Here is a 132,918-nt window from a genome sequence, read left to right as displayed (position 1 = left end):
TAAGTTGCTCCTTCTCATGCAAAGAAACTCATCAATAATTCATAGAACAGAAAGAAGACTTGAAGGTTGTCAGGAATAAACGAGACAAAGTTGGAAGGCAAAGAGAAAAGCATAGTATGTCTGTGCATGTGAGAGAGTGCTTTACAGTGGTTGAGTGTACATGAATGTATGATACAAATTGTACTTGTGCTGATGAAATTAAAATTACGTGATTCACTTTTGAAAGCTGCAACTGAGGAGCTCGAAATAAGCACACACACACACACACACACACACAGTGCATTTTAATCAACACAATGTGGTCTGTTTTGAAGAACCCACAAGAACTCTCTGCAGATTTCCTCTCCAAGAACCTCCCTACAATGGCCAACAAGGACTTCCTCAAGCACCAAATAAGGACTCCCTTGAGGTATCCCCATGATCAGAACCTGGCCCCAGAAACAGAAAAGAACTGGATCCAGACCTGGTCCTGAAATAAAAACTTGTGGGAGGTCTGCAAGTAACCACAATGCTCTGATTGGCCGCTCTGTATCTGCTGCTTTTGATCACTTTCACGGGAGCGCAGATGCGCATCCCAGTGCGGGTAACCATGACAACAGTGAGCAGGATACCCTGGGTGAACATCGCCTGCCTGATTGTAATATTCAAGTCTTCAGCAGTTTACTTTAACTGTGCGGTTTTGTTTCAACATCAGTATTCTTTTGTTCCCAGTCAACCGCACACCGCCCCACCCCACCTCCACAGCCCCAAACCATCCGAACACCCCCCAACATACCCCTCCTTCCTTTTCCTGGATTCCATTACTCTCCAGGGTTCTTGCCTCCTTCTCCTTCGCTCTCTATGTAAATGCTTTTGACAAGTCCAAGTGATATTAGATGGTGCCTTACCTCAGGCACGCACAAACACAAACAAACACACACATAATGCATGTCTTTTGCTGAGATCCCCACACTTCTTCAAAGAGATGGCAAGAATATGTGCATATGTATGTCTGTGCGCGTGTGTGTAGTGTGTATGTGTCATATTCTACTTTGTGTTTGCTGACATACAAAAACTCCCACCTCAAACCTATTAGTATGGAGGTAAATATGTAAAAAAAATTGTACCTGTAGAAAAAAAATGAGCCTTTTATTTTAACTGTTTGCAAAGCATACATTGCAAAAATACTGACATTTATCAATAAATTGTAATATTTAAAATAAAATGATTAAATACAGAGGATAAAGGGTTGAGGTTAAAATACCTGTAGCGGCTTAAAGAACCACTCGCAGTAAAAACGTTTTGTTTTCATTTTATTATGATAGTAAGAGTACAGATGCTTGAATATAATGTTAGTCAAACACAAGTAGCTGAGTACTGTCCACTTTTGCTTATAGGTTTAGGTTATCTTGTAAAACATTCAATAGGGTTCTGTAGCTCTATAGTAATTTTCACATCTAAGCACTAAGCAGCAGTTTATGAGTTTTTTTTATTATTATTTTTTTTTTACAGGTACAAGCTATTGATCGTATGTTTACACTGGTAGGCTTCAAATCTTGAAATAAAAATCGTGACTTCAATGTGTTCAGTTTTCGTGACAACAACATGAGATGAGCTAGCTAGCTAGCACCGGATTACGAGCTATGTTCGTACAATAAATCTTACCTTCATACTAAAACTTCTTTCTTTCTGCCCACTTGGAGTGCTCTGCATGTCAACCAACGTTTAAGCTGTTCCACACGGTGTTCGTATATTGAACCATGTTGAAATTTTCACACCTGGGACGTCCTCTTCTTCCAAAATGACGCGTAAACTGGTATGCTACTGTTTGTTTAGAATTGCGGACTTGTGCATGGGCGTCATTTGAGTTCAACCCACGGTCGTTCGCTCAACCAATGAGGTTGAGCTTTAGCCCACCCAAATCCTCCAGAGCCCGCCCTCTTCTTCTACGAGTACAAATCACGGCGCTCTACAAGTATGAATCAGTTTTGCACCTTTTGTAGCGAGATAAATGGTGCAAAACTCACGTCACTGGACAGCAGCAGAAAAACCACTTGTGACTCCTAGTGGCGACTTCTTTGACTACAAGTTGTCATTTCTACAGGTACAAATCACAACTTTTACAGATACAAATTTATACTTTTTGTACAGATACAAAAACATTTTTGTACAGGTACAAATCATGACTTTTACAGGTACACATTTTTTTTTACAGATACAAATTTGTTTTACACATACAAATCTTTTTTTTACAGGTACAATTTTTTTTTTACAGATGCAAATTCTTTTTTTTACAGGCACACATTTTTTTTACAGGTACAAATCACGACTTTTACAGATACAAATGTAGACTTTTTTTCTACAGGTACAAAAATGTTTTACAAGTTAGTTTTGCACCATATTTACCTCCATATATTAGCTCAACTATCCAATATCACTCACAAACTGATATATAACAAACATAACATGCATCAAATTTACTAATTTAGCAAATAACTAACATGTTAAAAGGACAATTTTGCAAAGATGGCCCATGTTCCATTCAAAAACTGTATTTTTTTTAACAGGATAATTAAATTAGAATGCATTTAAAATGTTACCAGTTTGTTTTAGAGAAATCAGTAAATAACCAACAATTCTGGAAAATCATATTTTTCTTCTGCACTACCTACTCCACCCACTCTCCACACCAAACATCCATCTTTTTTTTGTCATTTGTTAGCAAAATGGGCATCCGACAGTGACGGATTGACCAACAAGTCTTCCAACAATAACGACCATATTGGTTGTTTTACCATGCACCAAAATATGACCAAGTGTTACATATTGTAGTTTAGCAAACTCTATCGGCCAAGTTAAATAGTCAGTCCCTCCCCTTGGAACAACCTTCCGCTCAATATTAGGCAATCTCCCTCTCTATCTACTTTTAAAACCCATCTTAAAACTTATTTGTATTCTTTGGCTTTTGGCTCACCGTGAGATTTAGCATTGTTTTGGTGCTTTGTGGTGTGTGGTGTGTTTGTGCTGTATTCTGTTACAAAATTGATGCTTATTTTATTTCTTAATTTCTTTCTTTATTTATTTACTTATTCACTTACTTTCATCTTTTCATTAATTTATTGAGATAAAGTTTATGTTCTTGTATACTTAAAACATTTGTTTTTGTCTCCTCTTGGAGATAAGCAAACAGTAGGGGCATAGGTCAGGTGGTAGTGTGGCAGTCTCTCAAGCTGAAGGTCGTGAGTTCGTTCCTCAACCCTTGAGTGACTTTTTTTGGTTTTCAATTCTTTATTTTACTCTCTTCCAAGTGTAAATATTAGCTTACTCTAATGTGAGTCTATTTGGTCCCACTCAAGAGTAAAATTTACAGAATTTACTGTGAAGGTTTGTGTGTCAAAATTTGTCATTTACAATTTTCTCCTCATTAATAAACATCGACTTGCAAAACTGTGACTCCAACGCTGAGACAAAAGTACTGTTGTGTCTGTCAGTCACAAATGAAACAGAAAAGAACGCCGGCGTTCTCGTCATTGACTTGAAAGAACCGGCACATGATGGTTGATTAGGCTATCAATTGTCAGAGACTAATTGCCAATTAGTCTCTGCCAGCACATGCAGTATGAGGAGGGAGGGATGTAAGGTAGGGATAAGGAGACAGAACACACTTGTATGCAAGGACTAAAAACAAGGAAAACATATCCTATGGGGTATCAATAGGTGCGCTTCCATTACACTCAGTTTTGCGCAAGAGGCAAGTTGCGCATAAGCAAGCTGGTAATGGAAACGTGATTTTCGGAAAAAAACTCTCAAATATCGCAAACAAGTTATTACGCTCTCATGAGGTGGTTTTTGAGACGTGTCGAAATAGAAGTATTTCGCAAAAGTGTAATGGAAACATTCCCTGTAGTCATGTGACCCCCGCCCAGCACGGAGGAAAGGAAGTAGGAAGTATGGGGCCACTCGCTTTCGTGTCGGAGCTGCCTCCGGATGGGATAACAAGTCTTTTTAAGCATAAAGCGATTCAGTTGTGGAGCCAATATGCCGCCGTTCAATGCACGTCCCATATCGTTGCATGAGAAATGGCTGTTACCCCGTAAACATTATGAGCACCTCCTATGAAATTGCAAGATCCCGCGAGACGGGACATTACGAGAATTGCGCCTCAGAAGCGAAACGCTTTTCAATGGAAACACCGGCAAGTCGAAATTGTACTTCATCAAAATAGTACAATATCGCTTTTATTTTTGCGAAAAACAGTAATGAAAACGCACCTAATGAGTGCCAGTAATGCAAGGCCAAGTGCGTGTCGGAACGTTAACATGCCCTCGAAGATCACAATGCGTCCCCTAGCGCAAAATGGGGCATTAATATGTTATTTTCAGCCCCCTGGTTTAAACACGGTATTCTGATGAATATTGTGTTTGTGGAATATGAAATAAGATACTAAATCCACAGTTGATCAGGTAACGTCCAATCATGACTAAGCTTGCAAACTTGACATGGCCAAACAGGTGAGACGGAGGCACCGTTAAAATAACCTCGACGGAGTGATGAATTGATGATGAGTTTAGTTTGAAATAATTGCCGATTAATGATGACGGGTGCTCAAAATTCTTTGACGCACCCACGTGTTTTCTTGCCCTTGCAACTCATAGCCCATTCAGTTATTAAACACATTCCCTTCCCAACTCTTGGACTATTTCCTCGAACACACATATATATATATATATATATATATATATATATATTTCTTCCCTATATCAATGACGGAGGCACGGTTAAAATAACCTCGACGGATTGATGATTAGTTTAGTTTGAAATAATTGGCGATTAATGATGATGATGATGATGATATATATATATATATATATATATATATATACATTCCTTATTTTCACGACTATAAGACGCACGGTGCGCCTAATTGTGTGTGGACCAAGGTCCAAAATCTGACTGTAGGAGGACTTCCCGCGACACATTGCTTATATACAAGAAAGGCGGACCTGACTGAGGATAGACATGAGAGCACGGAAGTTGGTGGTGAGTTCTCCAGCCCCTCCTCTCGATCCTTTATTAATTAAAAAAAATACTTGTAAACAGTCAATGAGTACATCATAAACAGAGCATAAAGAAAAACAGAGGATAAATGCAAAATCTTAAAAAGCATCACTTCTTTTTTTTAACCACTTTTTCCCCTCTTACTCACCACACACACACATATACAAACATGGTCTCCCTGGTAGGGAAGCGAATCCATGCTGCCTGTTTTTTCCTTCTTTTTTAACAACTTGAGGTATGTGATTGGGGGTGACGTGTGTAGAGGACGACGTAAAACTTCATTTACTAACGGACACACGCGACCGCGGAGGAAGAGAACTACGCAAATCTTCACTTTGGCCGGATATTCTAGAAACCTTTGTTTGTAAAGAAAAAAATGGACGTGTGGATGACAGGGCAAGCCGTTTGCAAAAAAAAAACGGCTATGTGTATACATGGCGCTAAAGCATGCATGTTCAGTGAGCATGTGTCCTCTTTTTTTCTTGTTTCAGATCTCTCTCTCTCTCTCTGTATATGTATATATATATATATATATATATATATATATATATATATATATATATGAATGTGGTTCTTAATATTTTTTCTCACGGTGAAATGTTTCAATAATGATCACATTTAGGTTAAGTCAGGCATTCTTGAAAGAAACAAAGAAAGTCATTAAGCACTCATCTGTGTGAATAGGTACAGACACGCCTTATAGGGTGGCCCCCTGTTAGACAGGTAGACCTCACTCAAGGATCCAGGTCCCCTCTTAGCAATTTCTTAAATTTTTTTTTTAAAAGTCACATTTCAAGTCTCATTTTGGTTAGAAACCTTAAAATAATTTATTTCTGTTCAATTTTTGTTTCATTAAAATGACCAGAAATACGAGTTGCCTCTTGGTCAGTCTGGGCTGATAGTCCACTGTTGGTAAGAAAAGTGTGTGTGTGCGCACGTGCTTGCGTGTGTGGGCGGGGTGTGTGTGTGGGCGGGTGGGTGATTGGATTACATCCTCCACGCACCCAACTGACCATCTTCCCAACTGACCATCCTGCCAACCACTCTTCAGCCCATGTAAAACTGTCTAGAACCGCCAGTCTTTGGGACATATAACGGTAACGACATTTTGGTGCAGTCCAGAATATATATATATTTTTAAACAATTACTACCTTTTCAGTATTATCAATTGCCAATAACTCTAATACTGTCAGTAAAATAAAAATATAAAATGGTAAATGGACAGCTTTTTCTATAGCGCTTTAACTGCACCATATGGTGCCCAAAGCGCTTTACAATTTAAGCCTTACTTGATTCACCCATACACACTCATAAACCAGTGGTCGGCTTCTGCCATGCAAAGCGCTGCCATGCAAGGCGCTGGCAGGTCCACTGGGAGCAAATCGGGGTTCAGTGTCTTGCTCAAGGAAACTTTGACATGGTCACCAATGAGTGAGGATCAAACCCACAACCTCACTGATAGGCGACGACCACTCAACCACTGAGCCATGCCGCCCCATAAAATTATACAGCAATATACAGGTATCTACAACTTGAAAATGTCAGACAAGAATGGGATTTTTTTTTTTTAATCCGCCCATCCTCGCTGCAAACTTTTACTGATGAGCCTACATGTGACATTGATGCGTCCACATCATCACTCACACACACTTTATTATTCAAATCCAGGATTCAGTATTATCTCAACACAATGAACCAGAGTACAGATCAAGCAGCAGCAACAAAGCAGCAACAGAACCGCAAGACACACTGCTGTGCTGCTGGAAAAACTTGGTCAGCATGTCTGAGCTGACCTCTATTACCACAACTAAGAAGGCAGCTGCCAATTAAAGAGAAAGCGAGAAGGTGAGAGGCACTTACTTGGATCAGCAGACACTAGCTCTTTCTTTCATTCCTCTGAGCAGCAGACAAGAAGAAATGGATGAAATAGTGCGAGGCAGAACAAACCGGCAAAGACAGAAGGGTAGAGTGGGGGGACGGGACACTCGTGGCTGTGGGCGTGTAGGCTGTAATCCCACTATTGTCAACGACTCATTGTTCTGTGAGAGAGAGGCTGAGAGACACTGAGAACGATGGAGAGAAAAGGCGTGAGTACAGGAGGAGGGGCATCGTTGTAGGGGGCATGTTTTGCCGGGGGCGTGGTCAAAGCATTTAATATTTCATCAGCACCTAGAGGTGTGATGTTAGCGACAGAATAAGAAAGACAGAAGAGAGAGGTTATCAATTACTCTTTTAGGTATTTTAATGTGAATAACAGCCACCAGCAGCTGAACAATAGTTTACGTTATGTTTACATAACTAACTTAAAATAACAAATTATAACAAAAATGTCCTTCGTTTTAGTCTTCGGTAATTAATATTTGAGCCTTTGGGGATGATTTTAAAGACGTTTGAAAGTGTGTCACACAGAAGTGATGTCATCTAGCTACAGCCAATCGAAAATCACCTTCAGATGACATTGCTTCTAGGCGACAATTTTGCGTGTTTGACTTAAGGCTCCATTGGCTCAGCTCGCCTGGTTTTTTAATTTAACTCAGCCAAAAAATATAAGAAATATGTTCTTCTGTTTTTATTTTAACATGGTGTTTATTAAATATTGCACACAAGTAATAGACTTTCAAAAACGAAAATTAATACTGAAACTAACTAAAACTAGTATTTTTTAAATAAGAAAAACTAACAAGAACCATCCTTAAAACTAATGAAAACAAAACAGCTACATTTAAAAAACAAAACTCAAAACAAAATAAAAATAACTAAAATGAAAATTCCAAAACTTGTCAACACACATTTTTCACCGGATTAAAACTAGACTAAACTAGACTAAAACCTACCTTGCCGGCAAGCTGAATTCTCGCGGTATTTGTGAGTTCACAAACTCCGGAGAATACATCTTGTACTGCTCCCGCTGATACGTTAGCAACCGACCTTTTCTAGGTCGGACCAATCAGGCGTTGTTTAGGGCGGGAAGAAACCAATAAGCACTAATGGCGGGGAGGAAACAAACAAACCTAACAGTTGAATGGACGCTGTAATTAATTCTGTTCTTGCAGAATTACTCTGTTTCCTTGTTGAATTTCAACAACGAGAGGCGCTTCGTGCATTTTTATCTGGTAAAGATGTCCGTGCCCCCCAACACACACACACACACACACCCAAGACGAGATCGAAGACAATATTTTCATCCGTCGCCTTGATTGGTTAAAAAAAAAAGTGCAACAATGCCGCATCGTCCAATCAGCTCAAAGTCTTGTACAGCTAGTCCCTCCTTTCCTGAACAGATCTGCCAGTGAAGTCCCAGATTGATAATGTGAAGTACTTCCCTTGAGTAAATTACAATTATCAATCTGCCTTGTGAGGTTAACTAAAACCCTAATTAATGAAGAATAACTGGGACTAAATCATTACACATTTTTGACAACTAATGAAGAGACGAAAATGCACTTCACTAAACTAAAATCTATGGACATTTTAGTTCATGAACAACAAAACCTAAATTATATGATTTTGTAAAATCTTGTCTCTAATCTGTCACTGTGACACTGTCATGTGACACACAGTGACATATTTCCTTCAAATCTGCAGCTAGCGAATGCAACATGCACACACACATTGGAAGACAGGAGGTGGATTCACGGTGAATGGTTAAAAAAAAAAGTTATAACGCAATATTAGCCCAACGGCTATAACGTTCCAACAATAATGTTATTCCGACCGCTAACTAATGCTTGCTAACTTACTAGCTCATAGCTTGGAGTCATAGTAGCCACTTGTTGATATACTGTAATTGTGTGTGAAGTTGTTTTTCATCAAGATAAGATCATTTTTATTTTATTATTTTACATACGTATCTGTCGTTCTATTTCGGCCCTATTTCGTCCCTCCTGACCGCCAGGTGGCGGTGCTGAAACAGCACGGAACGCCGAATACCAGCGATGTCACAAGGACCCGGGAAACTGTACCTCACAGAGGGGCCTCGGCAGGAAAGCAAAAAGATCCATGTCGCCTTTCCGAAACAACTCCAAATGGCGCTCACCACCTCCGAGTGGAGACGCCAATCCCTCTGAGGCGGACGACGATCCACCGACTGGTTGACAATGCCTGGGAGAAACATGGCCCACCTCCGTGAGGCCCGTAGCAGCTGGGCAGACCTTGTCCCACCCTGATGATTGATGTGATACACAGTGGAGGTGTGAGGGCCAGATGCACAGCCCGCAGCTCCAGCACATTGATGTGCAGCGATCTTTCCCCTGCAGACCACAGGCCTTGAGCCGTCTTGTGTTGTAAAACTGCACCCCATCCACTCAGGCTGGCATCGGTGGTGACCACTTCGTGACTTGTGGGTGCCACCCCCAACGGGACTCACGCTGATAGAACAGACCGGCGACCCCAAGATGCGAGAGCACCCATGAACTGACTGGACACTCGGAGACGCTTCCGACGGTCCAGCAGCGGGTTGAGCCGGAAGCAGAGCAGCCAACGTTGCAATGGTCGCAGCGACAGCAGGCCCAATGGCACAAGTGCCGTCGGGGACGTTAACTTGCCCAGCATACGCAGAAAAAGCACATACGGCAGCATCCCATTGACACGGAAGAGAGAGATGAGACGTAGCACATTGTCGACCCTCCGTGGGGACGGTCGAGCTGTCATGGAGGTGGTGTCTAACGACATTTTGATGAACAGTCTGCTGAGAGGGAACAAGAGAGGACTTCTCCAGGTTGACCTTGAACCCAAATCGTGACACATGCTGTAGAAGCGTAGACGTGTCTCGGATTGCCTGATCCTTGGACGGAGCGCATATCAGCCAGTCGTCCAAGTAAGGGAGCACCTTTATGGCCCTCGACCGCCTTCACTACACGTGTGAACACTCTGGGAGAGAGTGACAGCCCAAATTGGAGTACTCTCAACTGCCAGTGGTGACCCCTGTAGGCAAAGCGGAGAAACTTCCTGTGCTGAGATGCAATAGGGAAATTAATTAAGCTTCCTTTAGATCGATTGACGTGAACCATTCCTCTCGGGCAATCGTCCTCAACACGGCCGACGTAATTAGCATACGGAAGGGCAACACCCTGAGGTAATGGTTGAGACCTCTCAGATCTAAGATAGGGCGTAGTCTGCCTGTCTTTTTTGGAATAAGGAAGCAGGGAGAGTAGAATCCCCCTGGATGAGCCAAAGAATCCACTGCTTCGATAGCGGACTTGGCGAGGAGGGTCGCTAGCTCTTAATCCAGAGCTAGTGCCCTTTCCGGGTCGCTGATGACAGTCTCTCTGACCCAGTTGGAGAGAGGGGGCCGGCGTCGGAACTTTATCCTGTACCCATGAGACAAGGTTGAAAGCACCGAAGGGTCTGAAACGAGGGCAGCCCAGTAGTTGAGCTGGCGACAGGAAAAGTAACCGACTGCCGGCCCGTCTGGCTCAATCCCTGGCCCTCCCGGACCCCTAAATCCGGGAGGGCCAGGGCGTGAACCTCGGGGCTGACCATGGGGCCCTCGGCCAGAGGGGCGTACCCCACAGGCGTCCGTGACATGGCCTCGTGTGGGATGACGAGGCCCGTATCCCCCCATAGGCCCAAAGGACTGGCCAGTATGTGACAGAGGGGTGGCCGCGAGAGCGGTTCCCCCAGAGTTTGACGGAGCATAGGGCCTGGCAAGGCTAGCAAACTTATGCCTTGCGTCATTAGCACGCACTGTGCGTTCCAACGCTTCTGTCACTGCCGAACCGAAAACAGGGAGGTGACGCAGTTCCTTCCGGGAGGGCTCTCGCAAGGGAGATTGAGCCAACCACACCTGACGGCACGCCTGAATAAGCAAAGACATACTACGGCCATGCTCCTTCGAAAGGAGGGATAAATCCCTCAGCGCCATGTTACAAAACGATGTAGCCTCATCTACTTCGTTGTCTTTCAAAGCTGCGGAGAGAGCAAGTAGGAGATGCGCCTGGGCGTTGGCCAGGTGTGCTACCACCGTCGCCGCGTTGTACAACTTAGTGACCAGTTCGTCCATCCAGCGCCACTGAGGGCTAGGGCATCTCCCAGCCTTTCTAAGGGCCTCCTCCGGGGAGATGATGAGTGAAGCCATAGAATACTCTACATCAGGCATACGATTCAAATAAATAAGATTCAGAAAGCGCATATTTGCTAGGGCACGGCCGCCCGCCGGGAGCGGAGGATAAACACTAGAATTGGACCAGCAGGAATGAAGGTCTGTCAAAAAAAGACGAGATTCCGAGATCCATAAAGACTCGGTTGAGTAGTCCATCTGAGAGGCCACACTCAGTAGGAGGCTGAGAAAAGCCAGACGTGTCCAAATTTAAACGTTGGAAGGCGCTAAGCATAACAGTGCGCACCAATTCCGCTCCAGCTGAAAAACGTTCAGAAGGAGAAGACGGGGCAGTGGAAACAGAGTCCACCCCCGAACATGCCTTAGAATCCCGGACGGAGACGACATCCTCGGCTACGTCGTCTGCTTCGGAGGGCAATTGGAGTGTTGCATCCGGCATGTCCACCAATGCAAAGGGCATTTCTATTGCAGAGGCCTGAGAAACAGAAGGGTTTTGATCACCCAACTGCGCCTGTAATGCCATCACACTTGCCTGCAAACGGCTCAACTGCAAGGCAATCTGAGAGTCTGCTCGACTCTTTACTCCGATGGTCAGGGGCAGCAGTAGAAGCAGACCTGCGTTTTGCCCGACCCTCGTGAGGGTAGGGGGAAGGGGGGCCCATTGCCACCGCCGACGATGACCGCCCCTGGAGAGCCTCTGCGTCCTGGTGAGGCGCAACATCAGTTGTGTACACCGGAGTGTGGCCCGTCGCAGCAACAGCTGCCACTGCGCGACAGTCGAGACAGCAGTCAGTGCGTCCCTCTTCGGGCAAGAAGGGGCCGCCACAGTGCTTGCAGCGAGCGTCGTCGTCCATAGCAGCCGCCGATTGACGCGCAATGAGTGTGCGCAAGTCAACAGGCTCCTATCTTCGTGTGGGAGAGGAGGCGAAAACCGGCCTCTTCACCAACGGAACAAATTAATTCACAAGTGCTCACAGCAACACGTAAGTGAACTTCTGTGTCATCATAAACTAGCAGAAGTCATGACAGACAATATCGAAGCCATCAAACAACATCAAGGCGGTTGGCGGCCTCACGGACAGAGCCGCATAAGTTGCGAGGCAATACAAGCTAGGAAAGGATACGAAATAACCAACACTTGCGAGTTGTATTCAAAACAAGTCAAAGTAAACGTAGGCAAGACGTCAACATCGTCGCTAACATCCACCAGGCGTACTCACAAACTTGAAGCCGCACTCAGCGATGAGAAGCGGAGATCATGTAGAGCTCCAACATCCATACATAAATTCCAAAAGTCCAAATACACCGAGCCGTCGCAGCCAAGGGGAGCGGGGAATCCCGCTGCCCCGATCAACAAGATCAAAGGCCACCAGCGACGGCGACAAAGAACGGCGGTAAATGCCGTGAGTGACCACGCTAGATGGTCAAAGAGACAATGTGTGAAAGATCTTCTCTCCTGTGCTTAACTTGAGTTTCAGCCTTGCTGGATACAAGCAGTTTGCTTGTACATCTCTCTTCTTGAGTTCCTTGATGATTTCACAAACCTTTGCACGTCTCTTTTGAAGCTCCGGAGAGTAATCTTGATAAAAATATTATAAATAAATATTCTCTTGTCTTGAAAGAAAGTTTCGAGACATGTGTTGAACATATTTTCTAGTTTGTATTTCATGTTTTACAAGTGCTCAATGTGCCCCGCCCACCACGGGCAGCATGCACAGTCAAGCCGGTGATATATCCCCCAAAACGCAACAAGATTTTGCCGCGCGGGCAGAAGGCTATATGAGCATTAACATATCCTCCACCTCTGTGTGTCTTCCCTTCCCTGTGTGTGGACCAATCACTGCCTCAGCCACTTGTGTTTCACCCAGCTGTGTCTTGTTGTGTCAAACCGTGTGAGTGTATATAATGTGCTGTTTTTGTTCAGTCTGCGTGGGTGTATTGTTGTTGTTGGTGCCATGTGTTGTATGTGACTGTTTTGTATTGTAGCCTAGCCACGTCTTGAAGCCAAGCAAAGACAAAGCCAAGCCAAGCCATGTTTCGCCACATCCAGTCCTGTTGAGTCAAGCCAAGTCACGCCCTGTTAAGGCAAGTCCGGTCCTGTCACGCCACGCTCAGTTCAGTCCAGTCACGTCCAGTCCTGTCACATCACGCTCGATTCAGTCCAGTCACGTCAAGTCCAGTCACGTCAAGTCCAGTCCAGTTGTCTTGTCAATAAATCACCACGTTTACACATTCCCTCTGCCTGTTACTGTGCCTTCTTGCAATTGGGTCCACTATTTAGACTCTACCACCAAACCCTAACAATGTCGACCACCCTGTTTTTTTTTCAGTGGTCCCTTCCAAGTACATAAACACACTGAGACCCCTACATGGAAACCACGTGTTGGGTACATGCCCAGGGTGGGGTGTCAGACCCTTCCCACAGCTTCTGGGGTTCATCAAGGCTGTGTGGTAACTCCCAACGTCTTTAACACAGCCATCAATTGCTGGATAAGTCATGCCTCCCTTTGCATCACAGATCTCGGCGTCTCCTATCACTCAGACTTCACCGTCCTAGACTACACAGATGACCTCATTTTGCAGAGCTCATAGACGCATTCTCCAACATCCTACCTATCTTGTCTGAGGAAGCATCTCTCTTGGCCCTGACCATCAGGGTTGGCAATGAGGAGGTAGCCTCGGAGCCAAGGTCAGCTCCAACTGTAAGTCAGACCCAGAGGTAGTTTGGAGACTCAAGCTGGCCCGTAGCGCCCTTGGAAGGCTCAGTAATGTCTGGAGAAGCTTCCAACATCAATCTGACATTCAAGCTCAGAGTCCTGAACACCTGTCATACCTATCCTTCTCTATGGATGCAAAACCTGGACCCTGACAGCTGAGATGACCCGCTGCCTCTATACCTTCCACCACTCATGCCTCCGCAACATCTTAGGTATCCGGTGGTCTGACACAGTCACCAACGAAGAGGTGTACGAGAGGGCGGGGGCTCCTAGTACTCTATCTGCCATCATCCTGAGGAGAAGACTCCAGCTTCTTCACGTGGCTCGCCTGGATGATAGGGTACCAGCGAAAAGGGTCATCACGGCAGCCTCAAAGCCTGCCCCGGCAGGATGGAGCTCACGTGGACGCCCCAGTCTCACTTGGGTGGCACAGATGGCAGCCATCCGCCCCCTGGACCAGATTATAGCCACAGCCCAAGATCGTGTCAGCTATGGCAATGGTTGCTTTAACCAGCCAAGCTAGCAGAGGTGGCAAATCCAGGTCCAGAAAGTAAAAACCCTGCAACAGTTTGGCTTTAGCCCGAGGTGCTAGTGAGCTAGCTAGCTAGCTCCCCGGGTGCTTGTTTACCTGCTAGGGAGCTAGCTAGCTAGCACGAGGGGCTAAAGCCAAACTGTGGCAGGGTTTTTACTTTCTGGACCTGGATTTGCCATCTCTGCAAGCTACTTAGAAAAAAACGATTGCTTTGATATGTTGTGATGTACAGAACAAACATAAACTGGGTGAAATTTGTAGTGTGTAGTGCTAATAAGCAGTATGCAGGCAACTCAGCAGGTGGTAACAGGCACCAAAGTGACATTTTGGGTTTTTATGTTGTTCCATGACTCTCGGCTGGCCTGGGAACGCCTTCGGATCCCACTGGAGTAGCTGGACGAAGTGGTTGGGGAGAGGGAGTTCTGGGCTTCCCTGCTAAAGCTAGTGCCCCCGCGACCTGACCCCGGATAAGGAGTGGAAAATGTATGGATGTTGTTTTAAGACTTATATATGCACGTGCCTGTGCAGGGGGACAATGTACAGTCAACATATACATTGCATGTATGTATGTATGTATGTATGGATGGATGTTTGTAGTGTACACAGGAGGTAGTGTGGGTGACAGATCTTGTCGCACACGAGTCTAGCTTTTCAAGCTTTTATTTTTAAAAGCATCTGTCTTCCATCATTCGTGAAAAGTAAAAGTAGTCATTGGCCAGCTGATTTGATTCTTTTTTTAATTTTTTTAACAAAAACATTAAAATTGTGTCATTGAAAGACAATCTTTTGTCACATCCTGTCAAATCTTATGAAGAACCTGCAGGGAGAGACAACTGGAAATTCATCAACACAATAAGCGAAGTGCGCATCTCGGCAGCGCGGTGCATTATGGGTAGGCCGGCTGGTAGCCTGCTACCAACTTGTCATTGAAAACTAATGGAGTCTAACGGGAGAAGCACTGATTTGGACCAATTTAACTGTTGGAAAGTTGATGGTTTTTTTTTATTGAATCTGTTTTAAACATATATACGAATAGCACGTCGTTACTGACTGCCCTCTGCCGGGACACGACAGTTAAGCCTATTTAAGTCCTTATTATTTGACTGAATGTGTGCACTTTACCGGGAGTTGGACCGAGGACACAACACTGGGTGATCAAGAGACGGGTAGGAACTTTCTTCACTGAAGGGGTCAAATTGGGGCTAGAAGCAGGTTCTTAAATGACTGTCACTCCATTAGTTTGATTACATGTAGATCCGCTAGCAAGCTTGGTGATGTTTCCGTCTGTTCCCTTACTTTCAGGATATTGACAAAATAAATGTGTTTTAGAAACATCTATTTTAGCCTCTTATACGTCCGTTTGGATCCTTCTTTTCTGTCTGGAAATTGGGAAGAGTGAACAGAGGTTTACAAGTGTACACTTCCGTCTTCTCGAGCTTTGCAATGGTGTTTTTTTTTTACCGATTAACTCCATTAGGACAATTAAAAATGGCGCCAAGTGCACCTGTCGTTTTGTCACTTATGGCTGAAAGTCGTTTAAACAATGCTTGCAAGCTTTAAGGTGTGCAGTTAAGCAAACACTTTCAGCAGTCCATTCGCCGCCATTCAGATGACGGCTTTGTATGGTAGCAGTTTTTTTTTTTTATCTTGATTTTCACGCATGTGCAAACGTAATGCGGCCTTCGCTTATTAACTGATTGCAGCTAGTGTGATCAAAGACAGTATCTACTAAATTCTTCAGAAAAAAATGGCATAAGTCAAAGCGCAATAATGTGGCAGTGCACTGCTTTCTTGGATCAGAGACCGGGTCAAAAATTGACGTACCCATCATCCTTTATATGCCGTCTCTTGGGAAAGAGCAGCATTCTGGTCGGGTGGCGTTTCCCCATGCCCCTCCCCCAGCAAGCAGTAGAGCTCAGAAAGACGCTGCTGCATCTTGGGGATCCCCGACAGCTGACTCTCTAGACGCCGCTTCTCTTCCTACAACAATGATGGTAAAAACAGAAGATAAACACCCACACCAAACAATAACTTCTTCCTGCTTATGACCGTCTCTGAGAGGCAGCAGTGTTGCTGTTGAAGAGGATGCGCACACTGACCTGCAGAGACAGACGAGTGGTTGCATCCAGACGCTCAAAGCGCCAACCACCTTCTCCATCAAACTGCAGGATGTGAGAGTGGTACTTCCTGTTGGAGGGAGAGTAAGTGTTAAGAGTGTGGCCTCAGATGGCTGCCTAGAGCTCTGCTCCCCCGTTGGCTGGAATCTACACAGATCCACTTTGCGTGTGCTCGTGTTCTGACCAGAGGGAGGGTCTATGGGTGATTGAGAGCAGGGATATCCCAGCCTCCTTTGCAGCCTGGAAGATGCTTCCCTCCACATCGACACTCACTGCGCTGGTGCATTCATCCAGCAACGCATAGCTTGGCCTATGTGACAGGGTTGAAAGTCATGCAACCTCCTCCACAGCATGTGTGTGTGTTTAGGGGCTCACTTGTGGTAGAACATGCGAGCCATTCCCATACGCTGCTTCTCTCCTCCTGACAGGACATCTTTCCAGTCATTGACTGACTCCCAACCTGGCACAAACACATGCAACAAGTCACTGGCTAGACCCACACAGGTAGTCCTCTAGTTACGAACATTCGACTTACAAACATTCACAGATACGAACAAAGGCTGACTGATGTCTACAAAAGCTGTATTTTGCTTGCAAGTTAATATTTTTAAGTGCGCGCCACATCATACATTACAGTATTGTACTGTAGTGCCCCTCTCGACCACAACCCCCGCCGAGCAGCACCGCGCCATTTGCGCATTTCATCTACTTCTCTGTCCGGCGATGCACGGCACAGCAGCCATGATGCACGCACTCTTCATGCACCCAATATTGGCGTTACACTGTGAGCACATTTCAGGAGCTCTCCTAGAGGATATTCATGAGAAGCGGCCCTCACTCGTCTTCTTTATCGACGTAGTAGCAAAACGTACTATATCTCTTCAGCTTCGAGATCACTTGATTCTGACTCAGTGGTCGCCATCTTGACCGATCATACGCGAGAACATACTTTCCTGAGAACGTTACAATAATGCCTTCCACTTCAGCAGCCTCACATCATCTCTGTTCAATAACTCCTCCGCCATCTATGTACAGTCAGAATTTTTTTCTTGTTGCATCGTACTGTGTAAAAAATAAATTTAAATTTATTGAGGAAAAGTGGTTCAGATAATGGATCATGTAATTTAATGTATTTATACATTTAATTCATGTACTGTATATAAAGTATATACTGTATATAATTAAAAAAAAACATTAAAAAAATAATTTGATAACATTTTATTTTGAATTTTTTTTCATTTTTTTTCTTTATTTTCTAAAAAGAGCTCAGTATTCATTCGGTAATGTCATCATCATTGCTCTTTTTTTTTGTATGTGGGTGAGTATGTGAATGTGAATGTGCGTGTGTGCGTGCGTGCGTGCGTGTGTGCGTGCGAGTGTGTGTGTATTCGTTAGTTCGCCAAAAACCTATTAAAAAAAAATCCCATACCGTTCACCTAAACCGAACACCGCCGTCAGGAGACCCGAGGAAGGACCAAAGAAAACAAAGGAAAGTGAAATCCAGCACCGACCAGACACCACCCACCGGGCCACCAACCAGAGTTCTTCACCAACCCCAGAAACATCTAAATTCCAACAAATCCCAAAAATCAGGGAGACCTCAAGAGACCAAAGGAGAGACTGAGGAAAGGAAGGAAGGAAAAACAAAGCAGAGTGAGATCCACAGACACCAGCCTCCACCGATTCAATGACCTGAGGAAGAAGCAGATTGTGTCTGAGTTCCGATAGATGCTGGTGTGGTGGATCTGGCATGCATAAAAATCTCCACCAAAGAGGGGAGCCGTCGACCCCTGCCAGGACAGAGCAAGCGCAACACCTCAGGGCCCCCCAGGCCCCGGTTGTCACTCCAGCGTTCTTAGTGAAAGCTAACCCCTGTTACTGAGTCCGCCAGCTCGCCGACTGGCGAACTCTACCCCATAACCTTGAATGTGACCCCACCCAGTGTATATACAAGTGTGTGTGTGTGTGTGGTGCATTAAAATTGGGAGCAGGTGAACCGGAGCAGAGGGAAATTATATCCCCACGCTCCGATCCACCCGCCTCCCAGGCATGTCAGTGAGTGTATGTGGTGCATTTAAAAAATAAATAGGGGGGGGGGGGGCGCGGCGGGGACATGGACAGGGGACCGCAGCACTGCTCTATACGGCGGTCCCCAACCGATGGCACCCCACCCCGACAACGCCCCCCCCCCCCCCCCACAGTTGTGTGGTGCATTAAAATTGCAGGGGAGTTGTAGGGCGAAGACGGTGTTTCCACCCTACCCCACCCCCCCAAAGTGTGTTATGTGCCCTATATGTCTATAAAAGTGTATTGTGCAAACCTAGTGCAGTGAGTTAAGAGGAGCGACCAGCGGGGCCCCCCCCAACCGGGCGGGGGCAGGAGGCGCACCCGCCCACCAAACCCCCACCCATCCCCACCGGGACCCCGGCGGGCATATGGGACCAGCCCGGCGGGGTGATAGGGCTCGCCCCCCGGATACTGGGGCCCGCCCGAGGTGCCAGGATGTCCACCGGAGCGGGGCGGGCACAACACCAAACACCCCAACCCCCCGGCCCCCGGAGCGCCGAGACCCGGGCCACGGATGGAGCCCCCGGCCCAGGGGAGGGGAAGGAAGGCGTACAGGGGAGGGGGAAGGGAGGGGGGAAGGAGACGACAAGAAGGGCAAGGGCCAGCGGCAGGGCCGCAGAGAGAGGGGGAGAGGAGGAGGAAGGGTGACGAGGGAGAAGGGACAGGGAGGCGGAGGACGGGCGGGGAGAGGCGAGGAGGTAGAGGCAGCAAGAGGGAGGAAGGGGGAGGGGAGAGGGAACCACGGGGCACCCCGGCGGCCCACAGGCCCCGAACCGCGTCGCCGGGCCCAGAGCGACGGACCGCGCCGGAGCGGCGCTGCCCCGGACACCAGGGAGAGCCCCGCAACGCAGCACCCCCCAAGAGACCCAGGGAACGGCCAAGACGCAGCCGCCACCCAGCAGCCAACAGAGGGGCAGACCCGCCCACGCCCAGCCAGGGGGGGACAGCACCTATAGAATTAACCCACTGGCATGCAGTGAATCCGAATATTAACCCTTAGTGCCCATTGGAGGTGAATTTGCTCGATCCTGAAACTAAATTTAATGTTATTCAATTTACAAACAAATTCGACTTACAAAGAACCTCTCAGAACCCATTGTGTTCGTAAGTTGAGGACTATCTCCTGGAGGATATTCATGAGAAGCAGCCCCCAGTCTTCTTTATCGGCGTAGTTTCCTAGCCCCTTCACAATGGTCAACTATAAAAAATTATTGCCTTCCTCCATTCCTTACCCTAACCTCAACCGTAACCCAATTCAAACCTAAACTCTAAAACCAAGTCTTGACCCTCAAAAAGAGGTCTAAACTTGTGGGCCCTGGCAAAATAGCCCCTCAAAGATGGGTGGGCCCCACATCTCTGTGAAATCCCGAAATATTGGCCCCACCATGTAACAAAAGGTAGACCACACACACACACACACACGCACGCACACCCCCCCCCCCCCACACACACACACACACACACATACCTCCCTCCCTCTCCAAGATGTAGAGAAGGTGCATGGTGCAAAGGATCTCCTCCAGACATGAGTCTGTCATTCCTTTGTGGGCCATCTGTTCCACAGAATCTGGATAGATCACCTGATCCCTCAGCGTCCCCTCGGACATGTAGGGCCTGCACATCACACCCAGTTATAATAATAAAAAAAAAATATATATATATTTTTTTATAATAATATTAATAACTAGAGCTGCCTAAAGGGCCCTTGCAGCCCGGGCAACTTTGGGGTATTTGCACGTTGGGGTACTGGCACATTCAAAGCAGAATTTATTTGAAAATGGCATAATAAACCTTTACATATTATGGATTTTTTTTTGCCAGGTGTGATGAGTGTGCAAAGCTCAATGAGTGTTGCTTAATGTTAAGACCCTCAAAATCAGCCTCCATATTATTTTTTGGCAATGAGTTGCCCCGATTTTAAAGTACATATATACACATCATCGTTAGTTCCACTCATAGCAAAATATTGATTTTATTGTCCATAGAGGACATAATAAATGAATAAATAAATAAATGGTTCATATGTATGGATAGGTCTGATGCCACAAAAATTTTTGAGTGGTCGAAAGTAAAAAAAAATATTCATAAATAACTTAGTTATCACACTTACAAAAGTATCAAAATTTTGTACAAATATGAAAATACCATGTGTGGGGTGATTTTTTTTTTGTCGACCCCAAGGGCTAGGTGGCGCTATATTTATAACTGACTATTGTCATAGGGATACTTTCAGGTTGTGACTATAAACATACATGTGAAATTTGGTAATTTTTGGAGCATGTACCGAGAAGTTATTACGTATTTTGTCTTTAATGCAAAAGGAAATATTAAACAAAAAATATGATGCCCCGCCACCGTCATATAGTAATTTGAAAATTCAAGATTTTTTCCCCTTTTGTTGACCTAGGTTTTGACATGGTCCAGGCCAAGTTTGAAGTCAATCGGATCAAACGTGTAGGAGAAATGGGCAACAGAATGCCCCATGTAAATGTGCAAAAATCGGCAACAAACGGACATTCAAAAAATTTGAACTCCGTGTTAATTTTAGCATATGGGTCAAAGAGACTTTTTTGTAGGTCTTGGGTTCCCTCATATACCAAAATTTGTTCGTAGATCTTGCCTAAACATACAACCGGGGCTGCTTCGTTAAAAAATTCTAGGGGGCGCTAGTGAGTAATTTTTGTAAAAAAATCGCACAATACATAATAAAATATTGCTCATTTTTCAGATGTGTGTGCCAAGTTTCATAAGTTACTGTGCATGTTTAGGCCCTCAAAATTGGCGGTTTTCTTGGCGAACAGTACCTTGCCACGCCAACAGCGATTTGCGAAAACTCACAAACTTCATGTTATGACATCATGAAGGCCTAAACACTCTTTAGAGCAAATATGAGGTAGATCCAGTTAATGTGGTTGGAGAAAAAAGTAGAAGAAAAAATATAAAAAAATTAAAATGTGACATTTTGAGAAGATAGGATCATCTGGGTCAAGTTAACGCAGCTTTTATTGTCACGGTGAATCATCAGACTTCGCGGCACCGTAACGGCCACGCCCTTTGGTGAAAAGTTACAATATTCGGTGTTGGGCATTATCAACATCTTAAGGCTTGTCTGACATAATTTCAACTGGATCCCTCAAACGGGCTCGGCACAATAGATACAAATGTAAAGTATGACATTTCTTGTCACCACTAGGTGGCGCTACATGTATAACCGAATATTATCATACAGATGTTTTTAGGCCGTGGCTATTAAGATGCATGAGAAGTTTGGGATTTTTTGGAGCTTGTACAGCGGAGCTATTAACTCTTTGACTGCCATAAACGTTATAAAACGTTTAGCATAAACCTAGGGAAGGGCGCCGAGGACGTTAAAAGACGTCCCCTATGTTTTTTTTGTTTTTTTTTGAAAACGGGTGCAGGAAAGCCTTGGGCAGCTGTGCTGAAAGTATCAGGCAGATCTGATTAGTAAAAGACTCGTTTTGGCCCCTAGAGGGCAGCGATGACTCTCTTTGCACAAGGTTGGATGGGCCGCCCACCGTGGGCGTCAGTAGAAGACGTGAGGCGGAGCTAGAGTGTTGAGGAGACAATGGCTGGTCAAGCCATAATGGCTTGACCAAGCAACCGGTTGCAAGCAGCTCACGCTTGAGCATTTTTTTCAAAGACGTAAAGCATCAATCAATACTAAAAAGCGCATTGATGTCGACGATGATGATGACTCCGAGCTTGACGCCAAAGTTGGAAGCCTTGACGCGACTATTATGATCACGTAGTAAGCCTCACCGGCTAAGCGCGGCTAGCGCGGCTAGCGCTGCTAAGGCCGCAAAACGCGCACAATAACCGACCGGGTACTTCTACACAATCGGACATTCGATCGGGCGATGGAGAGTTGGCATCGACCAATGCAGATTGATGATGATGATGATGATGACTCCGAGCTTGACGCCAAAGTTGGAAGCCTTGACGCGACTGTTATGAACACGTAGTAAGCCTCACCGGCTAAGCGCGGCTAGCGCTGCTAACGCCGGAGCTGCACAAGCGGACATTCGATCGGACAATGAAGAGTACCCCGAGTCCAATGCATATTCATCGGAGGAGCGGGTACAGTCTGATCACGGAGAAGACACTGTTTCTGGACTACGATGCCACCATGAATGGAGTGGATAAGATGGATCAGAACATCTCTTACCACCCGGTATAGCAACTGAAGGACACGAGGAAGCGAGACGTAACGAAACCGTAGCATGATCCTGATATTAGACTTGATGGCAACACACACTGCAGTATATACTTGCTATTCCCCGGAAAAAAACGGCCGGCAAGAAAGTGGAGCACGCGAAGAGGCAATCTGTTGTGCAAATGCGGTTGCGTCTCCTTGCACGCAGGAGAGTGTTACACAAAGAAAAACTGTCGTTGAAACATCCACATATTTGTAAATAGCACCACAGTTGCACACATTTGTAAATAGTTTGCCAAATTGTTGTCAAATTGTTACACTGTTGAATGTAAATAAACGTATTTTGCTATCAAAAAACACTTTTTCATTCTTGGTGGTAGTGTTTTATAGAAGTAAAGCACTATTTAGGTGTTTGTGGCATCATTCATGGACAAAAAGAAGTGTCAAATTCACTAGAATGCATGAAATAATATCGTTTCACTAAAAGCTTGATTTCTCCGTATTTTGGTCCAAAACAGGCGAAATTGGGTCAAACTAACCATTTTCTATTGTTGATTACTAAAGAACGGAATAAGGTAGAAACAAACTTTTTTTTTCTGATGAAAGATGAAAGTCCAATCTTTCATTTGGTAGTACGTGAGTTTCCATAGTCCAAACAGAACATTTTCTGTGGACCTTGAAAGATCAGTCAAAATGCTTAAATCGGCTGGCACTGACGGCATCCCTTTTCTGAAAACGCCTGGCAGTCAAAGAGTTAAGCATTTCCTCTTTTTTGATGAAGGAAATATTAAAGGCAAAATTTGAGGCCCCGCCCCCGTCATAAAGTATTTCAAAAAGTCAAGAATCCCCCCCCCCCCAGTTGTTCTCCCAGGTCTTGAGATAATCCATGCCAATTTAGAAGTAAATCAGATGAAAACTGTTTGCAAATGGGCAAAAAGAATGACCACAGTGAATGTGAAAAAATTGCCAAAAAACAAGAGGGACCTCAAAGCGGTAGCTGCTCAGCCCCTAATAATGATAATAATAATAATGCATCATGAATACTGTCTAGCAATAGCAACAATAACAGCAACTACAGTAGGAGTTGTGTAGAACCTCAGTGGAATTGGCAATTGAAGCCACATTTTCAGAAAAAGTCACACAAACCAGCATCATACATAAATACTCCAGACCTCAGAGATTTTTTGGTTAAAACATAAGACTGTACTGCGCAAAATATATGCGAACTAAATTAAAAGACTATTTTCAAATATGCAATGAAGTTTGTCGTATTAAACGTTTCTGCTTCTTTTTCACCACGGGAAACTTTTACGTGACAAATGTTGCACTCAGCTTCAACGTCTTTATTTGATTTCAACCCTCCCACACAGCCTTTACACGTGCATTGTTTTAATCACAAGGCCTAAAGAAATGGGAGATAAATGAAACAAAAACATTAAATGAGTGTCCACTGTAAATAATAAAGTCTATTTACAACTAGACTAAGTGCAATTTCTGCAGAAATTGCGTGGGAATGCTGTCAGCTGAATGCTAATAGCTGTGTGCTAAATAAAAGATAAATTACGTGAAAATTACAAAGTATTAATTGTAGTTGAAAGATAAATGAATAAAAAGATCACTTTAACTTGGGAGGCGTGAATTTTTTAAGCAAGTTGAAATTTATATGAAAAAGTGTTATCTGAAAGTACCCTCCATTCATTTAGATGAAAAAGTGCAAAATAAATAAATAAATCACTCAATAGCGCCACCTAGGCATACAGTACCCTCCATTCATTTAGAAGGAAAAGTGGAACTATGATAGTCCGTTCGTATACATGTATATCACTTAGCATAATTGCCATGGATATATTTGCAATATACAAACTCGGAGGTGGGATTTGGACCCGCAACCTCCTGGTTACTGTACAAGGCAATTTACCAAATGCGCCACTGAGCAGTATCAGACAGCTGGTAATGATGGTCATGTGTTTGTATGGAAGTGGACGTGGAAAGTGGGACTTAGAAAAAGTTGAATGTCAGTCCCGCTGAAAATTAATGGGGAAAAGTTTATATTTAACGTTAAATTGTGCCAATATTGTAAGTAATGTGGAATCAGACGATAAATACCCCTGAAGGCGTGAATTTTTGAAGGTGTAAATTCGGAAGTATTATGTGGGAGTTGTTTCACGGCAAAAAAATTGTGCAGAATAAAAATCACAGTAACATATGTTAAATCAAATCAAATCAAACTTTATATAGCATATGTGGGAATGCTGCAATTAAAACAACTTGAGGTAGTTGTTGATACGTTTACAACAGGAGGGGGCAGTGCTATATGCCTGTTACGCACATGACTGGAGAAGCTCAGTCGCCGACGACCCACAGTCTCCTGCGACATGCGAGGTAAAAAATAAAAACAAAATACACAACACTATTGAATTTTACATAAGCCTGACAAATGTACACAACAGTGCTCGCTGTGCGCTGCTACTTAAATGTCTTCACTTTTTTCATTCGACTGACTATCTAATCTGTTGTGATACGCTCATGCCTACATGTCGCAACAGTATCCGGAAACGTGTATGATTTTTTTTCCGCCAGAGGTCCCGCCTCTGTGGCATATACCCCCATTGGTTTTCATTAGTGACCATGCTCTGGCCTGATAATTAGAGTTGCCACTTGTCCAGTTTTCCCCAGAATTGTTGTCTTTTTTTACCAGCTGTTCTAGGAAAATAAAAATCTCTCACGGGACACAATTTGTCCCGTTTTTTAGGAAGAATGCCAAAAGCAAATTTTATTTCCTGAATTCTGTAGTTTGAAAATGTCCCCTGTGCTACTGTGGAACGCTTTGTCGATCCTCACCCCTGCTGACTATGTCGAAGTGTCCTTGAGCAAGACACTGAACCCCGATTTGCTCCCGGTGGACATGGCAGCGCCTTGCATTGCAGCAGTCAAACATTGGTGTATGAGTGTGTGTATGAATGGGTGAATGTGATGCTTAATTGTAAAGCGCTTTGGGCACAATATGGTGTGGTTAAAGCGCTATATAAATTGCAGTCCATTTACCATTTGTGCTTTCTGATTCCAATGGTGTCTTTCAGGTATCTTTATAAGCCCTCGCGCCTTACAAACAAATGACTGTCATTATGGTAATTACAGTCCTCCTCTCACAGTTGTGAGACACGACGAGAGAATGCAGAGAGAAACAGCGGGATTTTCAGACATTTCTACATAAATTTGAACGAAAAATGTTTACAAGAAGGTATGTTTATTGACACTTGTATCACATGGTGGCTTTTTATAGAACCTATCAAGTCTGTGACTTTGTAGTGCGTACGTAATTGTGGGTGACATTTTTCTGGAATAGTTACAAGTTGCCACGTTGTGTTTGTATCTGTTTTTTTAGAGTGAATGCCTTGGTTGTAGTCTACAGTGTGTGTGACCAGCTGAATAATGAATATTCCAATAAGTTCAGATTGTATTGTGATGAGGAACATACATTGCATTACAGTCTCTCTCTCTCTCTTTCTCTCTATCTCAGGGAAAAATAATAATTCTCAGCTTTTATTATACATTTGAACAAAAAGTGGCACATCCGAAATTATTCATACCTTTCTCCTCCATATTCAATTGAAAAGCCTTAATTGGCTATTACAGCAAATAATGCGCATACTTTAGTTGCTGATCAGCTTTTTGCATCACTTGGTTGATATTTTTGCCCATTCATCTTTAGCGATTAGCTCTTTTTGTCATCACCCTGATCTTTAGTTCCCTCCACAGATATTCAACTGAATTCAAATCTGGACTATCTGGGCCACTGCAAAGCGTTAATATTTTGGACTGTGAGCCATTTCTTAACCACTTTTGCTGTGTGTTTTGGGATTTTGTCATGCTAAAATATCCACATATTCAAAATTTGCCAGGGGTATGAATAATTTCAGGCTTGACTGTTAAGTCAAATCTAAGGTGGCAACCCTACTGATAATGCTTGTGGTTAGCATAGATTAGTGCATGAGGTTAACTCACAAAACGAGTATAAAGACGATCGAAACCTCAACACGCTCTCTCCAACTCGGTTGCCGCTGATACAAAAGTGTTCACTGACATGTACACTCGTCATTGCGATGGCTTTTACTTATTTAATTTTGGTTTAATTCACTTGATGTTTCTCTGAGGCAACAACTGTCTGTCAGCTCATTTGGTTGATTTGCCCCAACACGAAGCAGCTCTAAAGGGTATGTCTCATTTCTACACAAGTACACATCTAGTTAATTGAATGCGTTTTTTTCTTTGCCACTGAGTGAATTAAAAAAAAATTAACATGTCATTGAAAACGTTTTAATCTTTTTTTTTTATCAGTGGGAACTGAGTTGGGGACAGTTGTCGAGGTTTCGATAGTCTTTCTACTTGTTTGAGTGAGTTAGCCTCATGCGCTAATAAATGCTAACCGCTACTATTAGCAGGGCGTAGAACGGTCACTAATGAAAACCAATTGCAATTCAGTTTTTTATACTGTAGTTGACACCTATTTTATTACTGTGATGTCTAGAAAGAAAAGAGGAGCTGAAATTAAGTAAATCTTTAGGCAGGCATCTTGGTAAGTCAACCGTAACTAGGTACAAGCCAAGTGACTAGTGTCGTGTAGCCATGTTAAGCATGTGCAATAAGGCCAAGTCTGTAATACCAATGAGACACGTTGCCAGCAACCCTCCGCGGGCAGCAGCACATGATCTGAGCCCGCTACGGCGCCCTGAACAAGGAAAACCTCAAGGCCTCATCTTTTTCTTTCTTTTTCCACCCCCTTTGTTTATTTGATACTTTTTTCTTCATCTGCTCCTGTGTCGTTTCCCTCCAATTTTCCCATCTGGTGTCACCAAGCTTCTTCGACTCACTTCCAAGGCTCCAGAGTAAATGCAACTTTACGATTGCCGTGGGCATAGATTTGGTCCATACAGAATATTGGAGATTACAATGAGCTCTGAACAGTTCAACTAGCACATTTTTCACTACTGCCATTACACTCACTCATTACCCTTACTCCACATTCCCTCATTAATTACCTGTGTGTCCTTATTTAGTCAAGCTTGTAATATGCCACCTTGGATTAGTGAAAAAAAAAAGGGACACCTGACCAAGCTCGGGTACTTAACAGTCAATCCCGAAATTATTCTTACACCCGGCAAATTTTGATTATTCAGATTCAGACAACTTTATTTATCCCGCAAGGGGCAATTCATTTGTAGCTTTCCAGTCTGCACACCCATCTACAAACAGTCCATTGACAGAGAAGTGAATAAGCAGCATACATCAAGACACTCATCAAAGCACTGGACTCAGCCTAAATTATAAGAACAAGACAAATTAAGAACAATAAAAACATCTGAAGAAATAATTCAGTAAATTACAATTATTAAGGCTCAAGAGTGCGGTGTCATCTGAAAATTTTACAAAATAACTACTTTTCTGTGATGTCCTGCAACTGCTTGTGTACATGATGAAAAGCAAAGGCAACCTCCTGGATTCTGTTTGTTAAAAAGTCTAAAAGCAGCACTAAAACTGAGCAGGTAACTTAAAATAAGATCTGAGTTAATCAATTAAAATATTAGGCTGCATCTTATTAAAAGCAGAAGTCAGCAAACAGGATCCTTGCATGGGATTTTGGTTTCTCCAGGTGTTTGTACACTTTGTCCAAAATAAAAAGTTTGGCATCATCAACACCCTTACGAGTCTGATAGGCAAACTGTAAGGGGTCTAATTTCCCCCCTATAAGGTAAAGAACCATATCCTTTATGACCTTTTCAAAAACTTTCATAACCAGGGATGTAAGTATGATTGGTCTAAAGTCACTTAAGTCCTTGGCATTTTTAGATTTGGGAATAGGTATAATAATTGATATTTTCTAAACTGAAGGTATCTGACCACTGTCAGCACACATCTGAAATAATTGACAAAAAAATACATTTAGCTGCTCAGCACAGTAATGCAGTATGCGTCCACAGATGGCATCAGGACCCATCGCCTTTCTTATATTAACCTTCTTTAATAGACCTGTGACACATTCCTGGGTTATCACAATGTTTTTTCCAGGTACGAGTGAACTTTTAAGTAGGGTGACTTTTTCAGAGGAGTCGGTTTCGAAACGAGTAAAAAAATATGTTATATCTGGCAATTCCCAGTCATTAATTCCTTCTACTTTAATAAGTTGTTTTATCAACATAATGAGTCATGGATGCCGTCTTAATGCCTTGCCAGGCCGCTCTGAGTTTGCCACTGCTGTATTGCTTTTCTTATCCCTGTATTTAGCTTTAGCTTTCCTTATTTCATTCCACACCTCCCTTGATACCGCCTTCTTCTCTTGAGAATTAACTCTAAAATATATGTTTATTTTTATTAATAATCATTTTCAGTTCATTCGTCACCCAAGGCTTATTGTGTTTCTGTTAGTTCATCCAGGTCTGTGACAGCATTAAAAAAAACTTTCCCAGTCTGTACAGTCAAAACAGCCCTGGAGAGTTTGGATACTGTCTTCTGTCCAGCACTTCACAATTTTCTTCTCTGGCTTTATGCGTTTGAACGCAGGCACATGTACAAGAAAAACACTATTGTGATATGATGAAAAAATTATGCCATTGGGAGAGATTTATAACCACCCCCCAAAGAACCATAAGACAGGTCGATCATGGAGTTTTTAAGTGTGGTTGCACAAGTTACATATTGTTCATAAGTTCTAAAAGTTTTATGTAACAGAGTCTGGGCAGATCGACTCCAGTCTGTGAATGACGTCAGCAATCCACTGTTTAGCTGCGGCAGCGTCAGGTGAATGTAAATGACCGTAAAAAATAACTGCTGAAACTCCCGTGGCAGATAATAAGGACGGAGAGAGATGGTCAGCAGTTCAATGTCCAGGGTGCATATGCTTTCGCGTATCATGACGGTATTACAGTACCTCTGATTGACGTAAAAGCACCCGAGCCACCACAACTGGCTCCTCTCAACGTGGAGGAGTAGCGGCTCGACACTGACTCCCTCCCGGATGACAGAGCTTTTCACCCTATCTCTAAGGGAGAGCCCGGACACCCTGCGGAGGAAACTCAATTCGGCCGCTTATAATTGTATTATTTTTAACATTCTTTATTCAAATTGATGTAGAAATGTCTGAAAATCACGCTGTTTCTCTCTGCATCTTTTTAACTGTGCTCCCGTGAGAGGAAGTCTGAAATTACTGTAATGACGGTATGTTTTCTGTAAAGCGCAAGGCCTTAGCTTTCAAACACCATTGGAATTTTTCAGATAGCAGGTAATCCAAAGTGCACCTACGAAAATGTGCCGCCGGCACGCTAGGTCACAAAGCGTTCTACAGTAGCACATTGATCATTTTTTTTACTACAGAATTAAGGAAATCAAATTAGCGTTTAGCATTCTTCCTAAAAAAAAAAAGGGGGACATATTGTGTCCTAGGAGAGATTTTTAACTTTACAAAAAGAGAAAAATTCTGGGAAAAACGGGACGGGTGGCAACTCTACAGTAGAACCGAGTGTGAGTTTTTATTTGCTTAGTAGAAAGAGAAAATAAACATCAGCGTGAATTGTGTGTTGGAATGAAATTGTTGAAATTGAAAGAACTCCAACTATTCAATTGTAGCTCTTTCATAAAAAGACCGATTTACACAAGGTTTTTCATTTGTTTACTCAATAAATTAACCAAACAAACGTGGTGCTCCTAGAGGTGACAGAGAGAAATGCAGGCATTCTCTCTTGTCGTATACATCGCTCCTTGAACATTCTTAATTTATGCTACAGGTTATTCATGTTTTTTTCTATTTTCCTCAATTCCTACTTTATTATTATTATTGCTGTACAACTGTAATACTATTTACGTGTCTGCATTTAAAAAGAAGTGCTAGTATGCATACCTCTGCGGTATGTAGAACATGTGTTGTGGTTCTGGTCGTGAAAGAACACCTCCGTAAACTGGCCAGAGGCCACTGAGGATCCTGAACAAAGAACTTTTGCCACATCCATTTGGTCCTGTGATCAACACATCCATGCCCTCGTCCACCTAACAGCCCACAGTCAGCACATCAACACAACTATGAGAGCATAGTATATCACATAATAATACAGTGTTCCCTCACTTTTCACGGGTGATACGTTCAAATTCCAAGCTCCCCCCAATACGTGAATTTCCGCAAAGTAGAGATTGATTTTTTCCCCCCTTTTGGTTGTGGTGGGGATTTACGTCTAAAGCCAATAAAAACCCCACACGGTTCGCATCCTCCTAAACATTTGTTAAACTTAATAAATTTAACTCAAAATGAAAAATGAAGAAAAAAAATGCTGAGTTGCAGGCTGCATTCATAGGTTAATGTGAGCGTCTCACCCCAGCAGCGGTCGAGGCCCACGGAACGTTGGCTAATAACTAGGGATGAGCCAGTACTGTTTCTGTAGGACCATCTAAATGATCTGTACCTGTATTTGGAATGGGCATAAACTGAAAGCAAAGCCGGGTTTGTTCCTCAAAAGAATCTTGTAACTTTATTGCAATCTACAGAATTAGCACGGCTTTGCATGTATCGAAGCAACATGAAGAAGACGAACACAGAAGTGACAATGGCGGGTGATTAAAGTACACCGCATGTTGAACGTTGGAATAAAGAAGCTAAATGTTTAGCAAAAGCATAAGCACGCTAAGGAGGCTGTGCAAAACAACTACGACATGGCTATCCGCCATTGTTGTTGACAGACAGGCGAGAATTGGAGCATATGTCATCAAACTACGACAATGCGTCGTCATCGAGCTATGACCATTACGTCATCACTGGAGAAGTATCCTGCATATGGTGTCCAGACGGAAGCGTACATGGCACGTTTTGAAATCTTTCCACTCCGGAGCCTGGTTTAAAAAATTATCGATTTCAAGCTCCAAAACCACGCCATCGTGTGGATGAACGACCTAAACGGTAAGAAACTTGTGAGGATACATTGAAACTGGCTTTCGTGTGGACGGGGCCTTAATCTCTGGTTTTCTGTCAATTTAATTCAATTCAATATAACTTTATTCATCCCCTAGGGGCAATTGAGAAATAGCAGCAACTGAGCAGCATTACATTTAAAAGAGAATAAAAAGTATAAATGAATATACACACAATATAAAAATATACAATATAAATACACAATATCAATAAAGTGACTCAATGAGTAGGATAAAGTGCCAACTGCTATCAATATGTATATGTATGTACAGTATATATTTAGAAGAAGATCTGTAGGTGTGTTAAAAAGTATTAGCTACTAGAATTAAAAAGCTAAATTGGCTTTGAGGACAAAAGTGGCTCTCCTCTCTGTCCTGCAGGCAATGCAGAAAAGGCGCCGCCCGGAGGGGAGCCACTGAAATGTGGGATGGAGTATGTGAGAGGGGTCATTAATGATTTTAGCTGCCTGTCTGAAAGCCTAATGGTTAAAAAAATATACAAGTGTTCTAACAGGCGAGCCAATGACCCTGGAGCACACTGATGCAGTGTGCTGCAGTCTGTTTATGTTCTATAGGCTAAGGGAATAAAACCAGCAGGTTATGGAGAAGGTCATGATGCTTTCAAGGAATGCATAATAAAAGGACATCATGATGGTTGTGCTTACTCCAAAGGAATTGAGTTTACTGAGGAGATACAGCCATTGATGACACCTCCTGAGAATGTCATCTGTGCTGGCAGAGAACCTCAGGAGGTTGTCAAAGATAGTGCCCAAGTATTTATACACCTCGACCACCTCCACGGGCTTCCCATGAATAGTGGTGGTGACTGTGACAGCCAGGTTGCTCTGCCTACTCGAGAAAGTCACCACCATCTCTTTTGTTTTGTTGACATTCAGTTCGAATTTAGATCTGTCACACAAAACTGTGTAGACCTGCAGTCATTGGTGTAAAGGATCAAAAGCAGGGGGGGCAACACACAGCCCTGGGGGGAGCCAGTAAAGGTGGAGCTGGCATTGGAAAACGAGTTGTTGATCCGAACTCTTTTGAGTCCTGTTTGTCAGGAAATCCAGGATCCACCGGATTAGCTGGTCATCCAAGTGGAAGTGGGAGGAAAGTTTAGTAGCCAGAATGTGGGGCTGCAAGGTGTTGAACACTGAAGAAAATCAGCAAACAGCAGCCTGGCAGAGGGGTTGGGAAGTTCTTGGTGTTTGTGAATGGAGTCCATAATTAAAATGCATGCATCATTGATGCCTCTGCAAGCTTGGTAAGCAAACTGAAGTGGGCTCATCAGGGGGTCTAATAATGTACTTTTTTATTATCTTTTCCATGGCCTGCATGACCAGGAAGGTGAGGGCCACGGGGCGGGCCACGGGGCGAAGATCATTCAGAGTCTTTGGCCTGCGTTTTAGGAATAAGAATGACCGTGGCATGTTTCCATAACTGGGGGACAGTGTGACTGTCGACGGAGTGTTGAAAAAGGAGTCCGGAACACACTTCCTAGTTGCCCTGCACAATGCCTCAGGACTCTGCTGCTGATGTTTTCAGGGCTGGGTGAACTCCTCTCCCTCATCCTCCTGAGGGCCCTCACCACGTCCTCAGTCCTGAAGGTAAGTGCAGAGCTGCCAGGTTTGAGTGAGGCTCTGATCTCCTTGACCTGGATAAAATTGTGAGACTCAAACCTGGTGTAGAAGGCATTGAGGTCATCAGGGAGGGAGGAGGGGTTGCTGCCCTGTCTGTCCTTGTCGATCCATTGTTGTTTCGCCTCGTCCTGCTGCTGCTATTTTGCCCTGTCCTTCCCCCAATGTCTCGCCACACTTGACTTTTTTTGTACTTTGTTGTTTTTGTTTCCCCAGCCAGTACCTTGTTTGCTTCCTCATTTTTGTTTTATTAAATGTTTGTTTGGACTACACCTTGCTCTGCTTCCTCACATTTGGGGCCTCAGCCACGCCCTGAACGTGACAGTACACTGGCATTGCTGTTTACATTGCAGCGCATTCAGTGTGTAGTGACGTAGAATGACAGCTGGCTCTCTGCCGAGCAATGCAAAACGGGTATAAAGAAAGCGAGGTAAGCCTCCGTAGCGTCCCTAAAGGGGCGATCAAAACTCTTGAATGCAGCTGGTGAATGACGAGAGCACAGCATGGGGGAGGGTGACCCCTCTCATCTCATGTTGTTTCTTTAGGAACGCTGCAAGGCTTACCTCACTTTCTTTATATCACATTTCTTGGCAGTAAGCCAGCTGCCACTCTAGGTCACTACGCACTGAATGCGTTGCAACGTAATGGAAATTATTTTCGAAAAGTGAATCTCAATTATGTTGGTAGCAACCCAATAAATCATATGGAGCAAACGTGTCATTACGGTCAGGGTTTCTTTTAAGGGGCTCGTAAACTACGCCCATATTTGGACTTCCTGATGTTTGTGTAATGTGTGTATGCTTCAAACCACTGTAGAACAATTAAATGTGCAGTTGTGCACCCTATTAAAACTGCTATTGAAACTGTAAGGAAAGTGGGAATAATGTCCTGTTCTGTGCGTGGTGGTTGCCCATTAATCACGGACGGAGCCGCTCCGTCTCATGATTTTTACATGACATGGGTGTTCGTCTTGCATACATTTTTCTTTGCCACTCCATCAACCACATGCTAAATTAAGTTTTCAATTTCTTTACAGGAAGATAATGTAAAAAATACAAGCAGGAAATACAGCTCAAATTAGAATTTGTTTTAATAGGCTGCAGACATTTGCTCTGCGTTGAGAGGGTGAGAGGACTGCGCAATTGCTCACGCGCGCAGCTTAGAGGGAACATTGCACATCACACATTGTTTTTTGGGAGGGCACTGAATAACCAAACGGCGCATTTGAACAATGTTCTGAGATTCCGAAAGGTCTGAGTTAAGCAGTTTGCTTGGAGCGTTTTTACGAACGCACCCACTCTAGGGAACTCTGAATTGGGGGGAGACCATTACAGTACAGATGGAAACAGTTCAAGCACAAGCTGCTAATTGGTTTAGATCCTAGACCTCAGTCCTTAACTCTTTTACTACCACACGTTATCCAAAAAACAACCCTGACAGTGCCAGCCAATTTTGAGCATTTTAACTCATCTTTCAAGGCAAACAGAATATTGTGTATTTTGACTACGTAAACATGATCGTGTTCCATTCTTTTATTAGAAAAAAATAAGTATGTTTCTACCTTATTCTGTTCTTTAGTAATCACCATTTGAAAATTGGTAATTTGAGTGACATTGAGCAAAAATTTAAAAGATAAGGAGAAAATAAGCTTTTTGTGAAAAGATGCATTTTCTGCAGAACAGTGATTTTGACACTAATATTTTTTGTTTAGTGACGCTATGTGAATTAGATTTTATGTGACAAAGGATTTGATCATTCACGTCATCCTTGAAAAATTATTTTCATATAGACTGAACAATTTTATTGAAGTGAAAATCAATATAGGGTTAAGAGAAAAACGAACCACCTCAATGGCAGTCATGGAACTCGTAGAAGCAATATCTACTAACAATAGATAAAAAAAAAAATTACTGTTGGAATTTTTTAAGATTTAAAAAAAGCATTTGATACTATAGATCATTTTATACTAATGAATAAATTAGAAAGATATGGCATATAAATGGATGAAAAGCTATTTGGATAATAGATATCAGTACTTACAGTTTAACAATATACAATCAAAACACTTGAAGATTACTCATGGAGTCCCCCAACGGTCTGTGCTAGGCCCCAAATTATTTATATTGTATATAAATGATATCTGTTGTGTCTCAAAAATGTTCAAAAGTGTCTTATTCGCCGATGACACGACTCTCTACTGTTCAGGAGAGACCCTGAAGCAGCTTCTGACTACTGTGGAGAATGAACTAAACATGATATGAACAAATTATCACTTAACTTAAATAAAACAAAGTTTATAGTTATTGGTACTAGACAAACCACACAACAGGTCAAAATTATGGTAAATTAAATTGAAATAGAAAGAGAGTATGCAAATAAATTTCTTGGAGTAGTTATTGATGAAAAATTATGTTGGAAGTCACACATAGATAATGTCAAAAGGAAAATGTCAAAAATTATAGGAATACTCTCTAAAACTAAGGATGTCCTGAATAGGAAATCATTATATACATTACATTGTTCATTATTATTATTACCATATCTGACCTGTTGTGTGGAAATCTGGGGAAACGCATATAAAACAAATACCAATCCTGTTCTCAAACTGCAAAAAAGAGCCATAAGAATTATAAATCGATCAAAATATACAGAACCAACTCATTCTCTATTTATTAAATCAAATGCAAATACATTTTACGACTTAGTTGAATTTAAAATAGCACAAATAATGTATAAAGTACACAACAATCTACTCTGCCACAGTACTCAGAAGCTGTTTGAAATTAGAGAGAGTCCTTATAACAGGGGTACAAGTGTCTACAAAAAAATAAATAAAACAAGAACAAATATTAAGCAAAGGTGTGTTTCTGTAAAGGGTGTTAATTGTGGAATGATTTTGGAACTGACCTAAAAAGATGTCAGTCACTTGCTGAATTAAAAAAATTTTTTAAAAGCAAAGTTTAAAAAAATTACTTACATCAGACATGAGCTGTTAAACATGTATATATGCTGTAATTTCTTTGGATGTATCGGTATGAGTGTAATGACAATTGTATATGTTAGTATGAGGATATGATTTATAAATGTATTATGGTATATGCCTATGAATTTCATGTACATATGTCGCTGGCAAATGTGCGTATGTTTAAGTGCACTTGTATATATGATTAGGTTTATACATTTCCTTTTGTTGAAATACATGACCTAATCATTATATGAACATAAAACGAATAAGGGGTAGGACTAGATACGTTTTTAAGTTCCTCCTACCCCTTTTGAACATATAAACTCTTTTCTTTCTTCCTATTCTTGTTTTCTTTTTTACTTCAATTTATATTTTAAACTTGTAATGTGTTTTGTGTTTTTTTTATGTTTATATGTTCAATAAAACCATAAACCGTTCTATTTCATCATATCAGTCATAATTCACAGCAATTGCATACACTGGCAGACCATTGAAATGAGAGACAATGCTGCCATCTGCTGGCCATAGTTAGTGGGTGTTTGTGATTTCACAAGTCCATTGAGTAGGCAGTGCTGCACAACAACTTCCACTGCCCATTGAGAAAAAAACATAGTAAACGTCAATTAACGTTTTTGGTGGCATTCATTTGGATTTTACTATACGTCATTAAACATTTTTGGCAGTAAAAGAGTTAATTAGCGGACCCCGCTTTAATTCTGCCTGTTAGCGAGAGCCACCGCATCGTGATAACTTACATTGATGTTTCTGTATTTGGCAATTTGTAACTAATGGTTGTGTTTTTATAGTCAGGAACCCAGCTGCTGCCAACAGGATCGAGCAGATTCACCTCCAATGGGCACTAAGGGTTAATATTCGGATTCACTGCATGCCAGTGGGTTCATTCTATAGGTGCTGTCCCCCCCTGGCTGGGCGTGGGCGGGTCTGCCCCTCTGTTGGCTGCTGGGTGGCGGCTGCGTCTTGGCCGTTCCCTGGGTCTCTTGGGGGGTGCTGCGTTGCGGGGCTCTCCCTGGTGTCCGGGGCGCCGCCGCCCTGTACGGCTCCCCTCTTTGGTGGAGATTTTCATGCATGCCAGATCCACCACACCAGCATCTATCGAAACTCAGACGCAATCTGCTTCTTCCTTAGGTCATTGAATCGGTGGAGGCTGGTGTCTGTGGATCTCACTCTGCTTCGTTTGTCCTTCCTTCCTTTCCTCAGTCTCTCCTTTGGTCTCTTGAGGTCTCCCTGATTTTTTGGATTTGTTGGAATTTAGATGTTTCTGGGGTTGGTGAAGAACTCTGGTTGGTGGCCCGGTGGGTGGTGTCTAGTCGGTGCTGGATTTCACCTTCCTTTGTTTTCTTTGGTCCTTCCTCGGGTCTCCTGACGGCGGTGTTCGGTTTAGGTGAATGGTATGGGATTTTTTTTTATAGGTTTTTGGTGAACTAACGAATACACACACGCACGCACGCACGCACATACACCTACACACCCACATACAAAAAAAAAAGAAAAAAAGAAAAAAGAAAGAAAAGAGCAATGATGATGACATTACCGAATGAACAATACTGAGCTCTTTTAAAAAGAAAGAAAAAAATTTTTTTGCAGGCCCCGCAGTCCACCTCTTTGTGGAGAGCAAGAGGGAGAGAGAGAGAGAGAGAGAGAGAAAGAGGGGGGATGGAGGGAGAGAGAGTAGTGCACGGGCGTCAGAGTGAATTTCTGTACGCGACTTCAATTGTCCAATGGTCTCGTTTAATTGTAAAATAAATTTCCCCTAACAAAAAAAAAGAGAGAGATAAATAGCAAGAAAACATCAAAATAGCGATGTAAAACTGCAATAGAAGGAGATATGGTCAGCAAAAGCCCAAAAATAACGCTTAAAATTTTTTCATGAAAATCCATGATAGAGTTAATCCGCAATAAACTAACCACGGAGGAGCGAGGGAACACTGCAATATCAATATACAGAACAATAAAATATAGTAGCTAGCCAATACATCTGTGCTTTTTGTCTGTAATACTCCACTACATAAGAGAATGGATCAATCACAGAGCTCAGCCAAAATTGACGATGTTTGTCTTTTTGTTCTCCTTCTCAATTGATTCATGCATGGAGCTGTGTTAAACATCTCATATTACAACTCCCAACTGATTTGTGTGCCTGTGTGTGCGCGTGACCTGGATATTGAGGCTGGACACGACCACGTCGCCTGTTGGCGTGATGATAGGTAAATTCTCGCATCGAATACCTTTCTCCACACTGACCACCTGACCTGCAGCAGAATGACATGACAAAAAAAAAACTCAGGTCATCAGTTTCTCTTCAGCCTTCCACTTTTCAAGTCATGTTAAGTCAAGTTATTGTTAATATCACAATTCAATTCTTCAGGCAACTGATTGTAAATGGAAGTCAAATTTTATTGTCATTGTATATTAGAAGTACAGAGTAACAACATTAATTTTACAGGTTCAACCTGTCCAAGGAACATCAAATGACATTGACACCTAACGGGGAGGATAGGAACGGGAGGACTGGCTGGTCGCCCAGCAGCCACCAGTGTTGGGAACATTACTCTAAAAAAAAGGCACATCTGTCACGTTGTCACGATTTCGAATAAAAGAGAGGGAGCGGCAAAGTGTGTCCACAGCGCAAAAGAGACTGTAATCTGGGTACACTCTCTATTCTCCTTGCGAGCAAAAATAATTTTAATCTCTTTGTCTTCCTTCTTATATATGTTGTTTATTAAAAGTTATATGTTGGCTGAACCTAACATTAACTTATTAATTTATTCTTGCTTTAAAAGAGTTATTGCTAATTTGGTATTTGTGGCCAACTAACACAAGCTTTACCTCGCATCTCCAGATGGCCACAGACTCTTTGGCCGTGCTGCACTACTGCTCCCCCCGTTGGCACCCCTTGTTCTCTGTCTGAGGAGCGCCGGTAGATTCCTTCCTTGACGTCCTCAAAGACATCTAACATCTCTGAGACGCGAGCAGTGTAGCCAGCCAGCTCTGTAACCTAGATGTAGAGACCTAGGCATTAGCAGAGTTACTACATAATGTAGGAGGTGTGGCCCGAAAGGCAAATGTGAGAGCACCTCCTTGTAGGAGCTCATGATCCTTTCCACGGCGTCGGCCCCAGCGTTGAGCAGGTTTCTGGCCGTGGTGAAGGCTTGTGTCCTCTCACTCACAAGCTCCTCCTCCTTCATCACCATGGCCGCTTGCTTCACCTCATCAGAGTCTGATAGCATCTCAGGGTCAGAGGTGCCGCATTTTAAGAAGCAGGCCAAGGCACTTTCACTTGTGTACTTACCATTTTCGGAGTAACCGGTGGCGGTGATGATGGGCACAGCGACCATGACCAGGCCTGAAGCGCTCCATACATACTTCATGAGGAACTGCTCCAGCATGACGTACCACAGACGCTTGACCAGGATCTGGTGGATCTGACAAGACAATGACTTGTAGCTCCTCTGCAGCTGTGCCATCTCCACCTACAAATCAAATGCACTCCACATGAATCAGGCCTGAGTTTTAGCGCTCGCCAATGGCAACTACAAAACTCGTTGGACCAAACGGTCTTCTATTTATATTTAATCAGTCAGTACACAATGCTAAAATCCAGTAATCATCGGGGACTTTCTTCTTCGGCTGTGTGCCACCTGGTGTTCAACCTGCAACACCACTCCAGATAAACTAATTCTGTACTCCTAAACATACTTGAAGCACTCACTGTTGTATTAAATGTCATTTAATTCCTTGCACTTGCCTTGAAAAAGCTTATACAACCACATAGTTTGAATGGGACTTTTTATGGACACTAGATATTTTTCTTTCATTTTATTGATGTATTTAGTTTTTTTAAATTAATTTTATTGTGTATTCTACAGGCTGTCCATATAGTCAAAACACAGAGTTGAAAATACAAATGGCCTTACACATTAAAAAAATGTATGTGATAAAATCAACACTTTAACTCTTTGACTGCCATAAACGTTATAAAACGTTTAGCATAAACCTAGGGAAGGGCGCCGAGGACGTTAAAAGACGTCCCCTATGTTTTTTTGGTTTTTTTTGGGAAACGGGTGCAGGAAAGCCTTGGGCAGCTGTGCTGAAAGTATCAGGCAGATCTGATTAGTAAAAGACTCGTTTTGGCCCCTAGAGGGCAGCGATGACTCTCTTTGCACAAGGTTGGATGGGCCGCCCACCGTGGGCGTCAGTAGAAGACGTGAGGCGGAGCTAGAGTGTTGAGGAGACAATGGCTGATGAAGCCACAATGGCTTACCAAGCAACCGGTTGCAAGCAGCTCACGCTTGAGCATTTTTTTCAAAGACGGAAAGCATCAATCAATACTAAAAAGCGCATTGATGTCGACGATGATGATGACTCCGAGCTTGACGCCAAAGTTGGAAGCCTTGACGCGACTGTTATGATCACGTAGTAAGCCTCACCGGCTAAGCGCGGCTAGCGCGGCTAGCGCTGCTAAGGCCGCAAAACGCGCACAATAACCGACCGGGTACTTCTACACAATCGGACATTCGATCGGGCGATGGAGAGTTGGCATCGACCAATGCAGATTGATGATGATGATGATGATGACTCCGAGCTTGACGCCAAAGTTGGAAGCCTTGACGCGACTGTTATGATCACGTAGTAAGCCTCACCGGCTAAGCGCGGCTAGCGCGGCTACCGCTGCTAAGGCCGCAAAACGCGCACAATAACCGACCGGACATTCGATCGGACAATGAAGAGTACCCCGAGTCCAATGCATATTCATCGGAGGAGCGGGTACAGTCTGATCACGGAGAAGACACTGTTTCTGGACTACGATGCCACCATGAATGGAGTGGATAAAATGGATCAGAACATCTCTTACAACCCGGTGTAGCAACTGAAGGACACGAGGAAGCGAGACGTAACGAAACCGTAGCATGATCCTGATATTAGACTTGATGGCAACACACACTGCAGTATATACTTGCTATTCCCCGGAAAAAACGGCCTGCAAGAAAGTGGAGCACGCGAAGAGGCAATCTGTTGTGCAAATGCTGTTGCGTCTCCTTGCACGCAGGAGAGTGTTACAAAAAGAAAAACTGTCGTTGAAACATCCACATATTTGTTCATGGGCAAAAAGAAGTGTAAAATTCACTAGAGTGCATGAAATAATATCGTTTCACTAAAAGCTTGATTTCTCCGTATTTTGGTCCAAAACAAGCGAAATCGGGTGAAAGTAACCATTTTCTATTGTTGATTACTAAAGAACGGAATAAGGTAGAAACAAAATTTTTTTTTTCTGATGAAAGATGAAAGTCCAATCTTTCATTTGGTAGCATGTGTGTTTCCTTAGTCCAAACAGAACATTTTCTGTGGACCTTGAAAGATCAGTCAAAATGCTTAAATCGGCTGGCACTGACGGCATCCCTTTTCTGAAAACGTCTGGCAGTCAAAGAGTTAAATATATAATATACAATAGTTTTCAACAGTGGCATGAAAAGTTGCGTGGGGCACAAAAGTGGGCACTTTACTTCCACAAGCTGCAAAACCTACACAATAAATTCTAATTCAATTCAAGGTCACAATCCAGTGGGAAAGCGGTAAATAAATGAAGTAGCCTACCATTTATTCATAGCGTTACAAATTAAGGCTATGAATAAAACCTTCGAATGGTTAAAAATAGGGCTGTGCAATTAATCGATATCGAATTACAATTTCAATTATTACACTCCACAATTACAAAATTGGCATGATTGTAAACAAAAACAAAAGATTATTAATACTCATTTTGAGTTGTTTAAATTTATATATTTTTCACCTTTTTATTTTATTTTAAAATGACTAATTTAATAAATCGTGTTTGCTCCAAAAGGAACATACATAATTATAGTGTTTCAAAAAATTTAATTTGACTTCATCTTTTTAAATGTTTAAACATTTTCTTGTTTTGTATCAAAAAATAATTGTTTGAATAATTGTGATTTCAATTATTACCAAAATAATTGGGATTATTATTTTTTCTATAATCGAGCAGCCCTAGTTCAACTACTCACCAGTGCTGTTCATTCGCTCAGTTTGTTTCTAGGTTAACTTTATTTCCAATTGGTCAGATTTTCTTTGCTGCTTCAAATTCAACACATGGAAACGTTTTGCTGTAATTACTGAAAAGTGTGCTGTCCACAAGCAGTGCTGCTATAAAGTGGCCGCTCTTGCAAAATCTCACCTTCACTTAAATTGAGCCACAACAAGCTTCCTTCATAACGAGACAGCTGCAGTGTTTCTCCGTTTCTGCAGCGCTGCCTCTCTCTCTTGAGTGACGTCATCAACGAATCTACTTTACTGCCGTATGCTGCCATCTGCCAAAACGAGTGTGCTGTTTTCAGCACCGCCACCTGGCGTTCGGGAGGGACGAAATAGAACTGAACGTGTGTTAATTGGGTCTTGACGTCACGTGACATCGGTCCTGTATTTCAATTGGACGATGGGCCCAGTTAATTTAGCTCCATGGCTGTCTATGGAGAGCAGCTTGGGACATGCGCACTGTGATTTGAGTTTCTCATCTACTTCAACATGCGCTCACGGGGCTGGCCCTCTCCTGTTTAGAAAGTTAAGCTTCGTTTCCACCGACGGTATCTACCCTACTCTACTCGACTCTGCTCTGCTCTACTTGGCTCTACACCAAAAAGCCGTGCGTCTCCATTGCCACGGCCACCACCGGGGAGCCCCTCCTCACCTTGCCAGTGATGTCATGCTAAAGCGACCGCAGCTAGCGTGCACTGCACACACAAGCAAAAACAATGGAGAGCGCAAACAATGGTTTGTGCCTGTTTATTTCAGCCTGAAGACATCAAATGAATATTGCAGCAACCAGAAGACTGCATTGAATAATGTTCAAAAGGTTTGCACCTCCTCAAAAGTCCAAGCATTAATCTGTTTGGAAGCCATTGTTGTCCTCTCTTCATCGCTAATGGCAGCTGTTTTCCCGGGGTGGTGGTTTGCGCAGCTGCACATTGATGACGACATGTCTCGAACCAATCATTGGCCTCCAAAATAATTACGTCACGTTTTGAAACTGGGCTACTTTTTTTAAGAACCGCAAAGGAGCAGGTACCAGAAAAAGCAAGTAGAGTAGAGTTGAGCCGGGTAGATTTGTTGGTGGAGACGGGGGCTTTTGCAGAGTAGAGTAGAGTAGATACAGTGGAAACGAGGCTTTAGACCACCGAACTTGGCTTTGCATTATGCATATATGTTTGTAAAGAAATTACCTTACAAACATAATTGGTATTTATTTGAATATTATTATTCTTGATCAAATAACATTTTATAAATGATTAGGTATAAAGAAGACCAATTGTGAGCTTGCATAGTGCTCAACAGCGCCATCTGGTGGGGCCTGGCCCCACTGGCCCCAAATGCAGAGACGTCACTGGTTTTTACTTATCTTTTATTATCACTGTAGGAATAATTATTTTTGTTTTATTACGTATTATAGTTATGGTGAATAATTTGTCAAAAATAACACACGTGTGACCGACTAATAGTATAGATAAAAAAAATAATACAAAAAAACATTAAATTGACCAAATGATGATATGTGAGGCATCAGACCAAGCCGATATACAGGGACAGTGCTGGTTCTGGCAGGGACACCACAATTTCTCGGGTCACCACCCAAAAAGACGTGGAACCCTGCATTATTTTCAGCTTTGTAACGATACGACTTGAAAAAATGACCATATTTCTTATCAAAGGGGTCGAACTACCTGGAAAATTGTCGGGCTACCGCAATTTCCCATGTTAGGAGCCCGGCTGGCTCCTTAGTCTGGCTGGCTAAATCTCAGGCCTGGTGAATGGCACGCATGATAACCTTTCTGTCCAGAATGGGGCAATCATTACCTGGTGTCCTCCATAGAAGGCGATCTCTTCAGAGTTGGCGATGATGCGCGAGTGCATGTGCCTCAGGTCGCCTTTGCGCCGCGCTTCCTCAGCCACCAGCGTCCCAAAGCTTGGCGAACACGAGCGCAGAATTTTGGCCGTAAGTGCCACCACCAGGCCAGCGATGACTGAGGGCCATGTGGTGTTGGCTCCTGCATGGGAGAAAACCACAGCGCCCATCACAACTTCTGCTGCTGCAAGATAATGGCATCCACGGCGGCAATTGGCCACCTTTGGCATGGGCAGTGCGCAGTAATGTGTAGCCAGTGACAGCCACATCCAGTATAGGCTTGGTCAGGTTGGAGTAGAGATGGGCCACTGAGGCAGAGAACATGACGATGTCCTCCGTCAGAGACTGATCCGGGTTGGAAAGTCGGGCGTCCATGTTACTGACTCGGTAGTATGTCTGGCAAACGACACACACCAGACAGTGTCACATCTTCCCGCCTCATCCTAACCTGTGACAAGGGGTCTATTTCACAAAGCAGGTTTAGTGAGAACCCTGGGTCAAGAAACCCTGAAATGTGGGAAACTCTGCATCTTCTGTTTCAGAAAGGGAGGTAACTGAAAACAGAGGAAAAGAGGTAACTCTAGCCTGTTTCATAAAAAGAGGTAATTTAAGCTCTCGGCCATTTACCGTAGTAAAAGTGTCCATGAACCAAACCTGGTTGGTAGCAGGTTTTTCACAATGAACCTCGAGTACTTCCCTGTATCCGCCTCCTTTCAGCCACACGACATTTCATTTCCTCATTCATTCAGTCCGCTGTGGCAACTTTTTGCGTAAATACGCCTATAGTCTATAGTGTACACTGCAAAAACTGAAAGAAAACACTTAAGTAAGATATAATTTCTTAAATTTAACCTGAATTTGACTGTTTCTTTGACAAGTTATTTTTACTTAAAATGAAATTGTCAGACAAGATCATTGTGCTTATTTTAAGATACGTATTACTTAATTATCTTATTTGATCAACGTGTCTTGGCATTGAGTGTTAACAGCCAGTTTTAAGTACTGTGAGGCTTAAAACAAGCATTTTCAACATTTTAAGATGACAACTAACCAACATCAGAGGCCGTGAACTGGGGTTTCATATGTTGAATTTTCTTATTTTAAGATTTTGCATATTCTAGTAATAAGTTAAATGGACAAAATACAAGTATGAAAACAATCAGACAAAAGTGCAATATAGCTTAAGTGGTTCATTTCGTTATATTTACTAAGCTCATTTATCCTCATTCTATTCCCTACTCAGTGGTCTAGTGGTAGGGTAGAGTGCCTACCCCTCAGACTTGGAGGTTGTGGTTTCAAGTCCCTGGCTAAAAATGGTACCCGTTACCTACCTGCTTGACACTCAGGCAAAGTTATCCAAGCAGAAAAAAATACTTATGTATTTTAAGAAAATAGTTTTATTTATTACAGCTTGAAAAAAGTAAGCATTACTTGTTTTTAGTCCAAAAATATTATTTTCAAGACCGCTGTGGTTGATATAGGCATAGTATTATTTTCTTATTTTTCAAAATCTTACAGGTAAATTTAAGAAAAGTTTACTTGTTCTGTTGGCAGATAATGTTGCTTATTTGAAGTAATAATTTTCTTATTTTACTATATTTTTTTCTTAAACTTTATACTGTCCTTTTTGCAGTGAAAGTCCACTTTTGTCACGGACATGGCATGTCTTTTTAAAAAGTGACCCTATTGATGAAGGTGCCACTATATTGCGGAGGGAATTAAATATTTGTTGAAAGATTGTTATCAGACCGCACATAAATATGCTGGCATTTCCGGACAGTTATCTTTTTGAGCGGTACCGTTTCACATCAAAGTCATTTACATACACAACTTAATCCGTCCTTACATTTGCAACATTACCAGCCGTAGTCAAATGCGCTCACATTGCAGCATATATTGTGTGTTGTGCTTGAATAATGTTTTCATATTTCATCTTAAATCAAGTGTGCTTCTCCTCCGCAGGATTGCACCTAAATGAAATGAATTAATGAGCTACCATTCAACAGGTTTCCCCTGGAATATTTTGATTGCATAGGACTGCATTTAAATTTACGCATTGACCCGAGCAGCAACGTTCTCCCACACCACCTTCCTCTATGTTCAAATTCGCTATATGATCGCATTAAGATTTTCAGTTGAGAGGGGTAAAAAAACGCGGAAGCAGAGGGTGGCAGCGCGCTCTGCTTTCCCGTTGCCATGGTGACTCGACGAATCGGGGCTCCATTGATGTGGTCTTTTCAGTGTAGTGGTAACTCCAGGTGAAACTACTCTGCGTTGATAAAACTACCGCAAATCAGCTGTCCTGGAACCGAAAACGCAGAGTTTCCTCTCTCAGTGTATGTCAACTTGCTGTTCAGGGTTAGTCTCGGTGTTTGTTGAACATGCTTTGTGGAATGGACACCAGCAGCCAGTGTGTTACCTGGTTACTGAAGTAGAGTTGGTATGCATGGTCAACCAGCCGACTCCGGAAGCGAAGGCTCAGTTGACCTTCTAGGAATCTAATGGCGCTGTTGATGAAGGTTGCAGGAACGGCCACGAGGAGCCACTTGAGAAGCTGCAGTAAGAAGGCACGCGGGTCCTTCTTCACGATGCACTTGACAATCATGCCTGCACATAAGGCAAGGGGTGGGGCTAAACTAAATCTAAAGTGTATTTTATGACTGTAAGAAATGTTTCCTGAACAGACAGAACGTTGCTTAACTCACACACTCACCATCAAGAGTGGCAACATATATAGACAAGAAGGTTCTAGACATGAGAGTGAGCGAGTGCAGGACAAGCACGGTCACCTCAGGACACAGTAATCGTGGAAACAGCAACTTCAACAGCCCAGCCAGTTGCACAATGAATTCTCTGTTCACTGATGGAGACCTACACACACACACACACACCCCCACACACACACACAAAATGAGGTTAATCTAGCATTTAATAACGGTGTAAATCAGTGGTGCCCACCCTTTTTTTGAACCATGACGTACACAACACGTACAGTTGGGGCCCATATGGGCACCACTTGGTCTAGTTGGGCTTTGGCTGGGCATGGGCTTAAAAGTGGGCTTCGTTGTTAGGCCACACTTGGGCAGTAGTTGGGCAGTAGATGGGCGAAACAAGGTACGGGCAATAAGTGGGTTCTGGCTGGGTTTCACTCCAAAATATAAACATTTTGCACAATAACAGCATGTGCGATATAGCTTACGACCTGGCCTATATTTCTTTACTATTAAGTAAGAGTTAAAAATAAATATAAAAAAATAAAAAATAAAAAAACAATTCTATATTTCAACTTAATATTGACACCTTAAATTAATCACCTGAGTCATTTTTTTTCTCGAGATTTTTCAGGATTTTTTTTTTAACCTTTTGAATCATAAGGAGATGATTTAGGCAAAAAATAAATAAAAAATAAATGATTTAGGCAATTATTTTAAGAGGATGACGATATGTATTATTTGGACTACTAACTCTTTTGCTGCCACAAATTATCCATAAAACAACCCAGACAGTGCCAGCCGATTTCAAGCATTTTAACTAATCTTTCAAGGCAAACAGAATATTGTGTGCAGTCACTACAAAAACAGGCATACCAAAAGAAAGATCGCGTTCCATTCTTTCATTAGAAAAAAGTATGTTTCTACCTTATTCCGTTCTTTAGTAATCACCATTTGAAGTGACATTGAGCGAAAATTGAAAAGATGAGAAAAGAAGCTTTTTGTGAAAAGATAAATTTTCTGCACAACAGCGACTTTGACACTAATATTTTGTGACGCTCTGTGAATTAGATTTAATGTGACAAAGGCTTTGATCATTCACATCATCCTTGAAAATGTTCTATTTCATCATATTCATGATGTTTCATTATAAAGTCCATATTGTCCATATTACCGGGAGAACATTGAAAAGAGATACAATGCTGCCATCTGCTGGCTAAACTGGATAAAATACAGTCCACGGTGACGGAGCACGGACAACGTATTGAGTCCTTAGAAGATGTTTTAGCCCAAAATACTCAGCGAATTCAAGCACTGGAGAATTATGCGGTGCTAGCGGATAACTGCCCTAGGAAAAGGCGAAAACCATGGACTTGGAGGGTCAGAGTTGTCGGAATAACATCCGAATCATTGGCCTCGCAGAGTCCTCGGAGGGTCCCAACCTGACAGTTTTTTTCTCCAACCTCTGAATAGACCTGTTTGGCCAAGCTACTCTCTCATGCGCCTACACCGCTACCAGACGAAGGAAGTACGCAAGAAGCGAGGCACGCTCCAGTATCGCGGGTCTCCTGTCCAGATTTATAAGGATTACGCTCCGGAGATGGCTGATGAAGGTGCCAAATATCGGGCTGTCATGGCTAAACTGTACAATCTTGCTCTAATGCCCATTCTACTTTTCCCAACTCGTCTACAAATAACTCTGGATGGCAGGGTGAAGAAGAGGTTTTCATCTCCCGAGGTGGCTGAGAATTTTGCAGCTTATTATCGGCACACTCGAGTCCCACTTAACTCTGTGGACTGGAGTCGGTATGCCGGCACCGTTAGCCGGGCAATCGCGAACGTTCGCCTTCATATGCCGACTCCGTTTGGTAAGACTTTTCTCTTTTGGGCTTACTCAATCTGTTTGAAACATTTGTTCATTCTGGGATCATAGTATGTTATGGTGTCACGTCCGTAAGTTGTTTTTGTTATTCACCGTGGTTGTGGTTGTTGTGTGTGTGTGTGTGTGTGTGGGAGGGGGGGAGGGATGCGCGTGTGTGTGTGTTGTTTACAGAATAGTCTGAGAATTGAGATTCACTTTTTTTTATCACAATAGTAAGGGAACTATTTCGGGGGGAAATTAATGACTCAGAACAGGGATATTTTCAAGTGTATGAATAAATATTTACACAACAGTCTGAAAATGTATATTCACTATTTTTGATCACAATAGTAAAGAAACTATTTACAGAACAAGTTTGTTTATAAACTCTGGTAAATACTGCTTACTACAGCACATACAGTAGGAATAATAATGAACTATTATGTGACTGAACAAGAGTTGTCAAAGCAACACAGATTTAGTTTTTATTATTTTGTTTTCAATGTTTACATTTTTACTACCAAACATTATTAAAGGGTGTTAAGCCTTGTGTGTAAAGCTTAATTTGCAATATTTATATTTTTATCGACTGCAGCCGGTAAAAAAAATGGAATATATATTGATTCGTAGTGTGTTCAGCAGTGCATGTGTAGTGCTTTTACCAGCTAACTAAAAATTAACTTAGGCAGCCAGTGTGAGCGACAGACACAACACGAACCAAGCTATGCCTTGTCAAGAGCGCTGCGGCTGAAGATAATTAAGGGCCAATTAAGAGATAATTAATTACTGTCTGCAAACCAGAAGGTGACGCCGAGCGGACAGATCCTCTCTCTCACTCTCTGTGTGCCGGCTTTCGTGCAGCACGGATATTAAGGAAGTCTATCCGTGTTATATTCGTATCCGGGAAAAATCAATTATCTGTACCGGATACTCGTGTTGTAAGAATATCCGACTCAACCCTACTATGGAGGCAATCATAGAGCTGCAGCCAGCTCAAAAATAAGTTGGCCCACATTTGAGGACTAAAGCACACAAAGTGGGAGTTGTTGCTGAGAATGAGTCAATGCCACTCATTACTCACAGACATAACAGCTGATCGTCATCGAGCCTGCCAGGTAATAGAAGCCGAGTGTGAAGCAGTTGGCATGAAGATCAGCACCTTCAAATCCGAGACCATGGTCATCAGTCGGAAAAGGGTGGAATGCCCTCTCCGGGTCGGGGATAAGATTCTGCCCCAAGTGGAGGAGTTCAAGTATCTTTGGGTCTTGTTCACGAGTGAGGGCAGGATGGAGCGGGAGATCGACAGGCAGACTGCAGCGTCTGCAGTGATGCGGACTCTGTATCAGTTTGTTGTGGTGAAGAAGGAGCTGAGCCAAAAGGCAAAGCTCTCGATTTACCGGTCGATCTACGTTCCTACTCTCACCTAGGGTCACGAGCTGTGGATCATGACAGAAAGAACAAGATCCCAGATTCAAGCGGCTCCGCAGGGTGTCCGGGCTCTCCCTTAGAGATAGGGTGAGAAGCTCGGTCATCCGTGAGGGGCTCAAGGTCAAGCCGCTACTCCTCCACGTTGAGAGGAGCCAGTTGAGGTGGCTGGGGCTGGTTTGGATGCCTCCTGGACGCCTCGGGGACGACCCAGGACACGCTGGAGAGACGGTGTCTCTCGGCTGGCCTGGGAACGCCTTGGGATCTCGCCGGAGGAGCTGGATGAAGTGGCTGGGGAGAGGGAAGGCTGGGCTTCCCTCCTAAAGCTGCTGCCCCCGCGACCCAACATCGGATAAGCGGTAGTAAATGGATGGATGAATGGACACAATTAAATAAGGTACTGTAACGCTGCTTCCACATATCAGCAATATTGTCGGCCCCTGATACACCATCTACAGTGCATGGGGGCTTTATTCTGCAAAGCTTGCTGATTAGCTGATCATTAGATTCAGCTGTGCTACAGGAGGGAAACATGGAAAACAGGCTGGATAGGGGCTCTCGAGGACCAAACTTGAGAACCCCTGGTGTAGGCATTCACACACTATACACTGATTTATATAATACACACACACACGTTAGTTTTTGTGTCTGTCTGTTAGTTTTTGTGTCTGTCTGTTAGTTTTTGTGTCTGTCTGTTAGTTTTTGTGTCTGTCTGTTAGTTTTTGTGTTAGTTTGTGTGAGAGTATTAAGTGTTTGAGTGATTGTGTGGTTGTAGAGAGTGAGGCGAAATAGGGAGAGAATAGAGAGAAGGCCAACTAAAAGAGCCAGGTCATATGTGTGGGAGCACTTTGACATTATTGCCCCAAAAAGGGTCAAGTGTCAGATCTGTGCTCAAGAGTTGGCATTTACTAATAACACATCCTCAATGTTAAGGCACTTGCGCTCAAAACACCCTGAAACGGCACCCAATCCAGCTGCTCCTGCTGCTCCAGCTGCTTCTGGTGTAACTAGACAAGCTAAGCTTAGGGCAACTGTCCTGTATAGGTAGTCAAAAGATAAGACAAAGCTTAAAATATAAAATATGCATTTAAGAAGTTATATGTAAATAACTATTTATATTGGTCACATTGTTTAAAGGACGACAGGCTAAGCTGGATGAAGCCTTGGTGGACATGATTGTGCCAGCCATTTTCTGTGGTTGAGGATAAAGGATTTAGAGCATTTGTTCACAAGTTGGACCCAACATATGCCCTCCCCACAAGACAGGCACTGCGAGGCATGGTGGACCAAAAATATAAAGAGGCTAAAGAAAAAATCTAAGCAGAGATGGAGAAAACGGTGGCAGACATATAGACATCTGTCAACATGGATGCCTTCCTTGGGGTCACATGTCATTACATAGATGAAGAAAAAAAACCTGTCATCTGTCCTGTTAGGGGTCACAATATTACCACAATTACACACAGCGGAAAACCTAGACTGCCAAAGAATGCCTAATTGATGAATGGGGCCTAACAAAAACAAACAAAACTAAACAAACTAAACAAAATCCACTGTCTTGTCACTGACAACGCTGCAAATATGGTGGCTTGTGCTAAATTACTCAAACTATGCAACATTCCTTGTTTTGCCCATAGTTTAAATTTATATATATATAATATATATATGTATGTATATGTATATATATATATATATATATATATATATATATATATATATATATGTAACATTATATGCAACCCTACGTGGGTACAACCCCTCACCTGCCGGATACAGTCTTCAAATTACTGGATCGTCCGACTGGAAACGGGCACACACTTTATATGGACAATTTCTACAATTGAATAGGGCTGTTTGAACGTCTACTGGCAGCATGTAACAATGTCTGTGGAACTTTGAGGAAGAACGGCAAACCAAGTGGCATCACTGAGGCAACAAAGACTGGTCTTGGGGTAGAGGGGAAACTGACACGGCATAATACAAGGGTTTTGGTCATCGCATGGCATTACAAACGCTTGTTAAGGATGGTGACAACTTGTCACCATGATAAAATGGAGACAGTGGAGGTGTGGCACAAGGCACTCAAAAAAAGACTTGGACAGGAGTGTGTTGTGGCTTACAATGCCTCCATGAATGGTGTGGATAAATTGGATCAAAACATTTCCTACCACCCATTTACAAGAAAAACTTTGAAATTGTACAAGAAATGTGTTGTCTTTATGATTCAACTGTGCATGTACAATGCCTTTATCATTTATAGGACAAAAACAAGACAGCACTATTTGCAGTTCATCCAGAAGGTGGTGGAATCCTGGTTGACACAAAAACGAAGTGCACATTCACAGTCCATTCTGACATGTCAAGGAAGCTGAAACATACTCAACGGAACATACACGCTAAGTCTAACTTTACAATAAAGTTTACCAAATACAGTAATAAATTGATGGCAAAGCCTTAGTACATTTTCACTTTGAAGTTCGCCCACGTTGTGGCGTGATGGCTAGCTTGACTTCCCTTTTAGAACGTTACTTTATCGCAATTGATTGACACTGTAGTTGCGACCAACATCAACACAACGCTATCCCGAACACATATTCAATCGCTAATTTAGGACGCTAAGAAACCGCTAATTAAATACTACTGCCCGGAGCCGGCTGGGATAGGCTCCAGTGCCCCCCGCGACCCTTGTGATGACAAGCGGTTAAGAAAATGGATGGATGAATATATATATATATATATATATATATATATACATACACACACACACACACACACACACACCCACACACACACACGGTACCGGGCCAAGGACTGGTGGCTGGAGACCACTGGTGTAAATGTCTCACAAGCACACATATAACCTTAGGTTAATGGAACATGTAATACTCACCTGTTGTCGCAACCCTTCAGTTTGTCCACATTTGCGGTGGTGGAGTCATTGGTCACACCCACAGGAAGATTAGCCCCAGACTGGAGAACAAACATACCCAAGTTAACTCGTGAGTGCGTGCGTGCGTGTACGTGCACACACGTGTGTGCGTCTTACCTGGGTCCGCCTCCGGACATACAGCAACAGCTTCTTGATGGAGTAGGTTGCGAGCAGAGCCATTCCCAGATGCCGGAATCGCAAACTCCACCTTCGTTGAGCAAGCAGCTTCTGATAGGTCAGCTGCATGTTGACAGACAGCCACCTTCCAACAATGAGAAGACAGTCTTATGTAGCGTGCTATGGCTGGAATTTGCGGTCAGCAGAGAGGGACCACAACATTATGACGAACTTTACTCGGGGGCGTGCAGTGACCTTCGGAGGGGCAGGTGCTCAAAGTTTTTAAAAAAAGGGCACATGATAATGTGCGTGCACTGTCCACTAACTTGGGGGGGGGGGGCGACTGGGGATAGATGGTGTGTTTTTGTATGTGTGTAGGCTATATGTGTGTGTGCATGCATGTGAAGAAAAAAAATCCATTTTAAAATTCTTAATTGAAATAATGGCTAAACAATAAATAATTTTTCAAATTTTCTGCAATGCCAATGCCAATCACCCACAAAAAATATTTTAACATTTGTGTATGAAGAATCAATTATGAACAACAAATTTACATAAATAAAAATGATTATGTAAAATGTACAGGAAATGTACATTTTTACATAACACAGGTAGTGCTATGATGATTTTTCTATAGTGCATGTAGCATAAAAAAAGTCTTACTTTACATTTAGCTGGAATCAGGTAAGAACAAATGCAGTTTATTATGTGTCTGTACGTGTAGATTGTCATTCTTTAGTTATTGCAACTGTACTCAACACGGGTGCCAGGGCACATGCCCTTTTGGCACTGATGCCCAAAGTGCCCCTTTGTCCATTTATTTATTTTATATATAAAATAAAATGTTTGTGAAAGTAGTTTTGTTGCCTCTCAAAACCCCCAAAAATCTGCTATATGATTTACATAAAACTAATTATTATTATTACGTTATCCTTGGATGATGTCATACTACTATGAGACGCGCTCTCATTCTGCCAGGTGGCTGAGTATTGCTGCAGCCTGGAGACCGCCTCGCTCATGGGACCGCGATAGCGGAAGCGCGGTGAACGGAAGTTGTTGAAGCTGGTGCCGGCAGCTATATTTATTTTTCAAAATAAGAATACAGAGCGCCAATAAAAAAGAAGAAGAAGGAGAAGAGGATTATGGAGTCACAGGTAAGTTACGTTATGATGCAAAAGCCTTAGGTTGGAAAGCATCCAGCGGGTGGCTAGTTATCGCGAGCTGCTGTGACTATCGCGAGACCTGCAGCGAGATCGGGAATACCCAACATGACGGCGCCCTGCTGCTAAGATAGAACTAGCTCTATTATGCTAAACCAAATCCGAATTTAACCACCATATAACTTTGCTTTTCTCCTCTCGCTTCCATACAACAGATTTGGATTACCACCCAGCGTGGAGGACCTCGAACGTTTCATCGACGGATAATTTTACAGCTGCGCGATGGAGGATCCGTCCTACGAAAAACCTTCCAAGAAGAGAAAAAATGACTCAGCGACGGACGCGGATGATCTAGTTACTACGGACGTTTCGGTCAGTATGCTGGACTCCATAAACAAAAAACTAGATGTCCTCTGCCTTAACCGCGAGGATGTCAAGGAATTAAAGGTGAGTTTGGAATTCGTCGGACAACAGGTAAGTGACCTCCAACGAGATAATGCCGAGTTACGCTCTTCACTCGCGACTGTTTCAGCCGAGTTGGAAATGATTAAAAGGAGAATAAAACGCTAAAAGAAACGGATGTCCAAACCCTGTAGCATGCGGGATAATTTAATATTCTCAGGCATATCCGAGAATACCTCTGACAATCCAGAGGCCGAGCTAAAAAAAATCATGACGGCATCGTTAAAAATTCCTCAGGAGACGGTAAATAATATCTCTTGGAGCCCGTAGGGGCAACAAACCCCGTCCTATTATCGCTAAATTTGACCATTTTAAACAGAAATAATTTGTTAAAAGTAAGGGACGGGATCTTAAAGGGACCTCTTTCGGAATGAATGACCAATTCCCAAGAGAGATTAATGAGCGGTGAAAGGTACTGTTTCCTATAATGAGGCAAAATAGGCAGGAGGGTAAACGGACTACGATAGTCGTTGATAAGCTATATATCGATGGCCAACTATTCCGGAACCCCTACTCCACTCCCTGGCTGTTGCTAATTGGCATTGGTGGAACTAAACTTTGTTTGATTATTAGATGTATACATATACTGTATTTGTGGTTATAAAACCTAAAATATGAATACTTATTATTCATAGGCTATATTACAAATAAAATATTAATACATAACTATATTTAAAATATATTTAAACAAAAAATCTTGCTTAGGTTACCAGTTACTGGTGTATTGTTACATCCTTAATCCCCCACTAATTTCCTTCACTTCCACCTCCCTCCCCGTTTTTCCACTGTTATATTGACTGACACGTTACCTCTTATTTTACACAAATCACATAAACCACCTAACCACTTTGATTCTATCCTATAACATGCCAAAATTAACAAATGGCCTATACAAATATATACACAGGACTGAGTCTATATTGTTTGTTTATATTGTTTATACTGTTTTTATGCGACCAAACAGGCTTTATTAAAGGTCGTCACTCTACTAATAATATTAGGAGGCTCTTTAACCTTATTAGCATGTCACAGCGGCATGATAAAAAGGCAGTTATATCATTGGATGCAGAAAAAGATTTCGACAAAGTTAACTGGTCCTTCCTCTTTGCTGTTTTAAATCAATTTGGCTTTGGGAAGTCATTTATTCACTGGTTGTCAGTATTATATGATTCTCCTAAAGCTACAGTTACTACTAATGGGATTATATTTCCGAGTTTTACTATACAGACAGGCACAAGACAGGGATGCCCACTGTCTCCTTTATTATCTGCAATATTTATTGAGCCGCTTGCATTAGCTATACGCCAGGAAAGAAGGGTTCAAGGAATTAACTCTGGGGTAACAGAACACAAAATTTATTTATATGCCGATGATATTTTACTTTATTTTGAAAAGCCTGCTATTTCGTTAGGGGAAGTATTTAACTTAATAACTAAATTCGCACATTTATCAGATTACAGAAAATTCATGGAACCCTGCAAGCCAGGACCCACACTACTCATTTCCTATAGGTAATTTAAAAATACTTGGGCATAAAAATCTCACCTAAATTAACTGATTTAATTCATTTAAACTTTACTCCACTTCTGGATAGCATTTATAGTGACTTGGAGCACTGGAATAATCTTCCTATTTCTCTAATAGGACAAATAGCCACCATTAAAATGAAAGTTTTACCAAAAATTAACTATTTTTTCTCAATGATTACATTTAAACCTACGGCTAACTGGTTCCAGTTGTTGGACTCGGCCGTTACAAAATTTTACTGGAATAAAAAAAAATAGTCTATCTACTCTTCAGAAAAGTAAATCCAAAGGAGGTCTAGAGGCACTAAGTTTTATGCACTACTATATAGCTAACCAGCTACAATATATAACTCTATAGATACAACCCAACAGAGATACTAACTGTTGGCTGGAACTAGAACAGAAGGATTGTAATAACCTCAGACTTCTAGATTTAATCTTTATTACAACATCGATTAAGCAACACAATTGTTTTAAAAACCCAATGATTTCCGCCACCCTGACTGCCTGGTGGAAGGCACTAGAAATTACAAAAGCCCAAGTGGAGCCCTGCGGGCTTTCTCCCCTATTACATAACCCCGACTTTCAACTTAACAACCAATCGTTTTATTTAGGTGTGTGGGAGCAGAAAGGAATTACACATCGTTTATTATCTTTTCTCAGATAATATGTTTTTATCATATACATCCTTGCTCTAAAAATACAAAACATAAACTGAATTTTTTTTACATTATCTGCAAGTTAAAAAGTATGATACTGCCTGTTTTAGCTAAAGATATTACCAAGCTTTCTCCGACAACAAAAAAACTCTCAAAAATATATGTTACTTTCGTACACTGATAAAATGTCTCTACCCATCTCGAAATGGGAGTCAGACTTGTCTATAGCTACAGAATCTGACTTTCGGATTCAAGTTTGTGAAAACGTATTTAAAATGGCAAAACACACAAATTTACAACTTATCCAATATAAAATTATTCATAGAACATACATTACTCAATATATGATGAAGAAAATGGGACTCTTAGACTCCGACATTTGTCTCCAGTGTTTACAAAACACTACAGACACTTATTTTCATGCTTTATGGTTATGCACTCCGGTTATGTATTTTTGGACTAAAGTCTTAGAAAAACTTTCCGCTATCTTGGACTGTAGGATACCTTTATCTCCAAACTTGTGTTTGCTAGGTGACCTAACAACAACTGACTTACCACGTAAACAATTTCAATCTACACTTGTAGCCCTTACTATCGCGAAAAAAACAATTCTTGTTAACTGGAAAAATTAACAAACTCTGAATATCGACCAATGGTCTAACCTCCTCATAAATCACATTTTAATGGAAAAAATATCTGCCTCAAATAAAAACCAAATATCAAAATTTATAGAAACATGGTCTACGTATAAATTTGGTTACTTAATTCTTCCTGTTAGCGAGAGCCACCACATCACAATAACTTACATTGCTGTTTCTGTATTTGGCAATTTGTAACTAATGGTTGTGTTTTTATAGTCAGGAACCCAGTTGCTGCCAGCAGGATCGAGCAGACTACATCAAATGACACCTTACAGTCACCAACTCCTCAAGATTTGGAAGCGGGGGCTGTGGGCCGGTGGGGTGCCTGGCGGGCCTGCCGTGTTGGGGTGGGGGGGCGCTCCTGGCTGCTGGGTTTGCTCTCCGGCCAGTGGCTCCTGCAGGGCCCAGGGGTTGTCCCTTGGCGCTGCCGTGGCCTGGGGGGCCCTGGGGGGTTGTGCTTGCTCTGTCCTGGCCGGGGTCGACGGCTCCCCTCTTTGGTGGAGGTTTTCATACATGCCAGATCCACCACACCAGCATCTATCGAAATTCAAACACAATCTGCTTCTTCCTCTGGTTGTTGAATCGGTGGAGGCTGATGTCTGTGGATCTCACTCTGCTTCATCTATCCTTTCTTCCTTTCCTCAGTATTTCCTTTGGTCTCTCTTGAGGTCTCCCTAATTTGTTGGCATTTTGATGTTTCTGGGGTTGGTGAAAGACTCTGGTTGGTAACCCGGTGGATAGTAGGTAATGTCTGGTCGGTGCTGGATTTTACTTTCCTTTCTTTTCTTTTATCCTTCCTCGGGTCTCCTGACAACCTCACGACTCTAGCTGGATTCTGAAGTATTCGGTTTAGGCGAACGGTATGGGATTTTTAATAGGTTTTAGGTGAACTAATGAGTACACACTCACACGCACGCACACATGCACACACACATACACACACACATACTCACGCATAAAAATAAATAAAGTAGCAAACGAAATTAAAACTAATGGTTACATACGTCCACACATGAATACATGCACATACTCCCGCACATACTCCCGCACATACAAAAAGAGAAAAAGAAAAAAAAGAGAGAGCAATGATGTTGACATGTCGAATCGGTAAAATTACCGAATGAACAATACTGAGCTTTCTCTAGAAAGAAAATAATAATAATAATTAAAAATATATATATATTAAAAAAATTATGCAAAAGCCTATCTACAAAAGTAGCCTATTTAATAATATTGTGATCTAACATTAGCGTGTCATGTTAACGGCTGAATTAATATAACAATATGGAGTCGCGGGTAAGTCGTGTCATTCTGCAAACTTGCATTCACCAATGTAGACTTTAGATAGGCTATTAGCTAACGTTAATTTGCTTGTCATTTAGCAGGTGAATTAAAATAATACGGAGTCACGGGTAAGTCGTGTCATTCTGCAAACGAAGCTCCACAAATGTAGATGTTTGATATTAGCTAATGTTAGCGTGTTATGTTAGCAGGTAAATTAAAATAATATGGAGTCAACATAAATGTACTAAAATGCATCAATGTTGGTAAAGAAATTGGGGGAAAAAATATTAATATTTAGGATATTGTAACTGTCTTTTGCCCAAATCCCAAACCAATGATGTGCTGTAGTTTACAGCTGATTGTAGATGACTGGCCAAAGGGAACAATGCATGAAGTTCACTTATGAAACGAAAAACTAATTGTTATCAAATTTCATGCATGTCCTTATGCATGATTATATCTTATTCCTACGTAGGCCTTATACCTTTGTGAAAAATCCATCCATCCATCCATTTTCTTAACCGCTTTTCCTCACAAGGGTCGCGGGGGTGCTGGAGCCTATCCCAGCTGGCTTCGGGCAGTAGGCGGGTACACCCTGAACTGGTTGCCAGCCAATCGCAGCAATGTGAAACATTCATTCAAAATATAGCCTATAGTTATTTTAAAGTTATTTTGTTTGACTCGCATTGGCTTAGATTAAAAAGTTAACTGACCTAATTCTACCTTAAAAACATACACACGTTTAAATATAAATATACATCTATGTTTGACTATATTTCGCTGGCGCTTTCGTTCAAGATCGAGAGCTTCCGTTAATCGAAGTATTACTTAATTTTATTTTTGAAATGGCTCAGACTTCCACTTACTTTTATTGGGAAGTTTATGTGCGCTTTCACTATTGCGGACGCATGAGCGAAGTAGTCTCCAGGCTGCAGCAATACACTCTTGATGTGGCTCGCCACTACACCTGAGGTTGGTAAGTTGGTCACTCCGTTTGTATTTACGTAGTCTCACTCACATTAAACAAAAGCCAAGGTCATTAATATAACGTTCTTCCATGCTCGAAGTGTGAACCCTAACCCCAAGTAAGACATTTTGTTGAATATTCCATCAAAAAGTGATGTTTAAAAATCCATCGGCCGCATATTGAATCGATTCGAGAATTGCGCACTGTAATTGTCACACCGCGGTGAGGTTGTCCTGTCATTTCCTGTTTTATTTTGAAAATTCTGACTCCTCTCGTTTCAGGTCACTTGCCCTTCCTCGTGTGGTGTCAGTGTCAACCCTGATTCCTGATTGTGTCCACCTGTTTCCCATTACCCTCATGTGTTAAATGGTCTGCGTCTCCCCTGTCTTGTGCCTAAGTGTTTTCGTCAGAGCCACTAAAGCCAGTTACCGTCCACAGCCTTGTTGCCCTGTCCCTTGAGAGAACTTTGGTTTGTAACTTTGAATAGCCACAGTATTGTTTTAGTTAAGGAGTGATTTTGTTTTGATTGTAGTTTAGACTTCCTCCCTTTTGGAGCGCCTTTAGTTTAACCTTGAATAGCTTTTGTTTTTTCCCTCTCAATGAGGAGCTTTTGTTTTGTTTAATAAAAGCTGCTTCAGCCTCAACCTCTATCTCTGCGTCTGGGTTCTAAAACTACCACGTTGTGTCAGAACACTTAGGCCAGTATGGACCCAGCAGAGAGGGAGCAAATTGCCGCAGCAATGCGAGCTCAGGAAGCCCGTCTCTCCCAGCAACAGGAGTTTCAGACAGCCATGGCAGCGCGAATAGTCCAGCTCACAGCACAGTTACAGGACGTTCAGGATCGCACCAATAGCCCTCCTGCCGTGTCAGAGACTCAATCAGCCATGCCAATTCCGCCCGTGCCGTATACCGGGTCGGGGATCAAGCTAGCCTCCCCTGAGCGATTCTCTGGGGAGCCAAGACAATGCAAGGCATTTTTGACTGACTGTAACATTCATTTTGAGTACTCCCCCCAGGCCTTTCCCACAGATCGATCCCGGGTGGCTTTCATGATTTCCCACCTGACTGGGAGAGCCAGAACCTGGGCCACGGCAGAGTGGGCCCGCAGTTCCCCACTCTGCGGCTCCGTCACGGAATTCCGAGCCGCTCTTCAGAGGGTCTTTGATCCAGCCTGTTCCGACCGGGAAAAGGCCCGGCAGCTAAGCAGCCTGATACAAGGAAAGGACTCCGTGAGCGACTATGCCATCCGCTTCCGCACTCTCGCGGCAGAGAGTGGCTGGAACTCCACGGCTCTCTATGACGTCTTCCTCAAGGGCCTGGCGACGTCCATCCAAGAGCTGCTCATCTCAGTCGATCTGCCACCGGATTTGGACTCCCTCATCGCCCTTGCCATACGGACGGATCATCGGCTGCAGGAGGTGACGCAGAGCCGCGGTCGCCGGGCAAGGACGATGGAGGGATCCCCGCTCTTCCAAGCACCAGGTGTGTCAGCTCTTCTCGGTTCTTCGGCAGTTCAGCGCCAACCCGTTCCCTTGGGGCGAGAGGAGGAAACCATGCAACTGGGCGGAGCGCGGCTTTCGCTGGAGGAGAGACTGCGCCGAAAGCTGGAAGGTCTGTGCTTTTACTGCGGTAACCGAGATCATCTCGTGGCCGCCTGCCCAGCCAAAAGGACCCAAACGGTGAGTCAAGTTACGACTCCAGTGTCGGTTCCACGAAAACTCACACCAGTAAGAATCATTCACCGCACCACTCCCACAGACCTCCATGCCCTGATAGATTCTGGGGCTGATGAGAGCCTGATAGACTGGGGGCTTGTGAGACATTTTGGAGCCAAGACTGAGCCACTAATTAAGCCCATTAAGGCTAGGGCACTAAATGGAAGTGAGTTATTCACCATTACACACATCACAGAACCCATCCAGCTCCAAGTTGGAAAACATAAGGAGCACCTAGTTTTTCATGTGTTTCAGTCTCCTTCACAGACTCTGGTCCTAGGACACCCATGGTTGTGTGAACACAACCCCCATGTAAACTGGTTGACTGGCGAAGTTCTGGGATGGGGGAAGAATTGTGTGAGCCATGGGGTTGGTTCGCCAATTCGAGAAGTGGACATCACGACTGTTAATCACATTTCTGTTAATTCCTTCACAGACTCTGAATACCCAAATTTGAGCATCGTCCCTTCTTGCTACCATCACCTCCAAGAGATTTTCAACAAGACCAAAGCCATGTTGCTCCCACCCCATCGTGCCTATGACTGTGCCATAGAGCTGATTCCAGGTTCCACCATTCCCAAGGGACGCCTATATTCTGTTTCAGGACCAGAGAAGGCGGCCCTGAAGGAATACATCGAGACTTCCCTGAAGGCTGGACTGATTCGTCCTTCCTCATCACCAGCGGGAGCAGGTTTATTTTTTGTGGGAAAAAAGGATGGTTCCTTACGGCCTTGTATAGACTATAGCCTCCTTAATGACATTACAATAAAGAACCGCTACCCCCTTCCTCTCATGTCTTCCGTGTTTGAAAATCTTCAACAAGCTATGATCTTTACCAAATTGGATTTGCGCAATGCCTACCATCTCATTAGGATCCGGGAGGGGGATGAATGGAAAACCGGGTTTAATACACCTAGTGGCCATTACGAGTACCTAGTCATGCCCTTCGGTCTCACTAATGCTCCTGCGGTTTTCCAGGCCATGATTAATGACGTGTTGAGAGACTTTCAGGACCAGTTTGTGTATGTTTATTTAGACGACACCACCCTGAGGCTAATGGCCAGTCTGAACGCCTCAACCAACAGTTAGAAACCGGTCTACGGTGCCTTGTCTCCCAGAATCCTGCAACGTGGAGCAAACACCTGGTCTGGGTTGAGCTTGCCCATAACTCCCTGCCTACCTCTGCCACAGGACTCACCCCATTCAAATGCGTTTTTGGCTACGATCCCCCCTTTTTTGCTAACCTGGAGTCTGAGGCCTCTGTTCCTTCTGCCCATGCCTTGGTCCGTCGCTGCCATCGCATCTGGGCAGCCGCTCGGCAGGTACTGGAGCGCCAGAGGGACAGAGGCAAGCGAGCAGCTGATCGGAAGAGGAGACCTGCTCCAGCATACCAGCCGGGGGATAAAGTGTGGCTGTCCTCCAAAAACCTTCACTTGAAGGTGCCATGCCAAAAGTTGGCAACATGGTTTGTGGGTCCGTACCCCATCTCCAAGGTGATCAACCCGGCCGCTGTCCGTCTTCGCCTGCCTCGGTCCCTTCGTGTTCACCCAACGTTCCACGTTAGCCAAGTCAAGCCAGTCAGGGAGAATTCCCTGGTTCCGGCTCCTTCGCCCCCGCCGCCTCCTGTGATTGTGGATGGGGGTCCCGTCTACAAAGTGAAGCGACTGCTGGCCGTCCGCAAACGGGGCCGGGGCAAGCAGTTCTTGGTGGACTGGGAGGGGTATGGGCCCGAGGAGAGACAGTGGGTTCCTTCCCGCTTCATTATGGATGACTCTCTAATTGAGGACTTCTATAGGGATCATCCTGACCAGCCTGGGCCGTCAGGAGTCGGCCCTAGAGGGAGGGGTACTGTCACACCGCGGTGAGGTTGTCCTGTCATTTCCTGTTTTATTTTGAAAATTCTGACTCCTCTCGTTTCAGGTCACTTGCCCTTCCTCGTGTGGTGTCAGTGTCAACCCTGATTCCTGATTGTGTCCACCTGTTTCCCATTACCCTCATGTGTTAAATGGTCTGCGTCTCCCCTGTCTTGTGCCTAAGTGTTTTCGTCAGAGCCACTAAAGCCAGTTACCGTCCACAGCCTTGTTGCCCTGTCCCTTGAGAGAACTTTGGTTTGTAACTTTGAATAGCCACAGTATTGTTTTAGTTAAGGAGTGATTTTGTTTTGATTGTAGTTTAGACTTCCCCCCTTTTGGAGCGCCTTTAGTTTAACCTTGAATAGCTTTTGTTTTTTCCCTCTCAATGAGGAGCTTTTGTTTTGTTTAATAAAAGCTGCTTCAGCCTCAACCTCTATCTCTGCATCTGGGTTCTAAAACTACCACGTTGTGTCAGTAATATCACAATATATTGCTGAATCAATTTTTTTTTTTAAACACCCCTAGTGGATAGTGCAGGCACATTATCATGTGCCCCCTTTTTTTTACTTTGAGCACCTGCACCTCTAAAGGTCACTGCACACCCCTGGATTTTGTCATACTAAAATGTCAACATGTTCAAAATTTGCTAGGGGTATAAATAATTTCAGGCTTGACTGTTAAGTGCCCGAGCTTGGTCAGGTGTCCTTTTTATTCACAACCCCAAGGTGGCAACCCTAGCTACTATACATCATGGTGTAAATGCACCAAAAATACCTCGAGTTTACCAACAGAAGCCACTCCGCTTGGATGTGAAAATTAATATAAAGTATCAGCGCTATAGAACCCTATGCCTACAGCAACATGCTAGTTCAGTGTCACTAGGATGTGGGCGGTCACTGTGTAACCACGCCACTTTAACTAAAGTAACTAAACAGAAATAACAGCCAAAAGGTAAGCTTAACATCTTCAAATGAAAATCGGGACTTTAATGTGTTTCATTTTCGTAAAAATTAGCAACCAACACATTATTAGCAGTCATCTAAACTGCACCAGTGTGGCAGCAACGAATATACAATAAATCTTACCTTTCTACGAAAACTGTTTTATTTCTGCCCACTTTGAGGTCTCTGTATGTCAACCACAGTTTAAGCTGTTCCAAAGTGTGTTTGTCGATTGAATGTTTGTCGATTGAACCATGTTGAAATTTCACGCCTGGGACTTCGTTCTCTTCCAAAATGATGTGTACGCATGTGTCCTCCTCTGCTATTTTGTCTGACTCATGCATATTAATGAGGAAAACGTGACGTCATTTGAGATCAACCCTTTAAAACTTCCTACACAACATATTAGCTTGTGCATATAACATGCGACGCTGCCTGTACATGTCATCATCACACAACAGATCTGTAATGATCTTGACCCACATAACCCAGATACTGAACTTTTGAGCACACAGTTAACATATGACCAGACAGGGATAAAGATGGGAATCTGATGTCCTTATCCCCCTTTGCCCTGAAAATCAGCACCACACTCTTCTTCGCATTATATTTGATATCAAATTTTACACCATAGTCAGAACAAATATTTAGCAGTTGTTGAAATCCTGCACTACTAGGTGACATAATATAGCAAGGTCATCTGCATACATAAGATGGTTGACCACAGTGTTGCCAAACATGCAGCCAGTATTACACTGCCTGAGTCGCTCTGACAGATCATATACACATTAAACAGGACTGAAGAAACAATCCATCAATGGCTACACCCTGGCTTTGACCTGTTCCAACTTCTGCCCTCTGGGAGGCACTACAGGTGCATAAAGTCAAAAACACACAGACTCAAAAACAGCTTTTTTTCCCAATCTGTGCAATCATGTGCAATATACCATTGTGTGCAATATAAATAACATGTAATTTACCATTATTCCTACCTCTGTGTACATTGTTTATACTGTAGATATTTAGATATTTTATTATGTTTTTTATTATTCTATTTTATTTTATTTTTTTAACTTGTGTTTTTACTCATTTCTTATTGCACTGACTGAAATCGTCCACAATTTCGTTGTACATGTGTATAATGACAATAAAGGCATCCTATTCTATCCTAACTCTGTTCCCAACACTCAACAAAGCAGAGGTCGCTCTCCCCCACCTGCATACTCTGATTGGCGTACCAGAATGCCAGAGTCCTAATTATGGTTTTATATACCCCTCTTTGACTCAATTTACAATTGACACACACACATATATATATATATACTGCTAGGGAGCTAGCTAGCTAGCATCAAGGGCTAAAGCCAAACTGTGGCAGGGTTTTTACTTTCAGGTGCTAGCTAAATCCCATTGTGCTTGTTTACTTGCTAGGGAGCTAGCTAGCTAAGGGCTAAGGCCAAACTGTGGCAGGTTTTTTACTTTCTGGACCTGGATTTGCCACCTCTGATTCTTAACATGGCAGATATTACTAAATTACTTGAAACACTATTGCATTGAATTGCACTTCACTGTATTCCTTAAAAGGAAGTTGTACGACAACATATTTTGATTGGGACATTTATTTATTTTTCCTGGCCACTGGATTATTTGTTTCATTTTATTCATCTAATTTTTGAAATTCATTTTATTGTGTGTTCTATGCAAAATTACTTTTATGAGCAAATTGAAAAAATATAATTGCCATTAATTTCAAGCAATTTTAAGGAAATTTGCTATAATTGGGATATATAGGTCTTTTTAAAAATATATCTGTCATTGTTTTTTTGGAAAGTTTATGCATCATAACTACTAATGGTATCAGCACTTGGTATCGGTATCAATTAGTACTGAAGATTTGAGTATCGGTATCTATCTGTCTAAAAAAAAACGTGGTATCGAGAATCCCTAACGCTACATAATGTTTATGTTTATGTTGGTACTTTGACGGCTTTATTTTAGGTGGTACTTGGTGTAAAATGTTTGAAGATCACTGCTCTCTTCAAACAATCAATAAACATAGGGACAAAACAATGCTGTGTATTGTCACTGAAAATACTACTTTGAGGTTAAAAACATTTATAGTGATGCACCGAATGGCTATTTTTGCCATTTTCGGCATGCTGCCCAAAATGAAATTAAACCCGAAAGAATACGGCTGAAATAGGTTACGGTGACACAAACAAAAAACCGCTGTAAGCAAGCGTCTGTTTGAATTAGACAGCGAACGCGGGGTTGAGTGTCCGCCTTTTCTTCTGGCTGGCTTTTCACCGGTCGGTCGCAGCAGCTCCCCAGGTCATTGTGCACAGAGGGGCGACACTTGGTGTACAACATTTAAGTGGGTCGAAAAAAGACAGAATTGCCGTGTATTGCAGTACAGGTGAGCTACTCTTTCTCCCGCAGTGCCTTCCCTTTTTTTCAGAGTCCCTCGAACGCTTCCACTTTTTCACCAACATCCTGGTGGCCGTGCTAAATACTTTAGCTAATGCTAGCACTATTGCTACCAACAGTTTTAAACACGGAAACACTTACCGGATGGTGGCAGACCTGTACAGGACGCTGTGTGTGACTTTGCAGTCCGTTTCCGAAGCCGATTAGCTGGTGCGAACAAATGTATTTATTTATTTTTAAACGTTGGATAAATATGTGAATGTTCCGATTTTAAGTGTGCCGCACCTTGTCCTGCCGCACGCATCCGTCCCCGCCTGTGCGAAGTACATTGACTATAAAGTGCAATCGCGCCGCCAGAAAATGCTCAACCCTCGTTCGGTGTTTAATGTACCATTAGTCAACATGTCTGCGGTGTGAGCACATTTCAATTCATATTGTGCTTTGTTAAAATGCCATTGCTAAATAAATATTTCACAATAATATTATAATTTTAATTAATTATAATGAATGCAATTACAGTAAAAATTGGCATAATTTTTTTCCGGCATTTGGGTATTCGGCCAAACATTTTTCATTTTCGGTTTCGGCCAACTATGGAAGTAAATATGGTGCAAAACTAACTTGTAAAAAAATATTGTACCTGTAGAAAAAAGTCTAAATTTGTACCTGTAAAAAAAAAATTATGTGTAAAACAAATTTGTATCTGTAAAAACACATTTGTACCTGTAAAAGTCATGATTTGTACCTGTACAAATTTTTTTTGGTATCTGTACAAAAAGTGTCAATTTGTATCTGTAAAAGTTGTGATTTGTACCTTTAGAAATGACAACTTGTAGTCAAAGAAGTCGCCACTAGGAGTCACAAGTGGTTTTTCTGCTGCTGTCCAGTGACGTGAGTTTTGCACCATTTTTCTCGCTACAAAAGGTGCAAAACTGATTCGTACTTGTAGAGCGCCGTGATTTGTACTCGTAGAAGAAGAGGGCGGGCTCTGGAGGATTTGGGCGGGCTAAAGCTCAACCTCATTGGTTGAGCGAACGACCGTGGGTTGAACTCAAATGACGCCCATGCACAAGTCCGCAATTCTAAACAAACAGAGTAGCCATACCAGTTTACGCGTCATTTTGGAAGAAGAGGACGTCCCAGGCGTGAAAATTTCAACATGGTTCAATATACGAACACCGTGTGGAACAGCTTAAACGTTGGTTGACATGCAGAGCACTCCGAAAGAAGTTTTAGTATGAAGGTAAGATTTATTGTACGAACATAGTTCGTAATCCGGTGCTAGCTAGCTAGCTCATCTCATGTTGTTGTCACGAAAACTGAACACATTGAAGTCACGATTTTTATTTCAAGATTTGAAGCCTACCAGTGTAAACATACGATCAATAGCTTGTACCTGTAAAAAAAAATAATAATCTAAAAAAAATACCTCATAAACTGCTGCTTAGTGCTTAGATGTGAAAATTACTATAGAGCTACAGAACCCTATTGAATGTTTTACAAGATAACCTAAACCTATAAGCAAACGTGGACAGTACTCAGCTACTTGTATTTGACTAACATTATATTCAAGCATCTGTATTCTTACTATCATAATAAAATGAAAACAAAACGTTTTTACTGCGAGTGGATCTTTAAGACGCTACAGGTATTTTAACCTCAACCCTTTATCCTCTGTATTTAATCATTTTATTTTAAATATTACAATGTATTGATAAATGTCAGTATTTTGCAATGTATGCTTTGCAAACAGTTTAAAAAAAAAGGCTCTTACACTCTTAGTTTACTCATCACTCACAGTACTCAAATATTTGTGCAAGTATTTTTTCTGCGCTTTTAATTTCTACTTGAGTTACATTTTCCAATGTAACATTACTCTTATTTAAATATTGGCTATTCTGCTTTTGAAATGCTAGTCTATCTGTATCACTAAGATGTGAGCAGTGTCACTGTCACCTAGCTACTTTAACAAAAGTAACTAGGTCAAATGTTAGTTTATTTATTTTTCATTAAATGAGAATCTCATAAGTTTCAAAATCTTGCTCAAAAGGTGGAGACAACTGCTGCAGATACTGCTGAAGCATCAGTGAAAAGGATGACCCACTCCATCAGCAAGCAGCCAAGAGACAGGAGATGACACCCGGGGGTATTCCATCAAGCCGGATTATGGAAAATTATTTTGCAGATCTTCTGTTGATGTGAATGTAGCAGGCGGTGGTCCCCTCCCCCACATGTGGCAGTGGTCTTAGTCTTTTTTTTCTGATGGCTACAATAATGGGCAACATATATTTACAGCTCAACACCTTTTTAGTCTTATTTTTTATATATATTGTTATAGGCTACTTGCCGACTTGTTGCCATGATCGCTTTTGGCTACTGTTGAGGTCAATTCGAAGTGCTTTACATTAAATCAATAATTAATAACGCGATTAATGTGAAATACACATCTAACATGAAACAATTATAACTTATATATTTAGTCTGTCGGCTTTTCTTTTTTTTTTTGCCAATGATATTTCCTTCGACTTATTGATAGCAGCAGTATTGCCTTTTTTGGTGAGTCTTGAATTCCTCATACAGCTCCATCAATAACTTTTGTTCTGTTTGTGAGAAGAATACTGTTCTCGTCTTGGATGGATGCAGAAACGGCTCTTCTAGACATCAAATAAAACATTTCAAATGATGCACAATCTTGTTTATTGAATGATACATGTTGTTATTTGATCTGACTATTTCAAATAACTCTCAATATGGATTAAATTGTACTCAAACCATTTCAAACTCAAAATTGGAAGACATTTAGAAAGCATAATTTCTTCACTTTCCCAAAGGTGATTGCAGTGAAATTCGCTCAGAACAGTAACCAGTGTATCAAGGATTCTCATTTGTTGGACTTCACAGCCACTTTGAAGCAGGTTTGATGCCACACCATGTGCCACCGTCTAGAGATGGATCAAGAAGTAGCTTTGATTGACTGCATGCTGGCATCTGTGCAAACAGAATGGTTGGGTCAGCATATTCATACAATAAAAAATAATCATAGCTTCCTAGCTGGGTCATTATCAAAACACAGCCACTGACATTATACGTAATCAGTTAAATGTTTAGCTTTATCTTGTTAGCCAGAAAAAAAACGAAGATTTTGTCACATCTTAATATCAGAAATAGTGGTAATACTGATTGACACAGACATTGTTTATAAACATTCCCATTTGCATTATTTTTATTTGGCTTCAGTGTTGAAAGCAAATGTGTATGTTTAAAAGTGTAAGAGCCTTTTTTTTTTAACTGTTTGCAAAGCATACATTGCAAAATACTGACATTTATCAATAAATTGTAATATTTAAAATAAAATGATTAAATACAGAGGATAAAGGGTTTAGGTTAAAATACCTGTAGCGTCTTAAAGATCCACTCGCAGTAAAAACGTTTTGTTTTCATTTTATTATGATAGTAAGAGTACAGATGCTTGAATATAATGTTAGTCAAATACAAGTAGCTGAGTACTGTCCACGTTTGCTTATAAGTTTAGGTTATCTTGTAAAACATTCAATAGGGTTCTGTAGCTCTATAGTAATTTTCACATCTAAGCACTAAGCAGCAGTTTATGAGGTTTTTTTTTTAGATTTTTTTTTTTTTTTTTTTACAGGTACAAGCTATTGATCGTATGTTTACACTGGTAGGCTTCAAATCTTGAAATAAAAACCGTGACTTCAATGTGTTCAGTTTTCGTGACAACAACATGAGATGAGCTAGCTAGCTAGCACCGGATTACGAGCTATGTTCGTACAATAAATCTTACCTTCATACTAAAACTTCTTTCTTTCTGCCCACTTGGAGTGCTCTGCATGTCAACCAACGTTTAAGCTGTTCCACACGGTGTTCGTATATTGAACCATGCTGAAATTTTCACGCCTGGGACGTCCTCTTCTTCCAAAATGACGCGTAAACTGGTATGGCTACTCTGTTTGTTTAGAATTGCGGACTTGTGCATGGGCGTCATTTGAGTTCAACCCACGGTCGTTCGCTCAACCAATGAGGTTGAGCTTTAGCCCGCCCAAATCCTCCAGAGCCCGCCCTCTTCTTCTACGAGTACAAATCACGGCGCTCTACAAGTACGAATCAGTTTTGCACCTTTTGTAGCGAGATAAATGGTGCAAAACTCACGTCACTGGACAGCAGCAGAAAAACCACTTGTGACTCCTAGTGGCGACTTATTTGACTACAGGTACAAATCACAACTTTTACAGATACAAATTTACTTTTTGTACAGATACAAAAAAAAAATTGTACAGGTACAATTTTTTTTACAGGTACAAATGTTTTTTACAGATACAATTTTTTTTTTTTACACGCCCACATTTTTTTTTACAGGTACAAATCACGACTTTTGCAGATACAAATTTAGACTTTTTTCTACAGGTACAAAACAATTTTACAAGTTAGTTTTGCACCATATTTACCTCCATAGCCAACCATTTTAATTTCGGTGCATCCATAAACATTTACACTTGTGAACAGACGTGTTATTACTCAAGTATGAAAGTGTCAACTCAATCCGCAGACGACGTGATCGAGTCACGTGACGTGTGTTTCCATCAAAGTTCACTTACTGTAAAAACTCCTATCTTCTTGTTTCCTTCTTGTTTCCTTACTGTCTCCTTGAATTCTATCACACAGCAACACAAAGAGAATATCACTTTATTTAAAAAACACAAACTGAATTCGTGTTATTGGATGAGCACCATTAGCTTGAGCTGAGAGCGCAGCAGCCGGGTTCCCAGAAACCAGCGAGTTGCCACCACCGCGGTCCGAGTACGAACTTACACAATAGTTCGCTTAGCGACCACGATGTGCTGATTCCGAGGCAACTGGCTCGACTTGGCTCAGCAAATGTCGGGCAGATATGCTAAAGCTAACAGTAGAGCAACTTTGGAGTGATCCGAGCATGTAAGAGCTCCCACATTCCGGTTTAGTCCACTTCATCTGATCCGTTGGACACACGCACAAACACAATAAACCAATCTATACTGTCACGTGAATCACAGCAAACATTAGCAATGTTCCCGAAGCCGGTCGACCAACTTACATAACGTCAACTACACCACAAACTTCGGTTTACCTCGAAGGAGTGGCCTCGTTCCAACATATCACAGAACATGCGAACTCTCTTGCTGCACTCTCCACTTCCGTTCTCCGTACACTGTCCTCAAACGCAGAAAAACTTCGCACTGCACCACATAATAGCTTTAAATGAAGTAATGTTAACCAATACTACTTTTTAATAGTACAACTTTTTACTGCAGCAATTACATATTCATAATAAAGTGATAATACCCGTGAAGACGTATTCAGTCAACACAGTGCCATTCCATTCATGCAGGAAAGAGTGAAATGTTTATTTCCAAATGAAGCATAATGTCTACATAAAATGTGTTTTCATCAAACAGCAGTCAAAAGCTTGAAAAAGTACAAACGACTCCAAAAAGAGAAAAAGTTGTGTTTTGTTGAACCGTGCTTTCGAACAAAACAAAAACAAAACAAAAAAGAGGTCTAATCAGACAATACATTCTTCAAATTGTCAAATACCAACAAGGCATGCTTTGTTTTAACCTTTCTCAATGTCCTTCCAAAACTTTCGATTTCCTTACAAAATAAAAAATAAATACAAAGGTCGACATTTAGTAAATATACATCTCTGAATAAACGGTTTTGCCATTATCATCAAAGTATTGAGCACCGTTTCCCCTTTTTTGTCTTGTATAGAGGGTTCTCACCTTTGTGCTAAAAATAGTAACATATCCCACATTCCAATGCGGCTGGCCATATTGTTTGGGATGCCTCCTTTTGAGTATGTAGACAGTACGCTGGTGATGAGCAGGGCTGGACTGGCCATCTGGCATTCAGGGCAGATGCCTGGTGGGCCAGTGTCTTTTGGGGATGTCGTGGTGTTATTCAGTTATTATTTTCCTCCAATTTACCCCGAAAGACCGGCATACAATTTAGAAGGAGCAGCCCATTAATCCATTTACAATATGGAGAGAAAACTCAACCAATACAAGAGTGGTAGAGCTATCTGGTAGCCAAGGGTGGTCAGGAATCGGGCTGGGCCGCTGGGCCTAAGTCAAAATGCCAGGGCCGATTATTTGTGCCAGTCCAGTCCTGGTGGTGAGTGATTCCTTTCCGCTCTGATTATTATTATTATTTTCCCCGTGGACTCACAGTCTCGCACCGTATCTGACGATGGAGAAATATACGGAGACCTTGGACAAGCAGGCGATTGTGCGGTATGCCGACAAGTTACGTCGAATAGGCGATTTGTATCCGTACAAGCTACGACAAGGGAGACTTGATTGCTGACCCCGAAGCACTACAACTTAATGTATATCGATCTTGTCAATTACCTCTTTTACCACCTAAGCCCATTTTTTAGCCTACAAGCCATTTGATTGGTTTTATTTCACATGTGTCATGCTGAAGAGTGACCCAGAAGGAAAATGGTACTGTCCAGACTATCGTGAAGGACGCTTCCTCCAAAGTTTGCAGGACTTGAAACGTTAGCTTTACAAAATGACAGATACAGCTGTGTGACAGATATTTTGTGATTATCAGAAATGACTAGAGGTGGGTGAAATTTTCAGATTCTTATATTATTCACAATTTGGCCGTGGAAGAATCGAGAACGATTCACAAACATCCAAATTCTGATTATTTAAATTTGCGGAACTAAAGTAAAGCGGAACTAAAACGCAGTAAGCGCGGTCTTCGGGACGCTAAGGGGAACGGACCGAGAGTACACATCTACAACTCACGTCTCTAGATACAAAACAACAACAAGCATGGCTGAGCCGAGCAACCCACCTCTTCGTGAGATCAGACCTGCTCCCAAAAATTTAAAAGCAGACGTGTGGAATTATTTTGGATTCTACAACGTTGATGGGGGGGTACGAATTGGACAAAAGCTACGTCATATGCAAGATTTGGCGCGCAAAAAATAAATACTTTGGCAACACAACAAATATGAGAAGCCACACAGCACGATTCCACCCAACAGAAGGGGTGATAAGGCCGTTATTGCTAGTAGCAGACAGAAAACCATCGAGGACACTCTGGGTAAACTGCCACCCACATCGCAAAAGGCAAAACAAATTACAAAAGGCATCGCAGAATTCATTGCGATGGGTTTGCAGCCTTACTCCGTTGTAGAAAATTGGGGAATTTGAAGAATGTTGGAAGCAATAGAGCCGAGGTACGTCATCCCATCTCGACACTATTTCACTGACACGGCTCTCTACAAGCAGACGAAAGTACGCCGTTACATGTGACGCGTGGACATCTGTAGCCACTGAATCGTTTGTTACAGTAACTGCCCATTTCATAACCGATGAATGGGAGCTGAAAGTACATGTGCTTCAAACAAGAGCAATGCATGAAAGCCACATGGGTGCTAATATGGCTGAGCTGCTAAGCAGTGCTGTAAATGAATGGAACATCGCAAAAAAAAAAGACATTTTTGTTGTTACAGACAACGCAGCTAATATGGTTGTCACTGCCCAGCTGGGTAACTTTAGCCATCTGACATGCTATGCCCACACGCTGAACTGTGCGGCTCAACGCGCCCTGAAGGTGCCAAGTATGGCCAGACTGTTAGGGAGAGTGAGACGCATTAGTACTTTTTTTCCACCGCAGCACCATCAGCGCACACCAGCTTGAAGAGAACCAGAGGCTGCCTAACATCCCTAAGCATAAACTGAAGGTCGACTGCTGTACTAGATGGAACAGTGCCTTTGAGAGCAACAGCCTGCCATCACTGCCACACTCCTCTCTCCTCAGGGGAGAAGATCAAATAAAGACCTATGCACACTAAGTGAGGCTGATGTCACAAATGCTGAGGATGTCATAGCAGCCCTCAAGCCCCTGAGGGATGCAACAACTGTCATGTCAGCAGAGAGAAGCCCCACCATTTCTCTGCAAGCTAAACTTCTCAATGAGACAAAGGACAGTCCTGGGGCGTCTCCACTGGTCAGGGAAATAAAGAGAGCCATACATGAGGACCTCAGCAAGAGATACAGCAGCGACAGGATAAGCAAACTCTTCAGACAGCTGATGCTCTCGATCCTCGTTTTAAAAGCTTGCCCTTCCGTCGTCCCTGTCGTCGGAGGAGGAGAGAGGAGACCTATGAAAGAGTGACTTTTGAGGCTGTTGCACAAGCACAACTACAGGTAATGTTGGGTTTTTATTATATATAATTATTTAATATTCCCTTTAAAACGTTACTCTGTGGATAATATAGCATTTATTTATTTTGTACATAATTCAATTTGTAATCCAATATTTCAAATTAAATCATTTGTATCAAATGTCCAGTTAACAATGAAGATGTGATAAACATTTAAGCCTTTTTGTTTACCTGTTTTCCTCATTATGTGTTTACCTAGAGCAAGTTTAGCGAGAGGACGAGGAACAAACACCTGTTGCAGGGGAAGAGGACCCACCAAACATAGAGATGAAAGAACAAATTTTGTCATCTTCTCTGTTGGAGGATCTGCTGGGGAAGGACTTCAATCAAGTCGAAAGGCAACCACAGCCCCAGTCTGCAGCACACTTTTATCTGAGCATGTGGATCAACTCCTGTTCTTATACTCCTGTTTTTATACAAGAACATAATCATTTTATAATCGAATCGTAGCCTCTGAATCGTAATCAAATCGTGAGGTGCCCCAAGATTCCCACCTCTAGAAATGACTGCCTGAAAAAAAAAAAAAATCCAATCTTTTTATGTACTGTTCAGATTACAAAAACAAATGAGACATCTAATGTGAACGCAACACGCCCGTGATGAAGAGAACACGTAGAGTGACGTACACCCAAATAAACGGCACTTTGCAGTGTTCACAGAAGTAACCTGATTTGCAACGTTTTACCGCCAGCCAAGCCACCATGACAAGCAACTTTTATCAATGGCATATGCAAATTCAACTGTGCCAACGCACGTTACAGACTGGTGGACTGGTGGACTCGTTTTGCTGACGTGTTAGGAGTTCGATTCATGTGTCTTGTCTGCATCCATTATGCAAATTCAGTTGTGCGAAAGCCCGCACTCCTGGTTGGTTGGTGAACTGTTTTCACGCTCGCTCCTGATTGGCTGCTGTCCTCAGCTGCATCGTGCGTCAGTTTTGAATGTGCTGTTTACAAACAGCAACAGAAATGCGTCAGACGTACGCACTCGGATTGCAACCATACGCAAACCGCTCATCATCCCACAAATCGGCGTGCTCTTTTCATTTTTATGATATTACCTGCGAGTGAAAAGAGTCTCTCACATGGAACAGACGTGACAGGAGTAACAAGGTATTTGCCAGCAAGAGAGGACAGCTCCATAAGCTCCTGCTTGAGCTGACCAACCACTGCCTACGGGTCCCTCAATAGGGCAAATTTCAAATGCTTGCATATTGATTTATCACTCACGATCAATTGTGTTATTTTTTAACGCACTAATTTGCATCGTAATTATTATTTTAATTTTTTTAAACCTTTATTTAACCAGGTAAAATGTTTGAGAACTTATTCTCATTTACAAACATGACCTGGACAAGAAGCCCAAACAGAGCACCTACATCACAGTACAAACAAAACAATAAAGCACAACATAATTATAAAAAAGAGGAGAAGTGCACTTATGCATATATTAACAAGAACAGGTGTCAATTACAATTTCCTGAATCTTGTTTTTAAACAAAGAAACTGTCGTTGGAGAGATGAGTCTGAATTTGTTCTGTAGGGTGTTCCAATCATTTGCTACTGCGAATCGAAAGGAATTACAGCCAAATGTAGTAAGTGTTTTTGGAGGGTTAAACTTAATTAACTCACGAGACTTAGTACTGTAAGTATTCTGAGCAAGATTAAGAAGCGATGACAGGTAGGAAGGTATCATGCCAAGAAAAGTTTTATAGATAAAGACAAACCAGTGATGAAGTCGCCGTGTTTGAATAGATGGCCAGCCCACTAATTTGTAAAGATCGCATTGGTGAGTCTGAAATGGGGCATTTGCCACAAATCGGATAGCTGAATGATAAAGTGTGTCCAGTTTTTTAAGAGTGGAGTTTGGTGCTATTCTGTAAATAAGGTCTCCATAGTCAAGAATAGGCAACAATGTCATCTTCATTAGCATGCACTTTGTGGCATGAGTGAATGAGGCTTTATTGCGAAAAAGGAAAGATAATCTGGTTTTAACCTTAGCTTGCAGGTTACTGATGTGTGTAGCAAATGACAGTAATAAATCAACCAGATACTTATATATTTATAAGAAGTGACACATTCCAAATTTGATCCATCAGCACAAGTAATAGTAGGATGACTGATTACTTGTTTACGGCTGAATGAAATACATTTAGCAGTGTTGAGGCGGAGATGGAGTTTATGGAAGGCCTACTCCACAGAGGTAAGGCTAAGCTGGAGACAGGACGCTGCAATTTCAAGTGAAGGTCCAACCGAATACAGGATTGTGTCATCAGCATAGAGATGAATCCGGGAATTCACAACAGTTTTGGCTATGTCATTGATGTAGATGGAGAAAAGGGTTGGACCCAGAATGGAGCCTTGTGGCACACCTTTAGAAACTGTCTAAATGCAACCCAGTCAACGGGGGATTGTGAAAAATGAGCTTTCTGCCAGAGGGTGTTCTTTTGGTGAACAAGCTTAGCCAACTCGGTAGTAAACCATGGACTATGGCGGTTTGTAATTCAAATCTTCTTCAGAGGGGCATGTTTATTGATAATCTGGCCAAATTCTTCCTTAAAACAATTCCAGGCCTCATTCAAGCACCCAAATGTATCAAGTTTTTCCCAGGCCACTGATGCAACGTCCTAAAGAAAGGCCTGTACGTCCAATTTCTTCACGAAACGCTTGGTTACAATCATTGGTGGTCTTTTGACAACACAGCCAGAGCGTATGCATGCGATAACAAAATGATCGCTTATTTGGCTAAAGACTCCGGATTGATAATTCGACGGAGTATTAGTAAGAATCAAATTAATCAGCGATGAAGACAAGGGAGACTTTGTATTAGGTCTTGTGGGTTCAGTTATAATCTGGGTAAGATTTAAAGCATCAAACTGCTGTAAAACAGTCTCTGGGGGTTTAGTCATGTCACAGATCAGATCGCCCAAAAGAACAAACTCAGAGGCTGTGTATGGTGCAAGAAGCTGACTAAGAGCTGTGAGTGTAGAGATGGGTGCAGAGGGTGTTCGATAGCAGACAGCAACAGTAAGAGAAAAATATTTTTGAAAGATTGAGTTTCAACACCAACAGTTCCAATTGTTTTGGCGCAGATTTTGACAAAACAACTGTACATGGCAAATAATCTTCAACCTACATTGCTACACCACCTCCCCTAGTGGCTCTGTCTTGACGGAACACATTGAAACCTGGTAAGCAGACATCAATGTCACTGTTACTCTTTTTAAGCCAAACTCTGAGATAGCTAGGATGTCTGGTTTACCAGTGTCTACAAGAGTCTTCAAAGTGTCGAGATGACCAGGGTTTAACAGGCGACAAATGTTAATGTGCAAAAACCCCCAAAGATTTACGAGAGCAAAAGCCTTCGAATGACAATTGAGGCATAGTAACACCGACACAAACAGTAGGTCCATGATTTGGGTGGATATTTCCAGAAATTAACACTATTAACAGGCGCATGACTGAAGGCCTGTAATATTGTGTTTTTACATTCTTACACGGCTCATAGAAGTTACATTTTAATAATTTTTTGCAGCAGCATAACCGAGAAAAACGGGATGAAATAGGGTACTTGAGCTTTAGGCAATCCCAATATATTCGTAGTCCAGAAAGATGCAACATCTCTGCACTCAGGAGAAAAGTATTGTGTGCCGCTATAAACAGTGACAATCTCAATCGGACGCTTGTTGTTTTGCAGATTAAAAAGGGGTAAAGCTTGAGGCGAAACAACACACACAAAAAAACACCAAATCAATAATATACGTGTAGAGATATTCATGTCCACAATATCGCGCAACAATGCGCACAGACTGTCAGAGAAATGAAGACAAACTATCAGGCGCCACGGCCACTTTAACGGGTCCTCGGTCAGCTGGAGATTGTAAACAGCATAGTGGCCGGGTGGGGGCTGGGGGCAGAGAAATAACTACAGCAGTACAGTGGTTTGGTGTGGAAAAATCAGCAATTGGAGGCGGTGCATACAATTTTCTGTCCGAACACAGCTGGGATTAATCATTAATTTGACAATTTATTAGTAATATAATTTCAAACTTTTGTACAATTCAAAGATGGAAATAATTTAAAATAACAACTGTGTTTTTGTGAGACCCTTCACACGCTTGTTCCTTGTTTTCCTTTGATCCAAAAGTCTGCTAAACCTTGCGCAGACTAGTCCATCTATATGGTTGGGCGCCAACACCTCCTTCAAAGAAGATGGTACCAAGTGGGCTGATGGATTTCCATTCAGTTACATCCACTTGGACACAGGTAGCTAAAAATTTGACTGATGTTTGTCGGCTGCAGAGAAACTTACAGTCTGATCTGTCATCTCCTCCCAGACAACTCTGCTCAACGCTGTCTTTCCTGACCTAACGAACTAAGATAAAAAGGGAATGAAGAAGGTAGATGGGGAATAGAGATGGAAGCGTTTTGACCTGTCAATCCTTTTATATTTGAATCAAGCGTTGCGCCAGTGGTATATAGTCAGATTGCAATGAAGGCGCATGTACGGACTGGTTCAGGTGCACGGGAGAGAAAGGAACTCGGCGAGCGTCGATTCTCAGTTGAAGAAAACTCAGTTGGAGGCGATCTAGGCAGTCTGCGCACGCGCAGCTGGAATGCTGCACTGGAGTCTCTGGCTGATGGTGATGGGCGCACGACTGAGAGGCCGCTGCAGGTCTCTGGTTGGTGGCAAGGTGCGCGCGCGGCATGAAGGCCGTGGCAGGTCCTCGACCGGCACAAGTCCCTAGTTGGTGGTGATGTGCTTGCGCGGTTGAAAGGCCGCAGTCAGTTGGTTTGGGTGCTGCGAGCCGTTTCGGGCGCACGGCTGAAGCAAAAATTGGTCGCTAGCGCGCATCGGGTTGGTGCCTAACAGCCGTCGTGGAACCGGGTCGGCGGGGCACTGCGTTATTCAGAGAGCAGAAGGTAGGTGGGTCGGCTCTTGGCAGGAACAGACACGCGTGTTTTGGGACACGCAGTGTGGTTGCGAGTCCTTGCGTGATGCGTGCTTTGGGGCGCGCGGCGTGGCTCGTGTCCGGGGCTCAAAGAAGGAAGCCACGTGGTCGCTCTCAGCGTGTTCGGCAACCACGTCTCTCGCAATGGTCAGTAGAAGTTCATGGGGCAAGAGGAGAAGAGGCGAAGAGGGAGAAGAGCGAAGAAGAGAGGGAAGTTCCTTCGCGCCCTGGCTTTTAAACTTGTGTCCCAGGGGGTCGGAGTAGTAGTTCCGCCTCTTCCGTGCAATTGAAGCAGACTTGGTCGACTGAGACCAAGCTTTTGGGATAGCATTTGATCATTTTTGATCAGAATTGACAAGCCAGATGCTTCATTTGTCATTCTGAACACATATCAAACATTACAGCGATCATAAAGTTATTGAATCCGCTAAGCTTACTAATTATCTAAACTTGGAGGGCTGCAGAAGTTACACACATCATTTATTTGAGATAGACATACAGGTTGTGTACAAAGATAAACAACAGAAATCACTTGATGTCAGTCAAGTACATAGAGTCTTTTTATGTCCCGAATTATGTAGACTTCAGATTAATTACGAGCAGCAGGATTCTTGAGGATAATACCGATAGTGGCCGCTGGAGGGCAGTATAACTTCCAAGGGGCGTTCTTTTAAAAAACACATGGCTGATTCCTGTGGATAGACCAGACCATAAAAGTGGTCTGGGACCGATAAGACTGCTAGTCTGCTTGCCAAACAGGCTTTTAGATCTTGGTAGGCACTGAGGTATGTGTTTCCTGTGGGTTGTAAAAACAAAATCCAGTCCCTGCTTGAGGAAAATTCAAAGAGATTCCTCCCCCCAAATTGAGGGTGACGGACAATATTCGTTACACACCTATACATAAATACATTAAACTACACATCACAAAGTAATACAAAGTCAAGGTAAAACAGATACGAGCATTGCAATAAAACAATAGAATGTCATAGTAAGACTAGATGAAAACAAAGCAATATAAAAAAAGTTAATGGTCGCACTTCTGATTGTCTTTCAGTCAACATAAGATTTCCTTTGAAGGATAAGTATGTGTGACATTCCCTAATTGTGAAAGGCAGAATGTTGCAAATCCCCCCCAAAATTATTATTTTACTCCATTTTAGCCCAAGAGACCAGCCCACAATTTAGATGGAGCAGCCAATTAATCCATTTACAATATAGAGAGCAAACTGAACCAATCAATATCAGTGGCGGAGCTACATGGTGGCCAAGGGTGGTCAAGAATCGGGCTGGGCCGGCGGGCCTAAATCAAAATGCCAGGGCCGATTATTTGCACCAGTTCAGTCTTGGGGATTTGTGCAAATAATTAAATTCAATACAACAGTGTGTCAAGTACATTTAGGAGTACTGTAGCTCCCATGTATCCGTCCACACAAGCTGTGGTGTCTCTGTCTGAACACTGTGTGTCCCAGTGTGTCGCACACAAATAATGACGTACTTCATTAAGACAGCCGAAGAAGAGAGCCACAAAGGTACCTTAGCACTGCGGCTAACTTCATAGCTGTTAATAAAATGAATAAAGACAAATACAAGACTAATTGCTGAGAATGCTATATAGATCAATGTAACGAATATTGCCCGTCACCCTCAATTTTTTTTTATTTGCCTTTTTAAACACTTCCCCCTGGGGAATGTGTGTGCAAGCCTCAACTCTGTGTTTTCTCAAACCAACCAGAGACAGTTCAAAAAGGAAAAACTCTTTGAATTTCCCTCCAGCTGGGACTGGATTTCGTTTTTACAACCCACAAGAAACACATACCTCAGCGCCTACCGAGATCTAAAAGCCTGTTCAGCAAGCAGACTAGCGATAAGACTGCTTATCAGTCCTCAGACCAGACCAGACGCTGTTTTCGGTTACTGTTGGGTGCGAGTGTGTAGTGTGTCTGTCTCAGTTCTCCGAAGCTTTTCAGAGAGCTGAGACACCCTGGGCGGGAGCACGTGGTTGAGAGTGTTGGGACGCAGCCTGTGTGTCAGAATCGGTGTGGGTGTGTGACTTATGGAAGTCGGAAGTCTGTGGCATCAACCCCATAGGTGTTTATCTTTGAAGTGTGCACTGCAGGTATCAAATATTTAATACGTCCGACAGATGATTTTATAGTTGCAGACTAGTGCAATTCATCAAATAATTTCTCATTAGCAGTTGATAAAAGCGAGGAATTTGGCACAGACGCAGCGGAATAATTGTAGCTATAAGGCCATCGCAGATTTGTCCCCGGTGCTGGATGGAAAAGGCTTTTGACACTGAAGTCAAGAATGTGGAAGTTTGTGGCCTTGTGCCCAAGAACCAGCTCCTTGCTGTATCTGCTAACGACATCATGCTACAGTACCAATCTGCTTGTTTGGGGGGTTTTCTTCATGTAGATTGTCAGTCGTGCAGGTCAGGGTGGAATTGAGGCAACTGGCCTCTTGTTTGTTGAATTTATTTTATGTTTGATTGCTTTGCTTTAAACTATGTGTTAGAGTAGACAATATTAAGTATTGTACTCTTTGCGTGTTCAATTAACTGAATGGTGAGATCCTGGTGAAGAAGTCCCTTTGCAAAGGTAGATAATTATCAGAAGCTTCTGATGACAAAAGGCTGACGACACTGAAGCCGTGTTCTGGTCAGATTGTTGTGCTCGGCTCCCCGTCACATCATCATTTATTCAAAAGTGGGTGAATAGTCTCCGCCCATCAGCCCACAGCACACTTGGTTACAACTCAGTGAATACAAGAGAATCTGTTCCCATGGGTATAAATCAGATTAGAGAAAAACAATAATAATAAGCCTGTGACTCCCTTCTTCCGACCGGCAGAGACCGGCCCTCCCATTAAAGATAGTAAATGTACAAACCCGTTGCCCTTTCTCTCATGAAAGTAACACAGATAAGAATACAATTCTATTCATTGAGCCATACTGCTATAACTAAATCCAAAACGGCTAAAATATAAATTAAAACTAAAAAACAATGTTAATAACTCATCATTCCCTCATTTGAGCTCTTGAGAGCTCAACACATTAAAACATTTTTTTTTCTATGGTTGTGTGGTAAAAATAAGTATCCTTAAAACATCCCTTTAGCAGAAAAGGAGGTAGTTTAGCAATCATATGACATTAAAAAACAATTTGATACATTTAAAAGATTTTTAGTGGAATAAGCATAGCATATGTGAGACTTAACATAAAATGTTGTTCATTAAAAAGTGTCGCAATATATCGGCAGACGAATATGTGTTCTTTGAAGCCATCTCGTGATGAAGTTCTTTGTTGAATGAAAAAAGTGACGCAATAGTTTTTCTCTTCTTTAAGAATCTGGGGTAGACTACCCAAATTCTTCGATTTGTCACCGGGATTATTCTGCCCGAAAATGTGACTCTTCGTGGAATGATTGCCCAAGAAAAGGCACTTGACTTGATCCGTTGAATGATGTCAAAACGATGTCGATGTCGAAACGGCCGCTCCAGAACCGAACACTGGGTCAGCTGACGTGGCTCCCAGGTCGGAGGTGATAAGATTGATGATCATCAGTTGATGAGATAGCTGAGCCTGGCACGTCTCCGGAAGCCTTGTAGACCAGATGTGGAATTTCGTCTCTCCTTTCAACCTGAGAGCGTCTCTCCTTTTAACCTGAGAGCGGAATATGTTTTTAGTCTTCTCATAAACCCACATCAATTTTATTTGGAGGAAAAAACCCTGATAGTTTTTGTTAGTTGGGATTAATAAATGTTATTTGGTTAAGATCCGTAGGTCCTGTGCTGTTGGAACAGGAAAAGATCTATTTTTGTGACATTAAAATAGAGCCCAGCCTTTGATTGAGTTGAATGACATTCGCTCATTCATTAATATAAGACAGAGCTTATAAATATTTATTTTTCAAATAGGTTTTGTTCAATAATAGGTAATTTTTTACCACGACTAAATTTGTTCTAAATTTGCATAACTTTGCCTTTCATATCATATATTCTCCTCCCAGAATCCCATGACCGGCCGAATCATGGCATGCTGGAAAAAACTCACATATATTCATATTATCTATACTCTTTTGCAAACACTGGGCTCCAAACATTACATTTTTCAAATGTGATTCTGAGATAAAAGATATAATATAATATAATTACCTTCATTCGGCGAATATGCATTATTGTCCTCTTTCCCGCTGCAAGCTTACCTTTCTTCCGCTCTTGTTTTGTTCCCTGTAGATTTCTTCAAACTCAAACTATAAATTATCCCATTCAAACTCATCCTGTCAATTGGAGTGTAGGCCAATACCCCACAACCTTTTTAATTTTGTTTTTAAGTTTCTAATTCGTCTACATTGGTTAATTTCTTAAACATAAACTCCCTCATTTGACAAAGATCCACTGATTTTTTCAAACACATCAAGATAAAGGGAGGATAAAATAGAGACCTCATAACTCAAAATACGTCATAAATAACACAACCCTCTAAATCAGGCTATGAGGTAAACAAAAGAGCTACAAAACACAATAAAAATGAGCACAAGCAGATACAATTTAAGACACTAATATATGATGACTTTGGGGCCATAAAAAATAGAGGTAACCATATTACTCTAATTCTCCTAGAGTCAAGCAAACTAAAAATTATTTAAACTGCTAATCAACCTCACCTCTTTTACAGATTAGTGGGGCTTCAGGATACAAATTACACAAAACTTACAAATATCTACCATTTCCTAGATTTAATCAAACTAAAAATTATCTTCAAACTGCTAATCTTTTACATATTAGCGGGGCTCATAAAAACCACAGCACACAAAATATTTCTGGGATTTATAAATCACAGTGCTGTTAAAAAAAAAATCAAACTTAGCCATCAAACTCTTAGTTAGTCTTTTACTTGTTACTACTCATTTTATTCTATTATTTATTTTATACTATAGCTGCAGCTGGACGAAGTCCAAAAAAGTTCCTCACGGGGAAAATAAAAGTATATCGTATCATATCATATTAATAAAATTCCCATTGTACCAATTCAGAAACCGATTCTCCCAAAAATATAGGCAAAAATTTAGTAGGCTATAGATTGAAATAAATTTTCTCGTTTTCAATTTCCTGAAATATCTTGCTATAGATCACAGTTCCCCACTCAACACATTAAAAATGCCTTGCATACACCGTGCAGCATTTTACTGATTGGGGGTCGCATCGCAGTCAGACCACCAGCTTTCAAAAGTCAATGTTCAGGGCGGGGCTGTGTCAGACAAAGTTCGATGAGAGGAGACATCTCTGTAATGAGGCTTGTACACAGTCACTGGGCATTGTGGAAGGTGAACATCATGTTTTTTTAGGCACAGGAGGAGAAGACTGTTGCTCTGGGCTTTTGACCTTTGATCTCTGCCACATCCATTCAGACGCTGTCTGCAATGTGGATCAGATGACACATTTTCGGCCCTTCCAGGCGCTCACCTCGATCAACGAATGCACCCGGCAGATCCAATGCACTACAATGCCAGACTGAGGAAATGGGATCACAACAAGATAGTTCACTTCCTGCTTTCAAAAATGTTACGTAAAAAAAAACAGCCTTTTTTATTTATTTTTTTATATCCCTTCAAAATAGCTACTAGCAATACTTGCAAATACAACGTATCCGCAGCTGGGGCGCATCCCGTTTGCATTTTATAATCAGTGAAGGCCATCAAACCCTCATCTGCCTTGGAACTCAAACATCAGTTTCTGAAATGACACACTCAGAGAAAAAACAAATATTAAAAATCATTATCATTATGTCAATTTCAAAAACATTTATAACTTCTTATTCAACTATCTTACTTCTAGCCACAGCTGTACAGATGTAGGCATAATTATGTCAACTTAACACAGCTCAAACAAAATACCATTATTTTATCATTATTCTTAATTCATTTGTCCCGAAAAGGGAAAGTTAACAAATTAACCATCTTCATCAATCATTAAAGTGTGAAGACTATTGGCTCAGTCACTAAAAAAACAAAAACAAAAAAACAACAACACTAAGTTAATATTCTTCTACAAAAACTCAACAATATCTTTCAAATACTATTACTTATTTTTATTGTTTATCATTCCTCTCTTACCATTTTGACAAAGAAAAAATCCCATTACGAGGACACATTATGCTCTAACGCACAGCCCCCTCCTTTTCTTCTAACCTAGAAACGGGGGGGGGGGGGGATCTTAACATTATACATCGCAAAACCTATTTTATCACATTCCCATTAATAAAACAAACGCCACCATCACAACAGTCTCATCTCACACAAAACAACACCAATACTTAGTTAAAAATATTGAAAAAAAAAAAAAATCACCGTATGCACATTTCTCACTCACAATCAAACAATAATAGCCCCCACCTTTTAGAAGCTAGGTCACACACTCAAATGCATACGCACACACTCTTTAGTCATTATAAAATAATAAACGGTTTCTATCAATTCGTTGTCTACAAATCTTATGGCATTTAAACCGCAGTTTTGTACGGTGATTTCAATAAACGGGTTAACTCCGAACAAACCACCCGTAAACTGCTCCACAAATGCTGGAGTCATTTTAGCATCAAATTCAGCCACTACATCATTACCAACAAAGAAAATACAAAAGTCTGACGTACCATTTTGTCCAGCGAAAGCTTTTTATACAATTGATCCATAGTTTGTTCTTTCATTGTTCATCGACGTTTTTATTTTTCCGCACGGCGACTCACAAGTCCCGACTCTAAACCGGAAGCGCATTCAGGACAAACCATTCTATATCCGGGTCGAAATCGCCTCCATTTTGTTTATAGGCTATTTTTACTTTCGGTTTCAATACAGTGACGTCTCACTTTTAATATAATAGTTCAATAGGTTAACACATATGGCCACACAACAGACACACATAAGAATCACGTGACCTCTCGTTTATACACAGCGGTTATCCAATCCCGCTGAGCTAAACTGTTCTCCATATATTGCAAAATTTTTGCAAGGCGCTCATTTTCAAACTAAATTATCACGCGCTAACGAATCAACCGTAGAACAAAAGGAATTCATACGGTAATCCTGACCCCAAAACTACAATCGTAGAAACGCCAAAAATAAAATAAATCACGTAATCTCTCGATTGCAAATACAGTGACACAAAATCCAATCATCGCTGTAATCAACCTGGACCCCTCAATACTGTTCAATTTCAAACAGGCGCTTTTTTTTCTCCCAAAAAACATATTACGTGTACGAGAATTTTCACACCAAGAGCCATGAACAATTATGTTACTTGTCCTCCAATTCGGCCAAAACTGCTTAAAAAACAGAAGCGCATACCATAATCTTTGCGATCCCTAGTAAAAAGAAAGACTTTTTACGTCATCCGGCAAACCCTTTTATTCAATATATATTATGGTCTAAGGATTCTTCGTAGCGTTGACGAAAAATAAAACAAATTAACAAATTAAATACACTACTTCTTCCCGTATAAAAAAAGCTTCATCTCTCAACAGGCTGCATTTACGTCACTTAAAAATGCACCACCCCACGACGTGTTTAGTTCAATATCGTCGGAATTATCCCAACTCTCTAACGACATCAAACTATAACTTGTTCACACAGATCTCATTTAAAATTTAGACAATTTGGAAGACGAAAAACCAGTTGCAGCGGACCCAAACAGACAGAACCTCTCTACGTGGATAAAAGTCTCCACTTACCGTACTTTATTTATTTAGGCCTAGAAGTTCCGCCCGTCCGTGAACGCCGCATCTCGCTCCACGTCAAAATACCACCATCCGTTAGAATACAGCGGAGGAGACCATTCGTTATAATTCAGCGTCGGGGATCACCATTTGTTAGAGTAGACAATATTAAGTATTGTACTCTTTGCGTGTTCAATTAACTGAATGGTGAGATCCTGGTGAAGAAGTCCCTTTGCAAAGGTAGATAATTATCAGAAGCTTCTGATGACAAAAGGCTGACGACACTGAAGCCGTGTTCTGGTCAGATTGTTGTGCTCGGCTCCCCGTCACATCATCATTTATTCAAAAGTGGGTGAATAGTCTCCGCCCATCAGCCCACAGCACACTTGGTTACAACTCAGTGAATACAAGATAATCTGTTCCCATGGGTATAAATCAGATTAGAGAAAAACAATAATAATAAGCCTGTGACTCCCTTCTTCCGACCGGCAGAGACCGGCCCTCCCATTAAAGATAGTAAATGTTCAAACCCGTTGCCTTTTCTCTCATGAAAGTAACACAGATAAGAATACAATTCTATTCATTGAGCCATACTGCTATAACTAAATCCAAAACGGCTAAAATATAAATTAAAACTAAAAAACAATGTTAATAACTCATCATATGACAACAGCAGTGATGTTGTTAGGCTAACCTAATAAAGTCAAGTGATATGATGGCAATGGAACAAAATGGATGAGCTATATATCTTGGAAGGAAACTCGGGAATTGTCAAAGTTCCGCCCCTTCCTCAGTTCTGACAAAATAGCTGACTTGCTGTGATGCCTCAATGGTGACACCTCATACCCACATATGGAACTACATGGAAAAACAGGACCATGTGAGTGAACCATCAGCATGTACTGATCTGAAAGATGAATCCCCCAAATGTGTCCTCAGCCAATCAGGGGTCAACATGCGACACGGTCAACGGGTGGCGCCATCACGGCTCCAGCTGCTACAGGAAGATGAAGGCCCCCAACAGTTGGCTGGGGGCCCGTCATGGCTGTGTCTGGGAGGGCGGAGACTTGATCACCATCACCTCGGAGGATGAGCAAGACTTTGTGAAGATGACAATAGGCAAGTAGACCCGCTTCTGGGTGGGACTTTCACACAAGTGGCCGTTGACTGTGTACTAGAACTCGAGTGACAACCTGGATTGGTTTCTGCAGAACTGAGACCAGGACTGGTGTCACTTTGTAGCGGGAAACCAGATCCTGACTTGGTCTGTGACCTGTGAGACGGCGACCTACACCAACTGGGCCACAAATCACCCTAAAAGGTACATGCATTGAATATCAGCATTGGACACACATTAAGATTTTGGAACCGACTTCTAAAATGTGAGAGAGCCCACACATGATGTGGAGAAAAGGCTTTTGCTGACGTTTTATCTGAAAGGAGGCAAAATGCTCCAGTTTGGCTCGTTTGTTGTTGTGTGTCTTTCTTTACACGGATTCTCCCGATAGATCCAACGTTGCGTCCTGCGTGTACGTCAACCAAGGCGCTTTTAATCTGCCTGGCAAGTGAAGCTCTGGCTTGTGCGGTTCATCGTTGGCGTTCATGTGCGAACGGTTGCTGAACGGTAAGCTTGCACGTCCGTCATCATGTTGACGTTGAAAGCAGAAAAGTGCAATCACGTCGTCTTCCTACAGGCTGCCCGGCTGGACGGAATTGTTACAACAAAGAGGACGGTTATGTTTTCAAACCAGTGGCGAGTGAGTCGCAGAAACTTTTTTTTTTCCACCTTCGCCATCCCGTCATGCTTTCCTAATAAATGTTTCTTTGGGCCTTCAGTTGAGGTAAGAGGCAATCATTTTGCCATGAAGTTGTAGGCAAGGCAAGTAATCAACTTACGCTGGCATCCAACATGCTGTTTTCGAGGTCTCATGAAAAGGGAGGTACGACTTGGATTCCACTCAATGCTAAAATCATTGGACACCTTGTGGAGGAAACTCAGTGGCAGGTGGAACATGCTAAAGTCACGTTTACAATGTCATCCACAGAAGGACTACAACTCATGGGATGCAGGCATTCCTTCAGGAGACTGTGCACAACTAGAATCCTTTGGAAAGCTCCATGGCGACTCCACAGAGCCATTCTTCTGCAAAAAAGGTCCAAAAGTTGCAAGTGCACACTTCACAATTCACACAGCATATTGCAGCCAAGCGTCAAGAGCCTCAACAGTCAGGTGGGCGTCTCACACTGCAGTCAGCATGTGTTCTGTCACACACATGACTTTGCTCTCGTCTTGCTTGCAGGATGTAGTGACAAATGTGGCTTGTGGCTGGACAACCCCTCCACTGACTTCTGCTCCCTGCTCAACCGCAAGTCCACCAAGACTTAGGAACAGGCGCAAGACAACTGCGTCAAGCTCGGAGGGAAATTGTTCAACATCAGCGATTCGCACGAACAAGGCTTTGTACACGGTAGGTTGGCTGACTTCATCTCCACACTTTTGGTCACTTAAAAATGGTCGTCAATCTCTCTTTATCACTGCCTCTCTGTTCTCTATTCTCCATTTTGTATCAATTCATCTGTATCTTATTCTTTATCTAGTAGAGGTGTCATGAAAACCCATTTTGAAACCACATTTATACAAATCTGTATCGTAAAATGCAGAGGTAGACGTGTCAATAAAATTTGAGCTTCTGTCAAACGTCTGGATGCCTGGATGGGAGCACATGTTGTTCTCGAATCTGAATATACTTTTCTGCATTGACGATGCCTTTCCAGATGTGGAAACTGCCTATGCAACGCGCACTCATGCAACCTTATACGATCACAGATGCAGGCTTATAAACTGAGTGCTGATAACAACTTGGGTTGTCCTTGTCCTCTTTAGTCAGTATGATATAGCGCCCCAGTTTTCCACGAAGAATTTCGAATCGTGATTCGTCTGACCACAAAACAGGTTTCCACTTTGCTACACTCCATTTTGAATAACCCCTGGCCCAGAGAAACGCCTGCGCTTCTTGGTCTGCTTTAGAAATGGCTTCTTCTTTGTACTTTAGAGTTTCATCTGGCAACGGCGGCTGGCACGGTGGATTGCGTCCACTTACAATGTTTTTTGGAAGTATTGCTCAGCCCTTTCTGTGATTTCCCTTACAGTAAGCTTTCCTGTTTGCGGTTCAGGTTTAAGGGCCCGAAGATCATGGGCATCCATTATGATTTTTCGGCCTTGACCCTTAGACACAAAGATTGTTACAGATTCTCTGATTCTTTGGATGATGTTATGCACTGTAGATGATGATTACTTCAACCTTTTTTAAATTTTTCGCTGGTAAACTCCTTTCTGATATTTCTCCACTATCTTTCTGCACAACATTGGAGGAATTGGTGATTCTCTACCCATCTTCGTTTCTGAGAGACACTGCCACTCCGAGAAGTTCTTTTTATACTCCAATCAAGTTGCCAATGGACCTCATTAGTGGTTAACTGGTCTTCCAGAGGGCAATTGACTTTTCCAGCCTCCTTTTGCTACCTGTCCCAACTATTTTGAGATTTGTTGTCACCATGAAATTTACAATCAACATATTTTTCACATTTTATACTTCCACATAATTGCATTAAGTTTTTTTGTTCACAATTTGTATAGTGTCCCAACTTTTTGGGAATTGGGTGTGTAGTAGGCTATTGCCGAAATTGAGATAGCACTCCTACACACTCTTCTCATTCTTTCTTTTTTTCTTTTTAAGGGGGGGGGGGACCACCACCCCGGTCTGCCAATCCAGAGGCACTGTCCCCAATGTCCACGCGTTGTTGTAGAGGTGTGTCAACCACGACAGCCCCACAACATCCAGAGCCTTTAGAAACTCAGTGCGGATCTCATCCACCCCCGGGGCCTTGCCACTGAGGAGCTTTCCAACCACATCAGTGACTTCATCCCCAGAGATAGGGGAACCCACCTCACAGTATCCAGACCCTCCTTCCTCAAAGGAAGACGTGTCCGTGGACTTGAGGAGGTCTTCGAAGTATTTTTCCCACAGATTCACGACGTCCCGAGTCGAGGTCAGCTGCGCCCCATCTCCACTATACACAGTGTTAATGGCGCACTGCTTTCCTCTCCTGAGACACCGGATGGTGGACCAGAATTTCTTCAAAGCCGTTTGGAAGTCGTTTTCTATGGCTTCACCGAACTCCTCCCATGTCCGAGTTTTTGCCTCAGCGACCGCCGAAGCTGCATTCCGCTTGGCCAGCCGGTACCCGTCAGTAGCTTCCGGGGTCCCACGGGCCAAAAAGGCCCAATAGGACTCCTTCTTTAGCTTGACGGAATCCCTTACCGCTGGTTACATATACACACATATATATTTATATTTATACTTTTTTTTTTTTCTGGAGAGCTCAGTATTGTTCATTCGGTAATTTTACCGATTTGACAGGTCATCATCATTGCTCTCCTTTTTTAATTTTTTTAAATTTTGTATGTGGGTGTGTATGTGCGTGTGCGTGCGTGTGAGTGTGTGTGTATTCATTAGGTCACCAAAAACCTATAAAAAAAATCCCATACCGTTCACCTAAACCGAACACCGCCTTCAGGAGACCCGAGGAAGGACCAAAGAAAAGAAAGGAAAGTGAAATCCAGCACCGACCAGACACCACCCACCGGGCCACCAACCAGAGTCCTTCACCAACCCCAGAAACATCTAAATTCCAAAAAATTAGGGAGACCTCATGAGACCAAAGGAGAGACTGAGGAAAGGAAGGAAGGACAGACGAAGCAGAGTGAGATCTACAGACACCAGCCTTCACCGATTCAATGACCTGAGGGAGAAGCAGATTGTGTCTGAGTTTCGATAGATGCTGGTGTGGTGGATCTGGCATGCATGAAAATCTCCACCAAAGAGGGGGACCGTCGACCCCTGCCAGGACAGAGCAAGCGCAACACCTCAGGGCACCCCAGGCCGTGGCAGCGCCAAAGGACGACCACCGGGCCCCGCCAGGGCCACCGGCCGGAGAGCAAACCCAGGAGCAGGAAAGCCCCCCACCCCAACACGGCCCGCGCCCCCAACCCAACGCAGCAAGACGGGGTACTGCAGGCCCACCAGGCACCCCACCGGTCCACAGCCCCCGCTCCCCCCACGACCCCCCGCCCCCATCCACCTCGCCATCCACCCCAACCCAGCCCCAGCCGCCCCCAGGCCCCAAAAACCCCAGACCCCCCCCCCCCCAACAAAGCCGACCCCACCCCCACCAACCAGCAGCCCCCCAGCCCCCAACCACTAGATCCCGGGGACCCCCCGCACCCAGGCATCGGCACCGAAGAGGGGCCGGACAGCGGAGCGGAGAGGGCACCCGCGCCCACCCCACCCCCCGACGCGTGGAGGGACGCAACACCGGGGGCAGAAGGGGAGATGGGGGCACCGGAGGACGGTCGGCACCCCCGAACCCCAGGCCCAGCGGGGAAAGGCCCCGGTTGTCACTCTAGCGTTCTTAGTGAAAGCTAACCCCTGTTACTGAGTCCGCCAGCTCGCCGACTGGCGAACTCTACCCCTAAACTTTGAATGTGACCCCACCCAGTGTATATACAAGTGTGTGAGTGTGGTGCATTAAAATTGGGAGTAGGTGAACCGGAGCAGAGGGAAATTATATCCCCACGCTCCGATCCATCCGCCTCCCAGGCATGTCAATGAGTGTATGTGGTGCATTAAAAAAATAAATAGGAGGGGGGGGGGGGGCGCGGCGGGGACACGGACAGGGGACCGCAGCACTGCTCTATACTGCGGTCTCCCCCAACCGATGGCACCCCACCGTCGGAGAAAGCTTGGTAATATCTTTATCTAAAACAGGCGGTTGTAGCATACCCCGAAGTGTTAGAATTTGTTTCTTTATCATACTTTTAACTTGCAGATAATGTAAAAAAATTCCATTTTTTATTTTGTATTTTTGGAGCAAGGATGTATATGATATAAACATATTATTTGAGAAGAGATGGTGGAGATGTGTAATTCCTTTCTGCTCCCACACACCTAAATAAAACGATTTGTTGTTAAGTTGAAAGTCGGGGTTATGCCATAGGGGAGAAAGCCCACAGGGCTCCACTTGGGCTTTTGTAATTTCTAGTGCCTTCCACCAGGCAGTCAGGGTGGCGGAAATCATTGGGTTTTTAAAACAATTATGTCGCTTAATCGATGTTGTAATAAAGAGTCAATCTAGAAGTCTGAGGTTATTACAATCTTTCTGTTCTAGTTCTAGCCAACAGTTAGTATCTCTGTTGGGTTGTGCCCATAAAATGATATATTGTAGCTGGTTAGCTATATAGTCCTTTGGATTTATTTTTCTGAAGAGGAGATAGACTAATCTTTGCTTTTTTTTAATTCCAGTAAAATTTTGTAACGGCTGAGTCCAACATCTGGAACCAGTTAGCCGTAGGTTTAAATGGAATCATTGAGAAAAATTTGTTTATTTTGGGTAAAACTTTCATTTTAATAGTGGCTATTTGTCCTATTAGAGAAATAGGAAGATTATTCCAGTGCTCCAAATCACTATAAATGCTATCCAGAAGTGGAGTAAAGTTTAAATGAATTAAATCAGTTAATTTAGGTGAGATTTTTATGCCTAAGTATTTTAAATTACCTATAGGAAATGAGTAGTGTGTGTCCTGGCTTGCAGGGTTCCATGAATTTTCTGTAATAGGTAGAAGTGTTGATTTTGTCCAGTTAATAGAATAACCTGATAACTGTGAGAATTTAGTTATTAAGTTAAATACTTCCCCTAACGAAATAGCAGGCTTTTCTAAGTAAAGTAAAATATCATTGGCATATATATTAATTTTATGTACTGTTACCCCAAAGTGAATTCCTTGAATCCTTCTTTCCTGGCGTATGGCTAATGCAAGCGGTTCAATAAATATTGCAAATAATAAAGGGGACAGTGGGCATCCCTGTCTTGTGCCTCTCTGTAGAGTAAAACTCTGAGATATAAGCCCATTAGTAGTAACTGTAGCTTTAGGAGAATCATATAATACTGACACCCAGTGAATAAATGACTTCCCAAAGCCAAATTTATTTAAAACAGCAAAGAGAAAGGACCAGTTAACTTTGTCGAAAGCTTTTTCTGCATCCAATGATATAATAACTGCCTTTTTATCATGCCGATGTGACATGCTAATAAGGTTAAAGAGCCTCCTAATATTATTAGTAGAGTGACAATCTTTAATTAAGCCTGTTTGGTCGCTATGAATGATTGTCGGGATTACTGTTTCTAGTCTAGATGTGAAAGCCTTAGTGATCATTTTAATATCAGTGTTAATTAGTGAAATCGGACGGTAACTTGATGGAAGGGTGGGGTCTTTTTCTGGCTTTAATAAAAGTTTAATTGCTGCTGTATTCATGTGTGGGCGTATGTGACCATTAGTTTTAATTTCTGTTACTACTCTTAAGAATAGTGGAGCAAGCATTAATCAGTAGTGCTTAAAAAATATAGCCGGATAACCATCCAGGCCAGGTGCTTTGCCATTTGGCATACTATTTAGAGCACTGTACAACTCGTTTATAGTAAGTGGCGCATCTAACATATCTTTATATTCAGTAGTTAACTGAGGTAAATTTAAGCTACTGAGGAATGCCTGAATATGCTGTGGGTTAGGCTTGTTAGTTTCTGAGTATAGGTTGTGATAATAGTTATAAAAAATTTGATTAATTTCTTCTGGTGATTGTGTACATTCACCAGTTGTCCCTTTAATAGCCGTTATAAGCAATTTTTCCCGATTGCGTTGAAGTTGGTTAGCAAGAAATTAATGCTGGAATCATCTTCAGGATGCTAAAATACATTAAATACAGCAACAAGTTTGAGTCTACAACTTTTAGTTTAGGTGTGAGAGCCAAGATGAACTTTTTATTGTTGCAATTTCAGCCCCTGATTAAACACTTCAGGTGAAACTGTCAAAATCTTCAAAATGAGCATAAGCACAATGAAATTAATGCTGGAATCATCTTCAGGATGCTAAAATACACTAAATACAGCAAAAAGTTTGAGTCTACAACGTTTAGTTAAGGTGTGAGAGCAAAAAATATTATTTTTTGCTTTAAATGCGTTTTCAGCCCGATTGTACACTTCAGGTGAAACTGTCAAAATCTTCAAAATGAGCATAAGCACAATGAAATAAATGCTGGAATCATCTTCAGGATGCTAAAATACACTAAATACAGCAAAAAGTTTGAGTCTACAACGTTTAGTTTAGGTGTGAGAGCCAAAATGAACTTTTTATTGCTTTAAATGCGTTTTCAGCCCCTGATTGTACACTTCAGGTGAAACTGTCAAAATCTTCAAAATGAGCATAAGCACAATGAAATTAATGCTGGAATCATCTTCAAGTTGCTAAAATACACTAATGACAGCAAAAAGTTTGAGTCTACAACATTTAGTTAAGGTGTGAGAGCCTAAATGAACTTTTTATTGCTTTAAACGCGTTTTCAGCGCCTGATTGTACACTTCAGGTGAAACTGTCAAAATCTTCAAAATGAGCATAAGCACAATGAAATAAATGCTGGAATCATCTTCAGGATGCTAAAATACACAAAATGCAGCAAAAAGTTAGAGTCTACAACATTTAGTAAAGGTGTGAGAGCCAAAATGAATTTTTTATTGCTTTAAATGCGTTTTCAGCCCGATTGTACACTTCAGGTGAAACTGTCAATATCTTCAAAATGAGCATAAGCACAGTGAAATTATTGCTGGAATCGTCTTTAAGATGCTAAAATACACTAAATACAGCAAAAAGTTTGAGTCTACAACGTTTAGTTTAGGTGTGAGAGCCAAGATTAACTTTTTATTGCTGCAATTTCAGCCCGTGATTGTACACTTCAGGTGAAACTGTCAATATCTTCAAAATGAGCATAAGCACAATGAAATTAATGCTGGAATCATCTTCAGGATGCTAAAATACACTAAATACAGCAAAAAGTTTGAGTCTACAACGTTTAGTTTAGGTGTGAGAGCCAAGATGGACTTTTTATTGCTGCAATTTCAGCCCCTGATTGTACACTTCAGGTAAAACTGTCAAAATCTTCAAAATGAGCACAAGCACAATGAAATTAATGCTGGAATCATCTTCAGGATGCTAAAATACATTAAATACAGCAACACGTTTGAGTCTACAACGTTTAGTTAGGTGTGAGAGCCAAAATGAACTTTTTATTGCTTTAAATGCGTTTTCAGCCCGATTGTACACTTCAGGTGAAACTGTCAAAATCTTCAAAATGAGCATAAGCACAATGAAATTAATGCTGGAATCATCTTCAAGTTGCTAAAATACACTAATGACAGCAAAAAGTTTGAGTCTACAACATTTAGTTAAGGTGTGAGAGCCTAAATGAACTTTTTATTGCTTTAAATGCGTTTTCAGCGCCTGATTGTACACTTCAGGTGAAACTGTCAAAATCTTCAAAATGAGCATAAGCACAATGAAATAAATGCTGGAATCATCTTCGGGATGCTAAAATACACTAAATGCAGCAAAAAGTTAGAGTCTACAACATTTAGTAAAGGTGTGAGAGCCAAAATGAACTTTTTATTGCTTTAAATGCGTTTTCAGCCCGATTGTACACTTCAGGTGAAACTGTCAATATCTTCAAAATGAGCATAAGCACAATGAAATTATTGCTGGAATCGTCTTTAAGATGCTAAAATACACTAAATACAGCAAAAAGTTTGAGTCTACAACGTTTAGTTTAGGTGTGAGAGCCAAGATTAACTTTTTATTGCTGCAATTTCAGCCCGTGATTGTACACTTCAGGTGAAACTGTCAATATCTTCAAAATGAGCATAAGCACAATGAAATTATTGCTGGAATCATCTTCAGGATGCTAAAATACACTAAATACAGCAAAAAGTTTGAGTCTACAACGTTTAGTTTAGGTGTGAGAGCCAAGATGGACTTTTTATTGCTGCAATTTCAGCCCCTGATTGTACACTTCAGGTAAAACTGTCAACATCTTCAAAATGAGCACAAGCACAATGAAATTAATGCTGGAATCATCTTCAGGATGCTAAAATACATTAAATACAGCAACACGTTTGAGTCTACAACGTTTAGTTAAGGTGTGAGAGCCAAAATGAACTTTTTATTGCTTTAAATGCGTTTTCAGCCCGATTGTACACTTCAGGTGAAACTGTCAATATCTTCAAAATGAGCATAAGCACAATGAAATTATTGCTGGAATCGTCTTTAAGATGCTAAAATACACTAAATACAGCAAAAAGTTTGAGTCTACAACGTTTAGTTTAGGTGTGAGAGCCAAGATTAACTTTTTATTGCTGCAATTTCAGCCCGTGATTGTACACTTCAGGTGAAACTGTCAATATCTTCAAAATGAGCATAAGCACAATGAAATTATTGCTGGAATCATCTTCAGGATGCTAAAATACACTAAATACAGCAAAAAGTTTGAGTCTACAACGTTTAGTTTAGGTGTGAGAGCCAAGATGAACTTTTTATTGCTGCAATTTCAGCCCCTGATTGTACACTTCAGGTAAAACTGTCAAAATCTTCAAAATGAGCACAAGCACAATGAAATTATTGCTGGAATTGTCTTCAAGATGCTAAAATAGACTAAATACAGCAAAAAGTTTGAGTCTACAACGTTTAGTTTAGGTGTGAGAGCCAAGATGAACTTTTTATTGCTGCAATTTCAGCCCGTGATCGTACACTTCAGGTGAAACTGTCAATATCTTCAAAATGAGCATAAGCACAATGAAATTATTGCTGTAATCGTCTTCAAGATGCTAAAATAGACTAAATACAGCAAAAAGTTTGAGTCTACAACATTTAATTAAGGTGTGAGAGCCAAAATGAACTTTTTATTGCTTTAAATGCGTTTTCAGCCCGATTGTACACTTCAGGTGAAACTGTCAAAATCTTCAAAATGAGCATAAGCACAATGAAATTATTGCTGGAATCATCTTCAGGATGCTAAAATACACTAAATACAGCAAAAAGTTTGAGTCTACAACGTTTAGTTTAGGTGTGAGAGCCAAGATTAACTTTTTATTGCTGTAATTTCAGCCCCTGATTGTACACTTCAGGTGAAACTGTCAAAATCTTCAAAATGAGCATAAGCACATTGAAATAAATGCTGGAATCATCTTCAGGATGCTAAAATACACTAAATACAGCAAAAAGTTTGAGTCTACAACGTTTAGTTTAGGTGTGAGAGCCAAGATGAACTTTTTATTGCTGCAATTTCAGCCCCTGATTGTACACTTCAGGTAAAACTGTCAAAATCTTCAAAATGAGCACAAGCACAATGAAATTATTGCTGGAATCGTCTTCAAGATGCTAAAATAGACTAAATACAGCAAAAAGTTTGAGTCTACAACGTTTAGTTTAGGTGTGAGAGCAAAGATGAACTTTTTATTGCTAGAATTTCAGCCCGTGATTATCCACTTCAGGTGAAACTGTCAATATCTTCAAAATGAGCATAAGCACAATGAAATTATTGCTGTAATCGTCTTCAAGATGCTAAAATAGACTAAATACATCAAAAAGTTTGAGTCTACAACATTTAGTTAAGGTGTGAGAGCCAAAATGAACTTTTTATTGCTTTAAATGCGTTTTCAGCCCGATTGTACACTTCAGGTGAAACTGTCAAAATCTTCAAAATGAGCATAAGCACAATGAAATTAATGCTGGAATCATCTTCAGGTTGCTAAAATACACTAAATACAGCAAAAAGTTAGAGTCTACAACATTTAGTTAAGGTGTGAGAGCCAAAATGAACTTTTTATTGCTTTAAATGCATTTTCAGCCCGATTGTACACTTCAGGTGAAACTGTCAAAATCTTAAAATGAGCATAAGCACAATGAAATTAATGCTGGAATCATCTTCAGGATGCTAAAATACACTAAATACAGCAAAAAGTTAGAGTCTACAACGTTTAGTTTAGGTGTGAGAGCCAAGATGAACTTTTTATTGCTGCAATTTCAGCCCGTGATTGTACACTTCAGGTGAAACTGTCAATATCTTCAAAATGAGCATAAGCCCAATGAAATTATTGCTGGAATTGTCTTCAAGATGCTAAAATAGACTAATTACAGCAAAAAGTTTGAGTCTACAACGTTTAGTTAAGGTGTGAGAGCCAAAATGAATTTTTTATTGCTTTAAATGCGTTTTCAGCCCGATTGTACACTTCAGGTGAAACTGTCAAAATCTTCAAAATGAGCATAAGCACAATGAAATAAAGGCTGGAATCATCTTCAGGATGCTAAAATACACTAAATACAGCAAAAAGTTTGAGTCTACAACGGTTAGTTTAGGTGTGAGAGCCAAGATGAACTTTTTATTGCTGCAATTTCAGCCCGTGATTGTACACTTCAGGTGAAACTGTCAATATCTTCAAAATGAGCATAAGCACAATGAAATTATTGCTGGAATCGTCTTTAAGATGCTAAAATACACTAAATACAGTAAAAAGTTTGAGTCTACAACGTTTAGTTTAAGTGTGAGTGCCAAGATGAACTTTTTATTGTTGCAATTTATGCCCATGATTGTACACTTCAGGTGAAACTGTCAATATCTTCAAAATGAGCATAAGCACAATGAAATTATTGCTGGAATCGTCTTCAAGATGCTAAAATAGACTAAATACAGCAAAAAGTTTGAGTCTACAATGTTTAGTTTAGGTGTGAGAGCCAAGATGAACTTTTTATTGCTGCAATTTCAGCCCGTGATTGTACACTTCAGGTGAAACTGTCAAAATCTTCAAAATGAGCATAAGCACATTGAAATAAATGCTGGAATCATCTTCAGGATGCTAAAATACACTAAATACAGCAAAAAGTTTGAGTCTACAACGTTTAGTTTAGGTGTGAGAGCCAAGATTAACTTTTTATTGCTGTAATTTCAGCCCCTGATTGTACACTTCAGGTGAAACTGTCAAAATCTTCAAAATGAGCATAAGCACATTGAAATAAATGCTGGAATCATCTTCAGGATGCTAAAATACACTAAATACAGCAAAAAGTTTGAGTCTACAACGTTTAGTTTAGGTGTGAGAGCCAAGATTAACTTTTTATTGCTGTAATTTCAGCCCCTGATTGAACACTTCAGGTGAAACTGTCAATATCTTCAAAATGAGCATAAGCACAATGAAATTAATGCTGTAATCGTCTTCAAGATGCTAAAATAGACTAAATACAGCAAAAAGTTTGAGTCTACAACATTTAATTAGGGTGTGAGGGCCAAAATGAACTTTTTATTGCTTTAAATGCGTTTTCAGCCCGATTGTACACTTCAGGTGAAACTGTCAAAATCTTCAAAATGAGCATAAGCACAATGAAATTATTGCTGGAATCATCTTCAGGATGCTAAAATACACTAAATACAGCAAAAAGTTTGAGTCTACAACGTTTAGTTTAGGTGTGAGAGCCAAGAAGAAACTTTTTATTGCTGCAATTTCAGCCCCTGATTGTACACTTCAGGTAAAACTGTCAAAATCTTCAAAATGAGCACAAGCACAATGAAATTATTGCTGGAATCGTCTTCAAGATGCTAAAATAGACTAAATACAGCAAAAAGTTTGAGTCTACAACGTTTAGTTTAGGTGTGAGAGCCAAGATGAACTTTTTATTGCTGCAATTTCAGCCCGTGATTGTCCACTTCAGGTGAAACTGTCAATATCTTCAAAATGAGCATAAGCACAATGAAATTATTGCTGTAATCGTCTTCAAGATGCTAAAATAGACTAAATACAGCAAAAAGTTTGAGTCTACAACATTTAGTTAAGGTGTGAGAGCCAAAATGAACTTTTTATTGCTTTAAATGCGTTTTCAGCCCGATTGTACACTTCAGGTGAAACTGTCAAAATCTTCAAAATGAGCATAAGCACAATGAAATTAATGCTGGAATCATCTTCAGGTTGCTAAAATACACTAAATACAGCAAAAAGTTAGAGTCTACAACATTTAGTTTAGGTGTGAGAGCCAAAATGAACTTTTTATTGCTTTAAATGCATTTTCAGCCCGATTGTACACTTCAGGTGAAACTGTCAAAATCTTCAAAATATGAGCATAAGCACAATGAACTAAATGCTGGAATCATCTTCAGGATGCTAAAATACACTAAATACAGCAAAAAGTTTGAGTCTACAACGTTTAGTTTAGGTGTGAGAGCCAAGATTAACTTTTTATTGCTGCAATTTCAGCCCGTGATTGTACACTTCAGGTGAAACTGTCAATATCTTCAAAATGAGCATAAGCACAATGAAATTATTGCTGGAATCATCTTCAGGATGCTAAAATACACTAAATACAGCAAAAAGTTTGAGTCTACAACGTTTAGTTTAGGTGTGAGAGCCAAGATGAACTTTTTATTGCTGCAATTTCAGCCCCTGATTGTACACTTCAGGTAAAACTGTCAAAATCTTCAAAATGAGCACAAGCACAATGAAATTATTGCTGGAATTGTCTTCAAGATGCTAAAATAGACTAAATACAGCAAAAAGTTTGAGTCTACAACGTTTAGTTTAGGTGTGAGAGCCAAGATGAACTTTTTATTGCTGCAATTTCAGCCCGTGATTGTACACTTCAGGTGAAACTGTCAATATCTTCAAAATGAGCATAAGCACAATGAAATTATTGCTGTAATCGTCTTCAAGATGCTGAAATAGACTAAATACAGCAAAAAGTTTGAGTCTACAACATTTAATTAAGGTGTGAGAGCCAAAATGAACTTTTTATTGCTTTAAATGCGTTTTCAGCCCGATTGTACACTTCAGGTGAAACTGTCAAAATCTTCAAAATGAGCATAAGCACAATGAAATTATTGCTGGAATCATCTTCAGGATGCTAAAATACACTAAATACAGCAAAAAGTTTGAGTCTACAACGTTTAGTTTAGGTGTGAGAGCCAAGAAGAAACTTTTTATTGCTGCAATTTCAGCCCCTGATTGTACACTTCAGGTAAAACTGTCAAAATCTTCAAAATGAGTACAAGCACAATGAAATTATTGCTGGAATCGTCTTCAAGATGCTAAAATAGACTAAATACAGCAAAAAGTTTGAGTCTACAATGTTTAGTTTAGGTGTGAGAGCCAAGATGAACTTTTTATTGCTGCAATTTCAGCCCGTGATTGTACACTTCAGGTGAAACTGTCAAAATCTTCAAAATGAGCATAAGCACATTGAAATAAATGCTGGAATCATCTTCAGGATGCTAAAATACACTAAATACAGCAAAAAGTTTGAGTCTACAACGTTTAGTTTAGGTGTGAGAGCCAAGATGAACTTTTTATTGCTGTAATTTCAGCCCCTGATTGTACACTTCAGGTGAAACTGTCAAAATCTTCAAAATGAGCATAAGCACTTTGAAATAAATGCTGGAATCATCTTCAGGATGCTAAAATACACTAAATACAGCAAAAAGTTTGAGTCTACAACGTTTAGTTTAGGTGTGAGAGCCAAGATTAACTTTTTATTGCTGTAATTTCAGCCCCTGATTGAACACTTCAGGTGAAACTGTCAATATCTTCAAAATGAGCATAAGCACAATGAAATTAATGCTGTAATCGTCTTCAAGATGCTAAAATAGACTAAATACAGCAAAAAGTTTGAGTCTACAACATTTAATTAGGGTGTGAGAGCCAAAATGAACTTTTTATTGCTTTAAATGCGTTTTCAGCCCGATTGTACACTTCAGGTGAAACTGTCAAAATCTTCAAAATGAGCATAAGCACAATGAAATTATTGCTGGAATCATCTTCAGGATGCTAAAATACACTAAATACAGCAAAAAGTTTGAGTCTACAACGTTTAGTTTAGGTGTGAGAGCCAAGAAGAAACTTTTTATTGCTGCAATTTCAGCCCCTGATTGTACACTTCAGGTAAAACTGTCAAAATCTTCAAAATGAGCACAAGCACAATGAAATTATTGCTGGAATCGTCTTCAAGATGCTAAAATAGACTAAATACAGCAAAAAGTTTGAGTCTACAACGTTTAGTTTAGGTGTGAGAGCCAAGATGAACTTTTTATTGCTGCAATTTCAGCCCGTGATTGTCCACTTCAGGTGAAACTGTCAATATCTTCAAAATGAGCATAAGCACAATGAAATTATTGCTGTAATCGTCTTCAAGATGCTAAAATAGACTAAATACAGCAAAAAGTTTGAGTCTACAACATTTAGTTAAGGTGTGAGAGCCAAAATGAACTTTTTATTGCTTTAAATGCGTTTTCAGCCCGATTGTACACTTCAGGTGAAACTGTCAAAATCTTCAAAATGAGCATAAGCACAATGAAATTAATGCTGGAATCATCTTCAGGTTGCTAAAATACACTAAATACAGCAAAAAGTTAGAGTCTACAACATTTAGTTTAGGTGTGAGAGCCAAAATGAACTTTTTATTGCATTAAATGCATTTTCAGCCCGATTGTACACTTCAGGTGAAACTGTCAAAATCTTCAAAATATGAGCATAAGCACAATGAACTAAATGCTGGAATCATCTTCAGGATGCTAAAATACACTAAATACAGCAAAAAGTTTGAGTCTACAACGTTTAGTTTAGGTGTGAGAGCCAAGATGAACTTTTTATTGCTGCAATTTCAGCCCCTGATTGTACACTTCAGGTAAAACTGTCAAAATCTTCAAAATGAGCACAAGCACAATGAAATTATTGCTGGAATTGTCTTCAAGATGCTAAAATAGACTAAATACAGCAAAAAGTTTGAGTCTACAACGTTTAGTTTAGGTGTGAGAGCCAAGATGAACTTTTTATTGCTGCAATTTCAGCCCGTGATTGTACACTTCAGGTGAAACTGTCAATATCTTCAAAATGAGCATAAGCACAATGAAATTATTGCTGTAATCGTCTTCAAGATGCTGAAATAGACTAAATACAGCAAAAAGTTTGAGTCTACAACATTTAATTAAGGTGTGAGAGCCAAAATGAACTTTTTATTGCTTTAAATGCGTTTTCAGCCCGATTGTACACTTCAGGTGAAACTGTCAAAATCTTCAAAATGAGCATAAGCACAATGAAATTATTGCTGGAATCATCTTCAGGATGCTAAAATACACTAAATACAGCAAAAAGTTTGAGTCTACAACGTTTAGTTTAGGTGTGAGAGCCAAGAAGAAACTTTTTATTGCTGCAATTTCAGCCCCTGATTGTACACTTCAGGTAAAACTGTCAAAATCTTCAAAATGAGCACAAGCACAATGAAATTATTGCTGGAATCGTCTTCAAGATGCTAAAATAGACTAAATACAGCAAAAAGTTTGAGTCTACAACGTTTAGTTTAGGTGTGAGGGCCAAGATGAACTTTTTATTGCTGCAATTTCAGCCCGTGATTGTCCACTTCAGGTGAAACTGTCAATATCTTCAAAATGAGCATAAGCACAATGAAATTATTGCTGTAATCGTCTTCAAGATGCTAAAATAGACTAAATACAGCAAAAAGTTTGAGTCTACAACATTTAGTTAAGGTGTGAGAGCCAAAATGAACTTTTTATTGCTTTAAATGCGTTTTCAGCCCGATTGTACACTTCAGGTGAAACTGTCAAAATCTTCAAAATGAGCATAAGCACAATGAAATTAATGCTGGAATCATCTTCAGGTTGCTAAAATACACTAAATACAGCAAAAAGTTAGAGTCTACAACATTTAGTTAAGGTGTGAGAGCCAAAATGAACTTTTTATTGCTTTAAATGCATTTTCAGCCCGATTGTACACTTCAGGTGAAACTGTCAAAATCTTCAAAATGAGCATAAGCACAATGAACTAAATGCTGGAAACATCTTCAGGATGCTAAAATACACTAAATACAGCAAAAAGTTTGAGTCTACAACGTTTAGTTTAGGTGTGAGAGCCAAGATGAACTTTTTATTGCTGCAATTTCAGCCCGTGATTGTACACTTCAGGTGAAACTGTCAATATCTTCAAAATGAGCATAAGCACAATGAAATTATTGCTGGAATCATCTTCAGGATGCTAAAATACACTAAATACAGCAAAAAGTTTGAGTCTACAACGTTTAGTTTAGGTGTGAGAGCCAAGATGAACTTTTTATTGCTGCAATTTCAGCCCCTGATTGTACACTTCAGGTGAAACTGTCAATATCTTCAAAATGAGCATAAGCACAATGAAATTATTGCTGGAATCGTCTTTAAGATGCTAAAATACAGTAAAAAGTTTGAGTCTACAACGTTTAGTTTAAGTGTGAGTGCCAAGATGAACTTTTTATTGTTGCAATTTATGCCCATGATTGTACACTTCAGGTGAAACTGTCAATATCTTCAAAATGAGCATAAGCACAATGAAATTATTGCTGGAATCGTCTTCAAGATGCTAAAATAGACTAAATACAGCAAAAAGTTTGAGTCTACAATGTTTAGTTTAGGTGTGAGAGCCAAGATGAACTTTTTATTGCTGCAATTTCAGCCCGTGATTGTACACTTCAGGTGAAACTGTCAAAATCTTCAAAATGAGCATAAGCACATTGAAATAAATGCTGGAATCATCTTCAGGATGCTAAAATACACTAAATACAGCAAAAAGTTTGAGTCTACAACGTTTAGTTTAGGTGTGAGAGCCAAGATTAACTTTTTATTGCTGTAATTTCAGCCCCTGATTGTACACTTCAGGTGAAACTGTCAAAATCTTCAAAATGAGCATAAGCACATTGAAATAAATGCTGGAATCATCTTCAGGATGCTAAAATACACTAAATACAGCAAAAAGTTTGAGTCTACAACGTTTAGTTTAGGTGTGAGAGCCAAGATTAACTTTTTATTGCTGTAATTTCAGCCCCTGATTGAACACTTCAGGTGAAACTGTCAATATCTTCAAAATGAGCATAAGCACAATGAAATTAATGCTGTAATCGTCTTCAAGATGCTAAAATAGATTAAATACAGCAAAAAGTTTGAGTCTACAACACTTAATTAGGGTGTGAGAGCCAAAATGAACTTTTTATTGCTTTAAATGCGTTTTCAGCCCGATTGTACACTTCAGGTGAAACTGTCAAAATCTTCAAAATGAGCATAAGCACAATGAAATTATTGCTGGAATCATCTTCAGGATGCTAAAATACACTAAATACAGCAAAAAGTTTGAGTCTACAACGTTTAGTTTAGGTGTGAGAGCCAAGAAGAAACTTTTTATTGCTGCAATTTCAGCCCCTGATTGTACACTTCAGGTAAAACTGTCAAAATCTTCAAAATGAGCACAAGCACAATGAAATTATTGCTGGAATCGTCTTCAAGATGCTAAAATAGACAAAATACAGCAAAAAGTTTGAGTCTACAACGTTTAGTTTAGGTGTGAGAGCCAAGATGAACTTTTTATTGCTGCAATTTCAGCCCGTGATTGTCCACTTCAGGTGAAACTGTCAATATCTTCAAAATGAGCATAAGCACAATGAAATTATTGCTGTAATCGTCTTCAAGATGCTAAAATAGACTAAATACAGCAAAAAGTTTGAGTCTACAACATTTAGTTAAGGTGTGAGAGCCAAAATGAACTTTTTATTGCTTTAAATGCGTTTTCAGCCCGATTGTACACTTCAGGTGAAACTGTCAAAATCTTCAAAATGAGCATAAGCACAATGAAATTAATGCTGGAATCATCTTCAGGTTGCTAAAATACACTAAATACAGCAAAAAGTTAGAGTCTACAACATTTAGTTTAGGTGTGAGAGCCAAAATGAACTTTTTATTGCTTTAAATGCATTTTCAGCCCGATTGTACACTTCAGGTGAAACTGTCAAAATCTTCAAAATATGAGCATAAGCACAATGAACTAAATGCTGAAATCATCTTCAGGATGCTAAAATACACTAAATACAGCAAAAAGTTTGAGTCTACAACGTTTAGTTTAGGTGTGAGAGCCAAGATTAACTTTTTATTGCTGCAATTTCAGCCCGTGATTGTACACTTCAGGTGAAACTGTCAATATCTTCAAAATGAGCATAAGCACAATGAAATTATTGCTGGAATCATCTTCAGGATGCTAAAATACACTAAATACAGCAAAAAGTTTGAGTCTACAACGTTTAGTTTAGGTGTGAGAGCCAAGATGAACTTTTTATTGCTGCAATTTCAGCCCCTGATTGTACACTTCAGGTAAAACTGTCAAAATCTTCAAAATGAGCACAAGCACAATGAAATTATTGCTGGAATTGTCTTCAAGATGCTAAAATAGACTAAATACAGCAAAAAGTTTGAGTCTACAACGTTTAGTTTAGGTGTGAGAGCCAAGATGAACTTTTTATTGCTGCAATTTCAGCCCGTGATTGTACACTTCAGGTGAAACTGTCAATATCTTCAAAATGAGCATAAGCACAATGAAATTATTGCTGTAATCGTCTTCAAGATGCTGAAATAGACTAAATACAGCAAAAAGTTTGAGTTTACAACATTTAATTAAGGTGTGAGAGCCAAAATGAACTTTTTATTGCTTTAAATGCATTTTCAGCCCGATTGTACACTTCAGGTGAAACTGTCAAAATCTTCAAAATATGAGCATAAGCACAATGAACTAAATGCTGAAATCATCTTCAGGATGCTAAAATACACTAAATACAGCAAAAAGTTTGAGTCTACAACGTTTAGTTTAGGTGTGAGAGCCAAGATTAACTTTTTATTGCTGCAATTTCAGCCCGTGATTGTACACTTCAGGTGAAACTGTCAATATCTTCAAAATGAGCATAAGCACAATGAAATTATTGCTGGAATCATCTTCAGGATGCTAAAATACACTAAATACAGCAAAAAGTTTGAGTCTACAACGTTTAGTTTAGGTGTGAGAGCCAAGATGAACTTTTTATTGCTGCAATTTCAGCCCCTGATTGTACACTTCAGGTAAAACTGTCAAAATCTTCAAAATGAGCACAAGCACAATGAAATTATTGCTGGAATTGTCTTCAAGATGCTAAAATAGACTAAATACAGCAAAAAGTTTGAGTCTACAACGTTTAGTTTAGGTGTGAGAGCCAAGATGAACTTTTTATTGCTGCAATTTCAGCCCGTGATTGTACACTTCAGGTGAAACTGTCAATATCTTCAAAATGAGCATAAGCACAATGAAATTATTGCTGTAATCGTCTTCAAGATGCTGAAATAGACTAAATACAGCAAAAAGTTTGAGTTTACAACATTTAATTAAGGTGTGAGAGCCAAAATGAACTTTTTATTGCTTTAAATGCGTTTTCAGCCCGATTGTACACTTCAGGTGAAACTGTCAAAATCTTCAAAATGAGCATAAGCACAATGAAATTATTGCTGGAATCATCTTCAGGATGCTAAAATACACTAAATACAGCAAAAAGTTTGAGTCTACAACGTTTAGTTTAGGTGTGAGAGCCAAGAAGAAACTTTTTATTGCTGCAATTTCAGCCCCTGATTGTACACTTCAGGTAAAACTGTCAAAATCTTCAAAATGAGCACAAGCACAATGAAATTATTGCTGGAATCGTCTTCAAGATGCTAAAATAGACTAAATACAGCAAAAAGTTTGAGTCTACAACGTTTAGTTTAGGTGTGAGGGCCAAGATGAACTTTTTATTGCTGCAATTTCAGCCCGTGATTGTCCACTTCAGGTGAAACTGTCAATATCTTCAAAATGAGCATAAGCACAATTAAATTATTGCTGTAATCGTCTTCAAGATGCTAAAATAGACTAAATACAGCAAAAAGTTTGAGTCTACAACATTTAGTTAAGGTGTGAGAGCCAAAATGAACTTTTTATTGCTTTAAATGCGTTTTCAGCCCGATTGTACACTTCAGGTGAAACTGTCAAAATCTTCAAAATGAGCATAAGCACAATGAAATTAATGCTGGAATCATCTTCAGGTTGCTAAAATACACTAAATACAGCAAAAAGTTAGAGTCTACAACGTTTAGTTTAGGTGTGAGAGCCAAGATGAACTTTTTATTGCTGCAATTTCAGCCCCTGATTGTACACTTCAGGTAAAACTGTCAATATCTTCAAAATGAGCACAAGCACAATGAAATTATTGCTGGAATTGTCTTCAAGATGCTAAAATAGACTAAATACAGCAAAAAGTTTGAGTCTACAACGTTTAGTTTAGGTGTGAGAGCCAAGATGAACTTTTTATTGCTGCAATTTCAGCCCGTGATTGTACACTTCAGGTGAAACTGTCAATATCTTCAAAATGAGCATAAGCACAATGAAATTATTGCTGTAATCGTCTTCAAGATGCTGAAATAGACTAAATACAGCAAAAAGTTTGAGTCTACAACATTTAATTAAGGTGTGAGAGCCAAAATGAACTTTTTATTGCTTTAAATGCGTTTTCAGCCCGATTGTACACTTCAGGTGAAACTGTCAAAATCTTCAAAATGAGCATAAGCACAATGAAATTATTGCTGGAATCATCTTCAGGATGCTAAAATACACTAAATACAGCAAAAAGTTTGAGTCTACAACGTTTAGTTTAGGTGTGAGAGCCAAGATGAACTTTTTATTGCTGCAATATCAGCCCGTGATTGTACACTTCAGGTGAAACTGTCAATATGTTCAAAATGAGCATAAGCACAATGAAATTATTGCTGGAATCATCTTCAGGATGCTAAAATACACTAAATACAGCAAAAAGTTTGAGTCTACAACGTTTAGTTTAGGTGTGAGAGCCAAGATGAACTTTTTATTGCTGCAATTTCAGCCCCTGATTGTACACTTCAGGTAAAACTGTCAAAATCTTCAAAATGAGCACAAGCACAATGAAATTATTGCTGGAATCGTCTTCAAGATGCTAAAATAGACTAAATACAGCAAAAAGTTTGAGTCTACAACGTTTAGTTTAGGTGTGAGAGCCAAGATGAACTTTTTATTGCTGCAATTTCAGCCCGTGATTGTACACTTCAGGTGAAACTGTCAAAATCTTCAAAATGAGCATAAGCACATTGAAATAAATGCTGGAATCATCTTCAGGATGCTAAAATACACTAAATACAGCAAAAAGTTTGAGTCTACAACGTTTAGTTTAGGTGTGAGAGCCAAGATTAACTTTTTATTGCTGTAATTTCAGCCCCTGATTGTACACTTCAGGTGAAACTGTCAAAATCTTCAAAATGAGCATAAGCACATTGAAATAAATGCTGTGAATCATCTTCAGGATGCTAAAATACACTAAATACAGCAAAAAGTTTGAGTCTACAACGTTTAGTTTAGGTGTGAGAGCCAAGATGAAACTTTTTATTGCTGCAATTTCAGCCCCTGATTGTACACTTCAGGTAAAACTGTCAAAATCTTCAAAATGAGCACAAGCACAATGAAATTATTGCTGGAATCGTCTTCAAGATGCTAAAATAGACTAAATACAGCAAAAAGTTTGAGTCTACAACGTTTAGTTTAGGTGTGAGAGCAAAGATGAACTTTTTATACCTGCAATTTCAGCCCGTGATTATCCACTTCAGGTGAAACTGTCAATATCTTCAAAATGAGCATAAGCACAATGAAATTATTGCTGGAATCGTCTTCAAGATGCTAAAATAGACTAAATACATCAAAAAGTTTGAGTCTACAACATTTAGTTAAGGTGTGAGAGCCAAAATGAACTTTTTATTGCTTTAAAATGCGTTTTCAGCCCGATTGTACACTTCAGGTGAAACTGTCAAAATCTTCAAAATGAGCATAAGCACAATGAAATTAATGCTGTGAATCATCTTCAGGTTGCTAAAATACACTAAATACAGCAAAAAGTTAGAGTCTACAACATTTAGTTAAGGTGTGAGAGCCAAGATGAACTTTTTATTGCTTTAAATGCATTTTCAGCCCGATTGTACACTTCAGGTGAAACTGTCAAAATCTTCAAAATGAGCATAAGCACAATGAAATAAATGCTGGAATCATCTTCAGGATGCTAAAATACACTAAATACAGCAAAAAAGTTAGAGTCTACAACGTTTAGTTTAGGTGTGAGAGCCAAGATGAACTTTTTATTGCTGCAATTTCAGCCCGTGATTGTACACTTCAGGTGAAACTGTCAATATATTCAAAATGAGCATAAGCCCTATGAAATTATTGCTGGAATTGTCTTCAAGATGCTAAAATAGACTAATTACAGCAAAAAGTTTGAGTCTACAAACGTTTAGTGTAAGGTGTGAGAGCCAAAATGAATTTTTTATTGCTTTAAATGCGTTTTCAGCCCCGATTGTACACTTCAGGTGAAACTGTCAAAATCTTCAAAATGAGCATAAGCACAATGAAAATAAAGGCTGGAATCATCTTCAGGATAGAAAAAATACACTAAATACAGCAAAAAGTTTGAGTCTACAACGTTTAGTTTAGGTGTGAGAGCCAAGATGAACTTTTTATTGCTGCAATTTCAGCCACTGTTTGTACACTTTCAGGTGAAACTGTCAATATCTTCAAAAATGAGCATAAGCTCACAATGAAATTATTGCTGGAATCGTCTTTAAGATGCTAAAATACACTAAAATACAGTAAAAAGTTTGAGTCTACAACGTTTAGTTTAGGTGTGAGAGCCAAGATGAACTTTTTATTGTTGCAATTTATGCCCGTGATTGTACACTTCAGGTGAAACTGTCAATATCTTCAAAAGGAGCATAAGCACAATGAAATTATTGCTGGAATCGTCTTCAAGATGCTAAAATAGACTAAATACAGCAAAAAGTTTGAGTCTACAATGTTTAGTTTAGGTGTGAGAGCCAAAGATGAACTTTTTATTGCTGCAATTTCAGCCCGTGATTGTACACTTCAGGTAAAACTGTCAAAATCTTCAAAATGAGCATAAGCACATTGAAATAAATGCTGGAATCATCTTCAGGATGCTAAAATACACTAAATACAGCAAAAAGTTTGAGTCTACAACGTTTAGTTTAGGTGTGAGAGCCAAGATTAACTTTTTATTGCTGTAATTTCAGCCCCTGATTGTACACTTCAGGTGAAACTGTCAAAATCTTCAAAATGAGCATAAGCACATTGAAATAAATGCTGGAATCATCTTCAGGATGCTAAAAATACACTAAATACAGCAAAAGTTTGAGTCTACAACGTTTAGTTTAGGTGTGAGAGCCAAGATTAACTTTTTATTGCTTGTAATTTCAGCCCCTGATTGAACACTTCAGGTGAAACTGTCAATATCTTCAAAATGAGCATAAGCACAATGAAATTAATGCTGTAATCGTCTTCAAGATGCTAAAATAGACTAAATACAGCAAAAAGTTTGAGTCTACAACATTTAATTAGGGTGTGAGAGCAAAAAAGAACTTTTTATTGCTTTAAATGCGTTTTCAGCCCGATTGTACACTTCAGGTGAAACTGTCAAAATCTTCAAAATGAGCATAAGCACAATGCAATTAATGCTGGAATCATCTTCAGGTTGCTAAAATACACTAAATACAGCAAAAAGTTAGAGTCTACAACATTTAGTAAGGTGTGAGAGCCAAAATTGAACTTTTTATTGCTTTAAATGGCATTTTCAGCCCGATTGTACACTTCAGGTGAAACTGTCAAAATCTTCAAAATGAGCATAAGCACAATGAACTAAATGCTGGAATCATCTTCAGGATGCTAAAATACACTAAATACAGCAAAAAGTTTGAATCTACAACGTTTAGTTTAGGTGTGAGAGCCAAGAGGAATTTTTTTTGGTGCAATTTCAGCCCGTGATTGTACACTTCAGGTGAAGACTGTCAATATCTTCAAAATGAGCATAAGCACAATGAATTTATTGCTGGAATCGTCTTCAAGATGCTAAAATACACTAAATACAGCAAAAAGTTTGAGTCTACAACATTTAGTAAAGGTGTGAGAGGCCAAAATTTACTTTTATTGCTTTAAATGCGTTTTTCAGCCCCTGATTGAGTACACTTCAGGTGGAAACTGTCAAAATCTTCAAAATGAGCACATAAGCACAATGAAATTAATGCTGGAATCATCTTCAGGTTGCTAAAATACACTAAATACAGAGCAAAAAGTTAGAGTCTACAACATTTAGTTAAGGTGTGAGAGCCAAAATGAACTTTTTATGCTTTAAATGCATTTTCAGCCCGATTGTACACTTCAGGTGAAACTGTCAAAATCTTAAAATGAGCATAAGCACAATGAAATTAATGCTGGAATCATCTTCAGGATGCTAAAATACACTAAATACAGCAAAAAGTTAGAGTCTACAATGTTTAGTTTAGGTGTGAGAGCCAAGATGAACTTTTTATTGCTGCAATTTCAGCCCGTGATTGTACACTTCAGGTGAAACTGTCAATATCTTCAAAATGAGCATAAGCCCAATGAAATTATTGCTGGAATTGTCTTCAAGATGCTAAAATAGACTAATTACAGCAAAAAGTTTGAGTCTACAACGTTTAGTTAAGGTGTGAGAGCCAAAATGAATTTTTTATTGCTTTAAATGCTTTTTCAGCCCGATTGTACACTTCAGGTGAAACTGTCAAAATCTTCAAAATGAGCATAAGCACAATGAAATAAAGGCTGGAATCATCTTCAGGATGCTAAAATACACTAAATACAGCAAAAAGTTTGAGTCTACAACATTTAATTAGGGTGTGAGAGCCAAAATGAACTTTTTATTGCTTTAAATGCGTTTTCAGCCCGATTGTACACTTCAGGTGAAACTGTCAAAATCTTCAAAATGAGCATAAGCACAATGAAATTATTGCTGGAATCATCTTCAGGATGCTAAAATACACTAAATACAGCAAAAAGTTTGAGTCTACAACGTTTAGTTTAGGTGTGAGAGCCAAGATGAACTTTTTATTGCTGCAATTTCAGCCCCTGATTGTACACTTCAGGTGAAACTGTCAATATCTTCAAAATGAGCATAAGCACAATGAAATTATTGCTGGAATTGTCTTTAAGATGCTAAAATACACTAAATACAGTAAAAAGTTTGAGTCTACAACGTTTAGTTTAAGTGTGAGAGCCAAGATGAACTTTTTATTGTTGCAATTTATGCCCGTGATTGTACACTTCAGGTGAAACTGTCAATATCTTCAAAATGAGCATAAGCACAATGAAATTATTGCTGGAATCGTCTTCAAGATGCTAAAATAGACTAAATACAGCAAAAAGTTTGAGTCTACAATGTTTAGTTTAGGTGTGAGAGCCAAGATGAACTTTTTATTGCTGCAATTTCAGCCCGTGATTGTACACTTCAGGTGAAACTGTCAAAATCTTCAAAATGAGCATAAGCACATTGAAATAAATGCTGGAATCATCTTCAGGATGCTAAAATACACTAAATACAGCAAAAAGTTTGAGTCTACAACGTTTAGTTTAGGTGTGAGAGCCAAGATTAACTTTTTATTGCTGTAATTTCAGCCCCTGATTGTACACTTCAGGTGAAACTGTCAAAATCTTCAAAATGAGCATAAGCACATTGAAATAAATGCTGGAATCATATTCAGGATGCTAAAATACACTAAATACAGCAAAAAGTTTGAGTCTACAACGTTTAGTTTAGGTGTGAGAGCCAAGATTAACTTTTTATTGCTGTAATTTCAGCCCCTGATTGAACACTTCAGGTGAAACTGTCAATATCTTCAAAATGAGCATAAGCACAATGAAATTAATGCTGTAATCGTCTTCAAGATGCTAAAATAGACTAAATACAGCAAAAAGTTTGAGTCTACAACGTTTAGTTTAGGTGTGAGAGCCAAGATGAACTTTTTATTGCTGCAATTTCAGCCCGTGATTGTCCACTTCAGGTGAAACTGTCAATATCTTCAAAATGAGCATAAGCACAATGAAATTATTGCTGTAATCATCTTCAAGATGCTAAAATAGACTAAATACAGCAAAAAGTTTGAGTCTACAACATTTAGTTAAGGTGTGAGAGCCAAAATGAACTTTTTATTGCTTTAAATGCGTTTTCAGCCCGATTGTACACTTCAGGTGAAACTGTCAAAATCTTCAAAATGAGCATAAGCACAATGAAATTAATGCTGGAATCATCTTCAGGTTGCTAAAATACACTAAATACAGCAAAAAGTTAGAGTCTACAACGTTTAGTTAAGGTGTGAGAGCCAAAATGAACTTTTTATTGCTTTAAATGCATTTTCAGCCCGATTGTACACTTCAGGTGAAACTGTCAAAATCTTCAAAATGAGCATAAGCACAATGAACTAAATGCTGGAATCATCTTCAGGATGCTAAAATACACTAAATACAGCAAAAAGTTTGAGTCTACAACGTTTAGTTTAGGTGTGAGAGCCAAGATTAACTTTTTATTGCTGCAATTTCAGCCCGTGATTGTACACTTCAGGTGAAACTGTCAATATCTTCAAAATGAGCATAAGCACAATGAAATTATTGCTGGAATCATCTTCAGGATGCTAAAATACACTAAATACAGCAAAAAGTTTGAGTCTACAACGTTTAGTTTAGGTGTGAGAGCCAAGATGAACTTTTTATTGCTGATATTTCAGCCCCTGATTGTACACTTCAGGTAAAACTGTCAAAATCTTCAAAATGAGCACAAGCACAATGAAATTATTGCTGGAATCGTCTTCAAGATGCTAAAATAGACTAAATACAGCAAAAAGTTTGAGTCTACAACATTTAATTAGGGTGTGAGAGCCAAAATGAACTTTTTATTGCTTTAAATGCGTTTTCAGCCCGATTGTACATTTCAGGTGAAACTGTCAAAATCTTCAAAATGAGCATAAGCACAATGAAATTATTGCTGGAATCATCTTCAGGATGCTAAAATACACTAAATACAGCAAAAAGTTTGAGTCTACAACGTTTAGTTTAGGTGTGAGAGCCAAGAAGAAACTTTTTATTGCTGCAATTTCAGCCCCTGATTGTACACTTCAGGTAAAACTGTCAAAATCTTCAAAATGAGCACAAGCACAATGAAATTATTGCTGGAATCGTCTTCAAGATGCTAAAATAGACTAAATACAGCAAAAAGTTTGAGTCTACAACGTTTAGTTTAGGTGTGAGAGCCAAGATGAACTTTTTATTGCTGCAATTTCAGCCCGTGATTGTCCACTTCAGGTGAAACTGTCAATATCTTCAAAATGAGCATAAGCACAATGAAATTATTGCTGTAATCATCTTCAAGATGCTAAAATAGACTAAATACAGCAAAAAGTTTGAGTCTACAACATTTAGTTAAGGTGTGAGAGCCAAAATGAACTTTTTATTGCTTTAAATGCGTTTTCAGCCCGATTGTACACTTCAGGTGAAACTGTCAAAATCTTCAAAATGAGCATAAGCACAATGAAATTAATGCTGGAATCATCTTCAGGTTGCTAAAATACACTAAATACAGCAAAAAGTTAGAGTCTACAACGTTTAGTTAAGGTGTGAGAGCCAAAATGAACTTTTTATTGCTTTAAATGCATTTTCAGCCCGATTGTACACTTCAGGTGAAACTGTCAAAATCTTCAAAATGAGCATAAGCACAATGAACTAAATGCTGGAATCATCTTCAGGATGCTAAAATACACTAAATACAGCAAAAAGTTTGAGTCTACAACGTTTAGTTTAGGTGTGAGAGCCAAGATTAACTTTTTATTGCTGCAATTTCAGCCCGTGATTGTACACTTCAGGTGAAACTGTCAATATCTTCAAAATGAGCATAAGCACAATGAAATTATTGCTGGAATCATCTTCAGGATGCTAAAATACACTAAATACAGCAAAAAGTTTGAGTCTACAACGTTTAGTTTAGGTGTGAGAGCCAAGATGAACTTTTTATTGCTGATATTTCAGCCCCTGATTGTACACTTCAGGTAAAACTGTCAAAATCTTCAAAATGAGCACAAGCACAATGAAATTATTGCTGGAATTGTCTTCAAGATGCTAAAATAGACTAAATACAGCAAAAAGTTTGAGTCTACAACGTTTAGTTTAGGTGTGAGAGCCAAGATGAACTTTTTATTGCTGCAATTTCAGCCCGTGATTGTACACTTCAGGTGAAACTGTCAATATCTTCAAAATGAGCATAAGCACAATGAAATTATTGCTGTAATCGTCTTCAAGATGCTAAAATAGACTAAATACATCAAAAAGTTTGAGTCTACAACATTTAGTTAAGGTGTGAGAGCCAAAATGAACTTTTTATTGCTTTAAATGCGTTTTCAGCCCGATTGTACACTTCAGGTGAAACTGTCAAAATCTTCAAAATGAGCATAAGCACAATGAAATTAATACTGGAATCATCTTCAGGTTGCTAAAATACACTAAATACAGCAAAAAGTTAGAGTCTACAACATTTAGTTAAGGTGTGAGAGCCAAAATGAACTTTTTATTGCTTTAAATGCATTTTCAGCCCGATTGTACACTTCAGGTGAAACTGTCAAAATCTTCAAAATGAGCATAAGCACAATGAAATAAATGCTGGAATCATCTTCAGGATGCTAAAATACACTAAATACAGCAAAAAGTTAGAGTCTACAACGTTTAGTTTAGGTGTGAGAGCCAAGATGAACTTTTTATTGCTGCAATTTCAGCCCGTGATTGTACACTTCAGGTGAAACTGTCAATATCTTCAAAATGAGCATAAGCCCAATGAAATTATTGCTGGAATTGTCTTCAAGATGCTAAAATAGACTAATTACAGCAAAAAGTTTGAGTCTACGTTTAGTTAAGGTGTGAGAGCCAAAATGAATTTTTTATTGCTTTAAATGCGTTTTCAGCCCGATTGTACATTTCAGGTGAAACTGTCAAAATCTTCAAAATGAGCATAAGCACAATGAAATAAAGGCTGGAATCATCTTCAGGATGCTAAAATACACTAAATACAGCAAAAAGTTTGAGTCTACAACGTTTAGTTTAGGTGTGAGAGCCAAGATGAACTTTTTATTGCTGCAATTTCAGCCCCTGATTGTACACTTCAGGTGAAACTGTCAATATCTTCAAAATGAGCATAAGCACAATGAAATTATTGCTGGAATCGTCTTTAAGATGCTAAAATACACTAAATACAGTAAAAAGTTTGAGTCTACAACGTTTAGTTTAGGTGTGAGAGCCAAGATGAACTTTTTATTGTTGCAATTTATGCCCGTGATTGTACACTTCAGGTGAAACTGTCAATATCTTCAAAATGAGCATAAGCACAATCAAATTATTGCTGGAATCGTCTTCAAGATGCTAAAATAGACTAAATACAGCAAAAAGTTTGAGTCTACAATGTTTAGTTTAGGTGTGAGAGCCAAGATAAACTTTTTATTGCTGCAATTTCAGCCCCTGATTGTACACTTCAGGTAAAACTGTCAAAATCTTCAAAATGAGCACAAGCACAATGAAATTATTGCTGGAATCGTCTTCAAGATGCTAAAATAGACTAAATACAGCAAAAAGTTTGAGTCTACAACGTTTAGTTTAGGTGTGAGAGCCAAGATGAACTTTTTATTGCTGCAATTTCAGCCCGTGATTGTCCACTTCAGGTGAAACTGTCAATATCTTCAAAATGAGCATAAGCACAATGAAATTATTGCTGTAATCATCTTCAAGATGCTAAAATAGACTAAATACAGCAAAAAGTTTGAGTCTACAACATTTAGTTAAGGTGTGAGAGCCAAAATGAACTTTTTATTGCTTTAAATGCGTTTTCAGCCCGATTGTACACTTCAGGTGAAACTGTCAAAATCTTCAAAATGAGCATAAGCACAATGAAATTAATGCTGGAATCATCTTCAGGTTGCTAAAATACACTAAATACAGCAAAAAGTTAGAGTCTACAACGTTTAGTTAAGGTGTGAGAGCCAAAATGAACTTTTTATTGCTTTAAATGCATTTTCAGCCCGATTGTACACTTCAGGTGAAACTGTCAAAATCTTCAAAATGAGCATAAGCACAATGAACTAAATGCTGGAATCATCTTCAGGATGCTAAAATACACTAAATACAGCAAAAAGTTTGAGTCTACAACGTTTAGTTTAGGTGTGAGAGCCAAGATTAACTTTTTATTGCTGCAATTTCAGCCCGTGATTGTACACTTCAGGTGAAACTGTCAATATCTTCAAAATGAGCATAAGCACAATGAAATTATTGCTGGAATCATCTTCAGGATGCTAAAATACACTAAATACAGCAAAAAGTTTGAGTCTACAACGTTTAGTTTAGGTGTGAGAGCCAAGATGAACTTTTTATTGCTGATATTTCAGCCCCTGATTGTACACTTCAGGTAAAACTGTCAAAATCTTCAAAATGAGCACAAGCACAATGAAATTATTGCTGGAATTGTCTTCAAGATGCTAAAATAGACTAAATACAGCAAAAAGTTTGAGTCTACAACGTTTAGTTTAGGTGTGAGAGCCAAGATGAACTTTTTATTGCTGCAATTTCAGCCCGTGATTGTACACTTCAGGTGAAACTGTCAATATCTTCAAAATGAGCATAAGCACAATGAAATTATTGCTGTAATCGTCTTCAAGATGCTAAAATAGACTAAATACATCAAAAAGTTTGAGTCTACAACATTTAGTTAAGGTGTGAGAGCCAAAATGAACTTTTTATTGCTTTAAATGCGTTTTCAGCCCGATTGTACACTTCAGGTGAAACTGTCAAAATCTTCAAAATGAGCATAAGCACAATGAAATTAATACTGGAATCATCTTCAGGTTGCTAAAATACACTAAATACAGCAAAAAGTTAGAGTCTACAACATTTAGTTAAGGTGTGAGAGCCAAAATGAACTTTTTATTGCTTTAAATGCATTTTCAGCCCGATTGTACACTTCAGGTGAAACTGTCAAAATCTTCAAAATGAGCATAAGCACAATGAAATAAATGCTGGAATCATCTTCAGGATGCTAAAATACACTAAATACAGCAAAAAGTTAGAGTCTACAACGTTTAGTTTAGGTGTGAGAGCCAAGATGAACTTTTTATTGCTGCAATTTCAGCCCGTGATTGTACACTTCAGGTGAAACTGTCAATATCTTCAAAATGAGCATAAGCCCAATGAAATTATTGCTGGAATTGTCTTCAAGATGCTAAAATAGACTAATTACAGCAAAAAGTTTGAGTCTACAACGTTTAGTTAAGGTGTGAGAGCCAAAATGAATTTTTTATTGCTTTAAATGCGTTTTCAGCCCGATTGTACATTTCAGGTGAAACTGTCAAAATCTTCAAAATGAGCATAAGCACAATGAAATAAAGGCTGGAATCATCTTCAGGATGCTAAAATACACTAAATACAGCAAAAAGTTTGAGTCTACAACGTTTAGTTTAGGTGTGAGAGCCAAGATGAACTTTTTATTGCTGCAATTTCAGCCCCTGATTGTACACTTCAGGTGAAACTGTCAATATCTTCAAAATGAGCATAAGCACAATGAAATTATTGCTGGAATCGTCTTTAAGATGCTAAAATACACTAAATACAGTAAAAAGTTTGAGTCTACAACGTTTAGTTTAGGTGTGAGAGCCAAGATGAACTTTTTATTGTTGCAATTTATGCCCGTGATTGTACACTTCAGGTGAAACTGTCAATATCTTCAAAATGAGCATAAGCACAATCAAATTATTGCTGGAATCGTCTTCAAGATGCTAAAATAGACTAAATACAGCAAAAAGTTTGAGTCTACAATGTTTAGTTTAGGTGTGAGAGCCAAGATGAACTTTTAATTGCTGCAATTTCAGCCCGTGATTGTACACTTCAGGTGAAACTGTCAAAATCTTCAAAATGAGCATAAGCACATTGAAATAAATGCTGGAATCATCTTCAGGATGCTAAAATACACTAAATACAGCAAAAAGTTTGAGTCTACAACGTTTAGTTTAGGTGTGAGAGCCAAGATTAACTTTTTATTGCTGTAATTTCAGCCCCTGATTGTACACTTCAGGTGAAACTGTCAAAATCTTCAAAATGAGCATAAGCACATTGAAATAAATGCTGGAATCATCTTCAGGATGCTAAAATACACTAAATACAGCAAAAAGTTTGAGTCTACAACGTTTAGTTTAGGTGTGAGAGGCAAGATTAACTTTTTATTGCTGTAATTTAAGCCCCTGATTGTACACTTCAGGTGAAACTGTCAATATCTTCAAAATGAGCATAAGCACAATGAAATTAATGCTGTAATCGTCTTCAAGATGCTAAAATAGACTAAATACAGCAAAAAGTTTGAGTCTACAACATTTAATTAGGGTGTGAGAGCCAAAATGAACTTTTTATTGCTTTAAATGCGTTTTCAGCCCGATTGTACACTTCAGGTGAAACTGTCAAAATCTTCAAAATGAGCATAAGCACAATGAAATTATTGCTGGAATCATCTTCAGGATGCTAAAATACACTAAATACAGCAAAAAGTTTGAGTCTACAACATTTAGTAAAGGTGTGAGAGCTAAAATGAACTTTTTATTGCTGCAATTTCAGCCCCTGATTGTACACTCCAGGTAAAACTGTCAAAATCTTCAAAATGAGCACAAGCAAAATGAAATTATTGCTGGAATCGTCTTCAAGATGCTAAAATAGACTAAATACAGCAAAAAGTTTGAGTCTACAACGTTTAGTTTAGGTGTGAGAGCCAAAATGAACTTTTTATTGCTGCAATTTCAGCCCGTGATTGTCCACTTCAGGTTAAACTGTCAATATCTTCAAAATGAGCATAAGCACAATGAAATTATTGCTGTAATCGTCTTCAAGATGCTAAAATAGACTAAATACAGCAAAAAGTTTGAGTCTACAACATTTAGTTAAGGTGTGAGAGCCAAAATGAACTTTTTATTGCTTTAAATGCGTTTTCAGCCCGATTGTACACTTCAGGTGAAACTGTAAAAATCTTCAAAATGAGCATAAGCACAATGAAATTAATGCTGGAATCATCTTCAGGTTGCTAAAATACACTAAATACAGCAAAAAGTTAGAGTCTACAACATTTAGTTAAGGTGTGAGAGCCAAAATGAACTTTTTATTGCTTTAAATGCATTTTCAGCCCGATTGTACACTTCAGGTGAAACTGTCAAAATCTTCAAAATGAGCATAAGCACAATGAAATTAATGCTTGAATCATCTTCAGGATGCTAAAATACACTAAATACAGCAAAAAGTTAGAGTCTACAACGTTTAGTTTAGGTGTGAGAGCCAAGATGAACTTTTTATTGCTGCAATTTCAGCCCGTGATTGTACACTTCAGGTGAAACTGTCAATATCTTCAAAATGAGCATAAGCCCAATGAAATTATTGCTGGAATTGTCTTCAAGATGCTAAAATAGACTAAATACAGCAAAAAGTTTGAGTCTACAACGTTTAGTTTAGGTGTGAGAGCCAAGATTAACTTTTTATTGCTGTAATTTCAGCCCCTGATTGTACACTTCAGGTGAAACTGTCAAAATCTTCAAAATGAGCATAAGCACATTGAAATAAATGCTGGAATCATCTTCAGGATGCTAAAATACACTAAATACAGCAAAAAGTTTGAGTCTACAACATTTAGTTAAGGTATGAGAGCCAAAATGAACTTTTTATTGCTTTAAATGTGTTTTCAGCCGATTATACACTTCAGGTGAAACTGTCAAAATCTTCAAAATGAGCATAAGCACATTTAAATAAATGCTGGAATCATCTTCAGGATGCTAAAATACACTAAATGCAGCAAAAAGTTTGAGTCTACAACGTTTAGTTTAGGTGTGAGAGCCAAGATTAACTTTTTATTGCTGTAATTTCAGCCCCTGATTGTACACTTCAGGTGAAACTGTCAAAATTTTCAAAATGAGCATAAGCACATTGAAATAAATGCTGGAATCATCTTCAGGATGCTAAAATACACTAAATACAGCAAAAAGTTTGAGTCTACAACGTTTAGTTTAGGTGTGAGAGCCAAGATTAACTTTTTATTGCTGTAATTTCAGCCCCTGATTGTACACTTCAGGTGAAACTGTCAAAATCTTCAAAATGAGCATAAGCACATGGAAATAAATGCTGGAATCATCTTCAGGATGCTAAAATACACTAAATACAGCAAAAAGTTTGAGTCTACAACGTTTAGTTTAGGTGTGAGAGCCAAGATTAACTTTTTATTGCTGTAATTTCAGCCCCTGATTGTACACTTCAGGTGAAACTGTCAATATCTTCAAAATGAGCATAAGCACAATGAAATTAATGCTGTAATCGTCTTCAAGATGCTAAAATAGACTAAATACAGCAAAAAAGTTTGAGTCTACAACATTTAATTAGGGTGTGAGAGCCAAAATGAACTTTTTATTGCTTTAAATGCGTTTTCAGCCCGATTGTACACTTCAGGTGAAACTGTCAAAATCTTCAAAATGAGCATAAGCACAATGAAATTATTGCTGGAATCATCTTCAGGATGCTAAAATACACTAAATACAGCAAAAAGTTTGAGTCTACAACGTTTAGTTTAGGTGTGAGAGCCAAGAAGAAACTTTTTATTGCTGCAATTTCAGCCCCTGATTGTACACTTCAGGTAAAACTGTCAAAATCTTCAAAATGAGCACAAGCACAATGAAATTATTGCTGGAATCGTCTTCAAGATGCTAAAATAGACTAAATACAGCAAAAAGTTTGAGTCTACAACGTTTAGTTTAGGTGTGAGAGCCAAGATGAACTTTTTATTGCTGCAATTTCAGCCCGTGATTGTCCACTTCAGGTGAAACTGTCAATATCTTCAAAATGAGCATAAACACAATGAAATTATTGCTGTAATCGTCTTCAAGATGCTAAAATAGACTAAATACAGCAAAAAGTTTGAGTCTACAACATTTAGTTAAGGTGTGAGAGCCAAAATGAACTTTTTATTGCTTTAAATGCGTTTTCAGCCCAATTGTACACTTCAGGTGAAACTGTCAAAATCTTCAAAATGAGCATAAGCACAATGAAATTAATGCTGGAATCATCTTCAGGTTGCTAAAATACACTAAATACAGCAAAAAGTTAGAGTCTACAACATTTAGTTAAGGTGTGAGAGCTAAAATTTACTTTTTATTGCTTTAAATGCGTTTTCAGCCCGATTGTACACTTCAGGTGAAACTGTCAAAATCTTCTAAATGAGCATAAGCACAATGAAATTAATGCTGGAATCATCTTCAGGATGCTAAAATACACTAAATACAGAAAAAAGTTAAGAGTCTACAACGTTTAGTTTAGGTGTGAGAGCCAAGATGAACTTTTTATTGCTGCAATTTCAGCCCCTGATTGTACACTTCAGGTGAAACTGTCAATATCTTCAAAATGAGCATAAGCACAATGAAATTATTGCTGGAATTGTCTTCAAGATGCTAAAATAGACTAATTACAGGAAAAAGTTTGAGTCTACAACGTTTAGTTTAGGTGTGAGAGCCAAGATGAACTTTTTATTGTTGCAATTTATGCCCGTGATTGTACACTTCAGGTGAAACTGTCAATATCTTCAAAATGAGCATAAGCACAATGAAATTATTGCTGGAATCGTCTTCAAGATGCTAAAATAGACTAAATACAGCAAAAAGTTTGAGTCTACAATGTTTAGTTTAGGTGTGAGAGCCAAGATGAACTTTTTATTGCTGCAATTTCAGCCCGTGATTGTACACTTCAGGTGAAACTGTCAAAATCTTCAAAATGAGCATAAGCACAATGAAATTAATGCTGGAATCATCTTCAGGTTGCTAAAATACACTAAATACAGCAAAAAGTTAGAGTCTACAACATTTAGTTAAGGTGTGAGAGCCAAAATGAACTTTTTATTGCTTTAAATGCATTTTCAGCCCGATTGTACACTTCAGGTGAAACTGTCAAAATCTTCAAAATGAGCATAAGCACAATGAAATTAATGCTTGAATCATCTTCAGGATGCTAAAATACACTAAATACAGCAAAAAGTTAGAGTCTACAACGTTTAGTTTAGGTGTGAGAGCCAAGATGAACTTTTTATTGCTGCAATTTCAGCCCGTGATTGTACACTTCAGGTGAAACTGTCAATATCTTCAAAATGAGCATAAGCCCAATGAAATTATTGCTGGAATTGTCTTCAAGATGCTAAAATAGACTAAATACAGCAAAAAGTTTGAGTCTACAACGTTTAGTTTAGGTGTGAGAGCCAAGATTAACTTTTTATTGCTGTAATTTCAGCCCCTGATTGTACACTTCAGGTGAAACTGTCAAAATCTTCAAAATGAGCATAAGCACATTGAAATAAATGCTGGAATCATCTTCAGGATGCTAAAATACACTAAATACAGCAAAAAGTTTGAGTCTACAACATTTAGTTAAGGTATGAGAGCCAAAATGAACTTTTTATTGCTTTAAATGTGTTTTCAGCCGATTATACACTTCAGGTGAAACTGTCAAAATCTTCAAAATGAGCATAAGCACATTTAAATAAATGCTGGAATCATCTTCAGGATGCTAAAATACACTAAATACAGCAAAAAGTTTGAGTCTACAACGTTTAGTTTAGGTGTGAGAGCCAAGATTAACTTTTTATTGCTGTAATTTCAGCCCCTGATTGTACACTTCAGGTGAAACTGTCAAAATCTTCAAAATGAGCATAAGCACATTGAAATAAATGCTGGAATCATCTTCAGGATGCTAAAATACACTAAATACAGCAAAAAGTTTGAGTCTACAACGTTTAGTTTAGGTGTGAGAGCCAAGATGAACTTTTTATTGCTGCAATTTCAGCCCGTGATTGTACACTTCAGGTGAAACTGTCAAAATCTTCAAAATGAGCATAAGCACATTTAAATAAATGCTGGAATCATCTTCAGGATGCTAAAATACACTAAATACAGCAAAAAGTTTGAGTCTACAACGTTTAGTTTAGGTGTGAGAGCCAAGATTAACTTTTTATTGCTGTAATTTCAGCCCCTGATTGTACACTTCAGGTGAAACTGTCAATATCTTCAAAATGAGCATAAGCACAATGAAATTAATGCTGTAATCGTCTTCAAGATGCTAAAATAGACTAAATACAGCAACAAGTTTGAGTCTACAACATTTAATTAGGGTGTGAGAGCCAAAATGAACTTTTTATTGCTTTAAATGCGTTTTCAGCCCGATTGTACACTTCAGGTGAAACTGTCAAAATCTTCAAAATGAGCATAAGCACAATGAAATTATTGCTGGAATCATCTTCAGGATGCTAAAATACACTAAATACAGCAAAAAGTTTGAGTCTACAACGTTTAGTTTAGGTGTGAGAGCCAAGAAGAAACTTTTTATTGCTGCAATTTCAGCCCCTGATTGTACACTTCAGGTAAAACTGTCAAAATCTTCAAAATGAGCACAAGCACAATGAAATTATTGCTGGAATCGTCTTCAAGATGCTAAAATAGACTAAATACAGCAAAAAGTTTGAGTCTACAACGTTTAGTTTAGGTGTGAGAGCCAAGATGAACTTTTTATTGCTGCAATTTCAGCCCGTGATTGTCCACTTCAGGTGAAACTGTCAATATCTTCAAAATGAGCATAAACACAATGAAATTATTGCTGTAATCGTCTTCAAGATGCTAAAATAGACTAAATACAGCAAAAAGTTTGAGTCTACAACATTTAGTTAAGGTGTGAGAGTCAAAATGAACTTTTTATTGCTTTAAATGCGTTTTCAGCCCAATTGTACACTTCAGGTGAAACTGTCAAAATCTTCAAAATGAGCATAAGCACAATGAAATTAATGCTGGAATCATCTTCAGGTTGCTAAAATTCACTAAATACAGCAAAAAGTTAGAGTCTACAACATTTAGTTAAGGTGTGAGAGCTAAAATTTACTTTTTATTGCTTTAAATGCGTTTTCAGCCCGATTGTACACTTCAGGTGAAACTGTCAAAATCTTCTAAATGAGCATAAGCACAATGAAATTAATGCTGGAATCATCTTCAGGATGCTAAAATACACTAAATACAGAAAAAAGTTAAGAGTCTACAACGTTTAGTTTAGGTGTGAGAGCCAAGATGAACTTTTTATTGCTGCAATTTCAGCCCCTGATTGTACACTTCAGGTGAAACTGTCAATATCTTCAAAATGAGCATAAGCACAATGAAATTATTGCTGGAATTGTCTTCAAGATGCTAAAATAGACTAATTACAGGAAAAAGTTTGAGTCTACAACGTTTAGTTTAGGTGTGAGAGCCAAGATGAACTTTTTATTGTTGCAATTTATGCCCGTGATTGTACACTTCAGGTGAAACTGTCAATATCTTCAAAATGAGCATAAGCACAATGAAATTATTGCTGGAATCGTCTTCAAGATGCTAAAATAGACTAAATACAGCAAAAAGTTTGAGTCTACAATGTTTAGTTTAGGTGTGAGAGCCAAGATGAACTTTTTATTGCTGCAATTTCAGCCCGTGATTGTACACTTCAGGTGAAACTGTCAAAATCTTCAAAATGAGCATAAGCACATTTAAATAAATGCTGGAATCATCTTCAGGATGCTAAAATACACTAAATACAGCAAAAAGTTTGAGTCTACAACGTTTAGTTTAGGTGTGAGAGCCAAGATTAACTTTTTATTGCTGTAATTTCAGCCCCTGATTGTACACTTCAGGTGAAACTGTCAATATCTTCAAAATGAGCATAAGCACAATGAAATTAATGCTGTAATCGTCTTCAAGATGCTAAAATAGACTAAATACAGCAACAAGTTTGAGTCTACAACATTTAATTAGGGTGTGAGAGCCAAAATGAACTTTTTATTGCTTTAAATGCGTTTTCAGCCCGATTGTACACTTCAGGTGAAACTGTCAAAATCTTCAAAATGAGCATAAGCACAATGAAATTATTGCTGGAATCATCTTCAGGATGCTAAAATACACTAAATACAGCAAAAAGTTTGAGTCTACAACGTTTAGTTTAGGTGTGAGAGCCAAGAAGAAACTTTTTATTGCTGCAATTTCAGCCCCTGATTGTACACTTCAGGTAAAACTGTCAAAATCTTCAAAATGAGCACAAGCACAATGAAATTATTGCTGGAATCGTCTTCAAGATGCTAAAATAGACTAAATACAGCAAAAAGTTTGAGTCTACAACGTTTAGTTAAGGTGTGAGAGCCAAGATGAACTTTTTATTGCTGCAATTTCAGCCCGTGATTGTCCACTTCAGGTGAAACTGTCAATATCTTCAAAATGAGCATAAACACAATGAAATTATTGCTGTAATCGTCTTCAAGATGCTAAAATAGACTAAATACAGCAAAAAGTTTGAGTCTACAACATTTAGTTAAGGTGTGAGAGCCAAAATGAACTTTTTATTGCTTTAAATGCGTTTTCAGCCCGATTGTACACTTCAGGTGAAACTGTCAAAATCTTCAAAATGAGCATAAGCACAATGAAATTAATGCTGGAATCATCTTCAGGTTGCTAAAATACACTAAATACAGCAAAAAGTTAGAGTTTACAACATTTAGTTAAGGTGTGAGAGCTAAAATTTACTTTTTATTGCTTTAAATGCGTTTTCAGCCCGATTGTACACTTCAGGTGAAACTGTCAATATCTTCAAAATGAGCATAAGCACAATGAAATTATTGCTGGAATTGTCTTCAAGATGCTAAATTAGACTAATTACAGCAAAAAGTTTGAGTCTACAACGTTTAGTTTAGGTGTGAGAGCCAAGATGAACTTTTTATTGTTGCAATTTATGCCCGTGATTGTACACTTCAGGTGAAACTGTCAATATCTTCAAAATGAGCATAAGCACAATGAAATTATTGCTGGAATCGTCTTCAAGATCCTAAAATAGACTAAATACAGCAAAAAGTTTGAGTCTACAATGTTTAGTTTAGGTGTGAGAGCCAAGATGAACTTTTTATTGCTGCAATTTCAGCCCGTGATTGTACACTTCAGGTGAAACTGTCAAAATCTTCAAAATGAGCATAAGCACATTGAAATAAATGCTGGAATCATCTTCAGGATGCTAAAATACACTAAATACAGCAAAAAGTTTGAGTCTACAACGTTTAGTTTAGGTGTGAGAGCCAAGATTAACTTTTTATTGCTGTAATTTCAGCCCCTGATTGTACACTTCAGGTGAAACTGTCAAAATCTTCAAAATGAGCATAAGCACATTGAAATAAATGCTGGAATCATCTTCAGGATGCTAAAATACACTAAATACAGCAAAAAGTTTGAGTCTACAACGTTTAGTTTAGGTGTGAGAGCCAAGATTAACTTTTTATTGCTGTAATTTCAGCCCCTGATTGAACACTTCAGGTGAAACTGTCAATATCTTCAAAATGAGCATAAGCACAATGAAATTAATGCTGTAATCGTCTTCAAGATGCTAAAATAGACTAAATACAGCAACAAGTTTGAGTCTACAACATTTAATTAGGGTGTGAGAGCCAAAATGAACTTTTTATTGCTTTAAATGCGTTTTCAGCCCGATTGTACACTTCAGGTGAAACTGTCAAAATCTTCAAAATGAGCATAAGCACAATGAAATTATTGCTGGAATCATCTTCAGGATGCTAAAATACACTAAATACAGCAAAAAGTTTGAGTCTACAACGTTTAGTTTAGGTGTGAGAGCCAAGAAGAAACTTTTTATTGCTGCAATTTCAGCCCCTGATTGTACACTTCAGGTAAAACTGTCAAAATCTTCAAAATGAGCACAAGCACAATGAAATTATTGCTGGAATCGTCTTCAAGATGCTAAAATAGACTAAATACAGCAAAAAGTTTGAGTCTACAACGTTTAGTTTAGGTGTGAGAGCCAAGATGAACTTTCTTTTGCTGCAATTTTAGCCCGTGATTGTCCACTTCAGGTGAAACTGTCAATATCTTCAAAATGAGCATAAGCACAATGAAATTATTGCTGGAATCATCTTCAGGATGCTAAAATACACTAAATACAGCAAAAAGTTTGAATCTACAACGTTTAGTTTAGGTGTGAGAGCCAAGATGAATTTTTTATGGTGCAATTTCAGCCCGTGATTGTACACTTCAGGTGAAACTGTCAATATCTTCAAAATGAACATAAGCACAATGAATTTATTGCTGGAATCGTCTTCAAGATGCTAAAATACACTAAATACAGCAAAAAGTTTGAGTCTACAACATTTAGTAAAGGTGTGAGAGCCAAAATTTACTTTTTATTGCTTTAAATGCGTTTTCAGCCCCTGATTGTACACTTCAGGTGAAACTGTCAAAATCTTCTAAATGAGCATAAGCACAATGAAATTAATGCTGGAATCATCTTCAGGATGCTAAAATACACTAAATACAGCAAAAAGTTAGAGTCTACAACGTTTAGTTTAGGTGTGAGAGCCAAGATGAACTTTTTATTGCTGCAATTTCAGCCCCTGATTGTACACTTCAGGTGAAACTGTCAATATCTTCAAAATGAGCATAAGCACAATGAAATTATTGCTGGAATTGTCTTCAAGATGCTAAAATAGACTAATTACAGCAAAAAGTTTGAGTCTACAACGTTTAGTTAAGGTGTGAGAGCCAAAATGAACTTTTTATTGCTTTAAATGCGTTTTCAGCCCGATTGTACACTTCAGGTGAAACTGTCAAAATCTTCAAAATGAGCATAAGCACAATGAAATTATTGCTGGAATCATCTTCAGGATGCTAAAATACACTATAAACAGCAAAAAGTTTGAGTCTACAACGTTTAGTTTAGGTGTGAGAGCCAAGATGAACTTTTTATTGCTGCAATATCAGCCCGTGATTGTACACTTCAGGTGAAACTGTCAATATGTTCAAAATGAGCATAAGCACAATGAAATTATTGCTGGAATCATCTTCAGGATGCTAAAATACACTAAATACAGCAAAAAGTTTGAGTCTACAACGTTTAGTTTAGGTATGAGAGACAAGATGAACTTTTTATTGCTGCAATTTCAGCCCGTGATTGTCCATTTCAGGTGAAACTGTCAATATCTTCAAAATGAGCATAAGCACAATGAAATTATTGCTGTAATCGTCTTCAAGATGCTAAAATAGACTAAATACAGCAAAAAGTTTGAGTCTACAACATTTAGTTAAGGTGTGAGAGCCAAAATGAACTTTTTATTGCTTTAAATGCGTTTTCAGCCCGATTGTACACTTCAGGTGAAACTGTCAAAATCTTCAAAATGAGCATAAGCACAATGAAATTAATGCTGGAATCATCTTCAGGTTGCTAAAATACACTAAATACAGCAAAAAGTTAGAGTCTACAACATTTAGTTAAGGTGTGAGAGCCAAAATGAACTTTTTATTGCTTTAAATGCATTTTCAGCCCGATTGTACACTTCAGGTGAAACTGTCAAAATCTTCAAAATGAGCATAAGCACAATGAACTAAATGCTGGAATCATCTTCAGGATGCTAAAATACACTAAATACAGCAAAAAGTTTGAGTCTACAACGTTTAGTTTAGGTGTGAGAGCCAAGATTAACTTTTTATTGCTGTAATTTCAGCCCCTGATTGTACACTTCAGGTGAAACTGTCAAAATCTTCAAAATGAGCATAAGCACATTGAAATAAATGCTGGAATCATCTTCAGGATGCTAAAATACACTAAATACAGCAAAAAGTTTGAGTCTACAACGTTTAGTTTAGGTGTGAGAGCCAAGATTAACTTTTTATTGCTGTAATTTCAGCCCCTGATTGTACACTTCAGGTGAAACTGTCAATATCTTCAAAATGAGCATAAGCACAATGAAATTAATGCTGTAATCGTCTTCAAGATGCTAAAATAGACTAAATACAGCAAAAAGTTTGAGTCTACAACATTTAATTAGGGTGTGAGAGCCAAAATGAACTTTTTATTGCTTTAAATGCGTTTTCAGCCCGATTGTACACTTCAGGTGAAACTGTCAAAATCTTCAAAATGAGCATAAGCACAATGAAATTATTGCTGGAATCATCTTCAGGATGCTAAAATACACTAAATACAGCAAAAAGTTTGAGTCTACAACGTTTAGTTTAGGTGTGAGAGCCAAGAAGAAACTTTTTATTGCTGCAATTTCAGCCCCTGATTGTACACTTCAGGTAAAACTGTCAAAATCTTCAAAATGAGCACAAGCACAATGAAATTATTGCTGGAATCGTCTTCAAGATGCTAAAATAGACTAAATACAGCAAAAAGTTTGAGTCTACAACGTTTAGTTTAGGTGTGAGAGCCAAGATGAACTTTTTATTGCTGCAATTTCAGCCCGTGATTGTCCACTTCAGGTGAAACTGTCAATATCTTCAAAATGAGCATAAACACAATGAAATTATTGCTGTAATCGTCTTCAAGATGCTAAAATAGACTAAATACAGCAAAAAGTTTGAGTCTACAACATTTAGTTAAGGTGTGAG

The 132,918-nt window shown here is 40.1% G+C and overlaps 4 protein-coding genes across 15 annotated transcripts in view; 2 read left to right on the top strand and 2 right to left on the bottom strand.

The window, feature by feature from the left end:
• The window catches only part of plxnb3 (plexin B3), a 148,268-nt gene extending 141,177 nt beyond the window's left edge, over window positions 1–7,091 (bottom strand). For all 3 annotated transcript variants that reach the window (XM_086067153.1, XM_086067156.1, XM_086067155.1), the window contains exon 1: window positions 6,899–7,091. The gene's annotated coding sequence lies outside the window, so the exon portion shown is untranslated. The remainder of the gene's footprint in view (window positions 1–6,898) is intronic.
• A 7,898-nt stretch (window positions 7,092–14,989) lies between these two features.
• abcd1 (ATP-binding cassette, sub-family D (ALD), member 1) lies at window positions 14,990–72,102 on the bottom strand. 10 transcript variants are annotated; one of them, XM_086068878.1, is made up of 19 exons: window positions 71,988–72,102; window positions 71,479–71,534; window positions 54,285–54,308; window positions 53,234–53,303; window positions 53,078–53,157; window positions 46,904–47,061; window positions 46,610–46,797; window positions 44,412–44,586; window positions 44,142–44,332; window positions 39,565–39,745; window positions 39,350–39,492; window positions 39,102–39,270; window positions 38,430–38,524; window positions 30,595–30,740; window positions 19,998–20,143; window positions 16,838–16,922; window positions 16,647–16,772; window positions 16,445–16,532; window positions 14,990–16,325 (listed from the first exon to the last, which is right to left on the bottom strand). In XM_086068878.1, exons 4-19 carry the CDS (start codon window positions 53,294–53,296, stop codon window positions 16,173–16,175), a joined length of 2,187 nt encoding a protein of 728 aa, XP_085925004.1. In that variant the 5' UTR covers window positions 53,297–53,303; window positions 54,285–54,308; window positions 71,479–71,534; window positions 71,988–72,102; the 3' UTR covers window positions 14,990–16,172. The 10 variants fall into 10 exon arrangements, with proteins under 10 accessions (XP_085925004.1, XP_085924997.1, XP_085925002.1 ...); XM_086068871.1 differs by lacking the exon at window positions 54,285–54,308 and adding an exon at window positions 71,611–71,851 and having other exon boundaries at window positions 53,234–53,378; window positions 71,955–72,097; XM_086068876.1 differs by having other exon boundaries at window positions 71,611–72,073.
• LOC147178151 (uncharacterized) lies at window positions 61,808–80,210 on the top strand. Its single transcript, XM_086070083.1, has 6 exons — window positions 61,808–61,813; window positions 61,915–62,423; window positions 62,918–63,158; window positions 79,270–79,369; window positions 79,624–79,797; window positions 80,149–80,210. The coding sequence occupies exons 1-6, from the start codon at window positions 61,808–61,810 to the stop codon at window positions 80,208–80,210; spliced, it is 1,092 nt and encodes a 363-aa protein (XP_085926209.1).
• Window positions 80,211–89,359: 9,149 nt separating this feature from the next.
• Window positions 89,360–91,643, top strand: LOC147178150 (uncharacterized). Its single transcript, XM_086070280.1, has 6 exons — window positions 89,360–89,390; window positions 89,461–89,523; window positions 89,603–89,706; window positions 89,812–89,996; window positions 90,067–90,234; window positions 91,504–91,643. The coding sequence occupies exons 3-6, from the start codon at window positions 89,676–89,678 to the stop codon at window positions 91,615–91,617; spliced, it is 498 nt and encodes a 165-aa protein (XP_085926406.1). The 5' UTR covers window positions 89,360–89,390; window positions 89,461–89,523; window positions 89,603–89,675; the 3' UTR covers window positions 91,618–91,643.
• The last annotated feature ends 41,275 nt before the right edge of the window (window positions 91,644–132,918 follow it).

The sequence above is a fragment of the Leptonotus elevatus genome, chromosome 2, assembly GCF_054856555.1.
Source record: "Leptonotus elevatus isolate MCC_2025b chromosome 2, RoL_Lele_1.0, whole genome shotgun sequence".
NCBI classification, from domain to species: domain Eukaryota; kingdom Metazoa; phylum Chordata; class Actinopteri; order Syngnathiformes; family Syngnathidae; genus Leptonotus; species Leptonotus elevatus.
This window is presented reverse-complemented; position numbering and strand designations above follow the sequence as displayed.

What these genes read in the sequence shown, in the direction of transcription:
- abcd1 (XM_086068874.1), bottom strand. Translation starts at nt 53,362, where the DNA reads ATGCAGCTGACCTATCAGAAGCTGCTTGCTCAACGAAGGTGGAGTTTG. An exon ending in GCGCACTGCCCATGCCAAAG is followed by an intron (nt 44,333 to 44,411) that starts GTGGCCAATTGC and finishes TCTCCCATGCAG; the next exon opens with GAGCCAACACCACATGGCCC. An exon ending in CATCTTGGAGAGGGAGGGAG is followed by an intron (nt 16,923 to 19,997) that starts GTATGTGTGTGT and finishes TGTTTGTGCCAG; the next exon opens with GTTGGGAGTCAGTCAATGAC.
- LOC147178151 (XM_086070083.1), top strand. An exon ending in TTACATCCACTTGGACACAG is followed by an intron (nt 79,370 to 79,623) that starts GTAGCTAAAAAT and finishes GGACTGGTTCAG; the next exon opens with GTGCACGGGAGAGAAAGGAA. An exon ending in GGTCTCTGGTTGGTGGCAAG is followed by an intron (nt 79,798 to 80,148) that starts GTGCGCGCGCGG and finishes CGGGGCTCAAAG; the next exon opens with AAGGAAGCCACGTGGTCGCT.
- LOC147178150 (XM_086070280.1), top strand. Translation starts at nt 89,676, where the DNA reads ATGCTGTTTTCGAGGTCTCATGAAAAGGGAG. An exon ending in GAGGTCTCATGAAAAGGGAG is followed by an intron (nt 89,707 to 89,811) that starts GTACGACTTGGA and finishes TGTCATCCACAG; the next exon opens with AAGGACTACAACTCATGGGA. An exon ending in CGAACAAGGCTTTGTACACG is followed by an intron (nt 90,235 to 91,503) that starts GTAGGTTGGCTG and finishes TTTCTTTTTAAG; the next exon opens with GGGGGGGGGGACCACCACCC.